Below are 144,179 nucleotides of genomic sequence, written 5' to 3'. Positions count from 1 at the left end.
CCTTGAATATTTTTTGGTATACAACTACCAAGAGTGATAGCTTCCCAACCAGGTGTGATCCTCCCCCCCCCCCCCCCCCCCCCCTCTGTTAGTACAAACCCTTCACCTTTATGTGATGGTAGGAACCATACTTATCTGTCTTCACTGTTGTTTGGTGGTGTGTTCATTTCTTTGGTTTCTAGTTCCTTGTCTGTAGGGATGGTGTGTTGGGGGGTGGCGCATTTTCCATGGGGCCCGCTCTGGGCCCTGGCCTAAAAGGCTTACGGGATTGGCACGCAGGCCCCAAACTTTCACCAGTACCATGACGTAGACGCCCCTGGTGGACGCGTAGAGGTACTGCTGTCTGGTTTAGTGTGGTGCTCATTCCAGACCCTGCCCTCTTGAGCCGAATATTTTGGACACTTCGTCCAGTTTGTTAGGCTTGGTTTGGTAACTTGCCAGATAGCAGGATCTGTGGTTGTGAGGTCGGCGTTCTCACAGTCCTGTGAATTTTATAGGTTGAGGGCAGGGTTGTGACTTCCCTTGAGAAGTTGCAGAGCATACTGTGAACAGTAGGGTCAGGTATTTTGCCATACTACCCTGCCCTTCTGGAATGAGCATGCAAACATGATAGCCGACGTCAGGGTATCAAATGCAATTTTAAGATATTTGGGTTTTAAAATGCCCTGCTCAATGTATCCCCCAATAATGGTGGGCACTTTGAGTAAATGCAATTTAGGGGAGGCGTGATGAATCCAACGCCTCATGGCTACCTGTCTTGGAGAGGTTTTTTGGAAAAACAGGTAGTATGCTGGCCGTCAGTGAGACTGAAAGGCCATCTCGCTCGTGGTGAAGCCACGTAGCGGCCACACCCAGCAGCTCTTCCTGATCCTGTACCTCAAGCATACTCCCGATGTTGTTCAGCCAGTGACCCCTCTTCTTGACCAGCCCAGCTCTGGTCGCCATCAATCCCTCGACAAGGGAGATGACCAGTGCTGTAGCACTGGAGCGGGAGTATTATGCTCCCTTGGAGAGCTTGCCCCTGCTCCTGGGGCAATTCTCGCTGGAGTTTTATACTCCATGACCTTACTCAAGGCTTGGAGAGCAGACACTTGATGGTTCCATCTTCTGTGTCTGTCTCCAGCCCGAGATTTGCTTGCTGACTTGCTCTGGAGGCTGCCTGCCGTTTTCGGCCGGTATCTGCGGTTCTCGGGCGGCGTGTCTCCTTGTCGGGAGTTGCAGGGATACCGGCCGGTTTTGAATTTCCCTCCAGTCCGCTGCTGTTGGTCAGACAGCTGTTAGCGGACTGGGCATCGGCGCAATACCCTGCTGTGGATCGCAGCGTGTGCGGTCCCGGTGCCGCCTCTCCCCCCTCCACTGACGGAACATTCCTTCCCTGGAGTCGAATGGGGGCCGCTTCCCTCTGCTGCTTTGCTCCCCCTGGAGCAACAAACGAGAGCAAAGTCGCGATTTTAAACTGAAGGTAAGTACTTACCTAACGGTCTTCAGGCTTGTAGCGGGAGCGCCTGTACTCCCGCTCATCGCTGTTGCACTGCGTAAACACAATGTCGCACATGCGTGCTGAGCGGGCTCTTCACGTAGTCACTTACGTGACTCCGAAGTAAAATTGTAATTTTTAGGAATACACCAAAGCAATGATCACACAGATTTGCTTCCATACATTTTAATTTGAGAAAAATAATCTCTTCTATCAGAACAGATTGATTCTGCTGCTATGATATGTTATGTTATAACTGAGGTATTGGAATAAATATATTGGCAGAGGGTCAATGTTCCAAACAGTTATATTTGCCCCTCTGGCTTACAATATTAAAGGGCCGGTCCCACTTTCATGACCTAATTCACTACCTTTTTTACTCGCTGACATTTTTCATCAGGCTAGAAACAAGCCCCGACCTATTTGATGCCACGCGTACCTACGACTAGCATCACGACCTACCTAGGACCTACCTACGACTTCCTACGACCGCATGACGACCATGCTGCGAGTATGAGTCAAGGGCAAACGCGGCAGAAGTCGTGTATTAGGTCGTGAAGTGGGACAGGTCCTAACGAAGGTGCCAGGATTTGGGAGAGGATTTCTTTTGGCAGATTCTTACTCGACAATTGCAGTAATCAACTCATTAAAAAGCTTAACTTAATTATTGCCAATGATGGTAATGACATGCTGGCAAGTGTTGGCACAGTTCCTTCATTTGCTGAAGGCAGAGAGTGCCAAATGTGCAACTTGCCTGTGTAAAACCATTGCTGAGGGCAGGTACATGGTAACCTGTGTGCGTGTGCTGCTGGAAGGTGACATTAAACTTCTCATGAGAGGACTGCTATTTACGAACATTGCGTATTTGCAAAGTGGATTATAAATTCAGATTTTGGCTCCTCTGGTTTGGGGTACTTTGGAACAATATTTTCAAGTGTTACCAGAAAATTTCAACAAATGGGGCATAAATAGCTTTTTTATTGGATAGGAAAGTGTCAGAAAAGGAAGACCGGATGTTTTAGTTTAGAGATACAACGCGGAAACTGGCCCTTCGGCCCTCCGGGTGTGTGCCGACCAGCGATCCCCGCATATTAACACTATCCCACTAGGGACAATTTTCACATTTACCAAGACAATCAACCTACAAACCTTTACATCTTTGGAGTGTGGGAGGAAACCAAAGATCTCAGCGAAAACCCATGCAGGTCACGGGGAGAACGTACAAACTCCGTATAGATAGCATCCGTAGTCGAGATCGATCCCGAGTCTCCGGTGCTGCAAGGGCTGTAATGGGTCTGTTCCACTTAGGCGACTATTTAGGCGACTGCAGGAGACTATGCAGTCGCCACATGGTCGCCACATGTTCGCGGGTAGTTGCCGGGGAGTTACCTTCATGGTTGCGAGGAGTTCCCGCATTCTGGGAACAAATCGCGGCCTCATTATGGTCGCTGCGAATTTTTCAACATGTTTTTCACCTTTTTATAAGAATTCACTTGCCGTAGGTGGGTCGCCAGGAGGTCCTAGTGGGTTGCCAGGAGGTCGCAGGTTCTCAGAAGTTCTCGTAGGTTGTAGCCAGTGCTGACCGGTGAATTTCATTGGCTCATTGGGAAAAAAATATAAGCAGTAGTTTTCGGAACCAAGGATAACCGACCGGTAACGTTAAATGTCCACCTAGTTTCACAGCCGTGTATCTCTGGCTTCTTAAAGGTTGTCTCCACTCCTTCTCCCCACTTCGCCCCCCTCTCCCCCCCTCTTTTAAAGGACTTACCGTGCACTGTGCTTTAGCTGTCTTAATTACAGCGCCAATCTTCCTGTTCATCGCGGTGTGTCTGTATCACCTTGGCTTTGCACCGTGTGAATTTTTTAGACCGGGCAAGCGGTGGGAGCGCTGTCTAAAAAATTCACACGGGCTGGTGAAGGAAGCCATGTTTGTGTGTGTTCCACTCTGACAGTCGCCGTTCCAGTTACCGGTTTTTCAGGCGACTGCCGGAAACTTGACAGTCGCCGGCAGTCTGCTGAAAAATCGCCTGAGTGGGACAGGCCCATTAGGCAGCAACTCTACCACTGTGCCACCGTGACTAAGGTAAGTAAATCAGGGAGCGATCTGCTGTGATTTGGTGAAGAACGTGTTTTCTGGCACAGGCCAACCTATCTACATCTTATCCAATTAGCAGCTACGTTTGGAATGGACTTCTGGCTAGTCCCAGCACAGGGATGTCATTGTAAATGACATTCAAGACCATTACATTATCAAAGGATTGTGCCACAACTCCTTCGCTGTGACCGAGGACCATAGCAGCTGCCTTAGTGTACAGGTGCATTTACTGATGAGCTATTTGCCAGAATAACATTTATCATTTTGGTTTGGGAATCGGTATTTGTTTATTATAATCACATATAACAAGATACATTAACCATATAATAACCATATAACCATATAACAATTACAGCACGGAAACAGGCCATGTCATCCCTTCTAGTCCGTGCCGAACACTTATTCTCCCCTAGTCCCATCTACCTGCACTCAGACCATAACCCTCCATTCCTTTCCCGTCCATATAACTATCCAATTTATTTTTAAATGATAAAATCGAACCTGCACTGGAAGCTCATTCCACACAGCTACCACTCTCTGAGTAAAGAGGTTCCCCCTCATGTTACCCCTAAACTTCTGTCCCTTAATTCTCAAGTCATGTCCTCTTGTTTGAATCTTCCCTACTCTCAGTGGGAAAAGCTTATCCACGTCAACTCTGTCTATCCCTCTCATCATTTTAAAGACCTCTATCAAGTCCCCCCTTAACCTTCTGCACTCCAAAGAATAAAGACCTAACTTGTTCAACCTTTCTCTGTAACTTAGTTGCTGAAACCCAGGCAACATTCTAGTAAATCTTCTCTGTACTCTCTCTATATTGTTGACATCCTTCCTATAATTAGGCGACCAAAATTGTACACCATACTCCAGAATTGGTCTCACCAATGCCTTGTACAATTTTGACATTACATCCCAACTTCTATACTCAATGCTCTGATTTATAAAGGCCAGCACACCAAAAGCTTTCTTTACCACCCTATCTACATGAGATTCCACCTTCAGGGAACTGTGCACAGTTATTCCTCGATCCCTCTGTTCAACTGCATTCCTCAATTCACTACCATTTACCATGTACGCCCTATTTTGATTTGTCCTGCCAAGATGTAGCACCTCACACTTATCAGCATTAAACTCCATCTGCCATCTTTCAGCCCACTCTTCCAAATGGCTTAAATCTCTCTGTAGACTTTGAAAATCTACTTCATTATCCACAACACTACCTATTTTAGTATAGTCTGCATACTTACTAATCTAATTTACCACACCATCATCCAGATCATTGATGTACATGACAAACAACAGTGGACCCAACACAGACCCCTGTGGCACCTCACCAGTCACTGGCCTCCAACCTGACAACAGCCATCCACCATTACTCTCTGACATCTCCCATTCAGCCACTGTTGAACCCATCTTGCTACTCCACCATTAAAACCCAACAATTGAACCTTCTTAACCAACCTTCCATGATGAACATTGTCAAAGGCCTTACTGAAGTCCATATATACAACATCCACTGCTTTACCCTCATCAATTTCCTGAGTAACCTCTTCAAAAAATTCAAGAAGATTAGTCAAACATGACCTTCCAGGCACAAATCTATGTTGACTGTTCCTAATCAGACCCTGTTTATCCAGATGCTTATATATATTATCTCTAAGTATCCTTTCCATTAATTTGCCCACCACTGACGTCAAACTAACAGGTCTATAATTGCTAGGTTTACTCTTAGAACCCTTTTTAAACAATGGAACAACATGCGCAGTACGCCAATCCTCCGGCACTATTCCCGTTTCTAATGACATTTGAAATATTTCTGTCATACCCCCTGCTATTTGTACACTAACTTCCCTCAATGTCCTAGGGAATATCCTATCCGGACCTGGAGATTTATCCACTTTTATATTTTTCAAAAGTGTCAGTACTTCCTCTTCTTTGAATCTCATAGTTTCCATAGCTACTCTACTTGTTTCCCTTACCTCACATAATTCAATATCCTTCTCCTTGATGAATACCGAAGAAAAGGAATTGTTCAATATCTCCCCCATCTCTTGTGGCTCTGCAGATAGCTGTCCACTCTGACTCTCTAATGGACCAATTTTATCCCTCGCTATCCTTTTGCTATTAATATAGCTGTAGAAACCCTTTGGATTTACTTTCACCTTACTTGCCAAAGCAACATCATATCTTCTTTTAGCTTTTCTAATTTCTTTCTTAAGATTTTTTTACATTCTTTATACTCCTCAAGCACCTTATTTACTCCATGCTGCCTATAATTATTGTAGATCTCTCTCTTTTTCCGAACCGTGTCCAATTTCCATTGAAAACCATGGCTCTTTCCAATTTTTACTATTTCCTTTCAACCGAACAGGGACATAAAGATTCTGTACTCTTAAAATTTCACCTTTAAATGTCCTCCATTTCTCTTCCACATCTTTCCCATAAAACAAAATGTCCCAATTCACTCCTTTTAAATCCTTTCGCATCTCCTCAAAGTTAGCCTTTCTCCTATCAAAAATCTCAACCCTAGGTCCAGTTCTGACCCTCTCCATAATTATATTGAAACTAATGGTATTGGTATTTTAGAAAAAAAAAAGTGTGTGCTGTCCATGCAAATCACACCATGCATGGGTACATCAGATAGTGCAACAGAGAAAATAAACAGAATGCAAAATATAGCGTTACAGCTACTGAGACAGTGCAGATAAAAAATAACTCCATGGGCACAACAAGATAGATTGGAAAATCAGGAATAGATTGGATTAGGTGAGAAGCTATTTAAGAAACAGGCAATAATTTGTAGAAATAGGTGTACATAAATCAACTTACATGAACATAACTTGTGGAGTACCTCAAGGGTCTGTGTTAGGTCCAAAGCTTTTTATAATATACATTAATGACATATGCAAAGTATCAAATATACTGAAATTGATTATATTTGCCGATGATACGAATATTATTTGTTCCGGTGACAATTTGAAGCAGCTTTTGGAGGTCATCACATCAGAAATGAATAAATTAAAACAGTGGTACACAAAAATGCTGGAGAAACTCAGCGGGTGCAGCAGCATCTATGGAGCGAAGGAAATAGGCAACGTTTCGGGTCGAAACCCTTCTTCAGACTGATTAAAACAGTGGTTTGATGTCAACAAATTGTCTCTAAATTTAAGCAAAACAAAGATTATGCTATTTGGAAAACATAACAAAAGAAACCCTCAAGTACAATTGATAATAGATAACATCAGTATATGAAAATAAGAGTATATGAAAATAAATTTATTGGTGTGATTTTAGACCACAAAATCTGCTGGAAACCACATATAGACCACATCAAAGCAAAACTGGCAAAGTCTATAGCAATATTGGGAAAATCAAGACATAATCTGGACCACAATTGTACTCTGTATAATACACATATATTGCCATATCTGAGTTACTGTGTGGAGATATGGGGTAACGCCTACAAAACCAACCTACAGCCGTTATGCACATTACAAAAAAGAGCAATAAGAATCATCAATAACGTTGGATATCTTGAACATACCAATTTATTATTCTTAAAGTCACATACACTGAAGTTCACCAATCTGGTTAAATTTAAGACTGCACAATTCATGTACAAAGCAAGAAATAATTTACTTACGGGAAATATACAAAAACTGTTTATGGAAAGACAGGGTGGGTATAATTTGAGAGGGGAACAATTTAACAAAACTCAATGTCAGAACAACTCTTAAAAGTATGTCCATAGCAATCTGTGGGGTGAATTTGTGGAATGGTTTGGAACAGGAGATAAAACTTAGCACAAACATAATTCAGTTTAAAAAGATGTACAAAAACACTTTTTTTAAAGGATATTGGGATGAGGACAGGTGATTTTGAGTGGGATATTTGTTATACTGATTGTATTGGGAAGGGTAATTATAGGGTAATGGGTTAACTATATGACTAAGAGATGCTGTATAGTACAGGAGGGTTTTTTCTTTTTTTTTCTCTCTTTTTTTTTTGTATGGCTTTGGAAATATTTGATTAGTGTATAAATGTAAATAATTTGGTGTACATATGGAAATAGGTGTTTATAGCTGCTAAATTTGTATAAGATAATTATAAGCAGTTGAATAAGGGGTGGGAATTAATAAGCTTTGGCTTCTTCCTGCTCTTTTTCGGACACATACGATTCATTTATTTATAAATATTGCTTATGACATTTTATAAATATTCTTGTTTTGTTTTTTTTGTTTTTTGTATGCTGTTTCATACTTGCTTTTTATTTTTTAGTCTGTTCGTAATAAAGGATTTATAATTATTCTTCTTATTATTATATTTGATAAAAATAATCCAAATATAACGAATTGGAATATTATTGATGTTTGATGATTGTAGGGCTTTACAAATAAATCATTTTCATTTGTCCTTTAGAAATAGGCTAAAGAAATTATCACACGGATTTGCTCCTTTGCACTTGAATTTGAAATTCTCCTCTACGAAAGGAGATTGATTCTCCAGCCATGTTATGAAGTGGCATCTAATTCACTAAGAAGTCGACATCAATTCAATGCCAGAGAGTAGATCTTCCAACCTGTTACGTTGATCCCTCTGACATACATGCATGAGTCAGAAAGCTGGGTTACTGAGTTCCCTCGATATACTTTCTTCTTCCCAGATGGGAGACACCAGGAGTATTCATGGAATAGTGACTGAAGCCTCCACCACTGAATTCTTGAATTTTAGTGGGAATGTTGTCAGCTCCCAAGGTGTTGTTATTTTTTGCGAAGCGCATGATAGCATGAAAGGCTCCCCAATATACTGCTTAACGAGAATTGTTGCAGTTTTAGACTCCTCTGCAAGTAGAGGTAATGCCACCATCACAATATCAAATCGCACCACTTTAAAACCTCTGTGAGATCATTTTTTCCTTCTCCGATAGAGAACTTCAACCTGCACATGATTTCTCTAGAGTTCTGTGGTCCTCATTCTGGTAACAATTTTGTAAACCTTCCCTGCACTATCAACAGTGCTTTAATATTTTATTTATGGTATGGTATCCAGAACAACATGCAGTATCCACAGTTTTGTCTATTCACAGCTCTAAATAAAAAGAACATCACTTTCAATCATGTTAGAACGGAGCACCGGTACATTGCACATTATTATTTTATCAAGGACTGCCACATTTGCTGGATTATTTCTCTGCTTTCCTTGATTTCTTTGTTATCTACCCAATTTAGTTCTGCATCTTTCATGACCAAATGACCTCAGTATTCCCCCTCCTAAAATAAACCAGCTTTCACTTTGATAAACTAAATTGAAACTTATGTTTACTCTCCCAATGCAAATCACATTATGCCTTCCTTCATTTTAGTTTAATCTTGTACCTTGTTAACTCTACTTGTTAATTGAGCATCATCTACAAATGTTGACACCATCTTTCAAATTGTTGTGTCCAAATTATTTGTCTGCGTAATGAACAACAGTGGCCCAGCTCCAACCCTGGTGTAACAGTTCCTCTCACTTGTCCTCAATCTTCTTTACTTGGGCACAGAAGGAAGATAGTTAGCCCATCAGGTCCATGGGCTTCTCAACAAGGTAATCCCATCATGCTCATCCCCTTTCTCTTTCTTTCTGAGGCCCTACTAATTATTTGGTTTTCCTACTTTTGTCACTTACGATAATTTTGTCACAGCCGATGAATTTACCAGCACATCTTTGAGCCATGAGAGCACACCAGTGAACCCACAGAAACTCCTCAGTCATGGGTTGAAGGTACAAACTCCAGACAAACAGCACCCGCTTGCGTCAGGATTGCACAAAGGTCCCTGGAGCTGCAAGGCAGCTAACTGCTCTGCCATCATACCAATGCCAGCTCCGTATCTTGCTGCCGTCTTGTTCCTTTCTGCTTTCTATTCATCTTTCAGTTTAGAATAACACATGATACAGACTTGTATTTGTGCTGTAATACTATTCAGAAGTCTCTTACCAAATCTTCTGAAAGAGCCGAGCAAATCGTTTAGCTGTATCCATAACAAATGACAACAAGAAGCAAACCAGATGGAAGACTCAACTGGGCAAAGCCTCATCCAATCTTTCAATCTTTTAAAGTGCCCTGCACTCAAATCTGGAATCCAGTCATACGCTGGAGAATCAGAAACCAGTGCCACAACCAACCACCACACCTCACAGTTAACACCTCGAACACATCCATCGACACCCCCCATTGCACTGCCCCAACAATAGCTGTGACCAGTCAGAGGATGAGTGTTTGATTGCTGATGCACTGGTGAAGGTGGCCTAGGGAGTGTATAACGTTGACACTGAACCACATAAACTTTCATAATCTTAAATCAAAAGTAGATAAGGAACCTTCCTCTCATTATCACCTCCTGTTGATATTGCTCCACAGCTAATTCAACTATGGCAAACTCTTGCTCCATGATGATATGCAAACAGACCACATCATTTGTAAGCCCAACACCAGACCCCTGAACAAAAACGCTATTCTGAGCTCTGGTACGGGAAGAGATTATCAGGTAGACAGAGGGAACAGTTCAAGGATGTGTCCCAGCCAATTACTACTCTGAATGGTGAAGTATTTGGGATGGTACTGAGAACCTTGAGACCAAATATTGAGATCAAAAGGTGCACTGCATATGAAGTGGAAGATGTGCACCAACATACTATACAGACTACCCACTCACTACCCCCCGCGTCATCTGTGGAAGGGTTTGTGGTTTCCACAATGGTCTTGTCAACCATCTCAGAACCCACAAAATCCAACACTAACAAACATTTAATCTACAGTGGGATCAGGGAGTACGGAGAGGTGTACAGACCAAGACTGGATCTGCCGTGATGTTATGAATAGGTTCGCGTTGGCCTATTTCTGATCTGTTCCATATGTTCTTATGAATCGGTTAGCTGATGCCATATTGCACTTAGTCTTGAAGTTACATTTTTGAAAGATTAGGAAAAATGGGGCTTTGGGAACTGGCACAGCAGAGGAGTTGAGGCCTGAGGCAGATCAGCCATGATCATAGTGAATGGCAGGTCAGGATTGAGAGGCCAGGTGACCTATTGCTACTCCTGTTTCTTTCATTCTACATGCATGATAGCTAACTTGGGCCTTAAGCTCCATGGCATTTTGCTTCCACTTAAGGATCAAGAAGGACATTTGTGCTTAGAGACTGGGCCTGTAGGTGGGGTACCAAATAAGTACTGTGCATCTGTTTTCTCCAAAGAGAAGAGCATGGAGGACAGTGAATTCAGTGTGGAGAATACTAATATGTAAGGGCAGTTTGAGATTAAGAAGGAGATGGTTTTGAGGCTCTTAAAGAGCATTGAGTAAAAGAATCAGGAAGTCAGGAAGGCAAGACCAGGTTTATAAGATGTACAGGAAGGAACTGTGGATGCTGGTTTAAACAGAAGATAGACACAAAATGCTCGGGTAAGAAAGTGGGTCTGCAGCATCTCTGGAGAAAAGGCATAGGAGATGTTTCGGGGCAAGACAAAGAAGTCTCAAGAAGGGACTTGACACGAATCGTCATCTATTCGTTTTCTAGAGAAATGCTGCCTGACCCACTGAGTTATTCCAGCTTTTTGTGTCTATCGCTAGCTTTACAGGATGTTGGTTAAGCTGTATTTGTAGTATTGCGTGCAGAGGAGGTTTATCAGAATAATGCCTGGATTAGGGGTATTAGCTACTTGGAGAGGTGGGACTGACTTGGATTGTTTTTTCTGGATTGCTGGAGATTGCAGGGAGACCATAGATAGGGTAGACAATTAGAACCTTTTCCCCAAACAAATACAAGAGGGCATAGCTTTAACATGACAGGGGAAAAGTTAAAAGGAGATGTGTGGGGTGACTTTTTTACACAGAAGATGCCTGGAACATGCTGCTTGGGTTGGTGGCTTGTGGTATTTAGTATGCATAGCAGTGCAATAGTGGCATTTTAGAGACTTTAAGAGACTTTGGATAGAGATATGGATATGAAGGAATTGTAGGGTAATGGATTATGTGCAGGTCTTGATGGTCTAGGCATCATGTCACACATAGACATTGTGGGCTGAAGCACCTGTTCTTGTGCCTCCATGTTCTATCATGTACATTAACCATTTTCTGGTCTAGAGCTCCATTAATTCATTCTTTTGGGAGCTTCTCCAAAATGTTTCAAGTTATTTCGGCCTGTTCCAATATTTATCCATCCATTTTTCCCCCAAACAATATTCAAGGTAATTTTAAATCAAGTTTTTATGTTTCTTTGTTAATTTATTAGGTTTAGACTGAGTTTGTTCATTAAGTATATATTTGCTCTTTTCCCTCAGCATTTCTCCTTTAAAGATGTTGCAGCTCCCCCCCCCCCCCCCCCCCCCCCCCCCCCCCCCGCCACCCGCCATAGAGCTTTGACATGCATCCTTTGCTCAGTTATTGCCTATTTCTTTCTAAGCCTCTTTAAAGATAAAATTCTCAAGCTCCAAGATAGTAGAATGATCCGAATGGGCTTGTGTGTATACATGTACAACATGCTTTTAAGCAAATATGTGATTTTTTGTGAGATAGCTGGAACAACTTCCAACCAGCACCCTTTAAACCTGAAACGAATCAGATAAATCAGAGCACATAAGATTGTTGCACTTAGAGTATAGGATGGTATACATGCTTATTTATACAACAGTCTGGCTAAAACATTTGCGTCAAATTCCAAGCCAAGTTGTTTTAAGATAATATCTTATCTCCAATTCTTCATGCATCCTAGCACCTAACAAAGGTCAAAAATTCATCTTGCATGAGGGTAAGTTGATCTTGACTGTTGTTGACAACACCTAACTACAATAAATTTTTGTTCTCATCCAAGGAGCATATTCTGATTTATATTCCATTTTCAAAACACGATGTTAGGTTTATAATGGCCCAGATTCAAGTTTTTGATTACACTGAATACAACAAAGATGTTACTTGCAGAAGATCTGATTATCTTGATCTGCCCTTATAGAACTGGAAACACTGGCACCCGATGTTATCAAGACTAGAGAAGTCTGCTCACTCCCACATTATCTAGTTTCTAATTTTTAGAATCAACCATGACTAGAAAAGAGATAGAATCAAGATGTCAACTACAGGTCAATGAATAGCATTCTTGACTCCGTGTCAAAAAAGTCAATTGCTTTAAATCTCACCAAACTCTTGCGCATAAAGATCTAGGCTGATGCTCCAGTGGAAGATCGAGGGAATGATACACAGTCAGAGGCATTGCTTTCCAGAGGAGCTGTGAAAACAGAACCCTCTCTGCTCTCTTTGGTGAGTGACAAAGGTTCCACATCACCATTTTAAAGACGATTCATGAGGTATCCCCGCTGATTCAACTAATGTTTGCCCTTCCCAATTGCACTGAAACAGACTGGATTAGAAATATTCTCACATAGGAAAATATTCCTATATGCCAGATAAGTGAGATCTAACTAAAATCCAATCAGCAAACAAAATTAACTCCTTGCTGTTTATGGAACACTTCTCCAAATACAAACTGGATCCTCAGGACCACTGATGTACAAATGTATGAAGTCCAATTATAGTGGATGTGTGTGTACTGCCTTGGTGTAATCTACTATTTTTACACTCATACTTAAGTATGATTGTGCCTATGCATAGTAAGATTTTTACTGATCTGTATGCAAAAATAGGAATGTCATTGGTGACAATAAAGCACCTTTGATCTATTGAACCATTGGAATGACTGATAGAAGGATTAATAGAGTTTAATTCAGATGTGTTCATTATTGCATTTTAGGAAGTAAAGCAGGGCAGGATATTCACAGTGAATGGTGGGTCCCTGGGGAGTGTTGTAGAGCAGAGGGAACTAGGACTACAAGTACATAATTCCCCGCAAGTGACATCACAGGTTGATAAAGTGGTAAGGATGGCTTTTGGTAGATTGGCCTTCACCAGTGAGGATATTCAGTATGGAAGTTGGGACATTATGTTAGAAGATGTTTGTGAGGCCACACTTGGAGTATTGTGTTCAGTTTTGACCAACCTGCCATAGGAAAGATGTCATTAAGCTGGAAATGGTGCAGAGAAGATTTACAAGGATGTTGCGGGACTTGAGGGCCGAAGTAGCAGGGAGAGTTTGGGAAGACTTGGACTTTATTTCTTGGAGGCAGGAGGAATGAGAGATGATCTTATAGAGCTGTATAAAATCATGAGAGGAGTAGATAGGGTGAATGTACAGAGTGCTTTTCCAAGAATCGGGGAATCAAAATTAAAGGACATAGGTTTAAGGTGAAGGTAGACAAAAGTGCTGGAGAAACTCAGCGGGTGCGGCAGCATCTATAGGGCGAAGGAAATAGGCGACGTTTCGGGCCGAAACCCTTCTTCAGGTGAGATGGGAAAGATTTAATAGAAACCTGTGGGCAACTTTTTAACATTGACGGTGGTAGGTATATGGAACAAGCTGCCAGAGGAAGTTGTTGAGGGAGGTACAACATTTTAAAGACATTTGGACAGGTACATGGACAGGAAAGGTTTGGAAGAATATGGGCCAAACAAAAGTAAATGGGACTTGCTTAGATTGTGCATCTTGGTCAGTATTGAAGAATTGGATCAAAGGGCTGGTTTCTGTGCTGAGTCTAAGATGCACGGTGTGATAAATGTTTGAGCTAATTTGATCCCACATTCAGTTTAGAGAGTTGGCATCTCAGAATGCAGCAATCTGTTGCAGGCCAGCTGATTAGTCTCACCCAGCACATCAAAAATGGTTTCTCACAATCATTGGCACACACTTCAGCTGATCCAGATTAATCTTATCAAGATGCAAAAGCAAAGTTGAGCAATTATTGGCAGAGCTTGTGACAACTTGCACTGGTTTAAAAAAAAAACAGCTCAGCTCAAAATAGAAAAAGAAAATGCATTTGAGGAGACCATTTCACTGTAAATTACCTGTGTGTAGGTGAGTGGTAGACTGACAAGTAATGTAGAGTGATTAAAAATGTGATTGATGGTACATTAGTATAAATGGGTTGACGATGGGCAGTGGAATCAGTGGGCCTATTTTACAACAGCCTTGGTAAAATTATATTTAACTGAAATGCCTTTGCTGTCAGATGCTTTCAATACCAGGCTCCAGTTGCCCGACTGTGCTATAGAGCCTCCTTTTGTCCTGAGGTCCCGTTTAACCAGGGGACTGTGACCTCTTAGCTGGCCAGGTGTGTGGCAGGTTGTTCATTGCCGCGAATAGTCTGGCATTGCTGCCCCTGGCTTCTGCAAGAATGTAGCGGGCGATACTCATCAACATACTGACGATGGTCTCCTCTGTTCATTGTTCATCAGCTACTGCAACTTCGCTCCTCATTGGAAAACAAGTTTTTGCTCTCCACCATACACATCGGCAGAATCAATCCCAAACATCCCTCCAGCAAGAGGAATAGGAGAAAGAAGGCAACAAAGCTATTGAATGCTCCCGAAGGGACTGGGCCAAGTGAGCAACTGGCATCCAGCTGCCATGCAAGTGGTTAACATTGCAGACCCTAAACAGATCAACACCTATTGCTCATTTATGAATCCATGCTGCTCTCTCTATATATATGTTGGGGTGTGGGAGGGTGTAAGCTATGGATCATCTCTTGAAAGACAAAAACACCACAATTAGACCCTGCACAGCCGTGCAATGAGCTGTACAGAATAGTTGGAGCAGAGTATATAAACATTTTCGAGTGCAAATCGAGGAATAGCTGCAAGCTTTTTTTCATTTCCCGTTATTTCTTATCCTTCCTTGGCAAGTTCTTCACTTTGTGATCTGTATACGGTCGGAGATTGCTGATACTTGTTAGCATCATATGAAACACCTGCAATTTAAACTACAATCACTTGATTTTTGAAGAATTCCTCAGTGAGACCCAGTGGGTTGAGTTTGTCATCGGTTGCGCTAAAGACTGGATTTTTTTTGCACCAGTATCTATTTTATTGGATTTTATTGGATTTTTGTTTATTATATTATTACCAACGCACATGTCCCCCTGACTGTTGCTGTCTTTGTTGCTTTTTTACCCACTTATCTCAACAGATGAAAGATATGGAAAACTTAACTGATGTTATTTAGCCAGATTGATGGAATTCTTTTTTACTCAGCATATTTCAATATGAGTTTCATTACAGGGCCATTAAAAATGAATCACATATTGGAAGTGGTGAAGATAAACTGGGATATTGTGTTTCACAAATCTGATTGTTTTTTGAAGATGTGACCAAAAAGGTTGATGCAGGCAGAGCTGTAGTATACATGGAATGCAGCAAGGCATTACACAAGGCTCTGCATGGTAGACTGCTCTGGAAGGTTATATCCGGATAGAAAATTGACTGGATAGAAATTGGCTTCATGGAAGGAAACAAAGGGTGATGGTGGAAGGCTGTTTTTTTACAGACTGGAGGCCTGTGACTAGTGGTGTGCCTCAGTGTTTGGTGCTAGGCCCATTGCAGTTTGTCATCTATATCAATGATTTGGATGAGAACGCATAAAGCATGATTTGTAAGCTTGCAGATGAGACTAAAGTGGGTGGTATTGTTGATAGCGAAGATGGTTGTCAGATATTGCAGCAGGATCTTGATTGGTTGGGCAGGTGGGCTGAGGAATGGTTAATGGAATTTAATGCAGAGAAGTGCAAGGTGTAACATATTGGGAGGTAACACCAGATCAGGATCTACACAGGGAATGGCAGGGCTTTGGGGAGTGTTGTAGAGCAGAGGGATCTAGATAGGGTGTTCAATTAGACTTTCAGCACATTGGCCTTCATCAATCAAAGTATTGAGTATAGAAGTTGAGAGGTTATGTTATAGTTGTACAAGATATTGATGAGGTCACATTTAGAATATTGTGTTCAGTTTTGGTCATCCTGTTATACAAAAGGTGGTTAAGCTGGAAAGGGTGCAGAGAAGACTTATGAGCATGTTGTCAGAACTCCAGGCCCTGAGCTATAAGGAGAGGTTGAGCAGGTTATGACTTTATTGCTTGGAGCACTGGAAGATGAGGGTTGCTCTTGTACAGGTGTATATCATGAAAGGAAGAGATAGGGCAAATGTACAGAGTTTTTTTTACCTAGGGGTTCAAGAACCAGAGGACATAGGTTTAAAGTCAGGGGGAAAGAATTAGTAGGAACTTTTTTTACACAAAGGGTGGTAGGTGTATTGAACGAGCTACCAGAGGATATAGTTGAGGCAGGTACTATCACAACATTTAAGAAATAATTAGACAGGTACATGGATAGGATAGGTTTCGAGGGATATGGGCCAAACACAGGGACTAATGTGAATGGGGCATGTTGGTTGGTGTGGGCAAGTTGGGCCGAAGGGCCTGTTTCCATGCAATGACTATTTAAAAAGAAAAAAGACGCGAGGATAAATGGTCTTGTGAAATGGCCATGCTCCTTCATTCTTCCATCAATGTCATGCCCCAGCTTACCAAAGATGTAAAATGACCAGTCTACATACACTTAATTTAGATCACTGGTCTTTCTAAAATATACATAAAAACACAAGCCAGTCTTTGGAATGGTAAAGCACAAGATATTTAAGAACCAAGTAAACCAATTACAACTCAACGCAATGCAGTTACTTTTGATTAATTAATTCAGTGACAGGTGGGAGATGATTAGATGGATTTATCCCGGAAGAAATATGGTCTAGATTCTTTCATACATCAGCATGGGGTGTTCAGCTAACACCAGTCTGTTACATTGTGGTCACAAAGTCTAATGTTTGTGACACATTAGTATGACTGTTATCTTGTGAGTTAGATGAAGGATTCTGGCTCATTTCAGTCTATTTTCATGAGATTGTGGTGTTCAGCAGATCTAGTCAGTAATATTTTAATGAACCATTACAAATCACATTTTTTAAATGTACACTTACAAATAATAATCAGGCAGGGGTGTGGAAGCACCTACACTCACATGAAATACAACACATTTCTCATGGTTAAGAGCAAGTCATTCAGGTTGCACTTTGTAATTATCCTTTGTGAATTCTGGATTCTGGATTCAAATTCTGGAAATGTTCACAGTTTCTGGCACGAATATGACAAGTATCACAAATTGGTTTTATGCTGATGTTTTCATCTTTGCAAAATGTCATACTGCACCGTGCTGCAGTTTTCCTCATTCTCACCCACAGTACAGGAATCCAAATGTAGGTTGCATTGTGCAATGAAAATCAATTGAGTAGCAATGCAGAGTGCATACACATCTAAACCAAAGAGAATCGGCATGCCCACAGTGCTCCAAATAGCAATTAATCTTGTTCAGAGTGGCATTCTGAATTACATTCTTCTCGTATTACTGCATTGAAATATATTCTTGAGATTTATCAGAATCAACTGTGATCTTATCTACTTCCTAACTATCAATTATTCTCATTAATCTCCTCTTGGGTCTTCCAACATGCATCAGGATTGCCGTGTGTACAGGCTGCGATAGGAATTGTGTTCAACATTGAAGTCCATTTGCTGGGTCATTATTTATTTGTTCAAAACCAATATCAATTTTAAATAGAGTTCATTCCTTTCAGTTCCCTCATTTTTTTAATTATGTTCTTCCTAAGTTGTCAGACGTAGGCTTCTCTTTAAGAGATTCATTAGTGGCCTCACCACTACAGAAAGGCAAACTAAGCATCAGGGCCTGGGGGAAATTGGATGATTGGATTCGAGGAATTGTCTGCATTTTCATCGTACTGTATATTGCACTGAAGGTATCATTTAACAATGTTCCAATATCCTGTAACATGATAAAGTTATGCTGCATGGAAACAACCATATGAGGACTCCCTCTGAAATGTATTAAAGGAAGTTAGCAGAACTTACCAAGCAGTGGAGAAGTTGCTTGATGAGTCCAGAGATAGAGTTATAGAGAGATACAGTGTGGAAACAGGCCCTTCAGCCCAACTTGCCCACATCGGTCAACATGTCCCAACTACACTAGTCCCACCTGCCTGCGCTTGGTCCATATCCCTTCAAACCTGTCCTATCCATGTACCTGTCTAACTGTTTCTTAAATGTTGGGATAATCCCAGCCTCAACTACCTCCTCTGGCAGCTTTGTGTGAAAACGTTACCCCTCAGATTCCTATTAAATCGTTTCCTCTTCATCTTGAACCTGTCCTCAATTCCCTTACTCTGGGCAAGAGACTGTGCATCTACCCGATCTATTCCACTCATGATTTTGTACACTGCTGTAAGATCATCCCTCATCCTCCTGCGCTCCAAGGAATAGAGGGACCCAGCCTACTCAACCTCTCCCTATAGCTCACACCCTCTAGTCCTGGCAATATCCTCGTAAATCTTTTCTGAATCCTTTCCAGCTTCAGATGAAGTTTAATGCGGATTAATGTGAGGTTATCCACTTTGGTAGCAAAAACAGGAAGGCTGATTACTATCTAAATGGCGTCAAGTTGGGAAAAGGGGAAGTACAACGGGATCTGGGGGTCCTTGTACATCAATCTATGAAAGTAAGCATGCAGGTACAGCAGGCAGTGAAGAAAGCGAATGGCATGTTGGCCTTTATAACAAGAGGAATCGAATATATGAGCAAAGAGGTCCTTCTGCAGTTGTACAGATCCCTAGTGAGACCACACCTGGAGTATTGTGTGCAGTTTTGGTCCCCTAATTTGAGGAAGGATATTCTTGCTATTGAGGGAGAATTACAAGATTACTTCCCGGGATGGTGGGACTGTCATATGCTGAGAGAATGGAGCAGCTGGGCTTGTACACTCTGGAGTTTAGAAGGACGAGAGGTAATCTCATTGAAACATATAAGATTGTTAAGCTAGAGGCAGGAAACATGTTCCCGGTGTTGGGGGAGACCAGAACCAGGGGCCACAGTTTAAGAATAAGGAGTAAGCCATTGAGAACGGAGACGAGGAAACACTTTTTCTCACAGAGAGTGGTGAGTCTGTGGAATTCTCTGCCTCAGAGGGCGGTGGAGACAGGTTCTCTGGATGCTTTCAAGAGAGAGCTAGATAGGGCTCTTAAAAAAAAAAGCAGAGTCAGGGGATATGGGGAGAAGGCAGGGGTACTGATTGGGGATGATCAGCCATGATCACATTGAATGGTGGTGCTGGCACGAAGGGCCGAATGGCCTACTCCTGCACCTATTGTCTATTGACAATATCTTTCCAATAACATGGTGCCCAAAACTGGACACATTATTCTAAAAGCGGTCTCATCAACTGCAACATGACTTCCAAATTGCTATACTCAATACTCTGACTGATGAAGGCCAATGTGCCAAAAGCTTTTTTGACCAACTTATCTACCTATGACTCAACCTTCAAGAAACCATGTACCTGCACTCCTGGATCCCTGTGCTCTACAACACTCCCTAGAGGCCTACCATTCACTGTGTTGATCATGCCCTTGTTAGACATCCCAAAATGCAACACCTAACACTTCTCTGTATCAAATTCCGTCAACCATTTCTCCATCCACCTGGTCAATCGATCCAGATCTTGCTGCAATCTTTCACAACTATCTTCACTATCTACAAAACCACTCACTTTTGTATCATCAGCAAACTTGCTAATTTTGCCCTGTATGTTCTCATCCAAATCATTGATGTAGATGACAAACAGTAACGGGCCCAGCACCGAACCCTGAGGCACACCACTAGTCACAGGCCTCCAGTCCGAGAAGCAACCTTCCACCATCACCCTCTGCTTCCTTCTATGGAGCCAATTTGCTATCCATTTAGCTATTTCTCCTTGGATCCCATGTGATCTAACCTTCAAGAGCAGCCTACCATGCGGAACCTTGTCGAATGCCTGACTGAAATCCATGTACACAACATCTACAGCTCTGCCCTCATCGACCTTTTTGGTCACATCTTCAAAAAAACGTAATCAGATTTGTGAGACACGACCTCCCACGTACCATGCTGACTATCAGCCCTTGCCCAACCAAATGCCTGTATAACCTATCCCTCAGAATACTCTCTAGTAACTTTCCAACTACAGATGTTAAGCTCACCGGCCTATAGTTCCCAGCATTTTCCGTGCAGCGCTTCTTGAAAAGAGGCACAACATTTGCCACCCTTCTGTCTTCCGGCACCTCTCCTGTATTTAAGGATGACTCGTAAATTTCAACCAGGGTTCCCGCAATTTCCTCTCTGGTTTCGCACAATGTTCTCGGTATATTTGATCCGGCCCTGGAGATTTGTCTACCTTCATACCGACCATCTGCTCATTGAGGTGTCTACTGAAGCATAGAACACTTTGTATATCAAACATGGGTGAAAACATAAACTAATTGCATCCATGATTAGGAACAAGACGTGTAAAGAATCTGTTGGTGTAAAGCTCATTTTTATTGTAATGTTCAAAGTTGAAAGTGTTAGTATTTCCATTTGAAGGTTGTGATTAGTTAGCTATTTGGCCAGGTTGCATATTGTTTGCATTTAAATCTAATTTATCTGTAAGTGCATTCTGTGCCCTTCTCTCACTGAACATCAATCCATTGATCTTGGAATCATGGACATCAGACAGACAGATAGTACTTAGTGCCAAAAACATCTTGATAAGGATGGTGAGAAAGGGTGCAATGAAAATCCAAGGTCATGGAAAATAATATCATTATCAAGAAATCAAGTAGTGGGATTGTAATGTGAGAGTGGAAGGTGGAACAGGAAGATGATGGAGGAAATAGAGATTTATGACAAAATGTTCTTCTACAATGAAAAAAATATTGGTATATTGGGTGTGAGTTGATTTTTTTTTAATCACCAGAGTCAGGAATGGTTCCAGAGAACTGGAAAATGTTATTCCATTGTTTAAGAAGGGAACGAGGCAAAATAAAGGTGCTGCAAATGAGGCTGCTAAACAAGATGAGAGTCCATGATATTAGAGGGAAGATGGATAGAAAGTTGGCTGAATGGCAAAGTGTAGGAATAAAGGGGGGCTTTTTCTGGCAGGCTACCAGTTACTAATGGTGTTCTGCAGGGGTCAGTAGTGGGTCCGCCACTTTTCACGTTATATGTTAATTATCTGGATGAGAGATTTGATGGCTTTGTGGCCAAGTTTGCGAACGTTACGAAGATAGGTGGAGGTGCAGGTAGTGTTGAGGAAGCAGGGCTGCAGAAGGACTTGGACAGGTTGGGAGAGTGGGCAACAAAGAGGGAAATGGAAGACAGTATTGCAAAGTGTGCAGTCATGCACTTTGGTAAAAGAAAAAGGTGCAGACCACTTTCTAAATGGGGAGAGGTGTCAGAAATTGGGGGTGCAAAGGAACCTCTTTGGAGTGCTGGTGCAGGATTTCCAAAAGGTTAATTTGCAGGTTGAGTCAACGGTAAGACAGGCAAATACAATTTGCCCCTTTCATTTTGAGAGGTCTGGAAAATAAAACCAAGGATGTAATGATGAAGATTTATCATGTGCTGATGAGGCCACATTTGGAATATCGGGAGCAGTTTTGGGCCCCATATCTGAGGAAGGATGTGCTGGCTTTGCAGAGGGCCCAGAGGAGGTTTACGAGAATGATCTGGGGATGATTGAGTTAACATATTAAAAGCGTTTGAAGGCTCTAGGCCTGTACTTGCTGGAATTTAGAAAGATGAGAATAGATTTAATTGAAACTTACTAAATAATGAAAGGCTTAAATAGAGTGGACTTGGAAAGGATGTTTCTATTGAAGGGAGAATCTAAAACCAGAGGACACAGCATCAGAATAAAAGGATATTCCTGCAAAATGGAGATGAAGAGGGATTTCTTTAGCCAGAGGGTGTTGAATCTGTGAAATTCATTGCCACAGATGGCTGTACAGGCCAAGTCTGGAGTATGCTGGAGTATAGTCCATGTTGGTGTAACTCAGCGGGTCAGGCAGCATCTCTGGAGAAAAAGGATGGGTGATGCTTTGGTCGGGACCCACCTTTAAACTAAAGTGGGGGGGGGGGGTTGGAGGTGAGAAAAGACCAGGACCAATTAAGGCCGGCCACAAATGACTTCAGGCAGGGTGGTGCCTGGCAGGCCCATTGTCGGCTAGGGAATGTGTGATCTCAAGAGAAAAACAATGTGGAGAACTGTGAAACAGGCAAAACATCTAGGGTGGAGGCAGGGGGCAAGAGGGGAAGGGGAAGGGGAGCAAGTGGAAGTTATTTAAAATAAGGGAATTCAGTATTCATACTACTGGGTTGTAATCTCTCCAAGCAACACACAAGGTGGTGTTCCTCCAATTTACATGGAACTACCTCCTGCACCCATGCAGAACTCATGGCATTTACTAACTTCCCCACTAAATTTTACTGTCCTCAAATTCACCTGGACTATCTTAGACACCTCTCTCTCTTTTCTCAATTATAGAAGACATCTATTATGACGGACATCTATTACAAAACCACCGACTGCCATAGCAACTGTAGTAGATGCAACATCTGTCCTTATATCTCCTCCCTTGACTCCATCCAGGGACCCCGACAGTCCTTTCAGGTTAGACAGAGGTTCACACGTACCTCCTCTAACTTCATCTACTGCATCTGGTGTTCAACAAGTTGTCCAATCTAGTCATGTAGTTGAAACTCCTCAACTCGAGAACCATTCTAAAAAGATTTGCCTGTACTTCGTTCAGTCTTTCACATTGTTCCTAATACCAGGTAGCCTGAATTGCAAACATTTCTCAATGTTTTTAGATTGATTACAGTAAATTATTGGTGGGTTCCTTAACACCAGCTGGCAACATGAAATGCCATCAAACTTACTCCAGAGCACTGGGAAACAATACATGTCTCCAAAGGTTAAAAATTACACATTGTAAAGAAAATGACAAGCAAAACATGTTCAAAATAAAAGACCCTGAGCAGAATTAGACTTAAAGAAAAATGTTGTCATGAGAAAAAAATCCTGCTGAGAATATGGCTTTTCAAAAAGTAATCAGTGCTGGAACTGTGCACACATAGCAATAGGATCTGACTGTCAAAAGTCTCCTTCACATCCTGCAAATAATAAATAAAAAATTGATTTCAGGTAGCTAGATGTGCCAGGAATTGAGCCTAGAAATGTCATTGAATATAAATGAATATAATGTTATGCACCTGAATCACTGTAAACATAGAAACATAGAAAATAGGTGCAGGAGTAGGCCATTCGGCCCTTCGAGCCTGAACCGCCATTCAATATGATCATGGCTGATCATCCAACTCAGTATCCTGTACCTGCCTTCTCTCCATACCCCCTGATCCCTTTTGCCACAAGGGCCACATCTAACTCCCTCTTAAATATAGCCAATAACTGGCCTCAACTACCTTCTGTGGCAGAGAGTTCCAGAGACTCACCACTCTCTGCGTGAAAAATGTTTTTCTCATCTCGGTCCTAAAGGATTTCTCCTTTATCCTTAAACTGTGACCCCTTGTCCTGGACTTCCCCAACATCGGGAACAATCTTCCTGCATTTTGCCTGTCCAACCCCCTAAGAATTTTGTAAGTTTCTATAAGATCCCCCCTCAATCTTCTAAATTCTAACGAGTACAAGCCGAGTCTATCCAGTCTTTCTTCATATGAAATTCCTGACATCACAGGAATCAGTGTAATGTGAGGTGCTTCAATACCTTGCATAGTTGTTAGAGCTCAAAGATTTGTCTATGAGCGGCTATTTAAGGTCAATCATCATCATTACAAGAATTTTGCAAAACCAAGTTGCAATAGAGATTAGTGTGTACATCATGTTCCAATGTCTGGGTTTAGCTCATTTAGAGAACTATATATGGCTCTGGCCCCCTCATGTGGTACAAGATTCAGAAGCCCTGAAATACATGCAGCAGATTAGATTAACACCACACTTAGTTTTGTCTCCTGGTTGCCATAACAGACTTTATATTCTGTATTTTTTCTAGGAATACAAAAACATCAAGATTGCATTCTTTAAATAAATAAGAGACTTGAAACTCTATGTGCAGTATTTTGTGAGTACACAATAGAGTTTTATTAAAAATCTTATATCAATATAAATAGATAAACAACCTGAGTTTTGTTCTCTGTTTTCTGTGTGTACAACACACAAACACATTTTGGACATTGTGCACAATCCGATGAATGCCCAAAGTCATGCACAAAATTGGTTGTTTATACAAAGCTGGGAAATGATGGGGGTCTTGCTAGCTGTAAGTGTGGGGTTGAGGTGGGCTTCATTTTGAAGTAAGGGGATCCTGGACTTGCCTTGACAACTATTCGGGTGGCCAAAGCATCTGTCATTTTCCACAAATTATTTTGTTTTAAGTAATTGATCATCATCAGGAGAGATTTTCCATTTTGCACATTCCACACCTGCACCCCCTCAAAAAATGATGTATTTCCCCATCTCTGATCATCTTGTTCCTAATAACTCTCTTTCTCCAATTCACAGTATAATTACTTTTCTCTGTGAACTCTCACAATGCAGAGAATAGAGTCTCACGAAAGGAGGATTTTTGTCCGAGTTCAGTTGTGCAAGGTTTATTACATGCCAATTTGTCTTCCTCAACAGTCCTCTAGAAGCATAAATAACTTGCTTCCACTTCCTTTTCGGGGGTCTGAAGAAGATCACAGACTCTTCTACAAATCAAGTCAAGAGAGTTTATTGTCATGTCCTAGATAGGACAATGAAATTCTTGCATTACTGCAGCACAACAGTACCTTGTAGTCATAAATACAGAACAGATCAGTGTGTCCATATACCATAGAATATATATATACACACACACACACATCAGTAAGATTAAGTGCAATAGGCTGTTATAGTTTGTTTGAAGTTGTGTTTAATAGTCTGATGGCTGTAGGGAAGAAGCTGTTCCTGAATCTGGATGTTGCAGATTTCAGGCTCCTGTACCTTCTACCCAATGGCAGTGGAGAGATGAGTGTGTGGCCAGGATGGTGTGGGTCCTTGATGATGCTGGCAGCCTTTTTGAGGCAGCGATTGCGATAGATCCCCTCAATGGTAGGGAGGTCAGATGATGGACTGGGCAGTGGTTACGACCTTTTCTAGCCTTTTCTGCTCCTGGATGCTCAGGTTGCCGTAGCAAACCACGATGCAACCGGTCAGCATGCTCTCTACTGTGCACCTGTAGAAGTTCGAGAGAGTCCTCCTTGACATACCGACTCTCCGTAATCTTCTCAGGAAGTAGAGGCGCAGATGTGCTTTCTTTATGATGGCATCAGTGTGCTGAGACCAGAAGTGATCTTCGGAAATATGAACGCCCAGGAATTTGAAGTTCTTGACCCTTTCCACCATCGACCCATTGATATAAACGGGACTGTGGATCCCCATCCTACCCCTTCCAAAGTCCACAATCAGTTCCTGGGTTTTGATGGTATTGAGAGCCAGATTATTATGTTGGCACCATTTGGTCAATCGGTCGATCTCGCTTCTATACTCTGACTCGTCCCCATCAGTGATATGTCCCACGACAATGGTGTCATCGGCAAACTTGATGATGGATGTCATGAGTATAGAGCGAGTACAGCAGGGGGCTGAGCACGCAGCCTTGAGGTGCTCTCGTGCTGATTGTTATTGAGGATGACACATTTCCACCAATACCGACAGACTGTGGTCTGTGAATGAGGAAGTCGAGGATCCAATTGCAGAGGGATGCGCAGAGACCCAGATCTGAGAGCTTGGTAACCAGTTTGGAGGGGATGATAGTATTAAATGCCGAGCTGTAGTCAACAGCTGTAACAGCTTTACATATGATTTTTTGTTGACAAGTGGTCCAGAGCGGAGTGGAGAGCCAGTGAGATCGCATCCACCGTTGATCTGTTGTGGCGGTAAGCGAACTGCAGTGGGTCCAGGCTATTGTCGAGGTGCGAGTTGATTTGCACCATGATCAGCCTCTCAAAGCACTTCATCACCACAGACGTTAGTGCCACTGGTCGATAGTCATTGAGGCACGTCATCCAGTTCTTCTTGGGCACCGGTATTATTAATGCCCTTTTAAAGCCCGTGGGAACCTCAGACCTTAAAAGTGAGAGGTTGAAAATGTCCGTTAAAACCTCCAGCCGGTTGGTCTGCACTGGTTTTCATAACACGCCCAGGTATACCATCAGGTCCAGGCGCTTTCCGAGGGTTCACCCCTCTGTAGGGCTGGAGGTGCTTTATGAGGTGGACCGATAGCGAAGATACACCCCTTCCACTGTTTACACTGGCCTTCTATGTGGTCTTGATGCATAGCCTCAGAATATCCAATACCCAAGCAAAGGCTGTTTCTTTACATTGATTAGTTGTGGGCCAGGATAACTTAATGGTGAGTGAAGATGAGGAAGCTTGAACCACATTTTTAAAATATTTCCCTTTGTCTTCGTCAGTCCCATCAATGAACAGAGTTCACAAAGTATGCCATTTTCCAGCATTGCCATCAATGCCTTAATAGACAATAGGTGCAGGAGTAAGCCATTCAGACCTTTGAGCCAGCACCGTCATTCATTGTGATCATGGCTTATATCATGCATGCGTGTGGCCTCCATATAGAAGTTGGGCAGACATTGGATAAAATGTGTCTTCCATTCTCTACGGTCTATTTTCAGGAAAGGAGAAGAATTTCCTTGTCTTTTCTCCCACGTTTGCCTTAAGTTATCTTATTTCTGTTTAGTTCAGAGATACAGCATGGAAACAAGGACTTTGGCCCAACTAGTTCATGCCAACCTGCGATCACCCATCCACACTTGTTCCATGTTATCCCTATAAACTGGGGGCAACTTTATGGATGCCAATTAACCAAAAAATACACTCTTCTTTGGGATGTGGGAGGAAACCAGAGAACTCTCTGCTTTTCAAAACTCTTTAGATTCTGGAGTAGTTCCTGAGGATTGGAGGGTAGCTAATGTAACCCCACTTATTAAAAAGGGAGGGAGAGAGAAAACGGGGAATTACAGACCAGTTAGTCTAACATCGGTAGTGGGGAAACTGCTCCAGTCAGTTATTAAAGATGGGATAGCAGCACATTTGGAAAGTGGTGAAATCATTGGACAAAGTCAGCATAGATTTATGAAAGGTAAATCATGTCTGACGAATCGTATAGAATTTTTCGAGGCTGTAACTAGTAGAGTGGATAAGGGAGAACCAGTGGATGTGTTATATCTGGACTTTCAGAAGGCTTTCGACAATGTCCCACATAAGAGATTAGTATACAAACTTAAAGCACACGGTATTGGTGGTTCAGTATTGATGTGGATAGAGAACTGGCTGGCAGACAGGAAGCAAAGAGTAGGAGTAAACGGGTCCTTTTCACAATGGCAGGCAGTGACTAGTGGGGTACCGCAAGGCTCAGTGCTGGGACCCCAGCTATTTACAATATATATTAATGATTTGGACGAGGGAATTGAATGCAACATCTCCAAGTTTGCGGATGACACAAAGTTGGGGGGCATGTTAGCTGTGAGGAGGATGCTAAGAGGCTGCAAGGTGACTTGGATAGGCTGGGTGAGTGGGCAAATGCATGGCAGATGCAGTATAATGTGGATAAATGTTAGGTTATCCACTTTGGTGGCAAAAACAGGAAAGTAGACTATTATCTGAATGGTGGCCGATTAAGAAAAGGGGAGATGCAACGAGACCTGGGTGTCATGGTACACCAGTCATTGAAAGTAGGCATGCAGGTGCAGCAGGCAGTGAAGAAAGCGCATGGTATGTTAGCATTCATAGCAAAAGGATTTGAGTATAGGAGCAGGGAGGTTCTACTGCAGTTGTACTGGGTCTTGGTGAGACCACACCTGGAGTATTGTGTACAATTCTGGTCTCCTAATCTGAGGAAAGACATTCTTGCCATAGAGGGAGTACAGAGAAGGTTCACCAGACTGATTCCTGGGATGTCATGACTTTCATATGAAGAAAGACTGGATAGACTCGGCTTGTACTCGCTAGAATTTAGAAGATTGAGGGGGGATCTTATAGAAACTTACAAAATTCTTCAGGGGTTGGACAGGCTAGATGCAGGAAGATTGTTCCCGATGTTGGGGAAGTCCAGAACAAGGGGTCACAGTTTAAGGATAAGGGGGAAATCTTTTAGGACCGAGATGAGAAAAACATTTTTCACACAGAGAGTGGTGAATCTCTGGAATTCTCTGCCACAGAAGGTAGTTGAGGCCAGTTCATTGGCTATATTTAAGAGGGAGTTAGATGTGGCCCTTGTGGCTAAAGGGATCAGGAGGTATGTAGAGAAGGCAGGTACAGGATACTGAGTTGGATGATCAGCCATGATCATATTGAATGGCGGTGCAGGCTCGAAGGGCCGAATGGCCTACTCCTGCACCTATTTTCTATGTATCTAACTCAGAGGAAACGCATGCAGGCACAGGGAGAATGTACAAACTCCATACAGACAACACCCTAACATGTAACCTCCACACTAATTGAACTCAGCTCTCTGGCGCTGTGAGACAGCAGCTCCACCAGCTGCACCACTGTGGCACCCTTTGTCTCTTCTAGAATACTATGAATGAATGAATTATACTTTATTATCACGTGACATGTCACAGTGAGATTCTTTGTTTTGCATCCCATACACAAGGTATGCAAAGAGTCGCCACATATAGGTCATCGACAAAGTTAATGAATTCTATTTAGTCCCGAATGGTCCCCCTTCACCCCATGCCGGGTCCCGCTTTGCTCTTGGCGGCGTGTCCCCTACTGACCTCCGGCACTGTATGGTGGAGTACAGGTTGAGTTGATCCATGTAAATGTCCAGTGACTTGGTAGGCTGGCTGTTGCTTTGCCATTCTTCAAGTTATTGTCTGCAAAATACTACATTTTACTACAAAATACAAATATTATTAGCACTTTTTTCACAGGTGCCAAATATCAGTTCCATTTCAGACCACTAGATGGCTCTACATAACCAAAAGTTTACTGAACTCAAAATTCAACTTCTCATAAATGAATTATTTTACCACGTTAATTTTTATTATTAATTGTGCAATTAATTTACTTATTTAATGTAATCATCATACTAGTCCAAAAAAGGGTCCTGACCCAAAACATCACCGATCCATGTTTAGTTTTTAGCTTAGAGATACAGCGCAGAAACAGGTCCTTCGGCCAACCGAGTCCGCGCCGACCAGCGATCCCTGCACAATAACACTATCCCATACATACTGGGGACAATTTACACTTGTACCAAGTATACAAACCCAAGCCAGTTAATCTACAAACCTATACATCTTTGGAGTGTGGGAGGAAACCGAAGGTCTTGGAGAAACCTCACGCAGGTCACAAGGAGAATGTACAAACTCCGTACAGATAGCACCCGTAGTCGGAATTGAACCCACGTTTCCGGCACCGCAAGCGCCGGCAGCAACTCTTCCGCTGCACCACCCAAATGTTCTCCAGAGATGCTGCTTGACCCATTGAGTTATTCCAGCAGTTTGTGTCTTTGTTTGGTATAAACCAGCATCTGCAATTTCTCATTATTATATTATATGATGTTATTGCTCAAACAAGTTATATAATTAAGCTATCCAATTTTTCATCTTCATTCTGGTTGCCTTTCTCCAACCTTTGATTTAATTTGCCTTTGGAAAGTACTGCCTTATCTATGAGCACTTCTTCGATGTGCTCAAACTCATCAGACTTTTTGATGAAATCTGTTAAAGACCTCAACTATTTCCAATCAGTGGCTAACTGAAAGAGCTGCTTAATGACCTTAAAAATAGAAGCTGACCATGATTCAGGGATCACTATATGTATTGTGTAAGAAGGAACTGCAGATGCTGGTTTAAACCGATGATAGACACAAAAATCTGGAGTCTCTCAGCGGGACAGGCAGCATCTCTGGAGAAATGAGTGAAGGAAGGGTCAAGACCCTTCTTCAGCCTACCTATGGATTTTCTAATATCCATGAAATGCACCAAAGAAAGCAATGAGGGGACAACAGATCAAATAAGAAACAAACTCTTTTTCAGTTCTGATGAAGGACCTTTGGAACAAAATGTTAACTGGTTTCTCTTGTCATGGTTGGCGCTTGGCCTGCTGAGTTCTGGCATTTCTGCTTTTGTTTCAGAATCCAACATCTGCAGTTTTATTTGTTTTCTATTACTGAGTAAGGATGTTGATTCAAGCTCATGGAAATACTCAATAAGACACTCAGAATACTCAGAGTTGAAAAGTGGAAAGTGTTGACACAATGCTTTTGCTGAGTTTTATTTCTACAATTTGAAGCCTCGCTACTTCAAGCTGGATCTTGGATAAAGGCCAATATGACTACCAACAATTGCAAGAATAACCCCGCCGTGGTCTTGAGACACGATCAATGAAGGCAGAGAGGGGTAGCACGCAGGCAGGGGCCACGTTTCTTAGCTGTGCCTAAATCGGAGGATTGAGACACCTTAAATGAAGGTGGAGAGGGTAGAGGGTCATTATACACAACAATGCCCACAGGTAGAGGCCAAGTTACTCGGCCATGTCTACATTGCAGCTGCCTGACTTTGACAGCAGTAGGAATCTGCAGTCTCCAAAGACCAACTGGACTGTGATCACACATTACTGTAGGCGATCAACAGTGCTGACACTAATTGGTCTCTTGCGTCTTGCTGATCTCTGCCTTTGACATATCCAGTATCTTAGAACTAGGAGGCAACAAATGCAGAAAGCAGCAACAGACGCCTCACAAGGGCCTTGAATGTGAAAATCAGAACAAACAGATACTCCGTTTTTCGCAAGTTAGACACAAAAAGCTGGAGTAACTCAGCGGGACAGGAAGCATCTCTGGAGGGCACGAATGAATGGGTGATGTTTTGGGCGGATACCCTTCTTTACCCTTGCTCGCCACCCTGACGACAAGGACTGTGCTACTCTCGACAGCAGAGCTTGCTGTCCAGGCACGAATGGAGAGGCAGGGGATTTGTCTTCCAGGGAGCCAGCACAGGCCTGGTATCCTTCCAGTATGAACATGGAGGCCATATCCAGTATAGACACAAAATGCTGGAGTAACTCAGCGGGCCAGGCAGCATCTCTGGATAGAAGGAATGGGTGACGTTTCGGGTCGAGTCCCTCCTTCAGACTGAATCAGGGGAGAGGGAGATACAGAGATAAGAAAATATAAGGTGTAAACATGAGACAAGGGGGATGGAGATCAAGGAAAATGTAGAATAGATAATTGTTTGCAAGGAGAAGGTAGCAACAAAGCAAACAGAGATAAAATGTAAACAAGGACAATCAAACTAGTCAGAGAACTGGGAAGGGGGGGATGGATGCAGAGAGATGGAAAGCAAAGGTTACTTGCAGTTAGAGAAGTCAATATACATACACACCAAGCAAAATATGAAGTGTTGTTCCTCCAATTTGCGCTGGGCCTCTCTCTGACAATGGAGGCGGCTCAGGACAGAAAGCACAATGTGGGAATGGGAGTGGGAGTTAATGTTTAGCAACCGGATAAGCAAATCAGTGTTGCACCTCTGATTGGAGATTTACAAGTGCAATGTGTGATGGGCTGGAAGTGCAGTGATGGGGACTGCTGTGCAAGCCATGCCCCAACAGAGTTTCCATTCTATCAATTTGTATCCAGCTTGCAATGAAAATATGAAACTTTTCAATGAGGCTTTTATCTTGCAGCAGTCCATGCTCCCTGATATCTTCGCATTGGGAAGCACACTTTGGAAACAATTAATATAGCCAAGGAAGATAAACTTTAAACTAAATCTAAACAATTAATTTCAGCATCACCAGAGTGAAAACCGGAAGGCCACCAACTGTGTGATCTAACATCAGTAAACTGCAGATCCATTCACATGCTGAATAGATCTAGAGGCACCATTCTACGGTATTTTGTCACATGTACCTTGGTACAGTAAAATTATTTTTCTGCATACAATTCAGTAAAATCTTACTATACATAAGCACATTAATAGCCAAGTACAAGAATATCAAATGTACCAGCAAGAGTCTTCTGCATAACTGCAGCAAAATGTGTTCTGCCCAACCAAACACAGCACTAAAAACTAATCCCGATTCTGCAGATCATAAGGAATTGGAGCAGAATTAGGTCATTCAGCCCATCAAGTCTACTCTGCCATTCAATCATCTCTATTGCTCTCTCCTAGCCCCATTCCCCTGCCGTCCCATAACCCTTGACACCCATACTAAACAAGAATCTATCTCTGCCTTAAAAATATCCATTGACTTGGCCTCCACAGCCTTCTGTGGCAAAAAAATCCAGATTCACCACCCACTGACAAAATAAATTGAAGTGAGAGAAATCATCTCCATCTACCAGTTACCAGGCTTTGTCCTGCCCCCACCTCTTTTCCAGCTTTCTCCCACCTACTGCAATCAGTCTGAAGGAGGGACCCAACCCAAAACATCACCTTGCCATGACCTCCGGAGATGCTGCCAAACCCGTTGAGTTTCTCCAGTACTTTGAGAATTTTTTTCTGTACACCAGCATCTGCAGTACCTTGTGTTTTTATGGTTCCTAGTTCAATCAATGCTAACTTGTTTACTCTGGATCAAGGATAAATGGAGCCATTTTAAAAACGATCACATTTATCTAAATAAAAAAGTACCAGCAAAAATTTAGTTAATCATCTTTTGTGATTTTTTTTATCAACCAGGGAAAGGATAATGCAAGTTAATGCAATGCTCTAAGTTGCTTGGTTGGAGTAATAGAGAGCAGGACAGGCAGCATCTCTAGATAGAAGGAATGGGTGACATTTCAGTTCAAGACCCTTTTTCAGACTCGTGTCATCTGTAGAATCATACACAAATAAATCCAGTGATGGCTGAATTTCCTTGTGTCATAAAAACACTGGAAAAATAATTTGATTTTCTGTCTCAAACAAGAAATGCATCTGTTATGTGGTTGGTCCAAAGTACAGAAAAAAGCATTGTTGCAGTTGCCCCATTTGCTTGTGGCTAATTTCCTCACTTTTACGAGAAAATCTATTTCCTTTTGCTTTCATGATATAACTTTTGATAGTGAATTACTGTGGAGGCACAGTTATTCCAGACAGAAAGCTGTTCATTTCAAACCAATGGAGAAAGTGGCGCTTCAGTACTGACCGAGTGCTGGACTATCAGAGGTACAATTTTATGTTTGGGATGTGGATAAACAACTCCATTTTAAGAAGAGCCAAGAGATTCAATGGAACTATTCAAGCAACAGAGAAGATGTCTTCAGTGATTAAAGTTAATATTTACCAATTAACTGACATTGCAAAATAAAGGCCAGATTATCTTCTCATAATTTCTTATTTTTGATGGACCTCACCTTGCACATACTGCTGTGATTCTCTGCATATAACACATTAAAAACAAACTAATTGTAAAAAATCGATTTCCTGTTGAATTTTTTAGTTAACATACCTAGCATTTGAACCTTTGATCAGTGTCTCAAGCACACTTGCTGAGATGAAGAAACCTAGAAAGACAACCTTGTATTGGGCCTTTTATATCCATTTCATGTGGCCGCTAGCTCTTCACAGCTAATGCAATAATTCTGAAGTGGACCAATTAAACAAAAATGGAAGGTTTTAGTTCATCAAGTACTTAGCAAGTGTGATAAAGATTGTAATACAAGGGAAATATGGTGCATGCCAAGATTCAATAGATAAGATGCAATAATTGATACAGTTTAGAAACATGAAACAAGCTGTATTGTATCCTTCCCATTCACCACTCCACACCTACTTAAGGCAAGACTCCAGTGTGGACCGTTTCCCACCCCAACCAAAACTTCACATCCACTCACAGCCTGATCTCAGTCTGCAAAGACTGGGCCTTACTACACCCACCCCCCTCCAATCACCACTTTACACCCAATCACCCACACCCTCTGTGCTGCACAACATCACTTATCTGTTATGTGGTATATCAACAATAAAAATAGAGGAGGTGGAGAGGCTTTTCAGAGGACAAACAAGCCGGAAATCTCCAGGACCTGAAAATGTTTCCCCCTCTACTCTTAAGCTCTGTGCCAAACAGCTGGCACCGATCTATACATACATTTTTAACCAGTCCCTGCAAACATGTACTGTCGCTGCCTGCTTCAAAGTCTCCACTATTGTCCCTGTACCCAAAAAGGCAAGGATTACTTGTCTTAATGACTACAGGCCTGTTGCACTGACCTCTGTAGTCATGAAGACAGTCGAAAGGCTCGTGCTGGCCAAGCTGAAAAATATTACAAACTCCCTGCTGGACCCTCTGCTGTTTGCATATCGGGCCAATAGATCTGTGGATGATGCAGTCAACCTGGGCCTGCACTTCATCCTACAGCACCTAGACCGCCAGGGAACCTATGTGAGGATCCTGATTGTTGATTTTAGCTCTGCATTCTACACCATTGTGCCAGAGCTACTACACTCCAAACCTTCCGAGTTGACTGTGCCTGAATCCGTCTGTCGGTGGATCACCAGCTTCCTGACAGACAGGAAGCAGTATGTGAGGCTGGGAAAGCACATCTCGGACCCACAAACGCTCAGCATAGGAGCACCTCAAGGCTGCATACTCTCTCCTCTACTTTCTCTACACCAACGACTGCACCTCCACAGACACCTCTGTCAAGCTTCTCAAGTTAGCGGACGACACAACCATGATTGAACTGATCCAGGATGTGGAGGACTCTGCCCACAGACAGGAAGTGTCACAGCTGGCGTCCTGGTGCCATCGCAACAACCTAGAGCTCAATGCTCTTAATACAGTGGAATTGATTGTAGACTTTAGGAGAGCTCCCCCTCCCCTCACCATCAACAACACCACAGTCACATCTGTGGAGTCTTTTAAGTTCCTGGGAACCATCATCTCCAAGGACCTTAAGTGGGGGGCTACCATCGACTCCACAGTCAAAAGTACTTCCTATGGCAGCTGAGGAAGCACAATCTGCCACAGGCAATGATGATACAATTCTACACGGCCATCGTAGAGTCTGTTCTCACCTTCTCCATCATGGTCTGGTTTGGCTCAGCAACCAAGCACGACACCTGGAGGTTGCAGCAAATCGTTCGATCAGCAGAGAAGATTATTGGCTGCAACCTTTCCTCCATTGATGAACTGTACACGGCAAGAGCCAGGAAGCGAGCGGGCAAGATCATCTCTGACCCCTCTCACCCTGGCCACAAACTCTTTGAATCACTTCCCTCTGGAAGGCGACTCCGGATTGTCAAAGCTGCCACAGCCAGACATAAAAATAGTTTTTATCCACGAGTAGTTGCTCTACTCAACAGCCAAAATATGTAGCCTTCCTTTGATCTTGTATTTTGTTGGTTCACATGCTTGATCAATGGTGTTTTATCATTAATGTTTTATTATTATTGTTTAGTGTTTTCTGAGTCATTCGTAACTGTCACTGTATGTCACGTGCCTTCCTATCCGCAGCGGATAGGAAGGCACTACAACGAGTGGTGAAAACCGCTCAGCACATCATCGGTGTCCCGCTCCCTGCCATGGATGCCCTCCACCAAAAACGGTGTCTGAGATGGGCCAGGAAGATCATCAAGGACCCCTCTCACCCTAACCATGGACTGTTTGCCCTCCTCCCATCAGGGAGGCGGTACAGGAGCCTCAGGTCTCGAACAAGCAGGATGAGGAACAGCTTTTTCAACAACACACTTACATTGCTGAACTCGGAGTCCCGTCGCTAGATATCTTTGGTCTCTCCATCTACATTGTTAACCAGTACTCTTCTTACTCTAATGTATGCTTGTTCTGTATTTTTTTATTCCTATCTTGCACTATGACTATGACCAGACGCTAAACTGCATTTCGTTGTACCTATACTTGTATCTGTGCAATGACAATAAAGTTGAATTGAATTGAAGTTATTACTTGTGGGCGGAGCACCAAGGCAAATTCCTTGTATGTGAATACTTGGCCAATAAACTTACTTATTTAAAATTGCATTTATTTGTGATTTATTGTACAATGTGAGATTAACTTAGGTCAAATAAAACCTAAGTTCAAACCATTGATTGACAAGTCCATTTCACTATTAATGATAGCTGTCAGAAAATATGACTTTAAAATATCAAATGCATACTTACAAATTATTACCAGCATTTTATTTTCAGAAAGGTGAAGATTGGGGCAGTTCAGCACAATACTTTGATGGTATTTTAGGACGTTCAATGTGCAGTCTGTACTGATGCCCGAAAACCAAAGCAGGGCATACAAACAGAAAAACAATTAGAATGATAAAAACTCAAAATTAAAACAAGCATTAAAATTAAAGAAAATATCAAAGTAATTCAGGAGAAAATAAACTTGGTACCTAAAATAGCTCAATTAAAATGCCAAATAGGACAAATGACTGATTTTGCAGTACTGATGTTTAAAATATTAACATTCATTGTGAAGCCAACAGCGACCTCAGAATTTCTACACAAATACACATTTTTCACAATTTTTTTAATTTAAAAAAAAAATACCTTAAATGATTTAGCAGAGGCAGACTGCTCCAATGGAATCAAATTACTTAAAATTACATTAATTTCTAACAACCCAATTCTAAACTTTACTAACCTCTCATGATTTTATGAGGTGGCTGCGATTTTGTAATGGCATACTAGATCATTTTTTATTGCTTTGCAAGCTCATATTTTAAAATATAAATTTACTTTATTTACATGCTCTATATATTCTATATATCTTCCATATATTCTAGAATACAAATGATTTGAGAATTAAATTATTGAAAAGTTTAGATTTCAACTTTTGTCATAACTATGTAATAATTCCAATCTTTATTTTGCACCTTATATAATTTATAAAAACAATTAGTTAAAACTGAAGAAGGGTTTCGGCCCGAAACGTTGCCTATTTCCTTCGCTCCATAGATGCTGCTGCGCCCACAGAGTTTCTCCAGCATTTTTGTGTACCTTAGTTAAAATTGTGGATCAGCTTCCTACGCAAATTCTACAGTGATTGACCATCAGCTAAATGATATTACTACTGATGGACACCAATGATCCTTCAAAATTTACACCTAATGTTATTAGACAAAGGAAAAGAGGAAATTATTACCACACAGCTTGCCAGGTCTTCCAAGAGTTTTCTCAGAGGTTATCAGAGAGCACAATGAATAAACATTGAATGTTTACATGGTGAACAGAAATTTGATCAAAAACACTTGTAAACTTTAGGGTCTTTTTACCCCAATTATCAATGTCAAAGTTAATAAAACGTTATTTATCCCAGGAGGGAAATTGGTCATAAAACACAAGTCGCATGAAACTGACAAATAGAATGTCCAGAATTGAGGATGTGCAAAGTTCAGGGAAGGGGGGGGGGGGGGAAGAGAGGAGAAGGGGTGTCAGTTTACCCACGACAGAAGGGGGAGGAGTTGTACAGTTTGACAGCCACAGGGAAAAACTATCTCCTGTGGCGTTCTGTGCTGCATCTTGGTGGAACCAGTCTGTTGCTGAAGGTGCTCCTCAGGTTGACCAGTGTGTCATGGATAGGGTGAGCCGTATTGTCCAAGATGCTCCGCAGTTTGAGGAGCATCCTCCCCTCCAAATATGTGCATCGTGAAATCTGTCTTGCGTTGACACCATATAAAGTATTTAAACAAAAACTTTAGCATCAAAAAGCCTATTTTGGTGTAATTGTATTACCAGAGAAAAATTGTATACCACATACAAATAATTATCACAGCAAGCATGACTGGAGGATGGCTGTGGTAACTGTAAAATTTCAAATTTAGTAGTTACACATAAAATTTACAATTAAATGTTGTATGCAGTCATCAGAACCAGTGCAGCCATGTCGCTAATTCAGTTTTTCTTTAATATCTTTTATTTGCTTTCCATTGTATTTTTTTCAAAAGTAATTTTTCGGGAATAGTTTCATCTCAGAATAAATATTACATATACATGTAACATATGTCCTCAACCAAACTTAAACCCCCAAATGGTTCAAAAACTGCGTGTTTTAATTAGCATTTGGAAAGAGTTTAGATTGGAGATACAACGTGGAAACAGGCCCATCAGTCCTCACCAACCAGCCGTCCCCGCACATTAACACCCTCCGTCACACACTAGGAACAATTTACATTTATACCAAACCAATTAACCAACAAACCTGTATGTCTTTGGAGTGTGGGAGGAAACTGAAGAACTCGGGGAAAACCCACGCAGGTCATGGGGAGAACGTACAAACTCCGTACAGACAGCATCAGTAGTCATGATCAAATCTAGGTCTTTGGTGCTATAAGGCAGTAACTTTACCGCTGTGCCACCGTGCCGTCCTTAAGAATTGCATATAATTCAAATTACAACTGAAACAAGACTTTTGTTTTACTTATATCTAATAATTGTTGTAACACATAATGTGGTAGCAATTTAAATTTGATTATCCCAAAACTATCGGATTTTGTGATCTGCAATCTTTAAAGTACACTTCAAAAAAGTGGTTATTTTGAATATATTATATTAATGCAAATTAATATTAATATATTAACAAAATCTTGCCCAAACTTAAACCTCCACTTCCCAAATTTAAATGTTTTCCTTTTGTTCTTCGTCAGATCTTCAAAATTCTGAATTCTATACCCTTAACATTTTTAGTAAGCCTTCACTGCACAAAGACAAATTCAGATTACAAGAAGCATTTCAGCAGTATGGAATATTGCAGTTGAAGAATATCAAAAGGCAAAATATCATAATGGTACAGTGCAATTTTTATTAACAGGATTAAAAATAATTACATGTACAAAAAGTTCTTTATTCTGTATATTGTGGAAAGTCCAGTATTTTTATTTGCACAATATCTCTTCATTGTTTGTATATTATACAGCTGGAAACATATGAAACCACTTTACTTCTGAGATCTGTTTGAGTACCTAAAATGCAAATAAAAAGAAACTTAAGATACACAGAATGCACCTTGTGGTATTTCTCAAAAATGTTAAAAGCGAACTGACTGCAGGATCTTGATATTCTGAAGTCAGCAAATTAGCTTTATCATTCTAAATTCAAAGTTAATTATGAATATCAAATATGAATGATAATGTTTTACAGAAAGTGGCGGGGGACAGGTCACAAATTAGTGCAACAGTTACGGTGTTACCTCACAGCTCTAGTGTCCAGGTTCTCGCTGTTAAGTTTGCACACTTTTCCTGAAAACACATGGGTTTTCTCTTGTACCCAAAAGTGTCAGAGAGTGTCAGTAAGGGAAAACATGCAAGTGGAAGAATGGAACTAATAGTGATGTTGTGAGAAAAAGGAAAGAAAAAAAAAAAGAAAATAGATGCAGGAGCAGGCCATTCGGCACTTTGTGCCAGCACTGCCATTCAATATGATCATGGCTGATCATCTAAAATCAGTACCTCGTTCCTGCTTTTCCCATATCCCCCGATTCCATTAGCCCTAAGAGCTAAATCTGACTCTTGAAAACATCCAGTGAATTGGCCTCCTGTGGCAGATAATTCTACAGATTCACAACTCTCTGGGTAAAAAAGGATTATCCTCATCTCAGTCCTAAATGGCCTACGCCTTATTCTCATACTGTTACCCCTGGTTCTGGACTCCCCCAACATCGGGAACATTTTTCCTGCATCTAGCCTGTCTAATCCATTAAAATGTTATATGTTTCTATAAGATCCCCATTTTATATGTTTCTATAAGATCCCCAAGGGGATAAGACTTAATGGGCCATTCGATCTCCTCCGGTTACCATTTTCCATCATAATAAAAGAGGATATATGGTTTTAATTCTTGCCCTCACAGAAGATGGGATTTTTAAAGAAATAAATACGTCTATTTTGAACAAGTGCCTTAATGGTTGAACTGCCCCAATGCAACAAATATTTTGCACACTGTGGAATTCAAAACTCTTCACTGTATGTTTTAAACAAATTATAAAGGTTAACTTTATTGCATAAGAACAAATGAAACAGAAAGAGCAGGCTAATCTTCCCTTTGTCGAAACAAGTAATGGTAGATGCTGATTTGCAAAAAAAAATAAAAATTTAGCGGGTTAGGCAGCATCTCTTGAGAACATGGATAAATGATGTCTTGGGTCTTCAGACTATCCATGTCCCCTTTGTGCTTAGTATTTATTAAGATTGTGGTTAACATTTTCCATCAGTGTTGCTTTCCTGCAGTATTTGCATGTACCTCAGTCTCTTATATCCTAAAATGTAATGTTTTGCTTCCAAAACATTTTTCAATAAATAATTCTTAAGATTCTGTATTCTCTGGACAGAATGATTCTCTCAGATTGTGAACAGCTAAGGGACTCAGCATTTATTCCTGCGGCACCCAACTAGCCACATTCACTGAACTCTGAAATGACCCTTTCAGCCCTAATGCACACTCTGAGCCCATTAACCTATCCTTAATCCATGTTATTCCCGATTTCAAGATCTATTTTAATAATCTCTTCTGAGGCATATGACAGAGCCTTCTGAACATCAAATACACAAACTATCTCCAATTACCACCTCAAAAAATTCCAACATTTGAGATACATGATCTCCCTTTCATAAATCCATGTTTATTCCAGCCAATCTTATTAATAACCATCGCATTACTTCCTCAAAAATGAATTCCAGTTATTATGGATATCCTTGGATCCTTCACTTGGTTCATATCAAATTGCAGTATTCATGCTACAATTTGTCGGTCAATAAATGATAATATTTTGCCATTAACAGGGTGATAGAAGCAAACCAGATTGTGTCCACTCTTCTTTCATCTAACATTTCCCGCCCTTATACAAAATCAAAGCATTCCTAATAGCTCTTACAGGATATTAAAGGACCCACTCTGTTCACAGACACAAATTGCTGGAGTAACTAGCAGGGCAGGCAGCATCTCTGGAGAGATGGAATGTGTAATGGGTTGAGACCCTTCTTCTGAAGGGTCTTCTGAAGAAGGATCTCGACCCAAAACATCAGTCTGAAGAAGGGTCTCAACCCTAAATTTCGCCCATTCCTTCTCTCCAGAGATGCTGCCTGTCCCCGCTGAGTTACTCCAGCATTTTGCGTCTATCCTCGGTTTAAACCAATATCTGCAGTTCCTTCCTACACTGTTCAAATCAGTTTGCTTTAAGAATCATTCTAAAAAGGCACCAGCTGGATTGTAACCAACTGAATTCTCTTTTTTCTTATGAATTGTGAATGTGCTTTCACATAGAATGCCGTGAAAGCTATCCCAGATTTAAAAAACAGATAGAAATATGAAGAGGTTTGTCAATCACTAGCACTCTGCAGTATAAAGCAGCAACATCAGCCAGAGGTCTACTTGCTAGAAAGACGAAGCATATTCTTTCTGCAGACTTCAACGTGAACTCACTGATGGAGGCATGTTTGGTACACGTGTAAAAATATACCAAGCGACTTTTTGTTCAGCATTTATTTTGTAAGTTAGTAATTTAACTTAAAAAACTAATTTGATACCTTGATATTGCAGGTCAATGATCTTCCATCAGGCATATAATGAAAGATCACTGAGCTGAAAAGTTACATCGTTTTTCACTCCATGGATTGTAGCCTAACCTGTTGAACAATTCCATTATTGTTTTTATTTGAGATTTCCAACCTCTGCAGTTTTCGTTTTTTGATGATAGACAGGATGTACAAGACCTTGAAATGGGTCCCCATGGAATTATAAGATTGTTTTATTTTCAATAACTAGTTGACTGTGTGCAGTTTATGTAAATATACATCATGTACAAAACTGTTTCTACACAAACTGAATATATCATTATTTTGTGGCATTTTTTTTAAATGTCCAGTTAATCTGAAGCATTGCATCAGAGCTGCAAATATTTTTTCCAGCTGTGATATTACTAAACAGTGTAATTAAAATACCACCATATTTCATTTATGCAAGAAATAGCACATCTTATCGTACACATTTGAAGTTCTTTTTATTGCTGCCAATGTAATAACAGTAATTTGCATAATATGTGCTGAAAACAGAAAAAAATAATTAAAGAAACTAATCTAAAGATGATAAAAGATAGCCACACTTCCCCCTCCAACCCTCCCCTCCTTTATTTAAATTTAGGACATGAAACATCACATTCTTTTTTTTTGCATCCACCAGAGGTTAATCAAGTATCCTTTATCATATGACCACATCGCATGTACATCTCTATGACTTTATCCTACTGATTGGCTGCATACGATCTGCAAGTAACATTTCTTACCACTTATCTGCATCATTTTCTTGCTCGAGGTGGTTGATAATACTCTTGAGTTGGTCTTGCTGAACGTCTCGGCTGTCCATTTCCACAATGACAAAATTCTAGTGTATTCTCAAACGATTCTTCCACCTCTTCCTGTTTACATATATTTAAGAATGCAATCAAACTTCAAATGCTCATGAAAATAGACTTTCGAAATCACAAATATGGCATTATTCCTAAGATCCATCTCTTCTCACTTCAGAAAGTGAAAATGTAAATTCCACAAGGTAAATGGTTTCATTTAAATAACACCTGCAAGTACATTCCGCGATTCAATTAAATTGCATGTTATCTCAATCTACTCCGCGACTCTTGCCAAACGCTTGCCGTAAAGGTCAGCTGGATCTTCCAGTTACGAACCATTTTAACCACCCTCCCATACCACCCTTTCTATCCTTGGTCTCCTCCACTGACACAGTGAGGCCACACACAAACTGGAGGAACAGAACCTCATATCGATAGTTTACAACCCAATACTGTGTACATTTAATTCCATCATTTTAAGTAATACAACACATTCGCTACACCCTTTCCAGTGCATGTGTCCACTCCAGTGTGGAATAATTTCTCCCATTACCTCATCCCTCTTTGCTCTCCCCTCCCCGTCCCCTTCCACCTACATCCTTCCCTCAGTCTTTACATTTAGGCTGTGGGCCGAGGAGCTTTATTCTACTGTTTCGTGACCCAAGTCACCAAACTACATGAAATGTTCACATATTGTGTAAAAAAAATTATATAAATCACCTCTGAAACTCGTCATGAACAAGACTTGCACATTTTTATTAAATTAGTGAAAAAACGGAAAATTTTCGGGTAATTTTTAGTCCAATCAAAGCACGTTTAACATTGAGTTATCTGCCAGTTGGCCAATCACGCGCTTTGCTTCAGGCTAGCACACAAAATGGCTGAGGGTGCCTCTACAGATGCCTGTTTTACTGGAGATTCCGATTTGTTGTTCTGTGGAATCCATGTCGTGGAAACTTGCAGCAGGGTAATTGAATTTAGTGAGAAAAGCATTAAAAAGTCTGAAGAATGTGCTGCTAAGTGGATAGAAGAGGAAGAAAGCCTTGAAAGCAAAGTCGCTGCTGATGTGCTGGAACACAAAGAAGACAGCCAGGAATTAACTGGAACTGAAAGGTAAGATTTAAAGTCTGAATTTATGAAAATCTATCTGTATGGACTTTAATTAATTTAATTGCACCCTTTTATAATCACTCACTTATTATAACTCACTCATTCACTTACTCATTCATTCATTCATTCATTCATGAAGTTGAGGGCCTAAACTATATGTATCCATAACACAGTCAATTAAACATTGTCACTAATGCCAGCTTGTTGTAGAGTAATAAGTCTTTAACAGCTAATCTCAGAGCTGCCTGCGATAACTTACCGGGAAAAAGTGCTCCGACCGCGGGGCCTAGGTACATAATATAGTGAAGCCGCGGTCTCAATTAAGAAGCGGCCGATTCGCGAACGCGGAGCCGCGGATCATTTCCGCGGGCGGGGGAGGCTGTACAGTGCCGTCTGTAGCGGCCGTTTCCAGGCCACGACCACGGGAGAAAAACTGAGGGATATTGATCGCACTTTATAGGCTTCCATTGCAGTGAGAAATGGTCAGAAATGGTTGATGTTTCTGTAGAAATGAATTGGTGATATGTGAACAAACTAGTTTTTCTATGGTAGTAACCTATTGTTATTCTCATTAACATTAAGAAGAGGTTGAAATGTTATGAATTGAAGTCCATGCAGACCTAGGTACTATGAGATGTTTCTTTCTCTAGCTATTCTGCACCCTCTGCTCCTTCACTTGAACTTGAAGTCTTATCTATGGCAGTAAATTACAGTGCAAGTCTCATTGACATTAAGAAGAGATCGACATTTTATGAATTGAAGTCCATGCAGATCTAAGTAATATGAGATTTTTTTTTCTGCAGCTTCTGCCCCTCCACTCTTCAGAGCCTGTCCTCACAAAAGTGTTTTGTGTGGACATGCACTGTGCTTTAATGAACACTAATTTGATAATTTGCAGACTTGCCATCCCATCTACCTGGACATGCATACATGTTTAATTTCCTCATTGATATGTCGATATTGTCTTACATAATATAAAACATGAAAAGATGTAAAATACACACTGACACATATTATCTTCTATTATTAGGAGGCAGCAGTGTATCCCGGGTTATCATGCAGAGTGCTATCATCACTTCTGCAACATAACAACAATAAATCGAGCGATAGCAAAGTCTAGAAGGAAGAAAGGTAATGATAGGACTCAAACAACAAATCCTTTTACTTATGGTCATATGATGTTACTTTGAAAAATGAAAAGATATATTTGAGGATGTTGATTTATTTTACTTTTCATTCCTTTTCGGTTTTCTTTTTCCTCTTTCAATTGAGTTCAAGACGCTGAAAAGCCTGAAGCAGGTGAATCACCTCAAGAGGCAGTTCCTGATGGTGAAGCAGATGAGCCGGCCCCAAAGAGACTGCTTCGATCCATGACAAGTCATTGTCAACAAACAGCAACTGTCGAGCACACTGACCGTAGGCATGTCCTACCAGCGCATTGCATCATTTGTAAAGGTTCAAAGTACACAAAATAAATAAATTGTGGAAAAAAATGATTATATAAAGTTTTATTTTAATGTGGATCGTTTCACTGTTTATTTGGTCAAATTATTTAAACAATGAGTGAATTACTTATGATAATGACGTGCCGGTGAATGACTGCGACAATCCACCCACCGATCCACACACACATACATACATACGCACATCCACACACACGCATCCATACGCTCACTTCCATGCATGCAAACACACACATACATGCACACATAAATCTGCACAAACACACATCCACACATCCATTCACACGCTGACATACATGTACACATCCAAACATACATGCACACATAATAATAATAAATAATGGATGGGATTTATATAGCGCCTTTCTAACACTCAAGGCGCTTTACATCGCATTATTCATTCACTCCTCAGTCACACTCGGTGGTGGTAAGCTACTTCTGTAGCCACAGCTGCCCTGGGGCAGACTGACGGAAGCGTGGCTGCCAATCTGCACCTACTCCGACCACCGACTCCGACCACCACCAATCACTCACACACATTCACACACAGGCAAAGGTGGGTGAAGTGTCTTGCCCAAGGACACAACGACAGTATGCACTCCAAGCGGGATTCGAACCGGCTACCTTCCGGTTGCCAGCCGAACACTTAGCCCATTGCCCCATCCATCCACACGTACATACACACTTACATCCACAGATACACGTTTGAAAGACATACACAGACACACACACACAAACTAGAGATAAACAATGCAACACTTTTAGGGTTCTTTTAGGTCAACAGTAATAGCCCTCATTTGCAAAGGCACTATCGGGGGGGGGGGGTCTATAACATAAATATAAGCTCATTGTAGCTTAAAATGAATATTCATCGAGTAAACATCAGAGTATTCGATTCTTGGCCAGGATGTGACATTTACATCAGAAATAAGACAGGTCTCTTACAGGTCTGGCACTGCCCCAGTCTCACTGTGGCCATTACCCCCAATCTCCCCACTTTGGCAGTCAGCGGGGTTCAGTAAATGGGGAAACCTAGAGGATCTGTCCTGACCCTTTAATTAGGCAGGTTCATGAGCCCTTAAAACCTGGGACATCTGCTGCAGTCTCATTTAATTTCCTATTAAAACGACTGGAACATGCCTGCCTGGCACTGCCCCGGTCCCACTATGGCTGTCACCCCCACTTTGCACACTGGCAGTCAGTGAGGTTCAGTAAAGGGAGGAACTCATAAGAACTGCCCTAACCCATTAATTAGGCTGGTTCAGGAGCAAGACCTCTGCGACAGTGTCATTAAAAAAAACACACTCACAATTATATTCATCATATTATTTTTATATAATATAATTATACTTAATTATATATAACATTCATATTAACATGTTATATATATAAACATATATTGGTATAATAATATATAGTTTAAATGGATTGCAAACACGGAAATAGGCTGCCCATGGTGTAATACGGCCATTGGCCAATAGATGGCACTTATTTTCCCGATCTCATTTTCTAATTAGTTTAATTAATTAATGTGCAACTTTTGGCAATGACGAGTTATGACATCCTTCTCAATTATATTTCATCTAAATCTGTGGAAAATTTCATGTAGTTTGGTGACTTGGGTCACGGAAACCTATTTCTAGACACATTTTTGATGCTCGGCCCACAGCCTAATTCTCTGCAACTTACTGTTTGCAACTTTGTCTCCAATTCACCTCTAGCCTTTGTTGTTCACTTCACCTAACTGCCGATGAAACCCCTCTCTCCTCCTCCCCCCCACCTGCATCCACCCATCACTGGCCAGGCTTTGTCCTGCCGCCACCTCTTTACCAGCTTTATCTCCCCTACTACAATCTGTCTGAAGAGAGGACCAGGCCGGAAACGTTGCCCATCCATTCCCTCTACAGATGCTGCCTGACACACTGAGCTACTGCTCATAGCGTTTTGCTCAATCTACTGGCTGCTTTTTCAAAAAAACAAGTCTAGTCACAGGAAAGGCTGGCAATGTCAATTGCTTCTGGTCTAAATAATTCTCAATTTTGTTCAAAGCATTTCCTTCTACTACCCTTGCAATAGCCTAGATTTACTTTCCACATCACATCCCCATTATGCTAGTATTTTTCACGGTATTTAATCAAACATGTTCATCATGTTAAACATAATGATTTTACTTTCCATTAGTTAATATTCTACACTCAAGGAACTTGAAGCCTAGTCTATATTGGAAATAAATTGGGAATTTGAATTCCTCCACGTCTATGGATAAAAGTATTCTTCGAGCAGTTCCATACATAAAACATGTGTGAAAGATACATCTTCTGTGTTAAATATACATCTTCTAGATGCGCTGGGACGCATCATCAGTGATGTGACCTGGGGTCATTGGGTGTTTCGGGTCTCACAACATCAGACACCCTCTCCCAGGCGACCCAGCCGGTGTTGATCAAGCCCCAACTTGCGTCCCAGCAGCAACCGCCCACGGATCAGCCCTCATAATCCAAAGCCGCCTAGTGGCTTTCTCTGCGGCTTCGCTTGCGGATTGAATGGCCCTCTTCTTTGCCAGCCCCGTAATGCCCAACTGGTTGAGGACTTTGCAGAGTGAGCGTCCTGCAAAGCCTCTACAGCCAACCTCTATGGGCTCATATTATGTCTTCCAGCCTCTGTCCTGGCACATCTCCACCAGTTCCTGGTACGTTGCGCGTTTCCTCTCATTATCTTATTACTTAACATTTAGAAAATATAGTTTCCGAAAGTTTATGCATAAATCTTACAATTCCTTACACTGTTAGATTAGTTTCACTCACTTACTGAATTTTCAAATAACCCTTAACATTTTGCTACCATCAACACCATTCCCCACAGCACACAACACTGCCAATTACAAACTTAAATACATGGTTCTTCACTGATTTAAGTAGGAAAAATAACAAATTGCTGCCACCACAGCTGGAGGACATTATTATTTGCATCACAAAGGGGAGATGAATTTTCATTCACCTGGTGATTAAGAATTTAAAAATAAAAAGTGAAGCCATTAATGACGTAACTTTAAAAGAATATTTATTTTCTCCATTTCTCTGTTCTTCCCCATAGCTTCACGTTTTTCCTCTTTAACTACAGGCATACAGCACGGAAGAAAGTCATACTGCATGGAAAAAGGGCCTTCAGCCCAACATCCATACTGACCAAGATGTTCCATCTAAGCTAATCCCATTTGCCCACATTTATCCCATATCCTTCTAAACCTTTTCGATCCATGTACCTGTCCAAGTGTCTTTTAAATGTTGTTATCGTACCTGGCTCGACCACTTCCTCTGGCAGCTCATTCCATACTTCCATCACCCTATTTAAATCTCGTCAGGTTGCAATTGAAACAGCTTTTATTCCTTTTCAGACAGCCCATGAAGCCACCGCATATGAAAATAGACAGGTTACAATAGATTTAGAAGCTCTTTTTATTAAAAATGGAAGGGTCTATAATGGAAATATGAATTTCCAGGCAGATTTCCCTGCCCGTGCTTCATCCAAGGATCTTCTCACCATAATATTCCCAATCTTCAGTTACTATCTACATCCTTCTTGATTGGATTTTAATATTCTAATTTTATTTAGTAGCACCAAGTTTGATTAAATATATATATTTAAACTTTCACAGGATAGAAAGAGCATTGTAATGTGGCTTGGTGGCTACATTTCCATTAGTACAGAGTGCAATAGGAAAGTATATACTTAGCTTTTGAGGCACTCCAGATACATTTCTGTGTACACAGTCTTTCACTGCATTAAGGATCAATTCATATCCACATTCACATTCATAAGCAGCGCACGCACACGTCCCCAAAACTCAGGGTGTTATGATGTCTTCATATCTCATCTGCATGGTATCCAGAACATATTTCCTTTCTCCTTACAAGGTGGCCATTTGCAAAGCAAAGATCTCGCTCTTTAGAAGACCACTGGTCCAAACCGTAAGACTATCCATATCATCATGAGTCACAGAACAGGTAAATGTTGTCCAGTTAAGGTTCACAATTAAGGTTCACAATTAAGGCTGGAAGTTTGCTGCAGAACTTATTTTGAAGGCATTCAAATAATTGCCCTTGCATAACATTGCTCAGCAACAGGACTAAGTGCTGCAAAAGTATCTTTTACGAAAGAGAGCGAAGAGAAGAATGACACATTGGATCCTTCATGGCCCAGGGTGCTGGAAATGCTCGAACTTAGTTCCTTTTCTTGATATTTGTCGATTTTATCATTGATCGGTCCCCAGATATTAACAAATCTTCAATCTTCATTGTTGCTTTCCCTTCGGATATCCAAATTTTGCTTCCAAATGCACGGCATTAAAAATTGTCCCAAAGGAGGGCACATAAAGGTGGAAAGATATTTGTGCACCCAAAGTCAAATTCTAACCAAATGATGCCACTACCAAGAAATCTATCAAGCTATTCGCATTACCAACTTCAACAAGATGCTGCTTCAGTGCTTCAAGCAGTCTGCCAAGATTCTCAAATCTGGATTCGGGAGCCCAAAGGTCTGACAATAATATTTTCCTCGTCAACCTGCTGGATATCAGCAACATATCAAGCATTGGTTCAGCAGCGGCAGTGACTTATCAATCCTGCAGATCAGTCTATCTGGTCCACCAACTTCAAGGTTGAAACAGACATTGAAGCTTGAGGAACCACCAGAAATGTCAAAAGATTAGTAGTTACATTGATTCTTGCATTGATCACAGTAGTAAAAAAGATGTAGTATCCATGGAAATTGACTGCAAATAGATTGTAGTATAGATAGCATCACATAGATGATAGAAGTGGACTCCTCCAACCATTCTGCTCCAGTGGTTCAAACTATGTCAACTATATTTGCATCTTCCATTTGTTGTACATCCAGCAATTTTTGTATGACTGCCTAGTAGGGTTCTACATTTCTATTCAGTTGAACATGAAAGAAGATTATGGTCTCTGAACTGCATACGCTTTACCAGAACATGTTATCATTAACTGCACCTCTTCATTTTGTGAGACTCTGGCAGCTTGCCCACCTACCCAACAAGCTGAACATATGGCATTTGACAGTGTTTCCTTATATGAACATAATTGCTTTCATTAATTATGAACAAGGACCTCATGTCCTTCATGCAGAGGTCATGGAAAAAAACAAGATCTGTTGAGCTGGGAATGAACAGATGAAGCACATTTTTGAAGTAGGCAGAAGGTGCAATCATCAAGATGCGAGGTGGAGGGCATAAGAGTAAATCATCATCTGGCCCTGTCAACCTCGCCGTCACTAATTTCAGGATGCTTGAGATAGTTGTTCTTCCACGGGAAGCACATGCAAACTCCACTGGTCCTTCACTAGTCCATGCTGCCCTTTGGTATCTGCACTCTTTTTTTCTCCTACAAAGTAGGGGAATAGCATGATAAATAACTGTAAAGAATACATGTTCCGTGACAGGTAGACAAATGTGTAGATTGGTTATTTCCTACTAGCCAACGGTAGTGCTTGTTAGTAGTGGCTCCGTCTATTATGAGTGTTATATTAACAAGAGGTTGCCTGCACCATTCAGCAGAGTAGCTGCTAGGACTGTAATTCCTGCAGATCGATGCTGTAAGATGCTGCGTTGTATCTTGATATGTGTTTGACTCCTTCATTACATGGTGTCAGAGAGTGAGTCCTACCTACTCCGTTCACGTTTATCGGGTTTTTAGTTTTAAAAAAAATTTAATTTATGTGCCAGTTATCTCTATCATGGCAAATTCATCTCACCATCCTAGTCCTCTGATCTTTGACTCTGATATTGCTGAACGCTGGCATCTTTTCGAACGCGACTACACTCACTATGTTCGCATCGTTCATCGCAACGACCCCCCTGATGTGCGTGCTTCTGTATTGCTCAACTTATCGGGACCTGAGGTAATGAATCGTGCCGACAATTTTACATTTGAGCCCGCCGTTTTGGATGCTAATGGACAGGTCTGGTGCCTGCAGAGGCAATTGATGATCCTGCTGTTTTGCTTGCAGTTCAGGCAATTGTGCGACCTGCCCTCGAACTACATTATGAATGTACCAAGTTTTATGCTCGTATGCAACAGATTGATGAACCGATTGAACATTTTATTAGCGATTGAAACACATGGCTGCACGCTGCCAGTTTCGTGATCTGTGCGATGAACTCATCATTGACAAGCTTGTTGGAGGTATGCTTGATAGCAAGTTAAGGAGTGAACTTCTTCATAATACTGACCTAACCCTTAATCAAGCAGAGCACGCCTGTCGGATTGCTGAGATAACCTCTTCCCACACTGAGTCTGTGCCCTCAGGTCACCGTTCGCAGTACAGTGTCTATCTTACAGACACCTCCTCTCCTAACACCCGTTCCCAGCCCTCCACTGCCTGGCAGGGGAGAGAGTCTGTTGTACGATGTCAAAATTGCAACTATTTTCATGCTACAAGTCGGGAGTTCTGTGTGCTTATGGTAAAACCTGTAATTTCTGCAAGAAATTAAACCACTTTGCTAGATGCTGCCGTTCCCGTGAGACTCTGCCAGCTCCAAAGACGAGCCTGCACCTGTTACAACATGAACTTGCTGATAACGAATGCTTAAAGCCTGGCTTGTCCTTTTCCCGCTCAGCTCTCAGAAAGTGCAGATACCAGCTCTGCCATTCATTCTCTCCCCCCTTCGTCTAACGAGTAACTCAACCCTTAGGTAACCATGTTTGTGGATAACAGGCCTTTGATCACTAAGGTTGACATAGGGGCAAAATGCAACATCATCTCGTTATCAAAGTTTAAAAAATTTGTAATGCTGAACATATTGAAAAGGCCTCGGCCACACTTCGGGCCTACGGGGGAGATGATCTATACCCACCTGGGCAAATTTAAAGTGCACCATAGACGACCAGCCACATACCTTAAAGTTTTATATTGTCAAGAGGGATTCAGAGACTTTGTTCGGTATCAATGCATGCCACGATCTAGGCCTGGTATACTTTGGCCGCACAGCCCATCAACTCCTTCTCGCTGACGGGCCCGCTCAACAAGTACTCTCTCAATACAAGGATCTGTTTAACGACGAGCTTGGCAAGTTGCCCTTCAAATACCACATTGTTGTCGATCCCAACATCGCTCCTGCGGTCCGAGCACCACATAGTGTTCCACATGCCATGCGTGACAGAGTTCACAATTAACTCAAGCGAATGGTCTCCATGGGTGTTATTGCCGAAGTTACAGACCCATCTGACGTTCGCCATACGTTCGACATCCCCTTTGGCCGATTCAAATTTCTGAGAATGCCCTTTGGCATCAACTCCGCCAGCAAAGTTTCCCAGCTTACGATGGAACAATTGTTTGCTGAGTATCCATGCGCCATCATTGTTGGTGACATTCTCGCCTACGGACGCGACCTGGCTGAACATGATGCCAATCTGAAGAAAGTACTAGACCGTGCCAAAGACATTCAGCTCAAACCCAATCCCCTGAAGTGCAAGTTTCGAATGTCCCAGATGTTACTTATGTCGGACATGTTTTCACAAGTGATGGTCTCAGACCAGACCCATCAAAGACTGCAGCTATCATCGAAATGCCGGTTCCTACTGACGTTGCGAGTCTACAAAGGTTCCTTGGAATGGTCAACTACCTGGGGAAATTTATTCCCAACCTCAGCGACCTATCTACCCCCCTGCGAGAACTGGCACACAAGGACGCTGCATGGTCCCAGTATCCGCAGCACCAAAGAGTTTTTGATATCCTCAAGTTGCAGCTGGCTAGCGCACCTACCCTCGCCTTTTTTGCATTGGAGTTATCAGTAACGCTCACCTGCGATGTATCCCAGTACCAACTTGGTGCTGCTTGCCTGCAGACCGCTACCGATGGTGACTGCAAGCCTGATTCTTACACCTCTCGCACACTAACTGACACTGAACAACGTTACGCCCAGATCGAAAAAGAATTGTTAGCAGTGGTTTTCGCCTGCACGAAATTCAAGGACTTTATTTTTGGGAAGTCTGTGAGTATAGAAACTGACCACCAGCCATTGGTCACTATTTTGAACAAACCCATCCACACTGCCCTAGCCCAACGACTGATGTCTCGCCAAACCCGTGCTCCCCTGCCTGTGTCCCAGCAGCTTTTGCAGCCACAAGTTTGTTCCCCGCCTGCAGTCCAGAAATAACTACAATTCAACGTGATACACTGAAACATTTTTTTGACAAATCCAGTAAGCCTCTTAAACCTCTCGCCAGTGGTCAAGTGGTTCGTCTCCAGACCAACAAAGGATCTGGCCGTCTGGGTCACATCTACGGCCAAAGAACCACGCTCTTATCTGGTTGAAACGGACGGAGACACAACCGTCAACATATCCTTCCAGTGAAGGAACCGTGTCCTGTGATCCATATCCAGATGTCACACGTTTTGTATACCCTCCCACTACCGGTCCTGCTGCTCCACTATCAGTGACCGTTTCCACCGCGGCCTCCCTACGGCGTTCAGCGCCTAGCTCGCCTATTTCAACACCTCCTCGCCCCATCGGGTACCCGGTCACTTCCCCCATTCCTTCCCCGGTATCTTTTCCGGTGAAGGGAAGTGAGGCGGATTCGTACCGCACACGCGCCGGGCAGGTTAGCAGGCCACCAATTAGATACGGTGATTTTGTGTTACTATACAAACTCCCCCATGTGCGTTATTCCGCCACCTATATCGCTTAGCCATGTTCCTAGGTACCGTTGCTTTCTTTTGTTTCTACAAGGAAAGATGTAGATTGGTTATTTCCTACTAGCCAATTGTAGTGCTTGTTAGTAGTGGCTCCACCTAATATGCGTTTTATATTAACAAGAGCTTGCCTGCACCATTCAGTACGAGTAACTGCTAGGACCAGTAATGTCCTGCAGATCGATGCTGTAAGTAGATCCAAGAAGATCATTCTAACAATACAAAAACAAAAACTATGCAGATTTTGGTTTTCAACTGAAAACTCATGGAAACCCTGCTTTAAGAAAAATCTAAGAGAAATCGGTTTCATATTCTTTGACTACCAAAGTAATACATCCGGCCACCATTCTAGTTTATTCAGTGTTGTTATCTCCTGGAACCTGATATGGCTGAAAGCTGTATTTTGATAAAACTATTATTTTATTTGTCAGGAGCTTGTATGGCAATTAATGTATTCAATATCACCTCTTGACATAATATTAATGACACTTTAAAAAGTGAAAAACAAAGTACTGGTTCTATTCTGGAAAATTCCACTAAAACTGAAAAGATGTGGTAAATTAGTAATTAATGATCAACCTAGCAATTGTAGGAACGAGTAGATTAATAGTTTGTTCTGAAAACTTAGGAAAGAATGATTTAAGGAGTATGAAAATGCACGAGAGAAACAAACATTAAAGTAGGCAGAAACATTTGTATTAATTACACAAATGTTCTTTTATATTTAACCAAAACAGAGGCAAAGACGATTGCTCATTTTGCATATATTCCTGACATCTAAAGATGTCATCAATTTTCATAGAACTATGAAAGTCAAGTATGGTGAGCATGTTTAAATTTGAATATGGATGATTAATACAATTGTTTTGATATTCAAAACAACTTTACAATAAAACATTTTAAATTAAAAACTGAAAATTTGCTTACTTTAATTTTTGTACACTGTCAACACTCTGATTGTTCACTGCAGATGAAGTCATTGTGTTAAGAGCTTACAAGAGCCACATCAATTATAGTCTACAATTTAAAAAGAGCCCATTCAAGGTAAAAAAAATGTACTGAGGAATGCTGCATTTAAATCAACTGATTAAGATTGCGGTGATTTTCTTTAAGACGCCATGGAATTTCCATTTCACTAAAATCTATACGAATATATTACTCACTTCCAAAATCATGTCTCACCAAGAGTTGACATTTCCCTTACTCTGGTCTTTTCAGTGTGTCCTTAAATGAACTACTGGTCTGTAGCCACCAGAACATGTCACAACAACACACAGATTTCACTTACATCAGTTTGATCACTGAGCTTGTCTACCAGGAAGTGTGTGGAGTTGAATATCGTTTTTGTTCCAGGGTGCAGTTTGGGAGGTGGGATTCATTTCCTAAACTAGAAGCAGACAATGCTTGCTGAGTATTTGGAAAATCATATTCCAAAAAGATTACAATAGTTAAACCACATAAAGTAACTTTTTAAAGAAAACTTTCACAAAATGTCTTTAAAACAAAGCCATAAGAGTACCAAATACACGGACAGCAAATTAATTAATGGCAGCAAACCCATGCTTGGGAAATAATTTCCAAATTATCAATAAACTGAAACAAAGAAAAATTCTGAACTCAATTTCCTTCCTATGAAAGTAGTATTTCACCTCCCAACCATTCATCATCCCCAATAACCCAGAAGTGTTGACTGGAATCATGTAAACAAGTCATCCCAATTTTCTATCTTTAATTTGTGTTCGGCTAATCGATTGCCCAATGTGGCAATTAGTCAGTTAGTTGGTTTGGCTCCATTTTGGGCAAAATATGTAATTAAAATTCCAAATGGCTGAACTGTCACAAATCTGTTTCAGTCTAATTAATGGAATACGTCTCGCTACTTGGACAAGAACGTGAGATGTACAAAGAAAGATGCACAAAGTATGATAGAGAACAAAGCAAGTTTATAGATTGGACAGATAAAAGTGGGAGGAAAATGGGAAATATCAGATTAAAATGAGAAAGGGGTAAAATGGAGAAAAGGGGCTCAGCATTGTACAAGCAGCTATATGTATATGACAACAGCCGAGCTATCAAAACATGCATTCACCAAATTAACTAACTGAAAATTTCAGGAAATAAAACTCCAGACTTCAAACTATTGAAGCTAATTGAACTTTAAAAAATAATCCTTTTTTGTAGTTACATTTTCCTCAATTAACGTAACAATGTGTACGTTTACAACTCAACAGATACAACAGAAGAGAAATTGCAAGAAAACAGAAAAGGTTTGTGACAAAATGTATAAAACTTTTATTGCAGAAATACATTTTAATACATTTTTTCCACTGTTTAAGATTGAAGTTATTTTTTTTTTTAAAGAGCATTCAAGCTGTGATGTAAAATTGGATCATCTCTTAAGGGCTGCAATCGTCGGTGCACACTTCGATATGGTCGAGGACTAGGGATCCTTCACTCCATTGGGGCATTCTAAAATATGGTGAATAAAATAACACGTTACCTGTTGTAGCTAGTTTTGTTCAACTAGCTTACTGATTGAACCCAAAATGAAACAAGTCGTTATTCTGTTCACTGTGATTTAGCCCAAAGCTTAAGCAGTGTAACATTAGCAGATGTAACCCTGTAGGTACCCTTTACTTAAATGGGTAAAATTGTAGTTTAAAGTATCCCGCACTAAAAAAGATTGTAATCAGCAAAATCAATATCCTATCGATATGCTAGCACAGAATTAAGCACAATTCTCATGCAAGGTGGAAACTGCACAATCAGATTAATCAGAAACTGGATACTGCCGTGTTTGGTTAATGTTGCTTTAAGACAAACAAAAATAAATTGGAAACTAAACTGCTTCATTATAGATTAACAGCATTATTGTAATTTAATGATTGCACTGATATAGTTGTATGTTTGCAGTGAGCATTAATACATCACCTCCCATCAATTGGTTTTTGCAATTCATGGAAAGCAAGTTTATCCCCACACATTGTTCTTGTGAATCAGTCGTGCAATGCCTCACATGATAGCAACATGTAATGCGATAAAGCATTTTAATACTTGTACAGCTGATTAAAATATGCAACGCACTTCAAAATTGCTTTCAGCTACACAAGCCAAAGACTAAAGTTTGTGAAATACAGGGGGCCAATTCTATAGCACGCATTCTAAAATCATATTTACAAGAATAAATAAAAAGGCACACAATACTCAGCACCTCATACAATTTTGAGTATTCGATTTTTATTTCAGATTTCCAGCATCTGATTTTTTTTTATTACTTCTTCAAAGTAAAATAATTAATTACAGAAAGCTGATGAAACAGGCTATAATGGCCTGCTGTTTTTGTGCCCATCAAAAGTAATCATCGTATTAATTGCATCAAATCAATACCAGTTTTTTATTCTAATTTATCTGGGTCCCTCTTTATAACTTTATATATTTCAATTAGGTCTCCCTCCCTCAATCATTCTTCATTCCAAAGAAAATAACTTCAGCTGATCTCAAAAAGAATAATTTTAAACAATTATTTCCAGTGCTGACAATATCTGAGCAGCACTGATGTAACTTCAGATTTTGCTGTAATAAGATAGTCCTTGGAAGAAGTGTTGGGCCTACGAATGCTCTAAGCAGCCAATAATTTTTCAATAATTTAAAGTGCCCTCCATAATGTTTCTGACAAAGACCCATCATTTATTTATTTGCTTCTGTACTCCACAATTTGAGATTTGTAATAGAAAAAAAAATCACATGTAGTTAAAGTGCACATTGTCAGATTTTGATAAAGGCCATTTTTATACATTTTGGTTTCACCATGTAGAAATTACAGCAGTGTTTATACATAGTCCCCCCCATTTCAGGGCACCATAATGTTTGGAACACAGCAATGTCATGTAAATGAAAGTAGTCATGTTTAATATTTCATTGCATATCCTTTGCATGCAATGACTGTTTGAAGTCTGTGATTCGTGGACATCACCAGGTGCTGGGTGTCTTCTCTGGTGATGCTCTGCCAGGCCTGTATTGCAGCCATCTTTAGCTTATGCTTGTTTTGGGGGCTAGCCCCCTTCAGTTTTCTCTTCAGCATATAAAAGGCATCCTCAATAGGGTTCAGATCGGGTGATTGACTTGGCCACTCAAGAATTGACCATTTCTTGGATTTGAAAAACTCCTATGGTGCTTTAGCAGTATGTTTGGGATCACTGTCTTGCAGTAGAATGAACTGCCGGCCAATGAGTTTTGAGGCATTTGTTTGAACTTGAGCAGATAGGGTGTGTCTATACACTTCAGAATTAATTATGCTACTACCATCAGCAGTTGTATCATCAATGAAGATAAGTGAGCCAGTATCTTTAGCAGCCACACATGCCCAGGCCATAACACTCTCACAACCATGTTTCACAGATGATGTGTTATGATTTGGATCTTGGGCAGTTCCATCTCTCCTTCATACTTTGCTCTTGCCATCACTCGGATACAAGTTGATCTTCGTCTCTTCTGTCCACAAGACCTTTTTCCAGAACTGTTTGCTCTTTTAAGTACTTCTTGGCAAACTGTAACCTGGCCATCCTATTTATACAGCTAACCAGTGGTTTGCAACTTGAAGTGCAGCCTCTGTATTTTTGTTCGTGAAGTCTTCTGCGGACAGGGGTCATTGACAAATCCACACCTGACTCCGTTAGAGTGTTTCTGATCTATCGGACAGGTAATTGGGTATTTTTCTTTATTATAGAGAGAATTCTTCTGTCATCAGCTGTGGTGGTCTTCCTTGGTCTGCCAGTCCATTTGCGATTAGTAAGCTCACCAGTGCTCTCTTGCTTCTTAATGATGTTCCAAACAGTTGATGTTGGTAAACCTAAGGTTTGGCTGATGTCTCTAACAGTTTTATTCTTGTTTCTCAGTCTCATAATGGCTTCTTTGACTTTCATTGGCACAACTTCGGTCCTCATGTTGATAAACAGCAATACAAGTTTCCAAACGTGATGGAAAGACTGGAGGAAAGTCTAGGTGCTGAGAGTTCTCTTATACCTGCATTAAGGAGGCAATTAAACACACCTGAGTAATTACAAACGCCTATGAAGCCATGTGGCCCAAACATTATGGTGCCCAGAAATGGGGGGACTATGTGTAAACACAGTTGTAATTTCTACAGGGTGAAACCAAAATGTATAAAAATGCCCTTCAATGAAACCAAAATATATAAAAATACCCTTCAATAAAAAGTGCACTTTAACCACATGTGATTTTTTTAATTACAAATCTCAAATTGTGGAATACAGAGGCAAATAAACGATGGGTCTTTGTCCCAAACATTATGGAGGGCTTTGTAAATATACACATTCAAGGCATGCAAGGTAGGAAAATGCTGACCCAAACAACATTTCCCAACACTTCACTTCCAGCAAGGACTCTTTTCATTCTCCACATCACATTAGTAAACACCTTCCACATTCAGGATTCCATTATATTTTATTGATCAAGCATTTTCCTCACTTATCACCTTGCCTTCACTTTCTGCCCATATTCAATGGATCATCTTCTAAAATTTCAAATGCCATCAATTGTGATCCCACCAAACACTTTCTAAATCCCCTTTCCCCAATGGAAATCAGTTTGTACCTCCATTTCTACCATCAGACCTGTTTGATCCCTTGATACATTTACATTTAGACAGCAGAAGAGGGAATCATTGCCCTTTAACCAACTCTCTTCCCACCATCTTCAACAATTTCCAGACTGTTTTGTTGTACTTATCATAAATTGTTGCATTGAACTGTCTGTTCACAATGTGATTGTTGCATTTGGGAGACCAATCATGGCTTGGTGATTGTTTTGGAGAATGCTGCTGTTCTGTTCACAAGTCTGACTGAAAGCTTCCACTGTATTCTTCTGTTCTACTGCCACCCTTCAGAGTCTGGTTTCCTAGTGTTCCAATTAAAATCAAATAATACTCGAGGATCAACACCTCAACTTCAAGAAAGAAACATTATCTTCTCTGTACTCAGCATAAAGTTGAACTACTTCAAATAAAGCAGCAGTTATTTCATTTATAATATTCTTTTCCTAATTTTAGTTAATGATTCTACTGCTAGTTACACCTCCTCAAGTTCAATATTTCGTCATTTATTTCAATGTGCTGAGTTTTCCTTTGATCAAGATATTTCTCATGTCTCCCATTCTATTAAAATTGGCTTTCCCTTTGTTTACACCTCCCCTCCCCACTTCATTGCATACAACATTTCTTCTTTTCCTTAACATTTCCCAATTCATATTTTAAAAAATTGACATTTTAACAGTTTCCCTCACTGCAGATGATGCCGGGCCCAAGTATTTCAATCATTTAAAAAATATGAAGCATTCTAATGATGTTCGATCCCTACGTTTGGTCAAATTGATTAAGGAGCTTTAGAACATTAAAGCAGAGTGCATAAATTGTCCTTCAATTTTAAGATTTAAGAAACATTTTCATTTCGCTCACGTATTCCATGTGATATGAAATTTATGGACGTTAATAATGTCAAGGATATGATCAGGCTAAAGGCTAATGCCCTACAATCAAGCAGTATGGCAATACACAGTTACAGGCTACAACAAAATAAAAATTCAGTATCAGGCATCAAATTTGGTTGAGAATGTGACAAAATAATTGACAATTTAAATAAAATATATATAAAAATTCAATGACAGTTTATAATTAACAAATGTTGCTTAACATCACTGATAAGTAGAGCCAGGGTGTTTAGGCACTAAAAAAATCAGAATTAGGCAGGCATAAAGGCATAATCATTTTTTTAAAAAAAGGCATTTATTGACAAAAAAAAGTATAAAAAGGCATGTATTTCCACCACCAAAATATGGTTAAAAATGATATACTACAGGTATACTACATTACGTATTAGAAAAATATTACATTAGAAATACTACATTAAATGACCAGTTGCCTGGTTGCACATAATTTACTAACATTTTTCAAATTTTCTACAGACTCTATATTCCTGTCGATATCTTGTGCATTACAACTACCTTTGAGAACTTTAAGCTATATTTTGTATTTCTTCAAGATCTTTGTTCGCTAAAATCACTCTCACATTTTCCTTGTATGTCTTTACCTACATCGCCAGGAACTTTACGAATATCGTCAGTTACTTTGTTGAAAACCTGCAAGTTATTCACTAATGTTTCGCCACATTTCTCAAGAAAACTGGTAGCTTGTGGGAAGTTTGCAAAATTGGAAGCAATAAATTAATTTTTGGAGAAGACTGAACCAGCGGGCAGCGGCACGAATGAATGAACGACCGACGGTGGCTCCCCCAGTTTCGCCCCAGTGGTGGATTTTTGTTGTTGTAATTTACACTATGTTAACAGGTTAATAATAATAACATTAATATTAACATGTTAGCATAGAAAATGTAATTGTAATCACGGTACAACTAGAGAAAATAGCACAATCTTTTAGCAAAACGGCACAAAGCCTGATTTAGGCACTCGATTGTGAAAAAGGCGGTATCTTGGTAAAATCATCAGAAAAGGCATGAAAAGGCATTGATGGCATTTGTGGCAAAATCCTGGCTGCACTGATAAGTAAATATGTACTGCATAAATATTTCTCAAATTAATGAATCCCAGCTAATGAGAACGCTTATTTGTTTTCCTTTAGTCCAACAATCTTTTATCTTATCTTTCAGTTCAGATAAAAAGTACAAAAATTAAAAAAATTGGAGAAAATAAAACCTTTCAGATTCAGGCTAGCAAACTGTCAGATAGAGGCGGGTTTTCATCTCCAAAGGAACTTAGTTTACGAGGATAAAGATCTTCAATTCCAGAGAAACTTTGTTGGTTAAAGTAATGTTTTCATCTCCTTCGTTTCCTCTGAATGCACACCAATTTTACACAATGAAAGGGGGGACTGCTAACTTTCAGGTCGCTTCAGTCTCAAAGTTCAGACATGGGCTGTTCAGATCTGCAGCCAGTCAACCCATGTTACCATCAATGTTGCTGATGAAAAGCACCATCAAAACTTGTTACTTTTCATGCAATGTATATATTTGCACTAATAAGACTAATGAATGTAAATGATGTAATTCCTATTTATGATCAAATTGTTCATTGGAAATTATGACACAGAAACCTGAAGCACATATTCCTTGACTTTACAGAACTTGATAACTGACTGACCAGATGATGGAAAGTCAAAGTCTGGGAAATCATTGTCAATTTTACCTGTTCAAATGTAGCCCTTCGGAGCACATCTTATTATCCCCAAGTGACACAAACAGCCCAAATTTGAAAGCAAGTGGGTTAAATTGAAGGGGATTGAATTAAAAGGAGTTTGAATGAATGTAAGATGTTCAAGTGGGTACACTGTTAACAATGGATGCTGCAGGAATTAATGATGGACCGTGGCTATATATAACCCACTTCAATAACTGTGAAGACTAATTTCTCACACTAAAATATGTGGTATGCATGGTTACTAACAAGATAAAATTAAATTGAAAAGTAAAAAGAACAGAGCCAGTCATGGGGAATAGATAATGCTAATAGAGCTTTATGCACTGAAAATGAGCTTGGTCTGCCCATGTCCATTGGTTCTCCCAGTTGCTAACCATTTTTACTCCTCTTCCTATTCCCACACTGACCCTTCTGCCCTAGGCGTCCTACACTGCCAGAGTGAGGCCACACGCAAACTGGAGGAACAGCATTTCATATTCCACTTCGGTAGTTTCAACCCATTGGTATGAACGATGAATTCCCCAAATTTAGATAACTAACAAAGGCACCTCCCCTCCCCTGTGCCCTGCCTGTTTTTCTCTCCCCCCCCCCCCCACCCCCTGCCATTCCACCAGCAACCCTTCACCTGGTTTCACAATTCATAATTCTTCAATCATTGTCTCACACCTTTTGGCTTTTCATCTCTGGACAATATCTAATCATCTGTCTATCAAAGAATCCCTCATCCTTCTGCAGTTGTACATCCTTCTGCAGTTGTACGGAGCCCTAGTGAGACCACACCTGGAGTATTGTGTGCAGTTTTGGTCCCCTAATTTGAGGAAGGACATTCTTGCTATTGAGGCAGTGCAGTGTAGGTTTACAAGGTTAATTCCCGGGATGGCGGGACTGTCATATGCTGAGAGAATGGAGCAGCTGGACGTACACACTGGAGTTTAGAAGGATGAGAAGATATCTCATTGAAACATATAAGATTGTTAAGGGCTTGGACACGCTAGAGGCAGGAAACATGTTCCCGATGTTGGGGGGAGTCCAGAACCAGGGGCCACAGTTCATGAATAAGGAGTAAGCCATTTAGAACGGAGACGAGGAAACACTTTTTCTCCCAGAGAGTGGTGAGTCTGTGGAATTCTCTGCCTCAGAGGGCGGTGGAGGCAGGTTCTCTGGATGCTTTAAAGAGAGCTAGATAGGGCTCTTAAAAATAGCGGAGTCAGGGGATATAGGGAGAAGGCAGGAATGGGGTACTGATTGGGGATGATCAGCCATGATCAGATTGAATGGCGGTGCTGGCGCAAAGGGCCAAATGGCCTACTCCTGCACCTATTTTCTATTGTCTATCTGTATCCACACTTTTCAGTCTTTCTCCTGTCCCTCATCTCTTCCGGCTTTCTTTCCCTGCCACCATCAGTCTGAAGAAGTCCTGACCTGAAACGTCACCTATCCACGTTCTCCAGAGATGCACAAGAAGGAACTGCAGATGCTGGTTTACCCTGAAGATAGGCACAACATGCTGGAGGAACTCAGTGGGTCAGGCAGCATCACTGGAAAAAAAGGAACAGAGATGGTCCTTTTCTCCAGAGATGCTGTCTGGTCCACTGAGTTACTTCAGCACTTTAGTTTTTTTTCCTTCTAATTTTTAGCCTATTTACAGAGGAAGCAAAGCCAGTTTACAAGCAATGCAATAAAGGGTCTTACTAATTTGATTAATTATTTAGTTATTATCTATATTACTGCAGTGATTATACTTCATATATGTTTATTAATAGCTTTGGAAGTTAAATACTGGATCCAGATCCACAAAGATGCCCAAAGCACTGTCAACTCTCCAGTTATGATATTTGCTGCTCCTAATTGGTGCAATTATTACATGTCTCAAAACTAATTTTGAAGAGGGCATATTTTGAATCTATTGAGCCACTCGTTAAATTGCATGTCTGCAACAAGCAATTCTTGAATTTTGGATTTTTGTAATATGGAGACATTAGGATTTATTGCATAAAATCTGGAATTGACCTACAATGGCTGCACTGCAGCTGCAACATTGATGGTTTAAAAAAAAACTTGTTAGTAGATTTTGAAGCTTGTACCTGTAGAAATCTAAAGAATGCTTTTTTCCCACTGGCTATTGTCAGCATACAAAAATGTTAAGCATCTGCCAGTACATGGCCAATTTATTGCCAACTGGAAGGATCGAGACACAGAAACGATAATCTCAGTCATAGCCAGTGATAATGGGTGATCTGGAAGGGGTCTTCCTTCAAGCTGATGCGGACTCTACACTGTAAATCCTGCGTACCCCACCTCCCTGTGCACTTCTCTTCTTGCCTTTGCTGATCTTGTCACAAGACATATAGTGATGACCTTGAATTTGGTCAAAAAAGGCACGAGTGCGAAATTGTAACATTCAAAAATGAAAAATAAACTGTAGGTTCAAATATGAAAAGATTTGTATCCATATAACTATGTTGAACTGAAATAACTTAGAGTATGGGTGAGTTTTATTCAGATGGATCAAGGTTTAAATTAAAATTCAAACTGCTGCTCAAACCCTTTTCTGGTTTCCTGAGAAATTTCCCACACGTAAAAAACTGCCGCTAAGTTTAGTTTATACAGCATGTTAAATACCCATTGCAATAGCATATAGAAACATAGAAAATAGGTGCAGGAGGCGGCCATTCGGCCCCTCGAGCCAGCACCGCCATTCATTGTGATCATGGCTGATCGTCCCCTATCAATAACCCGTGCCTGCCTTCTCCCCATATCTCTTGATTCCACTAGCCCCTAGAGCTCTATCTAACTCTCTCTTAAATCCATCCAGTGATTTGGCCTCCACTGCCCTGTGGCAGGTAATTCCACAAATTCACAACTCTCTGGGTAAAAAAGGTTTTTCTCACCTCAGTCTTAAATGGCTTCCCCTTTATTCTAAGAATATCATTGCATTCTTCAGAGATTAATTACAACAATAACATTCTAATGCCTTAAATGCAATTCATGATTTCAGATAGCAGCTTTCTCCCCATAATCTAAATGTGCTTCTGTTAAACTGCATGTGTGCACTTCAAGGAAGGTTATGTGTACAAAAAAAATCTTTAAATGTTTTTGTAAATTCACTGACTGGTACCCACACTCCACTCAACCTTAACTCCCAACGTCTACACCCGGGTTAAAACCCCCTTCATTTGTTTTTATATGCAGAATTTGTATTTAAGCTACTTTAAATAAATTTCAGAGATTTGGAGTTTACTTTAAATAAACCTTGGGATTCCATGAAAGTCAAGAAGATATGGGACCAACTGAAATAAACTAGCCTAAGGATTCCATCTTATAGCTCCTTTTGATTATTTGCTCCGTTTTGGAAACAATGGATTTTTATATCCAAAGTCAATTTCACCCATACCTTACAACATTTTTTAATAATTATAAAAATATACTGAAGCTACATATGTATGGTAGACAGTTAGAACTAAACACTTGCAATTTGTTATAAGAAACTACTTTGAATTTTAATCATGTATGGGACATGAAAGAGCAAAGGTAACTCAAAGGAAAGTTCAATTTCTAACTCAGAAGGAATGTTGTTGTTTATTGAAAATGTAAATCCAACTCAAATAGTCATTAGGTAGTGGTTATTGTATCACCCGAACAAATAAATGGCCATTACTTTTCCCAACGTGCAAATAATTTCAATATTAGGCACCATCAACACAGATTCACTTACTGGATTACAGTCCAGCTTCATCTCAGCTTTCTTCATCATTAACATTAATTTTGATTAAACCATAAAGTTACAACAAAAAAAAATTGAAGGAAAGAAAAGTCTCAAGGTCAAAAATGCTCTTGTCTCATTTACAGAGCTGTACCTATTGTACCCAGTGTCTCAGCTAATCAAAATAATGCATTCAAAAGAGATGAGAAGACAAAAAGGGGACAGAAAAAGATCAAAATAGAAAAACATTGTTCGTGCAAAAACATCCCTTAGAATGCCAAAATCATCCACTGGACGTCGTATTACTAATATTAGGATCCAAAATCTTAACATATTCAATAATATGAGGGGAAAAAATTAAACCAGGCCTTTATTACCTGAAGTACGACCCAGTCAAAAATAATTTAACATCTCTTCCAGAAGACATCAAAATGTTATATTGTGTAACACTTCCGTAATAAATGAAGTGGAGGCTCAGAATGTGCCCTGTAGTGCTGCTTGCATCACAACAATCTCATTCAGTGGCAATAATGAAACCGATAAATAAAATCTTACGCTTAAATTAGGAAGGAGTGCACATTCGGATTACTAAAATATTTTTCTTAAGAAAAAAGTAGAAGACACAGAAGGGCTCCAATTATCAAAATCCATAGTCCAATAATCAGGCTAATGCAAATTTGGGCAAAAAAGTTATTTTCCACTTACAATGCTGTGGAACGGGCTGAAATTACCAATGATGTATAAAACTCTTATGCCCTCCACTATTTGCCTTTCCCCATGATCTTTCAACTCTTCCATTATGTTTATTTTCCTTTTCATCCTTCCTTCTCTGCATTGGCCCTACTGCTCCATACCCTACTTGACGTTTGGTCACAAAAATATTACTCAACATACATCATCTCACCTACAACTTTCAAGGTTCAACTCCTAACTTTTTGCAGCCTTTCTTTGCCTTTTTTAGTGTGTTTTAAATAGGTATTGTCCAGTATTCCATTTCTTTCTCTGATATTAAGGATGTTAATAATCGCATGAACACAGTTATTGTTTGTGACTTCAAATCTAAGGCCAATAGGAAATAGACATCAAAGCAACACTAAAATAAAAAGGAGCAAGACTATTAAAGGATTTTAAGCACGTCAGAAAAGGATCATGATTGGTGTGAATAAATAGGCGCGAAAAAACAGAATAAACACGTTTTCTAACCAATGGTGTTTTTGTACAAATGGCATAGATTAAATGGTCAGGAATGTAGAAATGTTGATAATTTGTTGACATGTATAACCCTGGTCTCATGTAACAACTTTGAAGTGAGGACCTCCAATTTCAAAACAATTTGAAAACGTTAACCACTGGGTGGCACCAGTAATGGCTGCCTCGCCAACAGTGTCTGTCCCTTCCTTCATTGTGTTTTAATAGAATATGTTAAATGTATGTTTTTAGTGTTCTTTAGCTTGTTGATATGGGGGGGGGGGGGGTAGAGGATTGGAGGAATTTTTTTCTAATCTCTTACCTTGACGGAGATGCAATTTTGTTTCCGTATTGTATCTCCGTCCGCACTGTGGCCTAACATCGAGGAGTTGGAGGCCTTTGCTGGATATTTATTCTGCACCGCGGTTGCCTGCGGACATACCATCGCGGAGCCCACAATCCCTTTACCAGAGGATTGACCTCAGAGCTTCAACCGCGGGTGCTTGCGGACTTTCGGAGTCCGCGGCCCTATGGTTGGAGACCTTGGAGACCGCCCCGACGCTGGAGCTTCGATCGCTCCGACGGATGGTTCGACTGCCCCGACCGCGGGAGAATAAAGATGAAGAAGTTTAGACTTTTTTGCCTTCCATCACAGTGAGGAATGTGGGGAATCCGCTGTGGTGGATGTTTATGTTAACTTTTATGTAGTTGTGAATCTTGTTGATTTTTTTTCGTATAGCTGTATGGTAATCCGCATATCACTGTACATTAATTGGTACATGTGACAATTATGGACTTTTGAAACCTTTAAAAGGAATTACAAAACAAGAGGTCTCATAAGAAAATTTAAGCTCAATTCTGTGGATAACTGAAGGGGCTGTCCCACTGTACGAGCTAATTCAAGAGCTCTCCAGAGTTTTAAAAAAAAAACTCGTGGTAAGCACATAGAATGTACGTAGCAGGTACGTCGGAGCTCGGGACGTCTCTTAGCGGCTCGTAACGCTAACTGCAGGTACTCGGGAAACGCGGTGAGCTCGGGAAGACTCGTGAAGATTTTTCAACATCTTGAAAAATGTCCACGAGAGCCCCGAGTACCTACGAGCGGCTATTACCGTAATTCTCCGAGTACAAATTAGGGGAAACTCGGGAGAACTCTTGAATTAGCTCGTACAGTGGGACAGCCCCATGAGACTACAGGAAAGAAAATGTATTAGAGCAACCAAGCAATTTTAACATCACACTGGGAAATACAGAATCATGATGATTCAAATGTGTACCCACCCAGAAATCTTCCTGAAGTGGTTTAATATTACTTAGAAGTACTTCCTCATAGTTTCCATAGCCCCTGAACACAACAACTGCTGTCACTCCAGAAGGATGAAGTGCCTTGATGACGGCACGATAAAACTGAAACAAAAAGGGAATAAATAAAGTTAAATTAAACTTGAACTGGACAAAGAGTTATGGTAGTGTAGAACATTCTGTCAACACCATTGCAGAGCTTTTACATCTCCTACATGTAATTAGATTATTACTTTAATTAAAATCATGATGTTCAACCAAAGGAATACGAATTAACTCAAATCCAATAGTATTTGAATATTCAGTTTAATTTATTGCTCAAGGTAAAGAATATGTACCTCAAAAGATAAATATAAATTTACAAGAACCCCAATAAATAGCAGAATAGGCCACCTGGCCCCTCAAGCCAACCACACCATTCAATACAATTATAGGTTTCCAAAGAGCACTTGCAAAAATTGAACTTCATTTGCCAACATTTTAATCTGTTGCAGACTCCAAATCCCATCAAAACATACTTCCACCAATTTTAGACTAAAATATTTTTTGAAAACAAGCATTTTAGCACCAAGGATGACCACATATGTTTTTAACCGTTCTATTTTGAAGTCATAAAGATAAAAATGTATCCTTAATAAATGTAGCAGTATACTGAATAAAAGTGGCAGTGTACTGAACAAAACATCTTATTTATATCTAACCTCAAAAAGTAAATACCTAGGGAGGAGAAAGCCAAATAATGCAAATGATAACTGATAGGGTATTTGTATTTATCCACATCGGAATCAAATTTAATAATGCATGTTAAATCTTGACCATATTGTGATGTCAAGGAGAGTTTGAGCTTCCAGGTATTAAGTAAAAATGTACACTTATGAGTGACCAGGCTAAGTGCCCCTAAGGTTTTTGCTTGAACTACTCTTCAAAAATAACGTGTTTTTGGAGAGTACGAATGAAACTAACTAGTTTGCAGTATGACAAGAGCTCTTGTCATGTTATCTCACCTATACTTTTTTTCGGGTAGAATAATGGGAAAAGAAAAAAAAAAGAATCTATGTTGCACTTAAAGGTAAAAGTCTTCATCTTCCCTAAGCCTCAGTTTGTGTCATCAACTGCAGAAAGTGTAAATAAGAATTATAAAGGCTTGTTCTAAGAAAAAGCAGAAGAGGCAACCCCTGTGTAGTGCACAGAAAAATAACCTGCAATAACTATGATCGGGAGCAATTATCTGTTGTATGATTTTGCGATATATTGTGTGTCTGAGTGTACATTGAATGCAGCTGAGGACAGGCTGATGTACAAACATACAAGAGTTGTGAGGAATGGTCACCTTTCCTACTAAGAATTGACAGTGATATAATTCTCAACTGTTTCTGGTGAACCATTGCACAAATGCCAGATATATGTCTGAGAAACGTTTAATTAAAACTAAATCCATTACCAATATGGAGTCCAGTTGCATATCACAAAACTGTATTACAAAACTTCAACCAGAGAGAAGGCTTGAAAGTGCAGAGAAAACATACAGCACTAATATTACAACTGGGGGGGGGGGGGGGGGGACAAGGATGAGGGAGGTTGTGATTGAGAAGAGGGGGCTGAGTGAAGCTAAAACCAAGTGAAGAGCTGACTTGCACATGTGAAGTCTTGCACCCCATCCCCCCCCCTCAGGAATCAAATAAACCAACAAAATGATGTTTCAAAAGAGCAACTATCAAGAAAGGAAGTAGTAATCATGTTTTGGGAAGACCATGCTTCTCACAGATATTTAAAATTTATACCAGAGTTTATAAGATAAACAAATTCTTGGATTTTTCAAATTTTTTTTTTAAAGCAATTAGAGTGAACTGGCAAATTCACCTGAAATCAATAGTGTGGTGAAAACAAGGGAAAGCATGCTGACATTTGTAAATTCCAGCATATACCATTCGATATTAAATGAGATGGGTATGAAACACTTTAAAAAAAATGACTTTACATTTTTATTTCCCTGGCTTTTAATCCTACAACACGTATCCTAATAACATTAGATTCTGGAGTAGTTCCTGGGGATTGGAGGGTAGCTAATGTAACCCCACTTTTTAAAAAGGGAGGGAGAGAGAAAACAGGGAATTACAGACCAGTTAGTCTAACATCGGTAGTGGGGAAAATGCAAGTTATTAAAGATGGGGTAGCAGCACATTTGGAAAGTGGTGAAATCATTGGACAAAGTCAGCATGGATTTATGAAAGGTAAATCATGTCTGACGAATCTTATAGAATTTTTCAAGGATGTAACGTAGAGTGGACAAGGGAGAACCAGTGGATGTGTTATATCTGGACTTTCAGAAGGCTTTCTACAAGGTCCCACATAAGAGATTAGTATACAAACTTAAAGCACACGGTATTGGGGGTTCGGTATTGATGTGGATAGAGAACTGGCTGGCAGGCCGGAAGCAAAGAGTAGGAGTAAACAGGTCATTTTCAGAATGGCAGGCAGTGACTAGTGGGGTACCGCAAGGCTCAGTGCTGGGACCCCAGCTATTTACAATATATATTAATGATTTGGACGAGGGAATTGAATGCAACATCTCCATGTTTGCAGATGACACGAAGCCGGGGGGCAGTGTTAGCTGTGAGGAGGATGCTAGGAGGCTGCAAGGTGACTTGGATAGGTTGGGTGAGTGGGCAAATGCATGGCAGATGCAGTATAATGTGGATAAATGTGAGGTTATCCACTTAGGTGGCAAGAACAGGAAAGTAGACTATTATCTGAATGGTGGCCAATTAGGAAAAGGGGCGATGCAACGAGACCTGGGTGTCATGGTCACCGTGTGCTTTAAGTTTGCATACTAAGTTTGGGACGACAGATGGCACAATGGGCTAAGTGTTCGGCTGGCAACCGGAAGGTAGCCGGTTCGAATCCCGCTTGGAGTGCATACTGTCGTTGTGTCCTTGGGCAAGACACTTCACCCACCTTTGCCTGTGTGTGAATGTGTGTGAATGTGTGTGAGTGATTGGTGGTGGTCGGAGGGGCCGTAGGCGCAGATTGGCAGCCACGCTTCCGTCAGTCTGCCCCAGGGCAGCTGTGGCTACAGAAGTAGCTTACCACCACCGAGTGTGACTGAGGAGTGAATGAATAATGCGATGTAAAGCGTCTTGAGTATTAGAAAGGCGCTATATAAATCCCATCCATTATTATGGTATACCAGTCATTGAAAGTCGGCATGCAGGTGCAGCAGGCAGTGAAGAAAGCGAATGGTATGTTAGCATTCATAGCAAAAGGATTTGAGTATAGGAGCAGGGAGGTTCTACTGCAGTTGTACAGGGCCTTGGTGAGACCACACCTGGAGTATTGCGTACAGTTTTGGTCTCCTAATCTGAGGAAAGACATTCTTGCCATAGAGGGAGTACAGAGAAGGTTCACCAGACTGATTCCTGGGATGGCAGGACTTTCATATGAAGAAAGATTGGATTGACTCGGCTTGTACTCGCTAGAATTTAGAAGATTGAGGAGTGATCTTATAGAAACGTACAAAATTCTTAAGGGGTTGGACAGGCTAGATGCAGGAAGATTGTTCCCGATGTTGGGGAAGTCCAGAACAAGGGGTCACAGTTTAAGGATAATGGGGAAGTCTTTTAAGACTGGGATGAGAAAAAAAAAATTTCACACAGTGGTGAATCTGTGGAATTCTCTGCCACAGAAAACGGTTGAGGCCAGTTCATTGGCTATATTTAAGAGGGAGTTAGATGTGGCCCTTGTGGCTAAAGGGATCAGGGGGTATGGGGAGAAGGCAGGTACAGGATACTGAGTTGGATGATCTGCCATGATCATATTGAATGGCGGTGCAGGCTCGAACGGCCGAATGGCTTACTACTGCACCTATCTTCTATGTTTCTATGTATCCCAAAGTGGAATGAAATACTTCAGCATGGTAGCAGAAGATCAGTTAATTACATCTAAGTACGCTATATTTGACTCGGCAATGTTTAATACTAGATTTTAGCACTAGAATCTGTACAAATTTCCATTTCTTAGCACACATCAGCAAGTCGATCAGAAAACCTATTTATTTTTAAATCGCAAGTCATTTATATTAATTAAGCAAACTCCATGCCAGCCAATTTTACCTTGTTATCTTCCCAGTAGAGAGCTAAGCATTGATCCCCTGGTCTCCAATCACTAAACTGTGTTTTACTTGACAGTACTGAAGCAGGGTTCTCAATTTCATAAGGTTTTTCCCATGCTCTTTCTCGCTTAATTGGTCCAGTTCTTTTCTTTGACACCGAATCATAAATTCCATTATCGCTCGGCGAATATTCAGCAGGCTTTGACTGGACAGATTCTGCAGATTTTATCGGTCCTGTTCTTTTTCTCAAAAAGGGATCTGTTTGTCCATTAGATGTGCTATATGCTCCAACAATTTGTGCATTGTAGTTGTCATCGACATGAAAATTTAAATCCTTTTCACTATTCACATTTCTAGAGATTCCACCTTCTATTATTTGAGAAAGTTCCATAGTTTTCCGCTCATTGTAAAGGCTATAATTGTGTCGCTGGTTTTCAAATTTTCCTCGCTGTTGTGTGTTGTTTTCCTGTTTATCTTTTTGAATCTGGCCATCTTTAAATTCAATTGAACTTGGAATTTGTCCAAATGTATTTGTTGAGTTCTCTCCTTTACCCTTTCTAGCTGGCTCATTATCCAAGCGAACTACTTGTCCATGCCCAGCATAATGCCTGCCACCTCTTCTGCCATCATCCACCCAGTGGCCGCATCCAGAAGAAGACTGCCTGTCAGGACCTCTGCCCTTCTGTAGGCTAGAGTTTTCAGAAGCTTGCCTCGCTAGTATATTCTCCCTTTGAAAACGAGGTGGTCTGTCGTGTTTTTGCGGTCGATCATTATTCCAGGGTGTATTTTTCTGCTGAAAGCTTTTCACAGGTATATCTTTATCAGCACCTGAGTATGAACCTTGCATTTTTGAATCTAAAATAAAATATAAACAGCAGTACATTACTCAAGAGCATGTTTCAACTGATCATATTAGCATTACTTAAACAATTAATATAGAGAAAACGTGAATAAAAACATTTGCACTTTTGCAAGACTCATTTACTCCCTCCGTTGCCAATAATGTGTAATAAAATAGATGCAAGTTGATTACTTTTATGTGTGAAGAGATTTAGGGGAAGAAATTCCAGAGCTTTTTCAGGTTGTCGAGGCGCAAGTATGCAAGGATAAGTGTAGGACCAGGGAGATGCAATCAGCCATGGACCTGTTGTGGCAGTCGGCGAACTGCAGTGGGTCAAGGTTGCTTGGTAAACTGGATTTAATGCATTCCATAACAAGCCTCAAAGCTCTTCATGATTGTGGATATTGACATCCCTTGGACAGTAGTTGTTAAGGCATGACATCTTGCTTTTCTTTGGCAGTGGGATGATAGTGGTCTTCTTGAAGCAGGTGAGCACCTCAGAATGGAGTATGGAGAGATTGAAAATGTCGATGAATATTCCCGCTAGTTGGTCTGCACAGTTCCCAAGGACGTGGCCAGGGACTCAGTCAGGGCTAGTTGCTTTCTGTGGGTTCACTATCAGGAAGGTCGACCTAACTTCTGCAACAGTGACCCTGGGAAGAGGCACACTTGAGTCTGATGGGACAGATGTCACCGCCCCTTTGGGCTTCTGCTCAGAGCAAGCATAGAATGCATCATCAGGTCGCGGCTGCACTATCACCAGCGGTATTCAGACCATGCCACACTCGGCGGGTGTCCGAATGATTAGTTGATAATGGCATTTAAAATACTTTTTGGATAGGCACCTAATTATGCAGGGGATGGTGGGATATTGATCACGTGCTGGCAAATAAGACTTTTGTGGGCCCAAAGGGTATGTTCCTGTGCTGTACTGGTCTACGTTCTATGTTTCCTTCCTATAACGATAGTGTGGATTAAGAGTGCCGTTTTAACGTCCATTAGAAAAATAGCTACATTAAGAGACAGCTGAAATGGATACACTCAAGAAATTAAGAGTATAATCACCTCAAAATCTTCCAATATTCAGAGTATTCATTTGTATAATTCAGTTTATTAGCCATCAGATTTTCAACCTGAAATTATGCTCATTCCAATCACCGTTTTAAACATCATATTTAATGCAAATAATAACACTGAATTCTCTGGAAGCTTAATGCACTCGATGCAAGTACAGGTTGAACACCAATTTTCCAGCAACTGACCGCACCCCCACGCCTTAAAATCACAACAAAATACGAGCTCGCTCTCTCGGGCGGTGTCCCTCCATTACAAAAGAGTTATTTGTTTACATCTAAACATTGAAATCCCTCCTTGGCTTTGTCTAATTCTATATATGGCTCAATATTTAGGTTTTTAGTGTATCAACTCCATTTATATCCCCACACACCACTCCACAACCCCTCCTCTCACTATTCTATTTCCCACTTGCCCTCTGGAACTTCCTGTCAAGCCTATTCTAATTTGCCAGGCATCTTTAAAATGCTGCTTCCCAAAATCCCTTTTCAACTACGTTCTCAAACTTCTCACCTAACTGTTTCGCAAAGACAATACAGTAAACCCTCGTTTTAATGCACCTACATAACCAATTTCGGATATAGCGGACGGACTCACCGTCACCCCGGCTGTTTAGAGTCCTGGCTTCTGACCCCACTCCTGATTGGCAAGGTGCACCAGCGAGTCATCCTCACCCACTGCATGTTCCGGTGACACGCTGTTGTTGCGGCTTACATTATGGCCTCTGGAGACAGCACTTTCTTCAGGCCATCGACAGAACGCACTCTGTCATCGTGGGGCTCCTTCCTCTCTCACCTGCCGTCGCTTCCAAGGTGTAGAAGGTTGGCAACTCCAGGGGAGAAGGCGGCAGCGGTGGGTGACTGGAAAGAGCGATAGGTGGCGGCGGTCGAGCGTGAAATGGAGAAAGCCACCATCAACAGCACGAATTAGTAGGTGAGAGGGGAGGGAGCTCCATGGTGACAAAGCACTATCCTCAGGGGCTCCAACATGAGCCACAACAGCCATGTCACAGACTGTATGGTGGGTGCACCTTGTGAATCAGGAATGGGGTCGAATGCCATGTCCCCAAACAGCTGGAGAAATGGTGCGAGCCAGGGATGGGTTGACAGGTTATTCCATTCACATTCAGTTTACATTTTATATTTGTTTTATTTAAGTATCGTGCACTCCATGGTGCTCAAGAGACACGAGTGGGAAGTTTAAGCGGGCTAGGGGTGTATTGTCTTTTCATTATATTGCGACCTCTTGGTACGTAGATCAGATAATCCAAAAAGGCTCTGGAACAGAGGGTGCCGGAAAAATCAGTGTTCAACGTATTAAGGCCCAATATTTTGCACATACATTAACCAAGTATTTTAGAATACATTACATGAACATTAATTAATAAAAAAATCTTCAAATACACAAGATAAACATTTCTCCATTTATACTTGTTCCTCACAATGCTCCAAATACGAACCTTCAACCGTCAAGGAACTCATCTTTGATTCTAAGAAGTCAAACAATGTGCTTGGTGCAGATGGTCTGCCACCAGTTAGATCATCATCATCATCTTCTGATCTTGATCTCCCTCTACCTCTTCCTTTTCCTAATGAAAATCAAAGTATTTGAATTTAAAATATTTCTAAGTCACACATTCATTAAGCATACAGTGCCCTCCAGAATGTTTGGGACAAAGACCCATCATTTATTTATTTGCCTCTGTACTCCACAATTTGAGATTTGTAATAGAAACAATCACATGTGGTTAATGTGCACATTGTCATATTTTAATAAAGCATATTTTTATACATTTTGGTTTCACCATGTAAAAATGACAGCAGTGTTTATCCCTGTACACACATGACTGTGTGGCCAGGTTCAGCTCGAACTCCATCATCAAGTTTGCTTATGACACTTTGGTGGTGGGCCTGATCTCCGATAACGATGAGGCCTACCGGGAGGAGGTGGCTGATCTGGCACTCTGGTGTCAGGACAACAGCGTCCTCTTGAATGTCACAAAAACTAAGTAGCTGATTGTGGACTTTAAAAGGGCTCAACATCCGAGGACGTACACGCTTATAACGTACACTGGAGATAAATGGAACTACTGTGGATAGGGTGAGCAGCTTTAAATACCTGGGATTCCACATCACAGAGGATCTGACATGGACAACACACACTGCCGCACTGGTAAGTAAGGCAAGTCAGCGCCTTTACCACCTCAGGCAGCTGAGGAAATTCAGTCTCTCTGAGGATCCTTCAGTGCTTCTACTCTGTGGCTGTAGAAAGCATCTGGTTTGGGAACAGCTCTGCCCAGGACAGGACGGCTCTGCAGAGTAGTACGTAAATACTGGTTCTGTTCTATTGTGTTCTGTTGTTTTTGCACAATCCGCAGGCATTGCCATTTTCATTTCACTGCACATCTTGTATGTGTATGTGACAAATAGACTTGACTTGCGATTATCTGAATTGTGTCGGATTAGAAGAAGGGGAGGTGCAACAAGACCTGGGTGTCCTTGTACATCAGTCACTGAAAGTAAGCATGCAGGTACAGTAGGAGGTGAAGAAGGCTAATATCATGTTGGCCTTCATTACGTGAGGATTTGAGTTTAGGAGCAAGGAGGTCCTACTGCAGTTGTACAAGGTCCAGGTGAGACTGCACCTGAGTATTGTGTGCAATTTCTGTCTCCTAATTTGAGGAAGTACATTATTACTATTGAGGGAGTGCAACTTAGGTTCACCAGGTTAATTCCCAGGATGGCGGGACTGACATATGATGAAAGAACGGGTCGACTGGGTTTGTATTTGCAGGAATTTAGAAGGATGAGAGGGATCTTATAGAAACATATTAAATTCTTTGAGCATTGGACAGGGTAGATGAAGGAAAAATGTTCTTGATGTTTGGAGAGTCCAGAACCAGGGGTCACAGTTTATGAATAAGGGGTAGGTCATTTAGGACCGAGATGAGGGAAAACTTTTTCACCCAGAGAGTTGTGAATCTGTGGAATTCTCTGCCACAGAAGACAGTGGAGGCTAATTCACTGGATGTTTTCAAGAGAGTTAGATTTAGCTATTTGGGCTAAGGGAATCAAGGGATATGGGGGAAAAAGCCAGAAAGGGGTACTGAATTTGGATGATCAACCATATTGAATGTTAGTGCTGGCTTGAAGGGCTGAATGGCCTACTCCTGCACCTATTTTCTATCCTTCTAACAGCAAAGCTATATAGACAAACACAACCAAGTTTTATCAGGCTTTAGTCATGCACAAGAAATTGCACAAGACTAAGAATTTCAATGGACTAAAACTATAATTGTCTTACATAAGCATTGAGCTCACTCAGTTTACATTTAATCCAAGTGAATGCATCCACATGAAAAGTCTTGATATAGAATTTGGTGCCTTGGAACATACAAAGTCACAAATCAGAGAATATCATGATGAATGCATTACTCAACATCAAACATTTACCAGTTTCATCTACATTCAAATAATTCTGAGCTCTGATAGAAAAGATGTACAATAAGTACACAGGGAGAATGTGTGAACTCCACATGGACAGCACCCAAGGTTAAAATTGAACCAAGATCTCTAGTGGGGGAGGCATCAGCGCTACTGGTTGAGCCACTGTGCCACACATTTTAATATTTTGCTTAATTTGAGCTTCTCATACATAAAAGTTAAGTATACATTAAGTGCAAAGACAGAAACTAAACAAGGCAAACAAATAAAAGTTTGGTTTAAAGATACAGCAATGTAACTGACCCTTCGGCCCACCGAGTCCACGCTGACCATTGTTCACAATAGCTCTATATTATTTCACTTTTATATCCACTCCCAACCCACGAGGGGCAATTTGCAGAGACCAATAAACCTACAAACCTGCATGTTTTGGGGATGTGGAGGAAACTGGAACGCCCAGAAGAAACCCACGCAGTTACATGGAGAATGTACAAACTTCACACAGACAGCACTGGAGGGCAGAATCAAACCTGGTCTTTGGTGCTGCGAGGCAGCAGCTCAACTACCACCAATGTGCCACCCTTTATAATAAAATAACTTTAGTTAAAGTTATTTAAACACTCATAGCAAATGAGCTATGCACCCAGACTCTCTAAATGTAACAGTTGAAAACTTAATCTAACATCTTAAAAGGTAAACATTAGAAGAACGATAAAAGGTTAACAAACCATTAACAGGAGACCCAAAATCCTGGATGAAAGGAGTGCACACTAATGAAAAATGCATAATCTATATTTTAAATGTTTGGAAATACTCAGATTTAATGGCATGGATTAAAAGTTAAGAAAAATTGAGTTGAATTGTGAATATACAATTCCTCAGACTTTACCTCTAATAGGATTATACACAGGAGGTTGTGGTTTGACGCTGTTGAGAAGAAAATTTAATGCATTTTCCAAACTATTGCTGTGCTCCATAAGAGCTTGCCTTGCTTCCTCCTTGCTGAAACCCATTTCAATTATGTCGTGTAAAGCTCGCTCATCAACCTACAAAAGACAAGACCTCGTTAATCAATACAAATATACTTTTGATTATTGCTCAATGCCAAGCAACTCTACTGTACTGCATTTTGCTGCTTAGCTGTTTATTGAAAGTCATTAAAATCATTATTGTAACAAGGATTGGAGGAATTGTTGGAGGAAAATGGAGCACCCGGAGAAAACCCAGAGTCACAGGCAGAACGAACAAACTCTATATGGACAGCATCCGTAGTCAGGATCAAAACCAGGTCTCTGGCACGAAGGTAACAACTCTGCCACTGCGCCACATCTGGGATATGGGAGGAAACCAGAGTACCTGGTGGAAAACCACTTGGTCAGAGGGAAAATATGCAAACTCAACACCGGACCACCAGAGGTCAGGACTGAACTCAGGTCTGACACTGTGTGGCAGCAACTCTACCAGCTGTGCCAGTAGTTATGAATAATTCTGGAGCTGGGGGGGGGGGGGGGTCGGACAAATTTGGGGTAAGGCAGATTACAGCATTATTAGGTAGAAACAAGGAGAATAAATTGGGATCAGTTGTCATTGGGCAAGTTCACATCTGACATGTGGGATTCATTTAAAGGCCGTCTGATCTGAGTTCAGGACACGTTTCAGTAAGGAAGAAGAATAAGGATGGCAGGTTAACGGAGCCTTGGATGACCAAAGAATTTATACATTGGATCAAAGCAAAAGGGTATACAAGGTATAGAAAGATAATAATTGGACAAGGCCTTTGAGAAATATAAAACAAGCAGGAAAGAACTCAAGCAGACAATTAGAAATGCTAAACGTGATCATGAAATCTCCCAAACCTCTGACCTCCTCTACCAAGGACAAGGGTAACATGCATGCGTATACCAGCATGTACAAGTTCCACTTCAAGTCAAACATATACTGAACTCAAAAATGTAAAATCGGTCTGATATTGCTGCTGGGTCTATAATTCTAAATGTTTCTACATAACAACACCTGAAAAGTACTTTTACCAGAAGTACTGCAGCAAATCAAGCAGATAGATCTCTACCTCATCTTCTTGGGTAATAAGGAATGAGCAGTGCCAGTCAAGTCCATTATCAAAAATAAATTAATACAAAAAAAATTGGGTTCATCATTTGCAATCTCAATGAAGATGTGGATCACAGGACCGAGACACTACATTTGGAAAAAATAAGGCTTGTTTTGGCTGATAAATCAGACCAATTCTCCAAAACATTGTCTCCTTTCACTGAATTTCTTCAACAAAAGAAGGGTCGAACACAGATTTAAGACCGATGCTTGGGATGGGTGAGCGGGGGGGGGGGGGGGGGGGGGGGGCCAAGGATAGTGGGGCATATCTCCGTCTTTTTTTTCTCCGGTCTCTCACTTCTTCGGCAGTTCATGGGTCTTTTCTTCTCTCTTTTTTGTATTTTTCTTCTTTCTCTTCATTCTTTCCTTTTTACTCTTTTTTTCCCCCCGATTCACATCAGTTTATAAAATGTTAAAAAAGAAGCTGTACGAAAATTGTATAATTGTTATGCCGATTGCTTTATTCTTGTACAACTGCTTCTAATAAAATAAAGATTAAAAAATATATATTTTGCAATCTCTAGGGTTGGGTCAAGGAAAATATAACGGATAATTATTTTATTATATAATTTGACCAAGAAACATTAGTTACCTAGTTCATAGAACATATACTAAATTCAGGATAAACGATACTATTTTCCAGTGTGGAGTTTGTTATCAGTCTTCAGCCAAACAAATCAGTAACAAAGACAATAAATTCAATAAAGTAATTAATTTCACAATTTAAAGCCTACCTCTATGTATTCAACGTTATTTTAAGAGGCAATTGGCTAATTATATTTAACCGAAACAAATCAAATTTTCCACAAGCAATAAGTTTACAAAATGTTTGACAACATTTTTCATGACAATATTTTACACAAATATATTAATTACTATTAAGCCTAAAACATTACCAATTCTCGATACACTCCTTCATGTTTCCCATCCATTCTTGTACTCCTTTCCTCTTTGTACCTCTGGAAGGTATCCTTGTTCCTGTTGTTTACAGTACTTGAGTTCAGATTGCTTCTGGCATTGTTCCCTCCACCAAATGTCTTCGCCTTGGTTACAACACATGGGAATCAGGATACAAAAGATCACTTTTGGTCATACAGGTGCACAACCTTTTATCCGAAAGCCTTGGGACCAGACACATTTCGGATATCGGACATTTTCGGGTTTCGGAATGGAAGATTTTTAGCGTAGATTAGGTAGGTAGCGCTGGCGGCTTGGAAAGTCTGGAGCGGCTGCCTCCTCCCCGGAGACCGGGGAATCATTGTAAATCATTGCTTAAATGTTAGTCAGTAAGTTTGGAGGGATTTTATGTGGTGGGGGTGAAGGGGGGAACTTTAATTCTTAGTCCCCTACCTGGTCAGAGAGGCGGGGAGCGGGCAATGCCTTTCCGGGTCGCCGTGCAGTACTGTGCCGCGGCTCCCACATCACAGAGCTGGGGCTGTGGCCGGCTGCGCTGGATTTGGATTTGTAGCGCCGCGCAGCCAGGGGTAGAGTTCGCCGTGGTCGGAGCTACAACCGGCGCCGCCCGTGGCTGGACCACCGCAGCCCGGACCGCTGTGGGCCGCGGCTCCCAACATCGTGGAGCTGGGGCTGCGGTGGTCCGGCCACGGGCGGCGCCGGTTGTAGCTCCGACCACGGCGAACTCTACCCCTGGCTGCGCGGCGCTACAAATCCAAATCCAGCGCAGCCGGCCACAGCCCCAGCTCCACGATGTTGGGAGCCGCGGCACAGCGGTCCGGAGCTTACTGCACGGCGACCCGGTAAGGCATTGCCCGCTCCCCGTTTCTCCGACCAGGTAGGAGACTAAGAATTAAAGTTCCCCCCAAAAGCCCACCAAACTAACTGACTAACATTTAAGCAATGATTTACAATGATTCCTACCCTCCCGCGCAATATACACTCACCCAATATACTCTCACCTTCTCTTTTATGAATGGGGATTTAGTTCCCCTTTGTTGGAGGACCGACCGGAGGTTCCGCTGTCACCTCTGCGGGCCGCCCTCGGTGAACGTTTTCAAGGACCTTTCTTCAAGGACCGAAAAAATGTCCGCTATTCGGAGGTTTTCGTTATTTGGATCTTCGGATAAAAGGTTGTGCACCTGTACTTGATTTAGATGCAGATTTCAGAGGGTTCTTTGAAAAGTGCAGACATTTTTTAAATTCAATTTAAGATTTTGACCATTAATTCTATCCGTATATCTTCAGATTAGTAAATTCAAGTTGCAAGGCTGAAGTCAAACACACTTGCTGGCAGCTGATGGGATGCGGCTGTAAAGTGGGAAGCGGCTGTAAAATGACAGGGGGGGGTGAAGTGACAGGGGGGGGTGAAAAGAAAAGGGGGGGGGGGGGGGGGGTGAAGAGAGAAAGAGTTCCTTTCACAGCGTTTGGGGAGTCTGGCCCGGGTAAACACAGCCTGGACTGCACAAATTGGCTGGGCTGCCAGGGGTAAAGTTGTGGGGAAGGCAGGAGCAAAGATACTTGAGCATCTTTGGGCAGGAGCGTTGAGAAGGAGGGGGTTGGGGATCATGCCAGCAACTCTCTCACTCACCGCTGCCACGGCGCTATGGGCGCGGAGCCACCGCAGGCCCAACCGGTGGAGGTGGTGGTTGGCGGGTAGCTACTGGGTGGAAGCTCCGTCCCGGGGGTTTTTTTTTTTCTCTTTCTCTCTCTCTCTCCGCGTTGGATCTGGGAACTGAAGCCAGTCCCGGAGCACGCAGGCGATGTTGCCGATCCCTGGACTAAACAAAACCCTTGATCCTGTTCCGCCATCCTTTGCTCAAAAATTAACAACTTAAATTAGGAGTGCGTCTTCATTGCCAGGAAATACTGTATGTAAAAGGTGTTCTCAAACTCATTCCATATCAGATTTAGTGAAATATGTCTTTTAATATTTCTTACATCATTAAAACTACCAAATTGGTTCAAATTTATGTAATTGTTCTTAATTTATCAATAAAAATTTCAGTGATGGCTTTTTACCAAAAAAGCAAAAACTACTGCCAGAATACAAAATCCTAATTTGGCTAGTGGATTTGATGCCTTTACACCAATGAAACGAACACCTCGGAGTTATACATCTACTTCGGTACAGTACTGGAATGAAGTCTGGAAGGTTAGATCGCAGGGGATCCAAGGAGATAGCTGAATGAATAGCAAATTGACTCCATGTGAGGAAGCAGAGTGGAAGGTTGCTTCGCAGACTGGAGGCCTGTGACTAGTGGTGTGCCTCAGGGTTCGGTGCTGGGCCCGTTACACCAATGATTGGGATGAGAACATACAGGGCGAGATTAGAAAGTTTTGCTGATGATACAAAAGTAAGTGGTTTTGCAAATAGTGAAGATGGTCGTGAAAGATTGCCGTGATTCTATGCAAGGGCTATCATTGGCTTCTATTCTAGGGGCCTCGTTACCTTTTACAATTACGAGATTGAATAAATATGCGACTAAGCCAATAATAAGACATGCATTCCGAATATGGTTTCAATTTCGTAATTTTTTTGGATTGAATGATTTTATCTTATAGAGTCCTAATGTATCTAATTTTTTCTTCCAACCTTCAACTGATCAAGCCTTTCTGTTATGGAAGAGGAAGGGATTAGCAGCTTTTCGTGGTTTGTTTTTGGATGGTTGTTTCATGTCTTTTGAACAACTCTCCAATAAATATAATCTACCCAACTCGCATTTCTTTAGATATTTACAAATTAGACATTTTTTTTAAGGCTACTCTACCCTTTTTTCCGTTACCACATCAAACCGAAATCTTGGAAAAAAATTGACATTTGAACCCAGAAAGGTTTAATAATGACTAGGAGTTGATTTTGAAATTACAAACGGATACATTTGATAAAATTAAGAATGACTGGGAAAGAGAACTCAAAATTTCTCTACCTATAGAGAAATGGGAGAGGATTCTTCAATTAGTTAATACTTCTTCAATGTATCCAAGATGCTCTGATACAATTCAAGGTGGTTCACAGAGCTCATATGTCAAAAGATAAGTTAGCTTGTTTTTATGGTCATATAAATCCTTCCTGTGACAGATGTAATTCTGAAGTGACCTCATTGACTCATATGTTTTGGTCCTGCCCACTTTTGGAAAAATATTGGAAATAATTTTTTGATACTATCTCTGTAATTTTAGGTATTGATTTACAACCTCATCCTATTACTGCAATTTTTGGGCTATCAATTTTAGATTTTACTCATCTGTCCCGTTCCGCCCATCGGCTGATTGCTTTTACCACATTAATTGCCCGAAGATCTATTTTATATAAATGGAAAGACTCTAATCCACACTCTATTGGTACTCTGAAACGATATCATGTTTAAATTTAGAAAAAAATTAAGGAGTGACATTGTTGAACCCTTGGTTAAATTTGATAGGACTTGGGGAAGCTTTATTCAACATTTTCACACAACATAAATTGTCTCCTCTCCAACTGTTATAATAATTATTTTACCTTTATTTGGTGGAACGGACTTGACGACAAACAGGGATTTAAATTGTTGAAATTCTTTGCAGCCCAGATTCCGTTTTGCTTTTTTTTCTAGTTTAAGGGGTTTTGTTTTTCTCTTTTTTTTTCTATTTCTCTTTTTGTTTTTATATATATACAAGTTCTCTTTTAAACACTTAACTATATTCACATATAGACCGGGAGGTCTATACTCAATGTGTATTTTGACACTGGACATATTTAGGTTATACCTGTTATTAATGTAATCCTGATCCTGATTATTTTTTGTTGTTGTTTTATTTTTGTTATTGAAAAAAACGAATAAAAAGGTTTTAAAAGAAAGAAAGATGGCAGCAGGATCTGGATCGATTGACCAGGTGGGCTGAGGAATGGTTGAAGGAATTTAATACGAATGGCATGTTGGCCTCCATAACAAGACAAGTTGAGTATAGGAGCAAAGTGGTCCTTCTGCAGTTGTACAGGGCCCTTGTGAGACCACACCAAGAATATATGTGCAGTTTTGGTCTCCAAATTTGAGGAAGGACATTCTTGCTATTGAGGGAGTGCAGCGTAGGTTCACAAGGTTAATTCTCGGGATGGTGGGACTGTCATATGCTGAGAGAATGGAGATGCTGGGCTTGTATACTCTGGAGTTTAGAAGGATGAGAGGGAATCTTATTGAAACATATAAGATTATTAACGGGTTTGGGCACGCTAGAGGCAGGAAACATGTTCCCGATGTTGGGGGAGTCCAGAACCAGGGGCCACAGTTTAAGAATACGGGGTAAGACATTTAGAACGGAGATGAGGAAACACTTTTTCACACAGAGACTTGTGAGTGTGGAATTCTCCGCCTCAGAGGACGCTGAAGGCCAGTTCTCTGGATACTCAAGAGAGAGCTAGATAGGGCTCCTGAAGATAGCGGCGTCAGGGGATATGGGGGAAGGCAGTAACGGGGTGCTGATTGTGGATGATCAGCCATGATCACGTTGAATGACGGTGCTGGCTGAAAGGGCTGAAATGGCCTCCTGCACTTATTGTCTATTATCAGAGAAGTGAGATGTTGCATTTTGGGATATCTTACAAGGGTAGGATCTACATAGTAAATGGTAGGCCTCTGGGGAATGTTGTAGAGCAGAGGGATCTCGGAGTGCACGTGCTTGGTTCCTTGAAGGTCGAGTCGCAGGTAGATAAGGTGGTCAAAAAGGCTTTTTGCACATTGGCCTTCATCAGCCAGAGCATTGAGTGTAGCAATTGGGAGGTCATGTTGACGTTGTACAAGATGTTGGTGAGATCGCATTTAGAATATTGTGTTCAGTTCTGGGCACCATGTTATACGAAAGATATTGTTAAGTTTGAAAGGGTTCAGAGAAGATTTACGAGGATGTTGCCAGGACTAGAGGGTGTGAGCTCCAGGGAGAGGTTGAGTCGGCTGGGTCTCCATTCCTTGGAGCGCAGTAGGATGAGGGGTGATCTTATAGAGGTGTATAAAATCATGAGAGGAATAGATTGGGTAGATACAGTCTAGCCCAGAGTAGGGGAATCGAGGACCAGAGGACATAGGTTCAAGGTGAAGGGGAAAAGTCTTAATCGGAATCTGAGGGGTAACTTTTTCACACAATGGGTGGTGGATGTATGGAACAAGCTGCCAGAGGAGGTAGTTGAGGCTGGGACTATCCCAACGTTTAAGAAACAGTTAGAAAAGAACATGGATAGGACAGGAAGGTACACAAAATTGCTGGAGAAACTCAGCGGGTGCAGCAGCATCTATGGAGCGAAGGAAATAGGCGACGTTTCGGGCCACAGGTTTGGAGGGATATTGACCAAGCGCAGGGAGGTGGGACGTGTAGCTAGACATGTTTTCCGGTGTGGGAAAGTTGGGCCGAAGTGCCTGCTTCCACACTATATCACGCTATGACTCTGGTACGAGTGTCAAAAAATTCTCAAAAAAAATATATATATTTATATTGACAAAAATATCAATTTCTCTCCCTACGTTGCCACCTATCTTTTATCTATATTACTAAAAGTCTAATCTTGACCACTTCCTGTTGTTCTGTATATTGATTTTAGAAAAAACGCTGCCACTTACGGCTGTGATTTTTGGCCATCTTACTCAGAGTCCACCTAGGCTGCGCAGGACAAGCGGATTTTTCCCATCGATTAAAAATAAGAGTTATTAGTGTTTCAAAAATGTTGAGATTCACTCTCCTGAAGGCCATGGCCGTTCCAGAGGGACTATAAAACCCAGAAGTGTTGAGTGCCTCAGTCAATCTCTGCAAGATGGGGGAGAGAGGGTCACGTCTCTCAGTCTGAACTGTGAATAACACTGAACAAATGTCTACTAAACTGTGAGTGGTTTTACTGACCTGTCAGTGCCCTTAATGTGCTTTGAAAATATGGTTTGGAAATGCTAAAGCTGCATTGCCTTTGTTTTGGAAATGCTAAAGTTGCCTTGCCTATGGTTTGGCAATTCTAAATGCCTAATTAAAGTTGCCGTGCCTAATTAAAGTTGCCGTGCCTAATTAAAGTTGCCGTGCCTAATTAAAGTTGCCGTGCCTAATTAAAGTTGCCGTGCCTAATTAAAGTTGCCGTCCCTAATTAAAGTTGCCTTGCCTAATTAAAATTGCCTTGCCTTCTATATAATTAAAGTCTAATCTTGACCACATCCTGTTTGTGCTTTATATTGATTTTAGAAAAAATGCTACCACGTATGGCTGTGATTTTTGGCCATCTTACTCAGAGTCCCCCTCCGCTCCATGAAAATGAAAAGACTTATTAGTGTTTAAAAAATGTTGAGATTCTCTCTCCTGTCAATCATGTCATGAAGGCCACGCCCCTTCTTGTGGGAGGGGGAGGAACTATAAAACCCGGAAATGTGGGCGTGGCTCAGTCTCTGCAAGATGGGGAGGGAGAGGTCACGACTCGCTGTCTTTAGTGGCCTTGCACCCTGCTTGAAATGGAATTTCAAGGAATAGCCCAGAGTCAACTGCCAGCCCACCAGCCGTGAGTGAGCTGCCAGCACAACAGGCTTGAGTGACTGAGCCGCCAGCCCAAGAATCCATTCAGCCCACAATGTCAAAACTTGCCCTCTGGAAACCAGTCCCTTCAGTCCACAACACCCATACTAGCGCTTCAGAAAGCCCCTCCCCCCCCCCTTAGACTAGACTTAGTCTAGTATTTGTCCATAACTTCAGTCACTCCATTTGCTTCCTACTCTTTTTTTTCTCCCTGGTTCCTGTTACACAACATGATGAATCCAACAGTTAGACTTCCTCCTGCAGCATTTGTTTTTTCCCCCTCCCATTTTTTATATCTTTCCCCCAGTTGCTTGGTATGTCTTTTAATTGTCATTGCTCTCCTCATATTTTCTTCTGCTTGCTTTCTTCACTCATTTTATCTCTGCATCAAAAGTAACTTATTTGCTGCATAAATTGACAAGCAGAGGAATCAATACAGGCCGTGCAATGGTCAACATAAAAATAGATTTACTAATAATAATCATGCGTAGCCACAACCCAATCATGTTTTGACATTCAACCAAGCACCCAGACTTATCATTATAATCTTCATGGCAGTAACAGATTTTAACATTCAAGATACAACTGTCTGGTTTAACCAACAGTTTTAATTAGCTATGTCAATAGACAATAGGCAATAGACAATAGGTGCAGGAGTAGGCCAGTCGGCCCTTCAAGCCAGCACCGCCATTCAATGTGATCATGGCTGATCATCTCCAATCAGTACCTCTTCCCAAATCCCATGACTCCACTATCTTTAAGAGCCCTATCTAGCTCTCTTGAAAGTATCCAGAGAACCGGCCTCCACAGCCCTCTGAGGCAGAGAATTCCACAGACTAACAACTCTTGTGAGAAAGTCTTTCCTCGTCTTCGTTCTAAATCGCTTACCCCTTATTCTTAAACTGTGGCCCCTGGTTCTGGACTCCCCCAACATCGGGAACATGTTTCCTGCCTCTAGCGTGTCCAAACCCTTAACAATCTTATGTTTCAATAAGATCCCCTCTCATCCTAAACTCCAGAGTGTACAAGCTCAGCCGCTCTATTCTCTCAGCATATGACAGTCCCGCCATCCTGGGAATTAACCTTGTAAACCTACGCTGCGCTCCCTCAAAAGCAAGAATGTCCTTCCTCAAATTAGGGGACCAAAACTGCACACAATACTCCAGGTGTGGTCTCACCAGGGCCCTGTACAACTGCAGAAAGACCTCTTTGCTCCTATACTCATATGAACATAGAAAATAGGTGCATGAGGAGGCCATTTGGCCCTTCGAGCCAGCACCGCCATTCATTATGATCATGGCTGATCGTCCCCAATCAATAACCCGTGCCTGCCTTCTCCCCATATCCCTTGATTCCACATAGAGCTCTATCTAACTCTCTCTTAAATCCATCCAGTGACTTGGCCTCCACTGCCCTCTGTGGCAGGGAATTTCACAAATTCAAAACTCTCTGGGTGAAAACTTTATAATCTACGAACCTATCTCTAATGACGTATTATAAGTAATCCATTCCACCTTTTTTGTTGTTTTTTTAAATTTGTAACTTTTCTCTCTCTTTCTCCATATAAAAAAAAAACACTAGAAGTAGAAGTAATCGACAATTGAAAATTTTAATAATGTATGATTGATGTATATGAAAAGTTTTTCTACTATAATATGCAACTATACTTTATAATATGTCTACTTCTAATAAAAATAATAAAATAAAAAAAAATAAAACGTTTTCTCACCTCAGTCTTAAATGGCCTCCCCTTTATTCTAAGACTGTGGCCCCTGGTTCTGGACTCGCCCAACATTGAGAACATTTTTCCTGCATCTCGCTTGTCCAGTCCTTTTATAATTTTATATGTTTCTGTAAGTTTTCCCTCATCCTTCCAAACTCCAGTGAATACAAGTCTAGTCTTTTCAATCTTTCCTCATATGACAGTCCGCCAACCTAGGGATCAATCTCGTGAACCTACGCTGCACTGCCTCAATCACAAGGATATCCTTCCTCAAATTAGGAGACCAAAAATGTACGCAATACTCCAGATGTGGTCTTACCAGAGCTCTATCCAACTGCAGAAGAACCTCTCTACTCCTATACTGAAATCCTCTTGTTACGAAGGCTAACATTCCATTAGCTTTCTTCACTGCCTGCTGTGCTTGCATGCCAACTTTCAGTGACTGGTGTACAAGAACACCCAGGTCTCGCCGTACCTTCCCCTTACCTAACCTAACCCATTGAGATAATAATCTGCCCCCTTGTTTTTGCCACCAAAGTGGATTATACTGCATCTGCCACACATCTGACCACTCACGCAACCTGTCCAGGTCACCCTGCAACCTCCTAACATCCTCTTCACAGTTCACACTGCCACCCAGCTTTGTGACAGCTGCAAACTTGTTAGTGTTGCTCCTAATTCCCTCTTCCAAATCATTAATATATGGTTAACAGTTGCGGCCCCAACACCGAGCCTTGCGGCACTCCACTCGCCACTGCCTGCCATTCTGAAAAGGACCCGTTCACTCCTACTCTTTGCTTTCGGTCTGCCAACCAATTTTCTATCCATGTCAACACCCTACCCCCAATACCATGTGCTCTAATTTCAGTCACCAGTCTCCCATGCGGGACCTTATCAAAGGCTTTCTGAAAGTCTAGATACACTACATCCACTGGCTCTCCTTCTTGTCACACTTGTCACACCCTCAAAAAATTCCAGAAGATTAGTCAAGCATGATTTTCCTTTCATAAATCCATGCTGACTTGGACTAATCCTTTTACTGCTATCCAAATGCCCCATTATTACCTCATTAATAATTGACTCCAGCATCTTTCCCACCACCAAAGTCAGGCTAACTGGTCTGTAATTCCTAGTTTTCTCTCTCTAGCTCCTTTCTTGAAAAGTGGGCTCCTCGACTCCTCTTGTTATAAAGGCCAACATGCCATTCACTTTCTTCACTGCCTGCTGTACCTGCATGCTTACTTTTATGGACTGATGAACAAGGACCCCCCAGATCCCGTTGTATTTCCCCTATTCCCAACTTGATGCCATTTAGATAGTAATCTACCTTCCTGTTTTTGATACCAAAGTGGATAACCTCACATTTATCCACATTAAACTTAATCTGCCAAACAAAAGGAGGAGGAGAAGGAAATGGAAATCAAAATACAAGACCATAAAAGCTCAAAAACGTGAGCCAGCAACGCTCACTGAATCACATTGGCATACAGTCAATCACTCGCAACAAGTAAGCTGGATCAAAAGTAATGCCATACCAGATAACCAAACTGCTGGCTACAGAAAAGATTGGTGGCAGGGATAAGTAGGATGAGTATAAAATCGACTGTGTACATAACCAAATGATTGGAACAGGAACTTCACCTGATCCGGAAAGTGAATATAAGTGCTGTGAAACTTGAGAGGAACGCCTGGTGCCTCTCCAGAGAAATTTCAATTTCAATCCGAAATATCCCAACTTGCCTGAAATCATGCTTAACTCCCAAATCACTGTTGTGGTTTTTATTGATTTTTACCCTGCTACTTTATATCAGCATATAAACCATATATATTCAGGTGAACTGCTAAAACTGATAACACCACTTTTTGAGCAGAATAGGAAAATCCAGGCTGGCTTGGAATGTCCAACCAGAACTCTTAACGGATAGTGATAATATCCTGAAACCTCATCCTAAAAGCATTTTTTAATCTTTCCACCAATTCCTCAGCTTAACATTTTTCACAGATAGCCCCAAAGACAAAGCTTGCTCATGTGAGAAATAGAGAATCTGAAACCGCATCTTGAAAATAACATCTCTTTCCACCCAAAATATTGAACATTATTTTCATCAGCAGTAGAAAATATTTAACTATCATGAGTGTTATATGGTACCTCTTTATTCTTGCTAATTTCAGCAATCGCAGCAGTTCTTTGTTTTTCAAATTCATCATCACCTCCAGTTTTATTTGCGCTAACAACTTGAAGCGTTTTCCTTTTATCAAGATCTCTGCTATCAACTAGATCACGAGTCATACATTTCTGGGGAAAAACAGGTTGGTACAATATCACCAGATATCAACAGACACTATTTTGTTGTAAAACACAAACATCTCAAAAAACAAAAGAAAAACAAAGTAATGAGTCTATCAGGCATTACTACTTCTGGATAAATCACTAAAAATAAATGCCCCATTTCCACAGGTTACAAGAAGATGTAGAATAAGGGAGCAGAGGTGCAAAATGCTGGAGTAACTCAGCGGGACAGGTAGCATCTCTGGATAGAAGGAATAGGTGATGTTTCGGTTTGAAACCCTTCTTCAGAATTGTTATAAAATGGAAAACAGAAAGGAAAAATTGTAGTAATTAGACAAGTGCAAATATAAAAAGACGTATTTTGAAGGAGATACAAATGACAACCAATTTTTTTTAACTCAAGTTTGAAAGACTAATGTTTAGTTCAGAATATTGTACCTCAGGTTTAAAATGAAGACAGGAAGGTCAGTATGAGAGGAGAGCATATAATTACATGCACAGGTAATCAAAAGATGGTGGTCACGACTGCAGGTGCATCAAGTGTACTGCTGTCAAACAATCTGCATTTGACCATCTAAAGTGCAGCAGTATGCATCATAAGCAGTTAATTGCAAGGGCAACTAGATCATAATTTTAACCTGAAAACTTTGTCTTGAGGCACTGAATGTGAAGTAAACAAGTCATCAAGGCAACTTGCTGTGGGAAAAGGAGGGAGTGTTGAAGGGCAAATACGTAGAAGATCGAGGTGTAGCAGAGACGATGCAGAAAAGGGAGGAGTAAAATGGTGTTTGATGCTGGCATCATGCCAGAAATGACAGCAATAACAGAAAATTATGAATTGAATATTGGGACATGAGTGCGAGTTCAAAAACCACCGTAGTTTACTGAAAATCTGAAATAAAAACAGTAATTTCTGTGAACTCCTAGCAGGTCAGGCACCATTGTAGAAAGAGAAACAGCTAACATTTCAGGTCCAAGACTCATCAGAAATGGGGAAAGGCAGAAATGCATGTTAGATGCCACAGCCAGACATAAAAACAGTTTTTATCCACGAGTAGTTGCTCTACTCAACAGCCAAAAATCTGTAGCCCCCCTTTGATCTGGTATTTTGTTGGTTCACATGCTTGATCAATGGTGTTTTATCATTAATGTTTTATTATTATTAATGTTTAGTGTTTTCTGAGTTATTCGTAACTGTCACTGTATGTCATGTTGTTACTTGTGGGCAGAGCACCAAGGCAAATTCCTTGTATGTGAATACTTGGCCAATAAACTTACTTACATTTCAGTACAAGGGAAAGTGGTAATTTATTATTCCTTTCCATCTCCATCAGAACTGGCCATTTCTGACCATCTTCATTTTAGCTTAGTTTTTTCTTATTTTTTATCAAATATTCATTCTAGCTGCAGGCCACGACCTCACTATTTACAACACAATACGCAGACAAGACATCTTAATGTGGTTGTAACTGCCCTCATTTAGATTTGTCCTTTGAGAGATTTTCTTGATTCTATCCACCTGTGATTGACCTTCTGCCGTACTTAAAACTCAAGTCTTTCTCTCTTTCCCAGTTCAGGTAAAGGATTTTGGACTGGAACATTTTAACCATTTCTTCCAAAATGTCACAGGCCTGTGCTGAGTTACCAGATTTTTTGTTTTAATATGATCTTGCGATCATCCATTTTTCCTTTCTCTTCAACATATTGATAGACACCACATTGGACATGACAGGCTTTCAATGCCTTTTGTAAACTGCTAATCCCCCTCATAAACTGTAAAATATGTGTTGCATGTTTCTCTTCCTATTGTTGCAGAGTATTTCCAACATTTGCAGCTTTAATTTTTGTTTTGATTTTCAGGACTTAAAAGAGGAGCACATTATCCTCACAGAAGTTTTAGAGATGTACTTTTATGCCATATAACAAATTGGTATCATATCTGCCTGCACAGGTGGCATTATTTGAATCTAACATTCCTTTGGTGATTACAGCGACTAAAATCTATTATGCTGATGTTCCAAGTACTTGGAAGATGCCACATAATTGCAAAGTCTTTGCTTGTAGCAAATCGTTATCTGAAAAACAAGGCATAATTTAATACCTGCCCAAAAGGGACGAAAGGAGGTGGTCCACCTTCAGCTCCAATATTACTTCTATTGTACTTTGCCAAACTCTAGGGGGAAAAAACCCAATAATTATTATCCGTGCTCTTCAAATAGATACTGGAAACAATTTGTTTTCTATTGAACAATTAAATTCAACATCTGAGAACAATTTAAAAAAATGTAGACCACAGAACACAGAATATAAAGATGCTCTAAATATAAAACTGAATGTAAAGCTACAACTGATTAATTGCCAAATATTTTAAAGTGTTCAGTCAATAAAAGCATTCAATCTTCTCTTACCCAAATACATTCAATATTTCAACTGCAGCTACACTTTAATGCTAATTTTCAAACATGTCACATAAATTATGATCAGTCACCTGGCACAAGTGAACACTTATGTCTTGGTGTGGTAAGCTTCTGACAATTTAACATTTCCCCTTAATCTTAATGCTAAGAATGAAAGATCCATGCGAGGATCATGGCACAAATTAAGATTGCAACAAATTTTTATTAAAATATTAATATATTATTTCTTGAGCTAATAAAATCTAGTTGCTTCAATAGATATGCAGCATTGATCCTGCAATATTTATGAATTTTTAATTGGTACGCGCTTTTTGGTACGTTCCTCCAACCAGAACGACCTGGGGCTCCAGTCGCGGAGCCTGCGGACTCACCATCATGGAGCTGGCCAGCTTCGGAGTGTGGAGGAGCTGTGGTGGCGCGCAGCTGCGACCCGACTCCGGAGCTCGGAGGCTCCAGCCGCTGGTCCGGTGGATGGTGACATCGGGAGCTCGCGGATCCCTGGTGGGAGACCGCTTTTCGGAGCTCCCGCAACAGCAACTTCTCCCGCCTGAGTTGAAAATGACCCGGAGCGGGGCCTTATATCGCCCTGTGCGTCTTTAACGGCCGCAGGACTTGCTAGCGCCCGCCGGGGGTTCCAACATCAAGACCCGGAGCGGGGCCTTACATCGCCCTGCGCGGGATTTGCTAGCGCCCGCTGGGGGCTCCAACGTCAAGACCCGGAGCGCGGCCTTGCATCGCCTGGCGCGGCCTTAATGGCCGCAGGACTTACCATCGCCCGCCGGGGGCTTTGGCATCGGGAGAAGAGTGGAGAGCAGGGGAGAGACAAGACATTGCTTTCCATCACAGTGAGGAGGAGATCCACTGTGATGGATGTTTGTGTAAATTGTGTTGTGTGTCTTGGTTCTTTTCCTGTTGTATGACTGCAGAAACTAAATTTTGTTTGAACTTCATTTGAGGTTCAAATGACAATAAACGGTATTGTATTGTTTTGTCTGTCAAAGTATTTTTTCCAAACATATCAACATTTACAAAAATGATGCAAAGCATATCAGAATTTATTTGGAAAATCCAAGACACTGAACTATTTATAACTTCATCGGCTATATACAACTCATAATTATGTTCTATTTTTCAACTTGTTTAATTGTCATTTACACCAAAAAGTTTTAAATTTGGCAAAGAAATTGAGAATTCTTGAATTAAAAAATGTTACTTTACCCGCTGCAACTTCCATTTTTCAATTAGCTGATCCACATCACCACCAAGGACAACAATGTTGATGTCATGCAACAAAAGAAATCCATTTCTTATTTTAATAGTTCCAAGTAACTTTACTTTTGTTCCAGGTGGGGTGTTCAGGCTATCAGGAAACAGGTCAGCGAAAAAAAGGTAACTAGTCACATTAATTAACATTTCTTTAATTGATTTAATAATGGAATAATATTAAGATACATTAGTGCAAATAATTTCTTAATATTTCCATGAGTAACACATCTTACTTTTTCTATTGCTTCGTACAATATCAACTTAAGCATATCATAAAAGATCGTTAAAACATATGCAGTACCAGTGTGTGACAGAAACAGACATTTAGAATCAATTTCATCACTACAACAATTATTTCAAGTAACATATTGTAATTACAAATCATTAAAATAAAGTTTAGTAGATTCCTTTTCGAACTCAAAAGGGTGTAGCAAAACTTGAAAATCTACTTTTCGCAATTCAACACTAAGTTAGAGTTTAAAGTACAAGTAAAGACATTTTGTCCCACTAATGACATCAACATGATTTACAACTATTATGCAACACCATGCTTTCTCAGTTCTTGGTCAGAATCTTGAAAGCTACTTCAAGTACCAGGACCCAAAAATTAAAATTAGAAAAGCATTCAACACATAAGCTAGCTAGCCCACGCAGCTCCTTCATTTGCTATTTCCATCAACTAAAGTTAATAATATAAATTATTTTGAATTGTATTTTGTGGTGTCATATCTCAGAGTTACCAAATATGCACAATTCTGTTACAAATTTGAAATTTATTATTCAGATTTATTAGTCCTCAAGGCAAAGCCTAGTCATCCCCAAAAACCCTTACAGTAATACCCAAGAACATTTCTCAAATTATTCTAAACTCAATTTACCAACATACCAATTAATAGACACTCCAGTTCAGTGACTTATTTGCACATCACCAATCCTACAATCAAATGGATTAAATACAGATCGAATTTTAAAATCACATTATTCCTTAGCATGGAGAACTGAAAATGATACATCAACTCAGAATTGTCAGGCGCCAATATATTTTTTTCTGTCAATACTGCCAACATTATTGCAAACCTACTATGCAAGTTTAGAATTGTTATGTCCTCTATGCGCTGGAATAAAGGACCAAATCCTCTCTGGCTCTTCATACATTTTGTGAAGGAAAGGAGCTTTGATCAAAGATGAAATTTTCCTTCTGCAATTGATGTCTGACCTTTCTGCTTGCATGACGAAATAAGCATATAAATTACATATCTTTTTTTAAACAATGGAGATTATCATAGTTGTGAATTAAACAACCAAGTTCAAATCTCAACTAGCATAAGAACCATAAAGTAGATGATTTCTTCTGCAATTATGCATTCTTAGGTTTGAAAGTGCAAGCAGAATCAGTGTTAAAATGAATCATTATAAAGATGCATTACTGTCAGCTTACTAGGAAACTGGCACAAACAGTTGCCTTCACTACTGCTCTGTGCACTCTGACAGCAAGGAAATGTTTAAAGTGATCACCACATTGCCTGAAGGAAAGTGAGCCACCAAGGCACAATATACTGCCTGCCACCAATGACCAATGTTGATCAGGGTCAGGTGAGTGGCACAGCTGCTCAAGTTGAGATTTATCCAGGTCAGTACAGCAAATATGGCACATTGTCAGGGACAAGCACATACTGCTCCTTGGTGTTGACAGAAAACTAGGATCCAATGGCCTCTGTCTTTACCTCAAACTGGATGTGCTGGAAACTGCCATCTCTCACTCTCCTTTGATGGTTGCACAGTTCTTTACAGCATGTGATTTCTCTAAAGTAATAAACTCAATGGGCAGTGACAAGTTAAACTATGTTCCATTGTCCACATCCATCTACCTGGGGTAACCTTTCAGTCCTTTGCTTATTAAGGATATGATTCTGGATTAAAAATTCAAAGACTTTACTTCCACGGCCTTTCAAGGTAAGGGTGTTCCAAAGACTCAACCATCAAAAATAACGAATTATCCACATTTGGGACAGGGAAGTCGAAATTATTTTCTAAGCAGTAACCAGTTTCCAGATTCTCCCACATTAGAAAACATCCTCTCCACATCAATCCTGTCAAGATCTCATACAATCCTACATGTTTCAATCAAATCCCCTCTTATTTTTCTCATCTCCAATGGATGCAGGCCAGACCTTATCCACCTTCCTAGGGAAGGCGTGGGCTGTTACATTAATTTGCCATTTCAAATTGGGCCTGATGTGGAGGTGAATGGCTGGGCAGAGAAGAAGGTACACAAGGATAGGGAGAGTTATGGGCAGAGAGAGGGTGAGAATGGATACAAGAAGATTTGTTAAAAAAAGTACAATTAACATATATGGGGACTTGAAGCTAAGCACAGCCTTGGTGCATCAAATAAGCAATGTCTGTGCTGTATGTCCACCCATTCTAGGCATTGGTATAATAAACCTTCTCTAAATTTATTCCAATGTATTTGCATCCTTAAAAAAAACACTGCAATCCAGATGTAGTCTCCTCATTGCCCCATGCAATTGAAGCATAACCCCACCTCCTTAGTTTGGTATTCGATTCCCATAGTACTAATATTCCATTAGCTTTCCGAATTGAACCTGCATACGAGCCTTTCGAAAATATTGCATAATGGCATCTCAATCCATCAGAATCAAACAGCACAGAATCAGGTTCGTCAGCAACTGTGTGCAAGTCACCCATCATGTTCCCACCTATACTAATCCTATTTACCAGCAACTGGTCCCGACCCTTCCATTCATTGGTTTTGGACATGCTTGCCCAGATACTCAAATGCTGCAAGTCTCTGCCTCCACCATTAGACATTGCATTCCAGATTCCAACTATGTGCAGAATCCCTCTAATGCTCTAATGCCATTGCCCTGCAGCTCAGAACTCAGTCTCCACCAATTTCTTACCTAAGATGGAAATAGCTTTTATTTTCTCTGGTAACCTTGAAGCACCAAATCAAACTTCCTTGAAATCAAAGTACAGAATATCTGCCAGTTCAATTTTATCCCCACTTCATTTCTTCAAAGAGCTCCAATAAATTAGTCAAAACATGATTTCCCATCGACAAAAACACATTGACATTGCCCGATTGCCTTGATTTTTTTAAAGTGCCCTGCACAGCATCTTAAATAATGGGTTGAAACATTTTTCCCCGATGACAAATGTTAAACTGACTGGTCTGCAGTATTCTCCTTCCAATTCAATTTTTTATCAGGTACTCAAAGCAGTCATGAGACCTGATTTAATGTTTGTATTCATAAATAAACATTTATATCTATAAAATTTAAAAGTTAACTGGAATCCTTTTTCGGATGGGTGCTAAAAATCAAACTATGGGGGTGATGTGCAGTAGGCATTAGAGGCATTGAAGTGCAATTAAGGAAAGATGACTTTTCATGACAATCATGCGTTTTGTGGTATTCTCTGCCACAGGCAAATTTTCTTTTTAAAAAGTGCAGATTATTAACAGAATTTAAGTTCCACAGCTGCCCCAGTGGAATCAAACACTTATCTGCATTCGTAGTTCAAATCCTCAAATTACTGGTCTGGTATTTTAAACAACTGTATATTCAAACAACTGGTAACTTAAAAATCTTTCCAATTTCTTGACCGTAATGAGGATGGCCAACAGGGGCTGAAGGGCCTATTTCCATGCTGTTGCTGTGATTAACAAAATAAAGGACTGAAAGTGAAATAGAATATTTACCTGATTTTTGACAGATGGCTGAACTCTACACCTATACAATTTACATGTCCATCTGTAAACTGCACTCGCAACATTCTTGGTGCAGCTTGAGATTCCGCGTGATCTTTTGGGGCAGAGATGTTCCTGATCTTCTGTATTTGTAAGACACATGGACCTTCCAGCTAATTGTTAAAACATTAGCATTCAAATTAGAAATTTGTTCATGGGAGATTTTTACATTCTATAAATAAAAATTCTTACTTGACTAATAATGCAAACATTCTCCATTACCCACTTCAGCAGATTACTCGAAGCAGAGAAACCTCAAATATAAAAAAAATCTTATAAAACTTAACAAACAAGCTTTTGATAAATTGTCATGCAAGAGATTACTAAACACAATTGAAGTACACAATATTGGGAATAACACCTTGGCATAGATTGAGGGCAGAACATTAAGTATGCTATGACTATTGGTTGCGGGAAAGGCGCTGGGATTCAAGTTGGTCACAATCTCTAGCCATGATTTGAACGAGTAAACAGTAAAATATATTAAAGCCTGTTGATAATTTAAAGTTTGGAAGTTATGTGGGGCTATGCAGGGGATGCAGGTAGGCTTCAGTGGGACATGGTTGATTAAATGAATTGTCAAGAACATGACGATGGAAGTTAAAAGTAGGAAAAAAAAACAAGATAATACATGAGGATAGAAAAATGTTGAAAGATTAAAAGATGTTGGCATTGAGGGACCTGGACATCTCCCATCACAAGGTACAGCAAGCAATTAGGAAGGCTAATGATAAATGTACAAAAAAGTATTTAGGTGGAACGGCGTGTACAGGTCTGAACTCCTCAACTGAAGAATACATTGCTGATCAAAGAACAAATGGCAAAAATTCACAAGATTGATTTTTGGGATAACAAGTCTATTGTTTGAAGAGCAATTCGTACTGAAGAATGAGAGGTAATCGTGTTGAAACTTGCAATATTGTTACTGGGCTTGACAAGAGTAGATACAGAGATATCCAAATATATCCGCCACTTGTGATAAATGTCTAGCCCAAAAGGCAACTATAACACACTCCTTAGTCTCCTGCATAAAACTTTATAGATTTTGGAATGATATTTTTGAAATATTTACAAAATTATTCAAGACAAGAATGGAACCTAATACTGAAATTATTATATTTGGCGTAATGGAAGATGGGAATAAATTGAACACATCTCAAAATCTATTCCTTAACTATGGTTTAATAATAGCAAAAAAATTAATTCTTAAATTTTGGAAGGGTACATCAATACCAACGCTTAAAATGTGGATTGCAAGTATGTTGGACACCGCTCATCTTGAGGAAATGCGATTCCTCCTAATGGATAAATCAGACCAATTCATAACGAGTTGGTCTCCATTCGTCGTTTTTTTGGAATCATATGGTGCAACACAATTGTAAAAAATAACTGTTTCAGGACTGGACGAGGGTTGGTCAAGACTATAAATAATGATCTCCTCTTTTTTTCTTTTCTTCTCTCTATTCTCTCTCTCAACTTTCTTCATTTACTCGTTTTCTTTTTTCACACACTATATATTTCACATCTTTCTATCCTTTACTATCTAACTTCTTTTTCTTATTCTAATCTTTTTTCAGTGTAACAAAAAAAAAAAAAAAGAAGTTGTACATAAAATGTATTATGAAAATATATATTAGGCACTTTGGTGCCATATGACTGTACTTACTTCTAATAAAATAAAATATTAAAAAAAAAAAAAAAAAGATACAGAGATAATACTTCTTTCAGTTAGAGTGTCTAGAAGCAGGGTAAAAGCAAGGAGTTGGCCACTGACAATTCAAGACACCACCAAGTAATAATTTCTTAAATTGTTGAGTAACAATCCTTTTGAATTTCTTCAGCCAGTGGCTGTTGTTTAAATTAAATGCCTAAAAAATAATCTTAAAGTAATCTTGGAAGATGGAGTTTGGAGTTAGAATACTCAAGTGGTATCTAGCTTGTTCTGCTTTCATCATTCTCAGTCACTGAACCCTGATTTTCCCTTGCATTGCACTGCGCCCATTCATTTCTTGCCCTCTCCTTTAAACTGCAATAATTAATCAGCTGATGCTGAGCACCCCCCACAGTCTTGTTGGATCTGCAAAACAACTCTTAGTGAATTGCATGGGAGATAAATGACACCATCAATAGATTTAAATCCAGATATAGAATAGTCATTACACCTAAATCACTAATCATAGTTTAACATTGTGACAATAAAACTTATCAATAATGGTCCCTGTAAATACACAATTTACACGCTACACCCATTCATTGCTGCTCAGTTATCCAGCCATTCATTAATTCTCAATCCTTAACAATGGGTCTGATCGTCATGGAACCATCCTGGTATTCAAGCGCTCTGTCTATATGTACCTGCCAGTGTCAGAAGCTTTGAATTGTTTTTAAGTACCTCAATGTGCTTGCATGGAAGTTGAACAATGATGGCAGATAGCTGGTGACACTCTAAGAACAAACTGATTCATGTAAAATCCAGCCATACAAATGCATTGCCCCTTACAATTAAATGTTCATTTTAGGTAAAATTCTTGTATGCACAAGCTTAACAAATGTCATTTTAAAATCTAGATTGTCCATCCACTGTCCCCCTCTTATTATTTGTTATATGCAATACATCTTAACACAGATTGTCATTGGCTTGTTTTCCTTCATAAAATAATGATGGCCCTGATTAAGCACATCCTGGTTGCCCACAGTATTTTGTTCATACTGCTTAACTACTGACTGCAGCTGTTTACCTGATGTTTTGCATGTTTTTCTTTCGTAAATACCGATCCTACTATCCATCTCACGACCACCCTACGTTATGAATCCATTCATTGACGAGCACAATGCAAAGTTCACAAATTGGCCATGACAAAAACCAGAATTTGAGCAGAGGGCAGACATAAAGTGTTCATGTGGTCATAACGTACAGCTGGCCCACTGAGTTGAGAAAACTGTACAACACATGGCATTTTCCGCAGCAATAAGGCCATAGAGAAGGCCTGTCATCGTTCACTGGCAAATCCTCTTCTCATTAGCAGGCCAATAATCTTTGAAGATACATTGTTACCTTTCAAATCTGCTGGGACTGCTCCAAATATTTGCATCTTAAACGATCAAAACTAATGGATCCATAATATTTGTAGATTGCTCTTCAGAAAACTAGGATGCATGCACAGATCTAGGGTATGTCATATTTTAAGTTTTATAATTCTTCAGTTTCTTCTCTTCAATGAAAGCCTGTTAATTCATTACATTAAAAAGGCATGGATGAGGACTTACGAAATCTTCTGCTCTCCATCTCAGAACAATGCAAAACTGCACTAGCAGAAAACAGTATTTATTCCAAAATGTCAAAATAAAAACAATATTTTTCTGAATTTAAAGTAAAATAAATGGAATCCTTTTCATAGAAAACCTGTTGGCAATATTAAATAATGTAAAGGTGTTGGTATACACAAAGCTTACTCGTGCTGTAAACAAAATCGAAAATTTGGCTCCATCCTTCTGCATTCTGAAATTTAACACATACTTGTTTCCTAACTTAGATTAGCTCTGAATAGTCTGTCACTTTGCAGATGCTGCTCTAATGGTTGAATACTTTTGAATACTTTTCAGCAGTTTGTTTATTTCATATTATATTATCTATAAGCTCTGTTTTATCATTCACTAATGCATTTAGTTACTACCTCATCTGCTTGACACTGATATTATATTATTTAATAGAAATGCCTTGTAATGTTTCCTGTACATAGTTGGCCATTTCAAGTGCATTACTTAACCAAAAGAGAATGAAAAGCTAGTGGAAAAAAAAGTCAAGACAGGATGTACTTTCAACAAACATTAATAGAAGCCTGATTCAACATTCTTGATGGAAGAAGAACTAGATGCATGCTTTTTTGAAAATAAACAAGATAATTGAAATAGGGTTCAAAAACAAAATGAAGCTGAACACACAATATAATGGGCCAAAATTAAACCTTCCTTTGTGCTGATGAACAATGTTGTAGCGCACTCAGATAATTCATAATTTTCTTTATCATCTATTGAGGAATTGTTTTTAGGTTTTTTCTTCAAAAGCAGCTAAAATCAATGTTCCCAAGTATAGTGTGAAACTTAAAAAGAAACTGCTGCATAGCACTACCATTGTTGAAATTGAACATGGGCAATCCAACAGGAGGTAGAATTCAGACCACCTTTAATATTTCAAACAATTTAGAAAATAGCCTTTATAAATTCCAATTTTGAAGTGGTAATTTAAAAAAAGATCAAAATTCTCAGATAGAATTACACTCTTTCTAATTTCTCCCACTTAGTGCCCTCCATAATGTTTGCGACGAAGATCATTCGTTTATTTATTTGCCTCTGTACTCCACAATTTGAAATTTGTAATAGTAAAAATCACATGTGGTTAAAGTGCACATTGTCAGATTTTAATATAGCATATTTTTATACATTTTCGTTTCACCATGTAGAAATTACAGCAGTGTTTATACATGGCCTTTAATAAAATCTGACAATGTGCACTTTAACCACATGTGATTTTTTTCTATTACAAACCCAAAATTGTGGGGTACAGAGGGAAATAAATAAACGATGCGTCTTTGTCCCAAACATTATGGAGGGCACTGTATGTTTATTCGGTGTTAGGAGAGACATTGCACATTGGCAGGCAGTTGACCCAGAATATTCTCAACTAACTGTAAGTGACCTCCAATTATTCTGTTCGCATTGAAGAAAGAAAAAAGCGTTATGTTCTGAATTCATTGAAAGCATCCTGAAAGCAACTTAAAAATAACTATGTAATACTACAGTGGTTACAAATAATGAAATCAATTTAAAGTGTAAATACCTTACCTTTTATTGTTAAAACAAAATGCATCGAGATCCGTTAACAATAGTTAAAGTTCAATTTCCTAGGCATTCACTTTGCCAGCAACCTTACTGGTCACTTCATGGTAATTAAGAAAGCACATCTCAGAAAATTTGGCACGTCCACAATGACTCTTTCCAACTTCTATAGATGCGCTATAGAAGATGGGATGTATCTCAGTATGGTATGCAACTACTCTGCTCTTGACTAGCTGAACCTGCAGAGAATGGTGAATACAGGTTCTTTACTTTCTTCCATTTTGTCCATCTTCACAGTGCACCACATCAGGAAGGCTAGAAGAACTGTCAAAGATGACTGCCAAACTGGCCATTCACTTTTCTCACTTCGAGCTTCCAGAAGATACAACAGCTTGAAATCTCAGTGATCAGACTTAAGAATAGCTTATTCCCCTATCAGATTCCTGAACCAATCATCTCTTTCATACACCTTTCCTCGAGGTGCTGCCATGAACTCTTCCTCTTAACTGTACCTCAGACATATTCCATTGATGTATTTCAATTTTCTTTTCACACTACCTCAGACTGCACAACAATTTGGCATTATTCTGCTGTTTTGCATTTGTCGTTGCATTCATTGTTTTATCTATCTTCATTGCTATTTAGTCTGTAAGCTCCACATGAACAAAGAATGTCATTGCACTTTGGTGTATATGACAATTAACTGACTTGAATATGTGATGGATTGAATCTTGTTCCCTATTCAGTGCATCATTAACATCACTTTGATGTTTTGCCTGTTTGACTTCAGTTTACACAAGCCTGCTGCAGTTCTATTCTACATGTCTTTTCCATTGATCTCAGTTGGGCACATTTCTGGCAGCACCAACATCTGAACATCAGATACAAAAATATCCAAGTCCACCTTCCCACATGGGAGCACAGCTTGTCCTTTCTCCTCAAGATGCTATCGCCATAGCGATCCCACAAACAAAATGAGACTTCAAATCACATTTTCACAAAACGTCAACTGCTTCAGCAACATGGATTTGTCTGTACATATGGTCAGAACTTACACTGTACAAATATAGGAGACGAAAATCAGTTGGCCTGCTAACAACACACCGCATACAACTGGAAAAACAATCCAGAACATGACAATGGACCAAATGCTAGAAAATTAGATTAGTATAGATGGGTACTTGATGGGTAGCATGGATGGCCAATAGGTTTGTTCTGTGCTGTATACCTATTTCGAGCATGTAGCTACATCATTAACATATCCAACTTGGCTGCATCCTATACAAGACATCAAGCAAACATTTAACTGACTGAATCTTGGTACATCATTTGCTTCAAGCATATCAATAATGTCAGAAGTTAGGCACTGGTTTTGTAATCCTCCACGTTCATGACTATGGGGGATGAAGATGTAATCTCTAAGTAAATTTCTAGTGTTGAATAGCTTTGTTTTCCTAAAAAAGTTGAGTGAAGTTTAAATGTGGGGAGAATAAAAAACTGAATGTGCAAACTATTCCAGTCCAGCTAAGTACAAACAGCCACTGCACCACCTCTGAAATGGGATAGTGTATGATTCTTGAAAAATAACCTGAAATGTCACTGACAATCTATTCCATTTCTGAATCATGCAATTTCACCAATGTTTGGTCCAAAATGCTAGTGGTTGCAAGAAAACGCCCACAGAGACAAATTGCACATTACACCACCCTCTAGTGGTAGGAATACGAGTATTGTCATAAGAGTGTGTAGGAAACAACTGCAGATGCTGGTTTAAATTGAAGGTAGACACAAAATGCTGGAGTAACTTTGCGGGAACATAAAATTGGGCCGTGCGGGGCTGGGGAACGATAAGGTTGGAGGCTTTAGAGGGCAGACAGTCAGAAGTAATAAAATCAGAAATGGTGTGTTTGGAGGAAGTAGGAGTCGTCGAAGGAGAAGTTGTATTTGGAGGAAGTGGAAGGATATCACACCTTAATATCACACACCATTTCCGATTTTATTACTTCCGGCTCTCTGCCCTCTAAAGCTTCCAACCTTATCGTTTATCGTTCCCCTGCCTCGGACGGCCCGGTTTTTATCTTCTCCCAAAAATCCATAACAGAACTGTCCAGGCAGACCCATTGTTTTTGCTTGCTCGTGTGCCTAAGAATTAATTTCCACATACCTCGACTCTATCCTATCCTTCCTGGCCCAATCCCTCCCTACCTACCTCACACGCTCTTCGTCTCAATGTTTTCCGGATGTCCAGTCACACTACACCTCCATCCCCCACCAAGAAGGTCTTAAAGCCCTCCGTTTCTTCCTCGACCACAGAACCAGCCAACTTCCCTTTACCAATATGTCCTCTGCCTATCAGAGCTGGTCCTTACCTTCAACAATTTCTCCTTCAACTCCTCCCACTTCCTCCAAATCCAAGGCATGGCTGTGGGCACTTGCATGGGCCCCAGCTATGCCTGCGTCTTTCTAGGGTACGTCGAACAATCACTGTTCCAGGCGTACACTAGCCCTATCACCGAACTCTACCTCCGCTACATTGACGACTGCATTGGTGCTACCTCCTGCGCCCATGCAAAATTCACTGACTTCAGCAACTTCACGACTAATTTCCATCCTGCACTCAAATTCACTTGGACTATCTCTGACAGCTCCCTACTGTTTATGGATCTCACGGTCTCCATCACAGGAGACAGACTATTGACTGACATCTGCTACAAACCTACCGACTCCCATAGCTGTCCAGACGACACTTCTTCCCACCCTGCTTCCTGTAAAGACTATCCCCCTACTCCCAATTCCTCTGTCAACGCCACATCTGCGCCCAGGATGAGGGTTTCCACACTAGATCATCGGAGATGTCCTCATTCTTTAGGAAACAGGGGTTCCCCCTCTTCCATTATAGATGAGGCTCTCACTTGGGTCCCCCTTATCCTCACCTACCAACCCATCAGCCATCGCATACAGCATATAATCCTCCACCACTTTCGCCACCAAAGGGACCCCACTATTGGCCACATCTTCCCATCTCCATCCCTTTCTGCTTTCCGCAGAGACCGTTCAGTCAGCAGCTCCCTGGCCAACTTGTCCCTTCCCACGCAAACCACCCCCTCCCCAGGTACTTTTCCTTGCAACCGCAGAAGATACAAAACCTGTTCCTTTACCTCCCCCCTCGACTCCATCCAAGAACCCAGTCAGTCTTTTCAGGTGACGCAGAGGTTCACTTGCACCTCCTCCAACCTCATCTACTCTATCCGCTGTTCCAGGTGTCAATTTCTGTACATCGGCAGGACTAAAGGGCCTGTCCCACGAGCATGCGACTGCATGCGGCAAGCGCGACCAAACTGGAAGCGGGGGCCGCGCGGAGGTAGAGTGATCCCGTACGAGTTGACGTGAAGTTCGAGCGAAGTCTGCAGGAAGTTCGCGCTAGGCGTACGGCGTCAAGACGCTGCGTACGGCGTCAAGACGCTGCGTACGGCGTCGAGACGCTGCGCACGCCCATCGAGGTGCGTATGGCCTCAATGCGGCTGCGGGCCGGCAGGCCGTTGCCGCGCGAAACTTTTGGACAGTGTCAGTTTTCCGGAACCCCGCGCGATGTCGGGACCTGCTCCACACAACTCCATACGGCTCCGGCGATCGAAGTGGGACCGGCCCCGCTAGGCTGTACGGCTCAATCGACAACGTTAGGTCGCGCTTGCCGCATGTAGTCGCATGCTCGTGGGACAGGCCCTTTAGTGCAGGCTCGGCGATCGTTTAGCTGAACACCTCAGCTCAGTCTGCCTTAACCAACCTGATCTCCCGGTTGCTCAGCACTTTAACTCCCCCTCTCATTCTGACCTTTCGGTCCTGGGCCTCCTCCATTGTCAGAGTGAGGCCCAGTGCAAATTGGAGGAACAGCACCTCATATTTCTTGGATAGCTTGCACCCCAGCTGTATGAACATTGACTTCTGCAACTTCAAATAGCCCTTGCTTTTCCTCTCTCCATCCCCTCCCCCTTCCCAATTCTCCCACCAGTCTTACTGGCTCCGACTACATTCTATCTCTGTCCTGCCCACTCCCCTGACATCAGTTTGAAGAAGGGTCTTGACCCATTCCTTCTCTCCAGAGATGCTGCCGGTCCCGCTGAGTTACTCCAGCATTTTGTGTCTACTGTCATAAAAGGGTCTTTTCGCCACAAAAGCACTATTGATATATTTAAAATTATATCTCAACATTTCTCTAAGAATTCAATTATTTTCAACACTTGCTCAGCAAGTACAGTTAAATGGTTTGAAAATGGCAGCAACTTTTTATTTTGCAGTATATGGGAACCAGTGAATAAGTATTCTGATGAACAGCTGTTTAAAAGTAAGTCTTATATCAAACCAAGCTTCCAAATCTTAGGATCTTGCATCCTTCCATAACTGAGTTCTCATCTTGTTCAGTAATTCTCAAGTATTTATGCACACAGTAGTATAAAATAATTTTCATTAAAAAGTCAGATTTAATTTATTTAATTTCAACCATGCTGCAATTACCACTATAGCTGATAAAAGAAAAGTACTTGGCAGAAACAATAAGCATTCAGTTTGGCTAAGTTTTGTTGTGCATCATTTGGCCAGTTCAAGTTCAGCTTCACAGGTGATACACTATTAGAATTCATGGAATTGTGCATATATTACATATAAAGCTTCAAGTTTTTGCAAATGAGAGGCTTTCAGCAACACAAAAAAGCACTAACATGTTTTTCTTCCAACTGAAAACCATTAAGTAAACCAATCTCATTTGTGACAAATTCATTATGATGACTTAATTCTGCAAGAGCAGTCTGTTCTTACATGCTTCCATTTTCCGCACTCATTAAGTTGCAGCTATCTCATCGCCGGTGGGGTTGGGGTGGAGGAGAGGGCGAGAGATGTTGCCGTTCAAAAGAAAACTGAGAGTCCTTTAGACAAATCACAAATTAAATGCAGGCTCATCAAGCAATAAGGAGCATGTTTATTGCAAGAATATTTGAGGATAACAGTAGATATAGCTCAGACACAGAAACCTTTGAAATGCTATGTACAGGAACAGTTTCCTTGCTAATACTTTTAAAAGTGGGAGTATAGGGGTTTACTGATCTAATTCCTAGTATGGTGGGTTTGTCACAGAAGAGATAATAGCAAACTTGGATTATATCCAGAATTAAGAATAAGAGATGATTTCATTCAAATATTCAAAAAGTCTTCAAAAGCAAGTAGGGTAGATGTGAAGTTGATATTAATCCTGGCTGGCATGTCTAAAAATAGATCAGAATTAAACTAAGGGGATGGCTATCCTAACCAGAGTAGGAAGGATAGGGATCTTTGGAATTCCTTACACAAGATAGCTGAGGAAACTCAATCATAAAGTAGGTCAATTCACCTTCAGTAGATTGTTCGATATTTCAGACATGAAGAGATAAAAGGTTAATGCAGGAAAATAACACTGAAGGTAAAACAAGTTGTGATCCTTCTGAATGACCAAAGAGGCAGAGGCTAAATGGCCTACTTGTCCTTTTGTTCTCATACTTGATCCTCTGAATTAGACTGATTTTTTCCAAACAAATTGATATCACAATGAAGATATTAAATGTTGCTTGAAATGCAAACTATTTAAAATTTGACAATCCATGATAGAGTTTATTTGAGGCCCATAAGAAAAACAACAAAATGCTGAAAAAGTCCAGAATGCCTTTAGAACTGCGTCATGCAATGGTTAAAATGGTAGATGGAGAAATTGAATACATAGTCTTTTTCATATGTCATCCAGTAATTTGTTTATTTAAGTCAGAGACGTTCCATTATAATTACACAATATACAATATCATTATACTTATGAGGCAGCGTTCAATTTGCTATGGATAATGATAAACCCCATGCATTATTAAGAATGTAATGAAATACTAAAAATCCAAGTACACATTTTTTTTGATATTTGTTGGTATGGTTAACAAAATGACCATTTCAGAGACATTTCGGCATAACAGTTCACTGAGGAAAAGCCAGTTTGTACATGTTTGTACCTGTATTCTCAAAAAGGTGGCACAACCCACACATTTAATAAATATTTTGCTCTAACACTTACCTGTTCCATTCGTCCACTGTTGATTTCATTTGGAAGGAATTTTTTCCCAATGGCTCTTAAATCGCTCTGAGGACATATTATGTGAAAAAGGTATTCAGAAATAAAATTGAGGGCTGCTGACATAGCATTTAGCAGCTTCTGCTCAATTCTCCAGAGCAGTCAACGACATTGCTTCGTAAATCGACTCAAGCTATTCCTCCCCAACGACAGTCTAATACTCCATTCTCCCCCAAACATGTCATACGTTAGCTTGACTTCTCCAAAGACCCAGTCTAACTTCATGAAGGTTACATGTTAGATGAGTCATGGCAGCAAGCAGACTGAATACAACGTAGGCTGTTGGCCGAGAACCACAACCCCAACTTTGCATGCAGAGTTATGGGAACATTCTGAAGATCCCACAGCTACAGTGAGTTAAATTTAATTTGCTCAAGAAGGTCTGGAGATCAGCAAATGTGAGATCTAGCTTTCAGATTCTAAAGATTGTTGCTAGACAAGAGTTTCAAGAAGCTAGAAGTTCTTGATCATTTAAATTTTCATGATTTGAAGGGCACTAGTTGAATTCTGGCAAAACCAAGGCAGGACCTCAAAACTTTCTTTTTGCTTACTGGACAAAAAAAAAAGCAGTTAATCATGTTGGAGGGAAGTCCACTGAAGCAAAAACTTAACCAGGTGGTATATTTGTACTGCACATTAACCCCAAAGTAAATAAAAAAGCTACAAGTTACACCTCAAACCCAGTTTCTATTATGTAAGAGCTAATAGTCAAATCTAATATAGTTTACAAAATGGAGTCGTTCTTCTACAAACGCATGGTCTAGTAGAACAAAAGAATGGCTCGGTGCCAAGTTTGAATGACTTTGCAAATTATATGGACACAATATGGAGGAAAGTTTGAGATGAGCTTGATTTGGATGAGCTTGATTTGGATGAGCTTGATTTGGACCCAGCTTTTCCTATCTTCTGAAAGGCTATAGAATATTTCAATCATGCCATTCAGACTTGGTAGGAGTGTTTTACTGATAAGAAAAATGTATAATTGCACTAACTTTCCTTCGTTCTGCGAGTGGAACCCGGGGACAGACTGAGCGACGTTGTGCTCTTTGTACTTCCCGCCACTCCCAGCTGATGATGGATTAAAGATTGCCTTGATTTACCTTTAACAATTTTGTTGCTGTCTGCTTTTAAAGAGATGAACTTTGACAGTGTCCTCCATAATGTTTTGGACAAAGACCCATCATTTATTTATTTGCCTCTACACTCCATTTGAGATTTGTAATAGAAAATTTGAGATTTGTAATAGAAAACATCACATAATGTTTGGGACACATGGCTTCACATGTGTCTGTAATTGCTCAGGTGTGTTTAATTGCCTCCTTCATGCGGGTATAAGAGAGCTCTCAGCACCCAGTCTTTCCTCCAGTCTTTCCATCACCTTTCAAAACCTTTTTGCTGTTTATCAACATGAGGACCAAAGTTGTGCCAATGAAAGAAACCATTATGAGACTGAGAAACAAGAATAAAACTTAGAGACATCAGCCAAACCTTGGGCTTTCCAAAATCAACTGTTTGGAACATCATTAAGAAGAAAGAGAACACTGGTGGGCTTACTAATCGCAAAGGGACTGGCAGGCTAAGGAAGAACTCCACAGTTGATGATAGAAGAATTATCTCTATAATAAAGTAAAATCCTCAAAAACCTGTCCATCAGATCAGAAACACTCTTCAGGAGTCATGTGTGGACTTGTCAATGACCACTGTCTGCAGAAGACTTCATGAACAGAAATACAGAGGCTACACTGCAAGATGCAAAGCACTGGTTAGCTGCAAAAATAGGATGGCCAGGTTAGAGTTTGCCAAGAAGTACTTAAAAGAGCAACAACAGTTCTGGAAAAAGGTCTTGTGGGCAGATGAGATGAAGATTAACTTATATCAAAGTGATGGCAAGAGCAAAATTTGGAGGAGAGAAGGAACTGCCCAAGTCGCAATGCATACCACCTCATCTGTGAAACACGGTAGTGGGGGTATTATGGCCTGGGCATGTGTGGCTGCTTAAGGTACTGGCTCACTTATCTTCATTGATGATACAACTGCTGATAGTAGTAGCATAATGAATTCCGAAGTGTATAGACACATCCTATCTGCTCAAGTTCAAACAAATGCCTCAAAATTCATTGGCCAGCGGTTCATTCTACAGCAAGACAATGATCCCAAACATACTGCTAAAGCAACAAAGGAGTTTTTCAAAGCTAAACAATGGTCAATTCTTGAGTGGCCAAGTCAATCACCCGATCTGAACCCAATTGTGCATGCCTTTTATATGCTGAAGAGAAAACTGAAGGGGACTAGCCCCCAAAATAAGCATAAGATAAAGATGGCTGCAATACAGGCCTGGCAGAGCATCACCAGAGAAGACACCCAGCAACTGACGATGTCCATGAACCACAAACATCAAGCAGTCATTGCATGCAAAGGATATGCAATGAAATACTAAACATGACTACTTTCATTTACATGACTTTGCTGTGTCCCAAACATTATGGTGCCCTGAAATGGGGGGACTATGTATAAACACTGCTGTAATTTCTACATGGTGAAACCAAAATGTATAAAAATATGCTTTATTAAAATCTGACATTGTGCACTTTAACCACATGTGATTGTTTCTATTACAAATCTCAAATTGTGGAGTACAGAGGCAAATAAATAAATGATGGGTCTTTGTCCCAAACATTATGGAGGGCATTGTAAGCAGATAGCACTGCATTAAGTGAAGTGTTCTTTGATTCTTATTAGTTACATAAATGCATATGTACTCCCAAAACTATATTGTATGCCTCAAAAGACAAATTGATTTCATCCCCCTTCCAGGTTCTATGAATAAAACATGAATAATGATGATTTTACATGAAAAAGACGATTGTGTTTCACTTCAGGATAAGCAGAATAGGAATTCACACTAACTTTCAATATGGAGCATGAATGATATTTTGCAAGTTGCATTACTTAAAGTATTGCCTGACTCTTTTGATAACACTGATGTATCTCAATATCTTCAATTTACATCCATTACTCATTACAAATCATACGAGGTAAACGAAGCACTAAAAATAACAACTCAAACAACTGATCATGCTCATACACCAAATTGTGCAGGTGACGGCCAGTTAAAATAGTCAGATGCTTCTGACCTGTAAAATTATTTCAGCACCCTAAATTAGCATATAATTAGTCAGGCATTAACTTACGCGAGCAACAAAATGCAATCTAGTATTTTATAGTATTTTTAAGTATGATATATTATTCTTATTAATCCATAAATATTTAAAAAATAAAAAATAAACAATGGTTAAACATTTATGTGGAAATATGTAGCTATTATTGTACACGTTTTTTTTTTTTAATTCCAAAATGTCAAGTAATGACCAATCAAATGTTACTTACATTTAGTGCAATACGAATGATATCTTTTATATCAGGCTTGGTGGACAAACTAGTACAGGCTTCAATTCCTTCTTGGGAAAGGTACCTGGTTATAAAAGAAAATGCATTTAAGGAACATTTTTCGATACTCCTAGTGATAGAACTAATAGTCAAATCTAATAGTCAAATCTAAAATGGAGTCGTTCTTCTACAAAAGCATGGCTCGGTGCCAAGTCTGAATGACTTTGTAAATTATATGGAACACAATATGGAGGACAGGTTGTCTTTTCCATAAAGACATTAAGATGGCAGCCTGCAGTAATAACATGTGCTTCATTCAAGGCCATAAAGAAGCCAAGATTGAAAAAAAATAGCTGATGCTCCAGGGATAAGTAATAACGTGTTATTGGATGAGCTGGATTTGGACTCAGCTTTCCTATATTGTGAAAGGCTACAGAATCTTTCAGTCATGCCATATTCAGACTTGGTAGGAGTGTTTTACTGATAAGAAAAATGTATAATTGTGCTAACTCTCCATTGTTCTGTTAGTGGGAGCCCGAGAAGCACTGAGCAATGTTTATGCTCATTGTAGATCTTTGCCACTCCTGTCTGGCGAATCAATTAAAGATTGCCATGGTTTACCTTTTTTTTTTTAAATAAATATTTTTATTAGAAGCATGTACACAAATAATAGTAAGCGACAATTTAATTACAGATTTCTTACATAGCTTCAGTTTTTAAAGTTTTTTTTAAGGAATAAAGATAAAGAGAAAAAGATAAGAGCAACTATAATCTAATAGAGAGAAAAAGAAGACAAAAAAAGAAATTACAAATAACAAGATTGTGGAGATAGATCCAGGAGATGTTGAGTATAATTATCCAATCCCAAACTCAGGTTTCAACCCTGATTTTGTGTTAAACCAATTCACTTTTTTAAGAATTCAATAAATGGAGACCATATTCTAACAAATAATTATGGTTTGTCAATTAAGACAAATCTTATTTTTTTCCAGCCATGGTGGTAACAGTTTTTGTTGCTATCTGCTTTTTAAGAAACAAACTTTGACACTAGTATTCATAAAGTGACTGTTTAGGGATAATCCATTCCACTTTTTCAGTTGAAATTAACTTAAACATAGCAATATAACAGTTAATTTGGTGATTTAGTTTAATTTTAGTTCAGATATTTAGCATGAAAATAGGCCCTTCGACCTACTGAGTTCGCGCCGACCACCGACCCTAGCACACTAACACTAACCAACACACACTGGGGATAATTTACAATTTTACCAAGCCAATTAGCCTACAAACCTCGGCATGTGGGAAGAAACCGGAGCACGTGGAGAAAACCCACATAGGTCACGGGGAGAATGTATAAACTCTGTACAGACAGCACCCGTGGTCAGGATCGAACTCGGGTTTCTGGCACCGTAAGGCAGCAACCGTGCTTCCCTTGATAATGATCAAGAATGACGACCAGGGCCCCAAAAACATTTCCTTCAAAATCGTCGAATGGCACAAGGTTTTGGTGTAAAGCAAAAAAAATGGCACTCTTACTAAAGAGCAATACTTCATTGCTCCACAGATACAAAAATATCACCATATCCCACGTGAATTAAAAAAAATAAATTAAATGAGGGGAAATTCTAACAATTGAATTGATACAACAAATCATATTTATTTCTAAATCTTGAATACACAAATTATTCATGAAGTACAATGTAATTTTCTATTTACAAACACAATATTCAAAATGGCAATCAGTTGGCCTCATTTACTAACCATAAAAAAAAAATCACGAGAAATCACGGGTGGGGGGTGGTGGAGGAGATCGGGAAGAAAATATCGATTCCAGTGATGTGAAATGATTTCAACTTTTCTTGTGTGGTTACAGCAGCCATTATTCAATCAATATACAAATGATAACCGTTGGAAAAAAAAGAAGTAAAATGGAATTGTCACTGACATGAAAAATGCAACACAGCCAACTCAAATATATTGGCATTCAACATTATCAATCAGTGAAAACAGACATTTATATATAAAAAGACAATAATGAATCTCTACTTGTATTGTAACCATCTCCAAATTTACAGCGATCCCTCGTGTGTTACTATCCAAGACAAATTAAATAACGTGAAATGACATGAATTCTGTATTTGGCATTTAATGTTTTTGAGCCGTGCGCAATCTCCATTTCTAGGCATGTTTTTCACCGAGTATTCCAGTTTCCACCTATGTACCAAAAAAGTGCGGTTTGATGGGATAATTGGACACATTAAATTCCTCCTGGTGTGTATATAAGGTGTAGAATAGTGGTGGGTATGTGGAGAGGGGGGAAGGATTAACAAGAAATTGGGAAGAATTTTTTTTTAAAGGATTATTGGATGTGTACATCGATGGTTAATGGGTTAAAAGGGTGATTTCTGTATACTTTCTCTTCACTAACATTTGCAGCACAAAAATGCCATCGAAAACAAAAAAAATGATACATTAATCTTTGATTTTCAATGGAATGATTGTTGCCAACTCCACCATCATCCCCAGTCATCAAAAGCTAAACCACACCAGCCACATAAACACTGTAAGGGACATATCCAATGCTGATTTACTTCCTGTTCCTGACACCTTAAAACCATACCATAACAACTCAATCAACTTGGCACCACCAAAGCAACCAACTTCATTAGTACCCTATCCACAACCCAAAACTGTAATTCACTACAAGGGTATCACACTATAGCTGCAATGCATACCACAAATAAAATGCACCCTAAAGCCATTAACCTTGGCTATGCCCGCATCACCCTCCAAACTCTATCACCAACAAAATTAATGGCAAAAGCAGCACAAGAATTCCACCTATTTCAGGGTTTCCTCCAATTTGCACACTATCACGATGTAGCAACACATCAGTATCACTTTTTTGTCACTGGGTTTAAACCCTAGATCTTCCTACCCAAACATATTGTGGGAGTACTTCCAACCACAAAGACTGCCACAGTTCATCGCTTGCCCGCACGTTGAAAACAAAAACAGACCAACTTGATATGCTCCTTCTTCCTGCACATAGGTTGCGATTGAAAAAGATTGCACAGAGCTGGTCAGGGGAGGCAGAGAAATTATTTTGCGGCTGCGTGGACCTGGTAGACTGGGTGATGTTCAAGGACCGGCAACTGACATGAATGAATATGCCGTGGTTGGTACTGACTTCGTAAAGAAATGTGTGGAGGAACTTGTATGTCCGAAGACAATCTGAGGGTCTGCTAACCAGAAGCCTCGGATAAGCCAGGAGATTGATAAATCAACTATCCAAATCAGCAGCGTTGAAGGCAGGTGAACCAGCATCATACAGGAAGTCCAGGAAGAGCTGCTAGAAGCCATTTAGACTACAAAGAAGCACTTCCAGACTAACTTGGAGGCTCAGATGGATGCTTTGCAACCATAGCAGGGCTTGCGCATCATCACTTCCTACAAAATGAAATAGATTAGCTCAAGTGGCAGCGACACATCACTCTCTGATAAAAATCAATGCACTCTATGCTTGTTTTGAAAGTAAGAACAACAATGAACTTTCAAGGGCCACCACAATTCTATCATCTCAGTTTCCAAGGCAGACATCAGAAGATCTTTTGAGAGTGAACCCTGGAAATTTGCATGGACCAACTGGCTCAGGTTTTCACTGACATCTTTAACCTCTCACTACTATGGTTCTACATCCATAATATCAGTGCACAAGAGGAGCAAGGTGACATGCTTCAGCAACTCCTGACCGATGGCACCCACGACAGATTTGAAGTACTTGAATGAATATGCCGTGGTTGGTACTGACTTGGTTGGTTGTGGAACATCTAACAGTACAGCACAAGCATACCAATGCTGTATATGTTGGATATATGGATTTCAGCAAAGCATTCAACAAGGTTCCACCAGGTAGGCTGTTCTGGAAAGTTAAATTGCATGGGATCCAAGGAGAAATAGCTGAATGGATAGAAAATTGGTTTCATGGAATGGTGATGGTGGAAGGTTGCTTCTAAGGGTTCAGTGCTTGCCCCATTATTGTTTGTCATTTATATCAATGATTTGGATGAGAACGTACAAGGCATGGTTCGCAAGTTTGCAGATGACAATAAAGTGGATGTACTGTAGTGAAGATGGTTGTCAAAAAAGTGCAGCAGGATCTTGTTCGGCTGGGCAGTTGGGCTGAGGGATGGTTGAAGGAATTTAATAGAGAAATGCGAGGTGTTATCTTTCTAACATGGGCAAGACCTACACAGAGAATGGCAGGGGAATGTTGTCGAGCAGAGGGATCTTGGACTGCAGGTACATAGTTCCTTGAAAGTGGAATCACAGAAAGATAGTGGTCAAAAAGGCTTTCGGCACATTGGCCTTCATCAGTCCGAGTATTGAGTATAGAAGTTGGGCGATTATGTTACAGTCATACAGGACATCATAGGAAAAATGTCAAGCTGAAAAAGGTGTGTAGATTGGTTATTTCCTACTAGCCAATTGTAGTGCTTGTTAGTGGTGGCTCCGCCTAATATGTGTTTTATATTAATAAGAGCTTGCCTATGCCAATTTAGATTTAATGAACATGTGTTGTAGCTTGATGTGTTTGACTCGACTCATTACGAGGTGCAACAAAGATTTACCAGGACGCGAGGGCTAAGCTATTGGGAGAGAATGAGCCGGCTAGAACTTTATTCCTTGGAGCGCAGGAGGATGAGGGATTATAGAGCTGTACAAGATCATCAGTGGAATAGATTAAGTAAATGCTTAAGTCTTTTGCCCAGAGTAGGGGAATCAAGAACCAGAGGACATAGTTTTAAGGTGAAAGAGACTTAATAGGAACCGGAGAGGTAAATTTTATTTATTCTTTTTTTTTTTTAACACAAAGGATGGTTGGTATATCATAATATTTAAGAGAAATTTGGACAGGTACATGGATAGGAGAGGTTCAGACGGTTATTGTCAAGAACAGGCAGGTTGGACTGGTGTAGATGGAGGCAAGTTGGTCGGTGTGCGCAAATTTTGCCGAAGGACCCGTTTCCACACTCGATTACTCTATGACCTAGCAATGCACATTTCCCAACACAAGGTTCCTCAAGTTGGACAGCCCACATACTGTTTCAAGAAAACCTCTTGGATACACTTCACAAATTCTGCCCCGTCTAAGCTTTAGGCACTAAGTAAGTCCCAGTCAATATTATGGAAGTTAGACACCCACTAAGACAACCCTATTGCTTTGGCGTCTTTTGGTAATCTGTCTACATTTCTCCCAGTTAGTTTAGTTTATTGTTACGTGTACCGAGGAATGGTGGCGCAGCAGTAGACCTGCTGCCCTAATGCACCAATCCTGGTGCTGCCTGTACAGAGTTTGTACGTTCTCCCCTAGACTGTGGTTTTCTCTGGGTGCTCTGGCTGACAAATAAATACTCTTGATTTAAGTCAGTGTATTTTCCATCTAACATTACCATTAACTTTGTGTGTTTTTCATACCATTATTATTGACTTTGATTTTTTTAAACAAATGATATTTAAAATGTTTTTGACCAGCAGCAACCTCTAACATCAAAAGATTCCATAGACCACACAAAAAAAAGTGTGGCCATGGAAAAAACGTAATACTGCACAATAATTCTTACTTTGGCTTGAAGTGCATATTATTATGAAACAATAGTATATTTAGAAAGTACATAAAATAGGAGATGAGCCATTGAGAATTGTCAGAATAAACATGTATTTCTCATGTTGGCACATTATTTATAGCAAGGTAACCTGTAGGACTTTCTGCTTGGACCTCAACTATTCACAATCTCCATTAATAATTTGACTGAAGGATCCAAACAGCACAGACTCAAGTTTGGATAGAAAGACAGGTGGGATTGCAAACAGAGAAGAGAACATAAAGTCCATAAGAAGATATGGACGAGTTAAATGAGTGGGTGGCTGGCAATATGGCCAGTAGAATACAATGTAGTCATTTTATTTTTTAATGGAGAAAGATTTGGAAACAATGCTCAAAGTTGCTGTTTGTAAATGTAAACAAATCACTGAACGGCAACAAAACAATTAGGAAGGCAAATGCTACGTTGGCTTTATTACAAGAAGATTTACAGTAGTGCTGCAATTTACGTTTGCCCCATGGCATGAATGCCTCATGTAGATCCAAACTCGTATCTGAAGACATACTCACCTCGGAGGTACTGCAATGAAGAATCAGCAGACTGGTTTCTGACATAGCAAACTTGCCATACAACAACAGAGTAAACCGTATTCTTTACAGGTCAAAACAAAGACAGGTGATCACTTCAAAACTTGTTCCATTCTCACAAGACTCAACTGGGTAGATGCTTGGAGTCAGTTTAACCTGATTGAAGATACAAGAACTCAGAGTCAGCTGCTCAAGAAAAGGGGGAAGATTTTTAATTGAAACGGAGAAATGTCTTGACTTGAACAGTGAATCTCTCAAATTTTCTCCCACTGTGAGCTGGAGGTTCAGGCACAAAGTTCATTCAAGACAAAATAAAAGACAGCTTTTCTGGTTGTGAAAGGAATTAAGAGATACGTGAAAAACAGAAGAAAATGACACGGAGGATGAAAATCAGGGTAATGAAAGGGCACAGCGGGTTCCCACGCCAGCTGACCCGCTCACGTTCCGTATTCTTGTATCAGTTCAAGACAGTTTCCAAAAAATAGGTCGCATCTCGTACAGAAATAAAACCTTCATTGTGAGCATGGACTCAAGCTGGCTGATCTGCCTAAAAATGTTAGCACTGAACAAGATTAATAATTTAAACAAATCCATTAAAAGTCAGGAATGGGAGAGAAAAAAAAAACAGAAGCTAAGGCTCTCTCCGTCATCTCTATTGCCATTGCGTTGACAACTTTATTGGTGCAACTTCCAGCACTTATGCTAAACTGGAAAATGTCATTACCTTTGCTGCCAATTTCCAATTCACCCTTCCTTTCACATGATCTGAAACAACCTTTTAATCTTTCTTTACTCTTTATCATCACGTCAGGAATTGTACTGTGTCTGTGCCTAACATTCATTGAAGCCCACAGATTCCCAGAGTTATCGTCATTATTCCTCCTCTAAATCCGCTTCCTGAAGGCACTCTATTCCTCTGGAATGATATGTAGACTTTCCACACTAGGAGAGGTTGGGGGATCCTAAGGTAATGTGATAGGAGCAGAATTAAGCCATTTGACCTATCAAGTCTACTCTGTCATTCAATCATGGCTGATCTATCTCTCCCTCCTAACCCCATTCTCCTGCCTTCTCCCCAGCACCTGTACTAATCAAGAATCTAACTATCGCTTTAAAAAATATCCATTGACTTGGCCTCCACAGCCTTTTGTGGCAAAGAATTTCAGATTCAGCACCCTCTGACTAAAGAAATTCCTTCTCATCTTCTTCCTAAAGGAACGTCCTTTAATTCTGAGGTTATGACCTGTAGTCCTAGAATTGTTTCCCTAACCGTGCCTTTCCCCTTAACACGTTGACAGGTCTCTCAACTCCATATCCAGTAGATCAGGCAGATCTGTACTCACCCACTTTCGAGCCAGACATGGGTATGGTTCCCCTGACCCTCACTGTCCAGCTCATCAGCCTGAAATTCAACAAATCAACTCAACAATAGACACAAAAAGCTGGAGTAACTCAGCAGGACCGGCAACATCTCAGGAGAGAAGGAATGGGTGATGTTTCGGGTCGAGACCCTTCTTCAGACTCCACTGAGTTACTCCAGCTTTTTGTGTATATCTTTGGTTTTAACCAGCATCTGCAGTTCCTTCCTACTCAAATCATCTCAACAATTTTGGTTGGCCTCAATGTGTTTCCAACACCAAACATACATTTCATGGCACCTTCAGAATTCTGACAATCCCATCCTCAACACCATATTTCACTCATTTCCACCGACCTCTCCCCTTCTCAGAGCACATATATACACAAGCAGAAGAAATGCAACACCTGTCCTTTTGCCTTGTTCTTTTGACCCAAACATTCCTTCCAATGAAACTTTTACACATGAGCCAAACACAGATTTGGTGACCAATTTACAGAACCTTTATTAGTTCACAGATGCGACTGCAAGCTACGAGTTAGCTATCAATTTAATCTTCCATTCAAATCAAAAACCTATATTTTGGGCATGCTACAATTCCAACAAAGACGATGTAGGTGCAGAGATCAGCACTTGTCTGCGTGTCAGATTGGCCTGCTTCGATGCATCTCCAATATCATTAGAAATGTTGCCTGACCTGTTGACTATTTCCATTATTTTCTTCTGTCAGGTTTCCAGCACCTATGGTTTTGTTTTTCAAATAAAAATGGAGCTTCCCCGTATCTATAAGAACAAGTATCTTAGCTATAATAAATTACTTGGAATCTTAACAACGACAATACAGCAGCAGTTTCACACAATAAAAGTGAGGTGGCTTGGTCTTTACATTGTTGAGGAATGTATTCTTTTAAAGACTGTTTAAGAATAAGGGGTAAGCCATTTAGAACGGAGATGAGGAAACATTTTTTCACACAGAGAGTTGTGAGTCTGTGGAATTCTCTGCCTCAAAGGGCAGTGGAGGCCAGATCTCTGAATACTTTCAAGAGAGAGCTAGATAGGGCTCTTAAAGATAGCGAAGTCAGGGGATATGGGGAGAAGGCAGGAACGGGGTACTGATTGGGAATGATCAGCAATGATCACAGTGAATGGCGGTGCTGGCTCGAAGGGCTGAATGGCCTACTCCTGCACCCTACTCCTGCACCATTTCTATTGTCTATAATGCTGACCAGCACCAAAGCAATGCACTTTTAACATTGATTAAAAGATGTCGAGGAACAAAGCAGCGTATAAAATGAGAAAATACAATTGATGATTTAAGAAATAAATATTTATTGTGAAAGCAATCAAGCCGATTACGAAGTGGCATGTCTACATTTCCATGCCCTTTGAATTTTTACTGGGCACTGCAGAACGAATAGCTGAAAAGAGCTCCTCCGTCACCAATACAGTTATCAGTGAAACTTAAACATACAGTTCTCCGTATGTATCATGGGAGAGGACCTGTCACTGAGCCAACCTGCCATCGTCTCCACAAACACTGCACGAGCAGAGGCCCAGGTTCACATTGACGAGCACCGGTAAAGCTGATTGAACAAATGGAAGAAGGGGTATAGAGTTGTTCTGCATCCAGTGGAGCTGCACGACTGTCACGGCCTCCGGCCCCTGCCTTGACCCACTGCCCTGCACCGCACCCGTCACAGCCGCATGCCGCCACTCACCAGCCGTACTGGCCCAGAACCGGGCCCATATCCGCCATCTTCACCGAGCCACCTCTTCCGCGAACACAGCGAGACTGATATAGGAAACAGCAGGCTGCCTCTCACCACAGTGCGGCCAGAGGGGGGACGCGAACCTCATACTAAAAGGCTGCGGGCCGGCTGACCATGGCGGCCTCGGCCCCTCGAGCTCCGCACCGCAGCGTCACCACGCGCAAGCAAGCGTCACCACGCGCAAGCGTCAACCGCCGCGGCGGCGCGAGCACCAAAGATCTTATAGCTTTGGCGAGCACTGCGCGATGGACGGTCACGTTACCCAATCACAGCAGGGTACAAGCCCCTCCCTCTCCGCCATTCTCTTATGACCGGTGACCGTGCATTCAGGGGGCGGGGCCAGGGGTGACATAGTGGTGGGGCGGGGCCATGGACGACGGGGGCGGGGCCGGGGCCAACTGTAGACGGGGGCGGGCAGATGGTGGCAGGGGCGGGGCTAGGGGAGAAGGGGAGAGGGGCTCTGGGCGGGGCCATTGTGATGGGGCGGGGCCAGGGGAGACAGGGCCGGGGCTCTGGCGGGAGTTTGAAGAAAGACACAAAATGCTGGAGTAACAGCCTGCCAGACGTTGCATCTCTGCAGAGAAGGTCAGGAGAGAAGGAGACACAGCGTACGGTGTAATTAATCAGGAGGACAGTGAAACTAGTCGGAGAGCTACGCTGGGGGAGGGACGGAGAGAGAGAGAGAGAAAGCAAGGGTTACTTGAATTTATAGAAGTCAATTAGATTAGATAAATACTTTATTAATCCCCTCAGAGAAATTCAGAGTTTAACCATTTGCAGCACACCAATAAAAGTAAGACACCACATTAAACATAAAAACATCCCCCACAATGGTTCCCACTGTGAGGGAAGGCAACAAAGTCCAGTCCTCTTCCTCTTGATCACCCATGGTCAGGCCTATTGAGGCCTCCGCAGTCACCGCGACGGCGGCTCGATGTTCAGGCCCTCTCGCCGGATGATGGGGCTTTGGCGTCGGAAGAACACTCTCAGCGGCTTGGAGTGACTGGAACGGCCGCTTGCTACCGGAGACCGCGGCTCCCGAAGTCCACAGGCTGCGCTGGTCGGAGCTCCGACACTAGCGATCTCGGCGACAGATCCAAGGCTCCGCGGTGTTCAGAGTCAGCGCCGCCGTGGCTGGAAACTCCGCAACGACAGCTCCGCGATGTTGGAGTCGGCAGTCTCAGCACTCTGGAGCCCACTGCAGGGCGAGCCGGGCAAGGCATCGCCCGCTCTGCGATGGCGCCCCAGCGCTGCGCCACCGCCAAAGCCGAAGTTCTGGCCGGTCCATACCGCTGATTGACCAAGCTGTCCAAGCGAAATATGAGGTGCTATTTGCGTTGGACCTCACTCTGACAGTGGAGGAGGCACAGGACAGAAGGTCAGTGTGGGAATGGGAGGGGAATTAAAGTGTTTAGCAACCGGGAGATTGCATAGGCCTAAGCGGACTGAGTGGAGATGGTCAGCAAAAGGATCCCCGAGCCTGCGCTTGGTCTCGCCGATATACAGGAGTCCACACCTGGAACAGCGGATACAGTAGATGAGGTTGAAGGAGGTACATGAAGCTCTGCCACACCTGAAAGGACTGTCGTGTCCTTGGCCGGAGTCGAGGGAGTGAAAGAGCTAATAGTCAAATCTAATAGTCAAATCTAAAATGGAGTCATTCTTCTACAAAAGCATGGTCCAGTAGGACAAAATAATGGCTCAGTGCCAAGTCTGAATGACTTTGCAAATTATATGGAACACAATATGGAGGACAGGTTGTCTTTTTAATAAAGACATTAAAATGGAAGCCTGCGTAATAACATGTGCTCTTTCAAGACCATAAAGGCACCAAGATTGAAAAAAAATAGCTGACGCTCCAGAGATAAGTAATAACTCAAGTTCAAGTTCAAGTTCAAGTGAGTTTATTGTCATGTGTCCCTGTATAGGACAATGAAATTCTTGCTTTGCTTAAGCACACAGAAAATAGTAGGCATTTACTACAAAACAGATAAATGTGTCCATATACCATGATATAAATATATACACACATGAATAAATAAACTGGTAGTGCAAATAACAGAAAGTGGTTGCTAATAATCAGAGTTATGTCCGAGCCAGGTTTAATAACCTGATGGCTGAGGGGAAGTAGCTATTCCTGAACCTGGTTGTTGCAGTCTTCAGGCTCCTGTACCTTCTACCTGAAGGTAGCAGGGAGATCAGTGTGTGGCCAGGATGGTGTGGGTCTTTGATGATACTGCCAGCCTTTTTGAGGCAGCGACTGCGATAAATCCCCTCGATGGAAGGAAGGTCAGAGCCGATGATGGACTGGGCAGTGTTTACTACTTTTTGTAATCTTTTCCTCTCCAGGGCGCTCAAATTTCCGAACCAAGCCACGATGCAACCGGTCAGTATGCTCTCGACTGTGCACCTGTAGAAGTTAGAGAGAGTCTTCCTTGACAATCCGACTCTCCGTAATCTTCTCAGGAAGTAGAGGCGCTGATGAGCTTTTTTGATAATTGCGTTCGTGTTCTCGGACCAGGAAAGATCTTCAGAGATCTTCAAACTTGTTATAGGATGAGCTTGATTTGGACCCAGCTTTTCCTATATTCTGAAAGGCTATAGAATCTTTCAGTCATACTATATTCAGACTGGGTAGGAGTGTTTTAATGATAAGAAAATGTATAACTGTGCTAACATTTCTTTGTTCTGTGAATGGAGCCCGAGAAGCACTGAGTAATGTTTGTGCTCATTGTAGATCTTCCGTCTGAAGAATCAATTAAAGATTGCCATGGTTTACCTTTAACAACTTATCTGCTTTTTAAGAAACAAACTTTGACATTTGGCAGGGATCTCGCTGGGACCAGCAACAGATAACTGAGTAAGAGGGTGTAGTTGACCGGGATCTGAAGGGTAGAGAACTGAGCTCTAGTCGGACCCTTTGAGTCCAGCCTCCTGAAGAAGCTCCTGGAAAAAAATTAAGGTCCCTCAGTCTGAGGTTGATCTGGTTCCCAAACAAGATCCTTAAAAGCAGACAGCGAAGGTAAGACCATTTGTGTAAAGGATTGGCTTGTGCATTGAATTGGGTAAAGTAAAGGATTGGGCACGGCAGAGTAAAGAGGTTTAGTCACGTAAAAGATTGGGCATGTCACTGTCCAATCACAGCTCGAACCACTCCCATTTTTAACATTAGCCCGCCCACCATTATAATAAACTACTCCCTTTATTCATTTTAAGTTCTCACTCCAATAAGGCGACAACTTTTGCAATTCCTCCCTGTCCCAGTTCCCAAAGTTTCCCAGGGGAATGCCCTAGCTTGCTAATTCTGCAAATTGGTCCCCACAGAAACAAAGATTCTTTTAAACAGAACGGCTTTGTCAGACAAGGGAGAGGGATGTAAAATTAATACAGAGACGTCTCTAATGTGCCACGTGATTTTTTGGGGGAAAAGAGGGGGCTGCGCCACTTTGGCTAACACCTCTCGGATAATTTGTGTACCTGATATATGTTTTGCCCGTTTTTTGTACTAGTTTTCTTTTAATATTCGAAGGGAGATATTTGTTCTAAACCCAAAGCTCTCTCAAATTATTCTAGGATGTTATCTCAAGTTGCCACTCATCCAAGTTCTGTCCCTTTTCAGACTAGAGAGCTCACTGTTCTTTTCAAGGCTATGCTGCCAAATTACAGTGGCTTGCAAAAGTATTCATACCCCTTGAACTTTTCCACATTTTGTCACGTTACAACCACAAACGTAAATGTATTTTATTGGGATTTTATGTGATAGACCAACACATAGTGGTGCATAATTGTGAAGTGGAAGGAAAATGATACATGGTTTTCAAATTGTTTTACAAATAAAAAACTGAAAAGCGTGGCGTGCAAAAGTATTCAGCCCCCCTGAGTCAATACTTTGTAGAACCACCTTTCGCTGCAATTACAGCTGCAAGTCTTTTGGGGTATGTCTCTACCAGCTTTGCACATCTAGAGACTGAAATTTTTGCCCATGCTTCTTTGCAAAATAGCTCAAGCTCAGTCAGATTGGATGGAGAGCGTCTGTGAACAGCAATTTTCAAGTCCTGCCAAAGATTCTCAATTGGATTTAGGTCTGGACTTTGACTGGGCCATTCTAACACATGAATATGCTTTGATCTAAACGATTCCATTGTAGCTCTGGCTGTATGTTTAGGGTCGTTGTCCTGCTGGAAGGTGAACCTCCGCCCCAGTCTCAAGTCTTTTGCAGACTCTAACAGGTTTTCTTCCAAGATTGCCCTGTATTTGGCTCCATCCATCTTCCCATCAACTCTGACCAGCTTCCCTGTCCCTGCTGAAGGAAAGCATCCCCACAGCATGATGCTGCCACCACCATGTTTCACAGTGGGGATGGTGTGTTCAGGGTGATGTGCAGTGTTAGTTTTCCGCCACACATAGCGTTTTGCATTTAGGCCAAAAACTTCAATTTTGGTCTCATCTGACCAGAGCACCTTCCTCCACATGTTTGCTGTGTCCCCCACATGGCTTGTGGCAAACTGCAAACGGGACTTCTTATGGCTTTTTTTCAACAGTGGCTTTCTTCTTGCCACTTCCATAAAGGCCCGATTTGTGGAGTGCACGACTAATAGTTGTCCTGTGGACAGATTCTCCCACCTGAGCTGTGGATCTCTGCAGCTCCTCCAGAGTTACCATGGGCCTCTTGGCTGCTTCTCTGATCAATACTCTCCTTGCCCGGCCTGTCAGTTTAGGTGGACGGCCATGTCTTGGTAGGTTTACAGTTGTGCCATACTCTTTCCATTTTCGGATGATGGATTGAACAGTGCTCCGTGGGATGTTCAAAGCTTGGGATATTTTTTTATAACCTAACCCTGCTTTAAACTTCTCCACAACTTTATCCCTGACCTGTCTGGTGTGTTCCTTGGGCTTCATGATGCTGTTTGTTCACTAATGTTCTCTAACAAACCTCTGAGGCCTTCAGAGAACAGCTGTATTTATACTGAGATTAGATTACACACAAGTGGACTCTATTTACTAATTAGGTGACTTCTGAAGGCAATTGGTTGCACTGGATTTTATTTAGGGGTATCAGAGTAAAGGGGGCTGAATACTTTTGCCACACTTCTCAGTTTTTTATTTGTAAAAAAATTTGAAAACCATGTATCATTTTCCTTCCATTTCACAATTATGCGCCACTTTGTGTTGGTCTATCACATAAAATCCCAATAAAATACATTTACGTTTGTGGTTGTAACGTGACAAAATGTGGAAAAGTTCAAGGGGTATGAATACTTTTGCAAGCCACTGTAATTGCAGCTTTTTTTCCTGTGTTCAGGATTTCGCTCTGTCTGTTTCATTTCTCCCAAAGCCTATCGGGATACTTGTCATACCATCCCAGGCTATATATATATTCATATATATGCCCCTTTTGATGAAATGGTCCATGTCAGATGAAATAGGATGTCATAGAATGAGTTCAAGTTCAAGTGAGTTTATTGTCATGTGTCCCTGTATAGGACAATGAAATTCTTGCTTTGCTTAAGCACACAGAAAATAGTAGGCATTTACTACAAAACAGATAAATGTGTCCATATACCATGATATAAATATATACACACATGAATAAATAAACTGGTAGTGCAAATAACAGAAAGTGGTTGCTAATAATCAGAGTTTTGTCCGAGCCAGGTTTAATTACCTAATGGCTGAGGGGAAGTAGCTATTCCTGAACCTGGTTGTTGCAGTCTTCAGGCTCCTGTACCTTCTACCTGAAGGTAGCAGGGAGATGAGTGTGTGGCCAGGATGGTGTGGGTCTTTGATGATACTGCCAGCCTTTTTGAGGCAGCGACTGCGATAAATCCCCTCGATGGAAGGAAGGTCAGAGCCGATGATGGACTGGGCAGTGTTTTACTTTTTGTAGTCTTTTCCTCTCCAGGGCGCTCAAATTTCCGAACCAACCACGATGCAACCGGTCAGCATGCTCTCGACTGTGCACCTGTAGAAGTTAGAGAGAGTCTTCCTTGACAATCCGACTCTCCGTAATCTTCTCAGGAAGTAGAGGCGCTGATGAGCTTTTTTGATAATTGCGTTAGTGTTCTCGGACCAGGAAAGATCTTCAGAGATGTGCACCCCCAGGAATTTGAAGTTCTTGACCCTTTCAACCATCGACCCGTTGATATAAATGGGGCTGTGGGTCCCCCTCCTACTCCTTCCAAAGTCCACAATCAGTTCCTTGGTTTTGCTGGTGTTCAGGGCCAGGTTATTACGCTGGCACCATATGGACAGTTGCTCGATCTCTCTTCTGTACTCTGACTCATCCCCATCAGTGATACGCCCCACAATAGTGGTGTCGTCAGCGAACTTGATGATGGAGTTCGCACTGTGGTTCGCTACGCAGTCATGGGTATAGAGCGAGTACAGCAGGGGGCTGAGCACGCAGCCTTGAGGTGCTTCCGTGCTGATTGTTATTGAGGCTGACACATTTCCACCAATACGAACAGACTGGTCTGTGGACGAGAAAGTCGAGGATCCAGTTGCAGAGGGATGCGCAGAGACCCAGTTCTGCGAGTTTGGTAACCAGTTTGGAGGGGATGATTGTGTTAAATGCCGAGCTGTAATCAATGAATAACAGCCTGACATATGAGTTTTTGTTGTCCAAGTGGTCCAGTGCGGAGTGGAGGGCCAGCGAGATCGCATCCACCGTTGATCTGTTGTGGCGGTATGCGAACTGCAGTGGGTCCAGGTTTTTGTCGATGTAGGAGTTGATTTGCTCCATGATCAACCTCTCAAAGCACTTCATCACCACCGGCGTTAGTGCCACTGGTCGATAGTCATTGAGGCACGTCACCTTACTCTTCTTGGGCACCGGTATAATTGATGCCCTTTTAAAGCAGGTGGGGACCTCAGACCTCAGAAGTGAGAGGTTGAAAATGTCCGTAAAAACTCCCGCCAGTTGGTCCGCACAGGTTTTTAGAACACGGCCGGGTATACCATCAGGTCCAGGTGCTTTTCGGGGGTTCACCCCTCTGAAGGATTTCCTGACATCGGCCTCTGTGACTGAGACTGAAATGCCATCACAGCGAATGGGGGATCGGGAAGGCACATCAGTATTCTCCCTGTCAAAGCGTGCGTAAAACGCATTGAGCTCGTCAGGGAGTGATGTTACACCGGCATTCGAGCTGCCTCCTGGTTTTGCCTTGTAGGAGGTGATTTCATTCAGACCCTGCCACAGCTGCCGAACATCTGTCTCGTCCTCCAGTTTGGAGCAGAAGTTCCTTTTGGCCTTTTTGATGGCCTTACCAAGGTCGTATCTGGTCTTCATGTAGGCCACTGTATCGTTGGATGTGAATGCCCTGTGTCTGGACTTCAGGAGAGTGCGGATCTCAAAGTTCATCCAAGGTTTCTGATTGGGAAAGACTCGTAAGGTTTTTGTAGGGATGCAGTCCTCCACACATTTCTTTATGAAGTCTGTAACGACTGTGGCATATTCGTTCAAGTCCGTTGCCGAGTCCTTGAACATTGCCCAGTCTACAGACTCCAAACAGTCCTGGAGTTGTTCTTCTGCCCCCCCCCCCCCCCCCCCCCCGACCAGCTCTGTGCTGTCCTCACTTCTGGGGGTGCGCTCTTTAATTGCTGCTTGTAGGCAGGAAGAAGCAGCACCGCGGTATGGTCGGACTTACCGAAGTGAGGGCGAGGGATAGAACGATAGGCATTCTTGATGGTGGTGTAGCAGTGGTCGAGGGTGTTAGGTCCTCTGGTGCAGCAGGAGACATGTTGGTGGAAGTTGGAGTGATTTCTTGAGGTTCGCCTTATTGAAGTCCCCAGCAATGGTGGTAAATGCCTCGGGGTAAGACGTCTGGTGTTTGTTGACCACGGCATGCGGCTCCTCCAGTGCCAGACGGACGTCTGCCTGGGGTGGGATGTAGACCGCGGTCAGGATAACGGAGGTGCATTCTCTCAGGAGGTAGAAGGGACGGCACTTCACCGCCAGATGTTCGAGGTGTGGAGAGCAGGAGTTGGACAGGACTGCCACGTCGGAACACCATGCAGAGTTGACCATGAGGCAGACGCCCCCTCCTCTCCCTTTCCCAGATGCCAGGGTACGGTCCATGCGGTGGATGGAGAACCCTTCAGGCTGGACCGCTGAGTCTGGGGAGCTGGGGGTGAGCCATGTCTCTGTGAAACAGAACACAGAGCATTCCCTCAGCTCCCTTTGATAAAGCAGTCTTGCCCTTAAGTCCTCCACTTTGTTTTCAAGGGACTGTACATTAGCCAGTAGGATAGTTGGGAGAGGGGGCCGAAGGCCCCTGCGCTTCATTCTGACCTGAAGTCCTGCCCGACTGCCACGTTTCCGGACACAATGGAGGCTTCCCCTTTGTTTCCAGGTACTGTACTTGCTGTACCTGCTGTTTCTGCGGACCTGCGCTGGAACGGGGATTCCCTCACAGACGGCAGCTCCAGCTCCGTAACGAACAGGGGTTCCCTCAAAGTCGGCAGCTCTAGCTCCGTTGTTGCTGGGAGATCCAGCCCGTCGGCTCTGGGGGTCATCCCGGCGTTTCAAGGTACAGTACCTGTGATCCGCAGTCGGGTCGGGAGTTCCACAACATCATGAATGAGCTTGCAATCTATGAAAATTAATTGTTTATTCTTTGTTTTCTCTTAACTTCAAGTTTATTTTCTTCCTATTTCTTATCTTTTGAATTGTTCAAATAGAGACCTGAATTCCACGATGGCCACGTGTCATCCAGGTAGATGTGTTAGATGAGATTGGAGATGCCTTTATCTCAGAACAAAATCTGTTAATTTGAAATTCTAAATTTGGGGAGATAGATTAGAACAATTGGGTTCAAGAAGGAACTGCAGATGCTGGAAAATCGAAGGTACACAAAAAAGCTGGAGAAACTCAGCGGGTGCAGCAGCATCTATGGAGCGAAGGAAATAGGCAACGTTTCGGGCCGAAACCCTTCTTCAGACCCTTCTTCATCTGAAGAAGGGTTTTGGCTCGAAACATTGCCTATTTCCTTCGCTCCATAGATGCTGCTGCACCCGCTGAGTTTCTCCAGCTTTTTTGTGTACCTTGGCACAATTGGGAATATTTTTAAATTGTTTTTTTAAAAAATAATGATCTATTTTTTAAAGGGTCTGCCTTGTTGGTAGTTAAAGAGTGATGTCACATTCCCCACACCCGTAGAATTCTGGATTAGTGGAGGGAATGAATAGAACACTAAAGAGTGTGGAAGTTAGTTATGACCTACAGGCCCACAGCAATGGATTAATTACATATGCACAGCACTTAAGCAGAACCTTGTCAGTCTTGCATTCACAGGAGTTGAAAACGCAGAAGGCACTGCCAGTTGAACATAGACACAATCCATACTACTGGGATACTACGTACTGATAAGGTAGTGGGACTGTGTTGGAGGGCACTATACCAGGTACTACTACGACACCAACCGCCGTGAAGATTGAAGATTACTCCCATTGGAAACATCTGATACAATTGACTGTAAATAGAGGAGAACCAAGGAAGGACAATGGGGCTATTGACCCTACTTTTTATCCTGAGATTGGCCCAGATGAGCTGGACTTGGGGAAACACTCCTGCACCAAGACATCCTGAATAAGGCCGACAACTGTCCTTACGTTTATAACACTGACCAAGATGGATCCATTAGCACAGGTTCTTGAAGTAACCAGAAAAAGGTGGCAGCTTATCCCAGAGCTACAGACCGAGCTGAAACAGATGAGAAATGTGCTCACCAATGCCCAGTCTGAAAATTATCATCTCGCTTCCATCACACAGCAGCTGAAGGAGAACAATCAGGTTGTGGAGTTGAAACCCCCTTGATTTTGGAGTGCAACTCAGTTACAGAACTGGATTGAGGTAAATCCCAGCTGGGATCAAAGTGAGGAGCTGAGTTGGGATGGATCAGACAGCCAGTTGGCATTGATGGACAAGGAAGAAGAATGCTGGTTTCACACGCTGATGGACAACTTGGGAGAAAGAACGACTCGATTTGTGAAAAGAAACTACATTTGTGATGAATGTGGACAGACTTTCAAAAAATGCGTCATACTGGAGAAAAATCTTTGCAGCGTGAAGTTTGTGGTTTCCAGTGCAGGCAAAGAGCATCCTTGAAATACCATATGACCAAGCACAAGGCAGAAGCTGAACTTGAATTTACTTGTGACCAATGTGAGAAGCAGTTCGAGAAGGCTCAAAATTTGAATGTTCATATGTCCATGGTTCATCCCTTGACCCAGAATATAGATGAAAACAAACCTATTGAAATTGAATCGTCTGCTAAGTATAGAAACATTAATTAAACAGGAACCCAGTCTTGGTTGTAAGCCCACAGGGTCTGCAGATTTTGGTCACCTGGGTTCACCGTCATGGTAGTAGCTGTGGTTCTCAGCCACATGTACAGAGTGTTTTAACAGCAGAGTATCGAGGAGCAGTCGGTGCTGTGTGGGGGTGTCCAGAGGGTCACAGTTACATCTTGGACATGCATTCAAGTCGCAGCGTTGTTTTGAATGAGGGACAGTGCCCATCCAGTAGAAATAAGGACTCAATGGAGGAAGTTCTGGATGGATCAATAACCCTTTCACCTCAGAATGGAACAGTGACTGAAAATGGTGAGGGTGATAATGTTGCGAAGCATCAACCTGTCCCAGTGTTGGCAGACTTTCAGCCTTGTACATACAATGGAGCCACTTCGCAGTTTTGACTTGACTTGACTCAACAGTCGGTGGATGTGGACAACTGGGAATCCCCATTGAAGAAGAATATGTTCTTGCGCTCAGATCCTGAATATACAGAGTGCTCTTTGCAAAAAAGTTCAGGTACAAGATGCAACTCAACCATTAAATGTGAAAAAAACAGTTAACTGCAATGAAGCATCTTGTTCTATAAGGAATGATGTTGTGGATGGATTGGATCTTTCTGAAAGGTATTTATCGAGTGAAGATGACAGAGAAACAAAAGTTAAGAATGGTTCTTCAGATGAGCCTTTTCAACCATATTGGAAGAAGAAGAGTAAGTTACCAGTTAAGAAGTGCAATATTAAGGGTGTGAAGAAACAATCTGGACAAAAATGTGGCCGGAAACCAAAGTCAATCTTGGAAAGGGAAGATTTCCCCACCATGTATCAATGTCAGTATAAGGGTTGCTGTGCTGTTTACCGAAGGGTTGACGGACTTAAGAAACATATAAAAGAGCAGCATGAAGAGGTACGTGAAAGACCTTGGCCCCACCCAGGATGTAACAAGATATTTCTGATTGATCGCTACCAGCAGCGCCATGTAAAGCTGATCCATGCAGAAGAAAGAACATCTTTACAGATCAGGAGGAAGTGCAAAGCCTTTGATCACAACTTTGGAAAGCCAAACCACATTTGATCAACAATCTTGAAGCATATTGAGCTCTATCGTATGACCAAGGGTGTAGAGAGAGAGAAGCTGAACATTTTGAAACAGATGGACATCTTGAAAGAGATTATTAAGGACTGAGACCCGGTGGGTAATCAGTTCAATGACACTCAGGACATTGATGAGGATGGCAATGATGGTGTTTCTGATGAGAAGGACAATTGCCGTTTCGTTCCCAACCATGACCAGATCGATGCGATGGTGACAGCAGAGGAGACAACTGCAAGGACGACTTTGACAACAACATCCCAGATATCTATGACATGTGCCCCGAGAACAGCGCCATCAGTGAGACTGACCTGAGGAAGTTCCAAACGGGACGATGCAGATCTATCCTAACTGGGTAGTGCACAACAAAGGCAGGGAGTTACTGCAGACTGCCAACTCTGACCCTGGCCTTGCTATCGGATTTGAGGAGTTCAACGTCATCAACTTCAGTAGCACCTTCTACATCAACACAGACTGCAATCTACGCTGGCTTTGTCTTTGGCTTCCAGTCCAGCAGCCGCTTCTACGTGGTGATGTGGAAGCAGACCACCCAAACCTACTGGGAGGAGAAGCTGTCCAAACCAATCTAGCGTATCGCTCACGGTGGTGAACCCCACCACAGGATGAGGGGGGGGGGGGGGGGGGGGGGGGGGGAACACCTGTGCAACGCTCTCCGAAGAGACTGGCAACACCCTCGGACAGGTGCAAACTTTATGGCACAACCCCAATATCGGCTGAAAGGATTACACCAACTGCAGGTGGCACCTGATCCATCAACGCTAAACAAGCTTCATCAGGATGGTTGTCAATGAAGAGAGTGAGAACTCGTTGCTATACCATTGGTTTGATGGACTTTGGGGTACTATTGAACTGGTAGCCATACCTTTGGTTTGGTGGACTTTGGGGTACTGTGATACATTATGGCTCTATCATTCTGCTAATCATTGCTCTAATGCTTGCGACCTTTGTGTGTACCTACCGAGGACTGTGAATGTTATCAAGTTTGATAAAAAGGAGTGAATGAAGAAGTTAATAGTCAAATCTAAAATAGAGTCGTTCTTCAACAAAAGCATGGTCTAGTAGATTAAAGGAATGGCTGGGTGCCAAGTCTGAATGACTGCAAATTATATGGAACACAATATGGAGGACAGGTTGTCTTTGTAATAAAAACATTAAGATGAAAGCCTGCATAATAACATGTGCTCTTTCAAGGCCATAAAGACGCCGAGATTGAAAAAAAATAGCTGACACTCCAGAGATAGGTAATAACTTGTTATTGGATGAGCTTGATTTGGACCCAGCTTTTCTTATATTCTGAGAGGCTATAGAATCTTTCAGTCATGCCATATTCAGACTTGGTAGGAGTGTTTTACTGATAAGAAAAATGGATAATTGTGCTAACTTTGTTCTGTGAGAGGCGCCCGAGAAACACTGAGCAACGTTTGTGCTCATTGTAGATCTTGCCACTCCCGTTTGACGAATCAATTAAAGATTGCCATGGTTTACCTTTAACAATTTTGTTGCTATCTGCTTTTTAAGAAACAAACTTTGACAGGAGGAGGTATTGGGGCAGGTGGTGCATCTCATGTGGTTGCAGGGAAAAGTACCTGGGGAGGGATGAACCTGGGGAGGGGGTGGTTTTGGTGGGAAGGGATGAATGTGGGGAGGAGGTGGATTTGAATTATGTTGAACTACGAAGGAGCATGTTCCTAATTTATGTTTTACCTGAATGGGCTTATCATTGGATTTTTTTGTTTGATTTTGAGAATTTTTTTTGCATCCCATCAATAGATTTTGACTATGAATCAAAAATAGCGCAGCACGTTTTGACAAAAAGCAATTAAGTTAACAGTAATGTCGAAAAAAAGAACTGCTGTAACGGGTATAGCTTGGACCCAATAGCAGCAAGAATCAGGCAGGTATAGTTGGTAACAAACTTTATTACGATACTGTAACACAGAGTAGTAACACAGGAATGGGTACACCGTACTCACACAGAGGCTCAGGATTGAGCGAGGGTTCCGAAGAGGGGCAGGTAGGAGATGTAGTCGGGGTAGCGGAAGGTCCGGTCACCAGGAGATCCAACACACGATGCAAACAAACCAGCGAGGGACAGACGAAAGGCGAGTCAAAGCCAGGCAGGAAGTCGGGAAATCGCTGGAGAGTCTTGCATGAATGCTGAGAACAATCTGGCACTGTGTGAATGGTGAGGAGAGTCTATATACCGGGTTAATTGGTGATCAGAGGCAACTGAGTGCAACAGGTGAGGAGAGTTGGGCTGATGAGAGGGGAATGGCAGGCGAGGAGAAGGAGGGACCGGTGGAAAAGTACTGGGAGGTGAAGTGGATGAGAATGAGGAGAGGGCAGACTGTGACAACTGCAGATGTTGGTTTGTACCAAAGGTAGACAGAAGTCAGAAGATAATAATAATAATAATACATTTTTTTATTTATGGGCGCCTTTCAAGCGTCTCAAGGACACCTTACAAAAATTTAGCAGGTAGAGGAAAAACATGTAAGGGGGATGAAATAGTAGAGACATGACTAGTACACAAAGTAAAGAGAATTCAATTCAAAACACAATATGAGGCAATTAATGCACAGATGAAAAGGGAGGGGGACATGGGGCTAAGGATAGGCAGAGGTGAAGAGATGGCTCTTGAGGCGGGACTGGAAGATGGTGAGGGACACGGAATTGCGGATCAGTTGGGGGAGGGAGTTCCAGAGCCTGGGAGCTGCCCTGGAGAAGGCTCTGTCCCCAAAACTGCGGAGGTTGGACTTGTGGATGGAGAGGAGACCGGCTGATGTGGATCTGAGGGACCGTGAGGGTTGGTAGGGGGAGAGGAGGTCAGTGAGATATGGGAGGGCCAGATGGTGGAGGGCTTTGTAGGTGAGGACCAGGATTTTGTAGGTGATCCGGTGGGAGATGGGAAGCCAGTGAAGTTGTTTGAGGACTGGAGTGATGTGATGCCAGGATTTGGTGTGGGTGATGAGTCGGGCGGCTGCGTTCTGGACCAGTTGGAGTCGGTTGATGTAGGTGGAGCTGATGCCAAGGAGAAGTGAGTTGCAATAATCCAGTCGGGAGGAGATGAAGGCAAGGATGAGTCTTTCAACAGCGGGAGGTGTTAGGAGAAGATAGTCAGGACGAATGTCTGGAGATATAGGATAGGTTTCGAGTCGGGTCTCTTTTTCAGATTCAGTCTCAAGAAGGTCCCAATTTGAAACGTCACCTATCCTTTTTCTCTAGAGATGTTGTCTGACACGCAGAGTTACTACAGTTAAAGGAAAGCTGTCTGTAACGGAACCAGAGAAACTTCCTCGTTCTCACACAATGTGCCAGACGTTAATAACGTCTTGTTATTCCAAAAGTTCTGTTGATTGCATGCTAACTGCCAAAAAAAATTGTTTTCGAGGGATGGGCCATATGCGGGTCCAGTGAACCTAAATGTGGTTTCCACACAAAGTATTGTAACATGGTGGGTGATGTGATACTGTAAGTACAAATATTATGCGTATGCCTCGAGCAAATACACCCCTAATGTAACATTCCCTTTAAAAAAAACCATATGGGATCTGTTTTAGAACAACGTAAATTCTGTTACGACTTGGCATTCTTAAAGCATTAATCACAAAACACTCAGGTGATGAAGTATTGCATCTCGATCTTGTGGCCTTAGATATAGTCATCCGTTTCTGTGATGAATTAAAACACTGTTGATGATGTTACTCGTTTGAAAATTAAGCTTGCCACTTGTTGCTATGTTGTCAGAAATGTTGCAGAATTCAACTATATACAGGAAGATGCAATCTTTTCCATCATATTTCCTTGTCTGTTTCTGTTTCAATGTGTGATGACTTTTGGCTATCAGCTTTTTTCTAGGCTTCAGGTTTCTATAATTGAATTAAATAACACACTGCTTATTTAACAATTCTCAATTCTCAATTCTCAACCCTCTCAACAATTAAGATGCAATTTAACCTGGTTCTCATAGCTCCAAAATCAGCTCTATGGTGGAATGACATTAACAAAGATGGGGATAATTTTAGGGCAGAAACACAGAAACATAAGGAAAAGAACAAGTATACTGAGACATGTCAGAGCGTAAAACAGGAGCTAATTTGTTCACATAACAAGAATAGTTTAAACACTACTTGCTACTCAACATTTCCATTTTTCAGAGGGTAAAAGACTTGAGAATTGCAGCAATAATCACAACTGATTGAATCATAATTTCAAAACAATGTTGAAGTAACAGGTGTAGGAAGGAATTGCAGATGCTGGTTTAAACCGAAGATAGACACAAAAATCTGGAGTAACTCAGCGGGACAGGCAGCATCTCTGGAGAGAAGGAATGGTTGATGTTTCGGGTCGAGACCCTTCTTCAGACTGGTTAGGGATAAGGAAAAGTAGAGATATAGGCGATGATGTAGAGAGATAAAGAACGATGAATGAAAGATATGCAAAAAATGTAACGATGATAAAGGAAAAAGGTGATTGATCGCTGTTGGTTAAGTGAAAATGAGAAGCTAGTGCGACTTGGGTGGGGGAGGGATAGAGAGAGAGAGGGAATGCCAGGGCGAACTGAAGTTAGATAAATCAATATTCATACCACTGGGCTGTAAGCTGCCCAAGCGAAATATGAGGTGCTGTTCCTCCAATTTGTGTTTAGCCTCACTCTGGCGATGGAGGAGACCTAGGACAGAAAGGTCTGTGTGGGAATGGGAAGGAGAATTAAAGTTAGCAACCGGGAGATCAGGTAGGTTCAGGAGGACTGAGCGAAGGTGTTCAGCAAAACGATCGCCCAGTCTACGTTTCGTCTCGCTGATGTATAAGAGTGGTGTGTGATATAAGAACCTAATTTACCTCCAGCTAACTTGGAGGGTTTACAAAGTGATGCAAGTTGATCACTATGACCTTATCAAAATAGGTATTGTTTAATTGAGAGGCAAGTGCAGATAGGAACACACTTATCAAAAGTGGAAAGGCAAAGGCTACACTTCTTGAAATTAGGGTGAAGTAAATCTGGATCCAATCTGTCCTTTGCTCGATCCATGTGGCCTTTGGATATATTCTGAATGCAATTCTCCTGCATCTTTTTTGAGTACAATTATTCTTGATCTTTGATATCTGTAGTAGAATGCCATTTTCCAGTAAGGAGTCATCTTTGATTGACCAACAATGTTTGTTTATTTCACCTTTTCAGGTCATAACTGAAGCACTTTTTGAAAAATATTTTTAATCTTTGTTAATGTTAAACTTTTGCTTATGCCATTACATTATTTCCATCAGTTGAAGTTGGGCATGAACACCTAATTGAAGTATTTTGGGTCTAAGCATATCCGTGTACATTCAACTTCTCTCTCAATACTGTGGAGTTCACTCAGTCAGCATGGTTTGTAACTTTAGTAACCTTTTCCTCTTTTGCTCCATCTCCTGGAGTTCTTTTTCAAGCTTCCTCTTGAACGCAATTGAAACCTTTGTTGCTTTCACTGTTGCATGATGAGTCTGACCATTCCAATGCAGATCATTCTGCAATTTGATGCCAAGATACTTGGTTTGTTTGGATTCTTCAAGGGTGACACCAAGTATGTTGTAAGATGTTTCGCCTGGATTCCTCTTTCTGGTGACACGCATGGTTTCACATTTGGAAGGGTTGAACTGCATGCCCCATTGTTGTGACCACTCAACCATATTATCGAGATCCTTTTGGAGAGCATCTTCATCATCCGCTGACTTAATTGGACGGTACAGCAAACAAACATCAACGAATAGTCTGGTCGTACTTGCGACTTTTTCATGGATGTCATTTATGTAAAGCAAAAATAGGTGTGGGCCAAGTACTGTGGCCTGTGGTGTACCACTCAACACTGGATGCCAATTGGAGCTTTTTCCGTTCACACACACACACGCTGAAGACGTTTTGTCAGGAAACTGGAAATCCATCGTTTCGTGTTGGAACGAATACCATAGAAGTCAAGCTTCCGAAGCAGTCTCTGGTGTGGGATGACATCAAATGCTTTAGAAAAGTCCAGCACAACTAAATCCATGATGACGTTACTATCAAAGTGCTTGGCCAGGTCATTTGTCGTCAGGATAAGCTGAGACTCACATGATCTATGCCTCCTAAATGCATGTTGGTTGTCGGCAAGAATATTATGTTTGGTCACGTGTCGCATCAGGTTACTATCAATGATATGCTCCAGCAATTTGCAGCAAGTACTTGTTAATGAAACAGGACGATAATTCGCTGGGTTGGTGGTTGAACCCTTCTTAAAGAGAGGAGTGATGTTGGCCTTCCTCCAATCCAGCGGAACATCGCCCGAGTCAAGCGATTGTTGAAAAATGAACTGCAAAACTGACATATGAGTTTTTGTTGTCCAAGTGGTCCAGAGCGGAGTGGAGAGCCGATGAGATCGCATCTACCGTTGATCTGTTATTGCAGTAAGCGAACTGCAGTGGGTCGAGTTTCTTGTCGAGGTAGGAGTTGATATGCGCCATAATCAACCTCTCAAAGCACTTCATTATCACAGATGTTAGTGCCACTGGTCGATAGTCATTGAGGCACGTCACCTTGCTCTTCTTGGGCACCGGTATAATTGATGCCCTTTTAAAGCTTGTGGGGACCTCAGACCTCAGAAGTGAGAGGTTGAAAATGTCCGTAAAAAACTCCAGCCAGTTGATCCGCACAGATTTTTAGAACACGGCCGGGTATACCATCAGGTCCAGGTGCTTTACGAGGGTTCACCCCACTGAAGGATTTTCTGACGTCGGCCTCTGTGACTGTGACTGAAATACCGTCATGGCGAATGGGGGCTCGGGAAAGCACATCAGTGCTCTCCCTATCAAAGCGTCCGTAAAACGCATTGAGCTCGTCAGGGAGTGATGCTTCGCTGACATTTGAGCTGCCTCCTGATTTTGCCTTATAGGAGGTGATGGCATTCAAACCCTGCCACAGTTGCCGAACATCCGTCTCATCCTCCAGCTTTCAGCAGAAGTCCCTTTTGGCTTTTTTGATGGCCTTACCAAGGTCGTATCTGGACTTCTTGTACACCTCTGTGTCTCCAGACCTGAATGCCCGGGATCTGGACTTCAGAAGAGGGCGGACTTCATGGTTCATCCAAGGCTTCTGATTGGGAAATACTCAGAAGGTTTTTGTTGGGATGCAGTCCTCCACACATTTCTTCATGAAGTCTGTAACGACTGTGGCGTATTTGTTCAGGTCCGTTGTCGAGTCCCTGAACATTGCCCAGTCTACAGACTCCAAACAGTCCTGGAGTTGTTCCTCTGTCCCGCCCAACCAGCTCTGTACAGTCATCACCTCTGGGGGTGCGCTCTTCAATTGCTGCCTGTAGGCAGGAAGAAGCAGCACCGCAGTATGGTTGGATTTACCAAAGTGAGGGCGAGGGATAGAGCGATAGGCGTCTTTGATGGTCGTGTAGCAGTGGTCGAGGGTGTTTGATCCTCTGGTGCTGCAGGAGACATGTTGGTAGAAATTAGGGAGCGATTTCTTAAGGTTGGCTTTGTTGAAGTTTCCGGCTACGGTGGTAAATGTCTGATGCTTGTTGACCACGGCGTGCAGCTCCCCCAGTGCCAGATGGACATCAGTCTGGGAAGGGATGTTGGTCAGGATAATGGAGGTGAATTCCCTTGGTAGGTAGAAGGGCGGCTCTTCACCGCCAGGTGTTCCAGGTGTGGAGAGCAGTAGTTGGACAGGACTACCACGTTTGAGCACCACGCAGAGTTGACCATGAGGCAGACGCCCCCTCCTCTCCCTTTCCCAGATGCCAGTGTACGGTCCATGAGATGGATGAAGAAACCTTCAGGCTGGACCGCTGAGTCTGGGGAGCTGGGGTGAGCAGTGAAACAGAACACAGAGCATTCCCTCAGCTCCCTTTGGTAAAGTAGCCTTGCCCTTAAGTCCTCCCCTTAATTTCAAGGGACTGTACATTGGCCAATAGGATGGTAGGGAGAGGGGGTCGAAGTCCCCTGCGCTTCAGTCTGACCTGATGTCCTGCCCGTCGGCCACGTTTCCGGACACAATGGAGGCCTCTCCGTTGTTTCCAGGTACTGTACTTACTGTACCTGCTGTTTCTGTGAACCTGCGCTGGAACGGGGATTCCCTCACGGCAGTCTAAGAACGTAATTGCTACTTTAACAGTGTGTGGTCATTGAAATTGACAATCATTTTCTGCAATTGACACTTTTACACAATTAATTCAAAAATTACTATTGAAAATATGTTTTATTTTTGAAAATTTTGCAGGATAAATAACTTTGTTGTTGCCAGTCTGAGAATCTCTAGCCCCCTAACCCCCTTTCCCCATAGACAAAGTTGTCTTTATAATTCGATTTTCTACATTAGATTTTATTGTTATTGCATCCATCGCGTTATCGCAGAACTACCTGTACCCGGATGAATGGATAACGGTTGACCGTGGCATCTAGATTTTTTGATGCATCATTAATGGACTTGATGAAATAATTTCAAAGAAAGGAGAACTCTTGTATTCTTGTTAATTATTTTCAGAATATTGGGTTGAAAGCCACCCCCACTCGACAGCAATGGGAATAAAAAACACAGCTACTGGTTACTGCATTATCTGCAAATAGGATAAGAATGAAAATTGTATTCGGAATTTTATCAACACATTGCTCACTTTCAATAGACCAGTTGGTCAAGTTTGATAGGATAATGTGAAAAAAAGATGAGGAAAAGAGAGATTGAAAGCCAACATTTTACCACGAACATCTATTTTTGCAATCAGTGGTGAACACTTAACCTCTGCAGGGAGAAAGAGAAAGAACAATTTGTTTTGGAGCAAATTTTAGGAAAGAAAGGAAACAGTCAATCAGACAGGCACCAATGTGCAGAACCAGGTTTTTCTCAAACTCTTTAACCCTGTTCAATTTGTGATTTACAGCAAGTAAACCAACTAGGAGCATTAACTTTAAAGCTTTATTGAAGTGTTATACCAACTTCAGATACTATCAATGCACTTACCGCCATTATAAATCACTTTAACGGTTTTAAGATCACAAATCATTGTTCTACCATCTAATCACTTAAGCTGTTATCAATTTGCAGATCACCAACTCAGCTGCTAGATGTGTAAGAAGGAACTGCAGATGCTGGTTTAAACCGAAGATAGACACACAAAACTGGAGTAACTCAGCAGGACAGGCATCATCTCTGGAGAGGTGACGTCTCGGGTCGAGACTCTTCTTCAGACTGTGACAGCTGCTAGATGCTGTGTATAAACATTCTTCAGAAGTCCGTCTGGGCTGAACATAATTACTTGAGTTGACTGAGTTGATCAATAACTGACTTCAGACCTGATTGTTGATATCTCCCATTCTTTATCCTTATTGTCCAATGCCATAGATGCAGGATAAGTAACATGACTGGCCACAAAAGCCTTGCACGTCTTTGTGTCTTGACACGAGATGTACCAGCTATACGTTTTCATCATTTTCCCATCACATTGGCTTGGGTTGTTAGCTTCGAGAAAACGTTTGTCTTTTATTAATGTATAAGGTCCTACTCATCCCGTCACAAGACAGAAGCAATTTCCAAATACAACACACAACAATGAGCTTCTTTACTTTTTTCTCTTGATTGTTTTATTTAAACTCTTGTATACAGGTTGACAATTATCAAGTCAAATGACCTCCTGTGTTATTAAAATACAATATCCATGTCATCAAATTACAGGAGTCAGCAGAGGAAACACAGAGCTCTTGAAATAGATGGATTTGTGATGGTCGAATGTTCAGCATGGACTTGGTGGGATGAAGAGCCAGTTTCCTTGCTCTGTCTCACTATGAATTCATGGAACAATCATAAAAAGAGAAAAACCACAATAAATCAACCAAACCCTCATGGATTGGGAAATGTGGTCATGACCCTTTATTATCTCTTGCCTTACTCAATTGGTCAATGAATGTATTGTTCAAATCACTGTTCAAGTTAAGACCATGCTGATAACATCAAATTAGTTGACCGAACTTTCATATCAGTCCTAGTGCTATTCAGCATGGAAACAGGCCTTTTGATCAAGATGGCAATCGGGAGGAGTCACATTTTCCACCATTTGGCCCATAACCCCCTAAACTCTTTCTATCCATATATCTGTCCAGTCTATATTTTATAGCTTCCTCTGGCAGCTCATTTGGACTACCATTTGAGTGAAAATGTTGTCTGTAAGGT

At 41.2% G+C, this 144,179-nt stretch overlaps 1 protein-coding gene across 3 annotated transcripts; it reads right to left on the bottom strand.

The window, feature by feature from the left end:
* Positions 1–39,134: 39,134 nt before the first annotated feature.
* Positions 39,135–122,899, bottom strand: tdrd3 (tudor domain containing 3). Of its 3 annotated transcripts, XM_033022315.1 has the most exons (14): positions 122,540–122,766; positions 113,272–113,356; positions 109,828–109,893; positions 98,862–99,022; positions 95,090–95,231; positions 93,556–93,627; positions 91,314–91,460; positions 80,868–81,014; positions 78,752–78,908; positions 75,879–76,007; positions 72,506–73,359; positions 68,376–68,501; positions 42,630–42,761; positions 39,135–39,315 (listed from the first exon to the last, which is right to left on the bottom strand). In XM_033022315.1, the coding sequence occupies exons 1-13, from the start codon at positions 122,575–122,577 to the stop codon at positions 42,642–42,644; spliced, it is 2,244 nt and encodes a 747-aa protein (XP_032878206.1). In that variant the 5' UTR covers positions 122,578–122,766; the 3' UTR covers positions 39,135–39,315; positions 42,630–42,641. The 3 variants fall into 3 exon arrangements, with proteins under 3 accessions (XP_032878206.1, XP_032878209.1, XP_032878207.1); XM_033022318.1 differs by lacking the exons at positions 113,272–113,356; positions 122,540–122,766 and adding an exon at positions 108,558–108,664; XM_033022316.1 differs by lacking the exons at positions 39,135–39,315; positions 42,630–42,761 and adding an exon at positions 56,246–56,446 and having other exon boundaries at positions 122,540–122,899.
* Positions 122,900–144,179: the final 21,280 nt, after the last annotated feature.

The sequence above is a fragment of the Amblyraja radiata genome, chromosome 6 (assembly GCF_010909765.2).
Source record: "Amblyraja radiata isolate CabotCenter1 chromosome 6, sAmbRad1.1.pri, whole genome shotgun sequence".
Classification (NCBI taxonomy): Eukaryota; Metazoa; Chordata; class Chondrichthyes; order Rajiformes; family Rajidae; genus Amblyraja; species Amblyraja radiata.
This window is presented reverse-complemented; position numbering and strand designations above follow the sequence as displayed.

Coding starts and splice junctions, on each gene's coding strand:
- tdrd3 (XM_033022315.1), bottom strand. CDS start 122,577: ATGGCGGATATGGGCCCGGTTCTGGGCCAGTACGGCTG. Junction 113,357..122,539: donor GTTCTGGGCCAGTACGGCTG/GTGAGTGGCGGC, acceptor TTTTATAACCAG/GTACCTTTCCCAAGAAGGAA. Junction 76,008..78,751: donor TGTGTATAATCCTATTAGAG/GTAAAGTCTGAG, acceptor GATTTTCATTAG/GAAAAGGAAGAGGTAGAGGG.